This window comes from Chenopodium quinoa, unplaced genomic scaffold, assembly GCF_001683475.1.
Source record: "Chenopodium quinoa cultivar QQ74 unplaced genomic scaffold, ASM168347v1, whole genome shotgun sequence".
NCBI lineage: Eukaryota > Viridiplantae > Streptophyta > Magnoliopsida > Caryophyllales > Amaranthaceae > Chenopodium > Chenopodium quinoa.
The window spans coordinates 3879016-4023194 of record NW_018743199.1 but is presented as its reverse complement, the minus strand read 5'-3'; the positions used below and the strand labels follow the sequence as shown (position 1 = coordinate 4023194).

Here is a 144179-nt window from a genome sequence, read left to right as displayed (position 1 = left end):
GAAGGTCCAGAAACCCAGCAAAAGATAGACAAAGGCCAAACCCTCCAAATCCAGAGACCAGTAACTGTAATCTCAGGCATCAACGACCGCTCAAGAATAAATTCTTGAAACAGATTTCCCATATTGAGGAAACCTGTAAAAAAAGGGGTATAAAATCGATCGTTTTCCTCCTGGAAAAAGAGCCAAGTCTCTGGCAAAAGGTAAGCCCATTTTGAACTGATGGACCCAAAAAACTTAAACGAACATTAACTATTCACGATTTCTGCTGATGTACTTCTGAGGCTACTTGAATTCACTGAAGAGCATACATAAGCTTCCCACTTAGGAAAGGATATCACACCTGAAAAGCCGCTGCACGAGCATGTCGACAACAGTGCTGCTGATTGAGTTGCAGTTCTGAAGATTCAGCCCCATGAGAGACTGACCCAACTTCACCAAGAATGGCAAGCACTTGTCTGAGAGCATTGAGCACCCAGATAAAGAGAGGATCTGCAAGCACAGCTGCTTTGACCGAGCCAAAGATGCAACACCAAAATCAGTAATGGCACACTTGGAAAGATCAAGTTCATTGAGCAGAAGGCAATCGTCAGCAATAGCCACCAATCCTGCATCAGTCACTTTTCCACATCCTTCAAGGTTCAACACCTCCAGGGTTCCACCATGGAATTTTGCCAGTGCAATGACAACGTTGTCAGTCACATTAACACAGCCAGTGAGACCAACCTTCACAAGGCCAGCGCCAGCATCACAGCTCTCAATGAGAGAGAGAAGGCCAGCATCGGTGATACAGGGAAGCCCATTGAAATTGATACATTGCAATTGAGGACACAGCTTTGCCAACATGGCCAAGGTCGTGTCTCCAAGCCCAGGGCAGTTACTAACTGTAACAGATCGAAGTGGTGTGGATTTGATTGGAAGGGGGAATCCCAAAATCATATCCTTGAATCCAAAGCAGCTAGACAAAGTAAGAGCCTTCAACTTAGGACCACAGTTAAAAAGGAGACCAAAAAACCCAATTTGGGTAATCCTGTGGCACTCTTCAAGTTGTAGGCTCTCAAGGGATCTTGCAGCTTTGGCAAAAGATACCAATCCGTTATCAGAAATGAAAGCACACTTCTTCAGAACAAATTGTTTCAAATTAGGACAACCTTTTCCAACAGCTTCAACTGCTACATCTGTGACTCCACGGCATGAGGAAATGGTAAATGACCTGAGATGCTGAAGACCCTCAGCGTTACCCATGACCCAGAAACCCTTTTCATTCACATTCTGAAGGTTGGTCAAAACAAGATCAGTAATGGCCTTTCCATAGTGGCCAACAACAGCAAGAGAAAGATCAGTTACATTCAACCCCTGTAGCTTCAACTTAGTTATGGAGAAAGATGCTGATGCCATCAAACTCGCAACACCCTGATCACCGACAAGTGGGCAGTCCTTGATGGTAACTGACTTAAGGTTAGGACAGAACAGTCCAATTGATTTCACACCTTCGTTACCAATATACTGACAACCCTCAATACTCAACGAGGTCAAAGTTGGACAATTCTTGGCAATGGCGAGCAAGGCCTTGTTAGTGATTGATGGGCAATTGCAAAGGTCAAGTTTCTCAAGGCGGTGGCATCTGTTGGCAATCTCAATAAGGCCTTCATCTCCAATGGAAGAAATGTTCCAAAGAGATAAACTCTTTAGAGATGGGCAGCATCGAGCAACAGCCTTCAAACCAAGGTCTGTAACTCCACGGACGGAATTGTTTCCCCTGATCATGAGCTTGCCCAAACCACCACGAGCAGCACTTCCTACAGCAACAGCTGCAAGTCTAACATCGGTGGCTTTCTTACCCTCCAAACTCCTGGTAAGAAATCCATCGTTCTCGTTCTCCTCAGCTTCATCAGCAGCAACCATATTTTTGTTGCATAGATCCTCACTAGGGATGCTGCTCAAAAGCATAAGCCATCGCTTTGAAACGCCGGCACAAGAACTCCTTTCCTGGTCCCCAGACAAACGTCTGAAGATCTCGAACAAGCACTCGTCTGGGAGGACATCAAGAGAGACCTGCTTCTTCTGTTCTACACTCTCTCCTGTTACAATAGGGGCACTGATCCTAGCCCTTTTGTTAGGGAAGTAAACATCCACATGGTTGGCAATACCAAGGGACAAAAAGCTACCAGCTTCCTTGGGGTTTGAGTATATTGATCCCCCATGGTAAAATTCCTCACTTCCTGAAAATCCAAATAACCAAAACAAATTCAGTATATGATTCCACCAACATCACTTGATCCCTTAGCTAATTAAACTAACCATCAAATTACCCACATCATCCAAATTCAAGAGATCAACAACAATTCATGATTAAACTAAAAATTATAATACTGAATCACTCATATATTATCATGAATATCTACAGTGTTCTGCATAAATTCGAGGCCTTAACATACAGATCAAATGCCTATGTTCATAAACTCAAATCAATTTTACCCAAATTTAGCCTAATCCAACAAAACCCAGATGCCAAAAATAAATAAAATAAGAACCACCACTTCAAATTCATGCAACAAAAATTGATAAGCCAAATCATACCAAACCCTAATTAGCTCTAATTGAAACAGATTAAGTTAACCCCATATGCCAAAACTACCTGAAATTTTCAGTAACTAAATATCCAACAAAACCCAGATGCCAAATTTCCTCAAGCAACCCAATCATATATAAAAACCCAATCATACAAACCCTAATTAACTCTAAACAAAACATGGCAAAAGCACCCACATGAAATTAAATAAATCAATACAATAAAATCATAAAATTTACAGATATGAAAGACAAGGATCCAAAACATACCACTGAAATCGAAGATCTGAGACATGTTGAAAGCTGATTAAAAACCTCGGAGAGGCAAAAAAGGGGAGAGCTAGCCGAGTAAAAGAAGCCACCCAGATCCTCAACAGCTCCAAAAATCGAGATTATGAAGACAAAAACAACAAAGATGGATGAAAATTGAAGGTCTGCAAAATTCATGAGATGGGAAAGTAGAGCGTGAAAGAGAAAACCCTATTGAAAATAGGGCAAAAAAGGGGAAATTGGGGCGAAAGGAAAGAGGGGAAGGGGGAATGAATGAAACGAACGAACAATGAGAAAAGGTTTGGTGCTGTGGATATGTTTTTATCTTTAGATGTTGTGAATGTATTAAGGTGGGTCCAACAAAAATAATGTAATTGATTATTTGATTTTATATTATAAGGTTATTAATAATAGGTGGGAAAATGCATGAATATGATTCATATACAAGGAATTTGGAAGGTGTGGGGGATAGATGACATGCAAATGCAATGAATCTCACTCTAAAACTTGTATTCTTTGCTCCCATTCCTAAGTTATCACATAAACACCCACTTGTCTAAAATACCCTTTTATTTGGGATTCAAAACTTGGGTTTGGTATAAGGTGTATTCTTTTTTCCCAAGGTAGCCTTTTTTTTTTTTTTTGTATGGTGATGGTAGTGTTTCTTTTTTTAGCCTCGTATAGTGTACGTAGTCGTTACTCGTTAGGGTTATGTACGTGTCCAATTTTCGTTTGTTTGAAACTGTTACTTGTTACAGTGAGAACTGAGAAGTATGTCTGCCTAATGATGTGTTGTCATTAGGGATGTGTGTAGTGTTTTCCTATAAATATTAGGTCATATTTGGAAAAATTTCTTCAAAATTATTAATCACTTACGCTCCTTTGTCAAAAAAACTGCTTCATATTGGTTATCATGAGTCTATGTTCAATTCACCTTATTATAGCAATTTATTGCTTATAACCTTATTAATGTCAAACCAAATCAATGATCTACTATAACATACCAAAGTTGATGATAATGAATTGATATTCTTATTTATGTTTTGATTGTCAAATATTTTTTTAGTTTTTGTATCACACGGAGTATAAAATCAGAAGTACAAAAATTTAGGTATATAGAAAATACACATAAAAGATAATTTATCAAGACCAACCCATTTAATTAAGTTGGAAAATGTTTGTATATATATTTTTTAAATCAAGATCTCAACCTCAATAGATTTCAATATTTTCTAAACATTTTTTTAGTCATTGTGTTTAAAACTGAGTTTTGGTGGAATTTTTATAAATACTAGGGCGGCTAATGTACGCGCCACAGCTAGTCATACCTGTAAAGGTTTTTTGTTTTGACTTTATGTCACACTTTTAATTATATATTGCCATCATTAATAGAGGAAAATACGTAAACTAGTATTTTTAGCGTAAATGTTTGCACACTATTCATAAGAGTAAAAAATAGGCAGTCAACATTAATGACGACAAATAAGTAAATAAACATATTAAGAGGCATAGTTGTGTCATCAATATTCATAAATTATCGAACAAAGATATTCAAGGTAAATACTTTGTATGTAAATAAGTATTTTAAGGGGTTAGTTATTGTCTCAATACTATTCATAAATGTAACAAATACTTCTTATTATATAATAGTAAATATGTAAATAAACATTTTAAGGGGCATTATTATCTCAACACAATTCATAAGTGGTTAGCCATACTTTTTAAAAAGTATGGATTTACATAGTATAAAATTTAATTAAATAGATAGATAGTGTTATTACATCAGATAGTGTAATGGTACATTATATTTTTCTAATAATGCAAATAAAAATAGTACTATATTATGCAAAATACAAGTTAGGATCACGCTCATCACCTAGCTAGGAGATAGGTCTATATTACAAGTCTAACAAGGTTCCAACCCAAAAGTACATGACAATAATACTGTGATAGCCGCTTAGTCTTATAAAGTGGTCCTTTAATTTCATCACTTGTGATATTTTGGCCAGAGCACACTTTCATACTCCCCCTCATCGCATGGTTAAGTTGGCATAATGAACTTAAGTCGTTAAGGGCTAGTTCTCTTCAATTTAAGTTCAGTTCAATTCAGCTTCAATCAGTTCAGTGCAATTCAATTATTAATTTCTTTCTCTTATAAACAATTCAGTTCAGCTTCAATCGGTTCAGTTCAGCATAATTTGGTAAATTAGAATATACCCCAAAGCTCCCAAACAATGTCTAGAGATGAATCAAAGAAAATGTTTTCTGAAGCCTAATCACATTTTTACAATATACAACTGCATGTACGTCTCAAACTCATATATGCATATAATATACCTCAAGTTTAAACACTAAGGTCATCATTTTTTAGTTCATTTGTTTTTACTTATTTCAGATGTTAAAATCAGATTAAAACTTAAAAGGTAAGTTCAAATCAGGAAAAATAAGCTATGACATACTTTATCGTTTTATGTGTGGTTTTTTTAAATATCTTTAGTTATGTAATTATTATTATTATTATTATTTTTTTTGAAAATTTCATATTTATAAAATGGATTTTGCTAACAAGTGCCCTGGGGCGTTAGATAACTATTCAATATATTAGTTAAAATAGTAATATTAAATTTTCAATATATAACAAAATCACGCGTCGATCAGTATAATTAATGTAATTTTACTTTAATATTTTCATATTGAGTTCTCTTATCTAACGCCCTGGGGACGCTAGGATCGTTAACTTTTTCCTAATAAAATACACATTACTATTTACTACAAATCTACCAAGACCCAGGTTGATACATACTAGTATATTTTGTTTTATAGATTATCAAACACATAAGATCAAAGTTTAGTCAAATTAGACAATCTGATCATATCATATCATACTAGCCTACTAGGTCACATCATATTAGACCATATAAATTTAAATCAAATCAAATAATAAGCAATAATAAGGTGAACTAAACAAGCACTAAATAATAATTGTGACATTAATGTGTGGTAATTACTGTATTGGTAATATTCTAACTAGGGCATCTCTTTCGACCTAAACATGTCTTATTGACAATAATATGATCTTGTAAGAAATGTAATGCACATCAGCATATATGATGGAACTAATTGTCTCATATTGAAGAAAATAGGGAAAGGATGACCAACTTTGCACTCTATTACATAACCAATTGATTACTTATTGTATTAATTACATATTACTAAATAAATATAAATATATGATGAAATTATATTAATAAAGCCTACATATAATCAGACTCGATCCCATAATCTCATTAAATATAGACTTTTGAATGACCTAGCTAGTGAAATAAATCAATATTCGTCACAAAAATATCTACAAAAGGATCACTAGCTATAGGAACGACAAATGTATAATCCATTCACTTATCAGAGTGCAAATAGACATATGATGCATAGTATTTGAATAATAATGAATACAATATGGACTATATAAAGAGACTAGCCAAATGGAATATATCTAGAAAAAAGTTAGAAGAAAAAAGTCACCTATTTCATTTTACTAGGGTATTATTAAGATAAGACCGTGTTTATAAAGAAAGTAAACAAGAGGCAAAGAGACCAGAATTGACATTGAAATTTGACAATTATAAGATTCATTGCATACTTTTTAATTAATTCATTACCAACTAATATAATATGTAATGTTATTTATACACTTGCCCTCTTGAATTTGTTGAATTCTTGACCGAATTTAAACGCGGCTACACTATATAATATGAACCTGGTCCAAGTCATCTAGCAACTTCCTCATGTTTTTTATTTTCTGCTTTTAATTAAACTATACTCTACTAATAATTTTTTTAATTCAAATAGTTTTAATTAATTTAATTTAATCTTTTAATCTAAATTATTTTTTAATAATAATAAACGTTATTAAACCGTCCATTTTGAGATCCACGTGCACGAACACACACACTCTCTCTCCTTTCTCTTTCCTAGGAATAGTATTTTACTCAAAATTCCTTTCACCTGAATAATTTTTGTTTAATACATTAATTTGATTTTCCAGTTCATATACAAGTTGGAAATTAGGTTACTATATGGTAATATAAAGTTGATAAAAATAATCAGATCAAGTTGGTCTAAAAAACATAGATGATTATTAGCAAGTACATTCTCTTATGTCCTCAAGATTATGAATCTAGCAATTTTCACATGCCAAAGCTGGCAAATATATCATGCAATGCTTTTATTAGCTAGGTTGGCTTACTCCTTTAATCAACCTGGTTTTAAATATTAAGGTACTTATATAGTTAACTGGTCCCGAAAAAATGGAATACTCATTTACTCGTACTATGAATGTATAGTTGTATACGTATTTTTCTGTGTAATTACGTGTCTAGAATATTATTTGTACTCCCTCCATTTTTTAGTATTTGCTCCATTTCTCTTGGACACGTATGCCGATGCTAATCTTTGATCACTTATATCTTTAATTATCAATAAGTATAAATTCTAACAATTGAAAATTAATAATCTATTCATTGAGATGATTCCGACAAGTACCCACAAGACTATATTTTTTTCTTATGTATAAGTCACAAACATTAGTCAAATTAGGACAAATGAATAGTGCTAAAAATAGAAATGAAGCAAGTATTTAAAATCGGAGGTAAGATAGAAGCATATCGAAGTTCGAATCCTATCAAGTGAGAGTAATTGGGATAGAGATTTCCTTACCCTCTCCCCCCTAGGGCCCCTACCCTCAAGTGTCTGGTCCCCGCAAATACTGGATCAAAAAAACCGTAAGGTTTGAGGTTTGCTGTCCAATCTACCACTTAAAAAAAAAAAAAAAAAAAAAAGTTAGAACACACAAGTTGCCTTTAATGTGCAAATGGTTTATTCTTGAGCATGATAGAACCAAGGAGGCAAAAATATTGCATGCACTTATACAGTTATACCTTTTGAGTGTTATCCGATATAACTTCAATTATACCTTGCAAAATACAACAGGTTGTATAGCAAAAAAATGTTCTAAAATTGAGAAAAGGTCTCTTTTAAGCTATTGCCATTACAATTTTAATTTCTACCTTATAGTTTTTACTTGTTTCGTGTATTTTCAAAATAAATCTTATTACTCCTATATTTTAAACTTTTTGTTTTATTTCCTTTAATGCATTTATACGTTAAATCCCTTTATTAAGTGTTTACTAAGGGACGTAAAATACTCTAAGAAATAATCCTAGAAATACTCCGTATTTTTTCCCCTAAAGGATCCAACTCATATCTGCGTAAGTGGCACGACAAGTCTTCTTAAACTCTCTCTCTCTCTCTTTCTCTATCTCTAATTACTAGTTTTGATTCTTTGCACCTAACTAATCTGGGTCTCTGAAGATCAATTGATTGATTAAGATACCCAAATTGGATTTCTCTAATTAATTAATTAATCATTATTATATGTTGTACCGCACCTACTCGTATATATGATTAAATACACAACATAACATATTGTCGTAATTGAGGTGATATCTAGGTATGAGATCGAATCTCGTCTAAACATACAATACTAATTGTATATGTTAACGTGTTTATAACGTAACGAGATTTTTTTTGGACTCTAAGTCCGGGACCTTAATAGAGTGGGTTTTTTTTTTTTTTTTTTTGGGTGGGGGGGGGGGGGGGTTAGAATTATGGAATTTGATGGACTTAAATGAAAATGCATGCACGATCAAATTAACATTAGATTAGCTTAATTTTTTTATATTAATGTTCCATAAATCCTCTATCTTAACTTATTTTATGGATTTATTAAATTACAGCAAACAGTTGAACATTCTAATGGCTAATGCACGGATCACCATTCTATTGTAGTGCTAGCCAATTACACTACTAAACCAGTTTGCAAAACTTCTAAATTCTCTTAATGTGATTTATATAATTATGATCAAAATTTGGGGGTAATATAATATCTTATTAGTGCAGAAATAATGTTTAATAAGCCATGATGAATTAAAGTACTATAATAATTTAATTAACTTAGATATACATATATGGATAGGGGATTAGGGACTATGTCTTCTCTTGTAATTTTTTTTTTCATAAAATCTCAAACCTATACATGTATAATGTGCTAGTTGCTCTTAAATTGCATATACAAGAAGATTAAAGAGGAAAGCTTTAACAATAATAAATTAAATGTTAGAGGATCATCGCTCTTGATACCAAAAAACTAGAACTAATTGTTGAAGCCCATGAATATATGTTATACTCTATCATTAAATACCATTTTACGTGAGATTTTTCATAATTATAATGCTTTAAGGGTTTCATATAATAACCATATTGAAAGAAAAATGATAAATACAGCTTTGCATATAAGTACTCTAGCTTAAATAAGAATGAACATATCATTAATAAATACTCCGTACTTAACAATGTGGAATTGTTTTCATTGATTTCTGACCTAATTCTAATACACGGAGGGAGTATAAGCCCTAATTAAGAGCTTACTTGTATACATTATACTTTATCATAATATCAGTATTAAAAACGTGATCTATTTTACCTTTCATCTTGCGTTGTTGTCACGGTACTAGAGTACAATCTACCTTCTTGTATCGAAACATGCAACAAAATTACAAAATTATGCCTTGTTGGTGGCAATAATTAGTCAATACGAGTAACACACACAAGCTAAATACTACTCCATAAACCTTCAAACTTGCGATTACAAGTGTGACAAAGTGGGCACTATAGAAAGAAAATGACTTGATATAATTAAACATTATGAAGCAAAAGAAAAGGGATCGGATTATCAACGTTGAATTCATTGATAATATTATAAAGTTGTATACTCTTACTGTCGTACATTATTGAATGCAATGCGGCGTGGGGGCTTTTGATTTTTAATGTACTTATAAATAGGGGTGTACACCGGTCCAAAACCGGACCGGACCTGGACCGGACCTGTTTGGACCGGGGATCTGAATTGGGTAATTATGAGGACCGGGGATCGGACCTGAATTAACAGGTCCGGTTCCGGGCCAGACCTGAAAAATCAGGTCCGGTCCGGGTTTGGACCTGAATGGACCTGTTTTGTGTCTTTTTCGTTTTTTTTTTTAATACAAAACCTGTTGGACCTGCATATGGACCTGCATATGGACCTGTTTTGTGATTTTTAGACCTGTTGCATAATTTAATAATTACATACAAACCAAAATTATCAATTACAAAACTACATAAAGTCTATAAAGTCCCGATTCTCAAACACCAAAAATACAAATGAGTCCACCGAAAATACAAATAAGTCCACGAAAACTCATAAAATTACATAAATTCTCTTAAGTCTCAACTCTCAAGTACTAGAAATACATAAATTCTCCAACGAGTTGTTTTCCCTTTGATCGCGTGATTCACACTAATGAGTCCACAAAAACAACTTCATCGTCTACATCGTTAGATTCACCACGTTGCACCTCTAAATAAAATACAATATAGAATATATTAATGATTGATAACAATGAAATAATAAATTTGGTGTAACAAAATTTCAAATACATAAAATTATTACTACCTTTCTCTATTTCCTCTAACTCTTTCAAATTTTCTTCCACATCAACAATTGGCACTTCCTTAGCTCTAAGCCAATCTTGTGTGCAAAGTAACGCTTGAACCATCTTCAATACAAAAATATTACACAAATATGTATAAACAAAGTCATATTAAGATATAAACAAACTTGATTTTATAAAATAAAAAGATAACGATGCATTACCTTAGGAGTTAAAGAACTCCGAAATGGATCTAGAGTACGACCTCCCGTACTAAAAGCAGATTCCGATGCAACGATCGACAATGGGATGGCTAGTATGTCACGTGCCATGCGATTAAGAATCACATAACGCTGACCATTCTTACCCCACCATGTCAATGCATCTTGTTCTTCCTCCTCCGGCCCTAATTGATCATTTAAGTACCTATCCAACTCACTTATCGCATACCCACTTGTCCCCTTCAATCGTTTTGCTCTTTCTTTTAGTTTCCTCACATAATCGGAACCCACTCCTTTACTATTATCAATATCCATTGACATATTATCTCCACAATCTGGAATATTAGAAGTAGCATACATTTTTCTATATTCCTCAAATAAAGAGTAAGCGAACTCCTTCACATCATTAGCAAGTTTTGTACCCTTTTCCGGTCCATGCATATTCGTTAGTGTCAATTCAACAATGACCATCTTAGAGTGAGGGTCGAGAAGAAGAGCAACAAATGAACTTATTCATCTTATCCACATCCCCCCAATACTTATCAAACTTTTTTTTCATTGCAATGGCCATAGCTTGAAAATTCAAGTCCTCACTTTGTTCCCAATTATTCAACATATCATACATAGAAGCAATTTCTCCTAAACCTTTATTAGCTGTCACATAATGGGAATCAGAAATTCGTTTAGTTAACAGATAAAACCCCTCTAGAAACAAAACCAACCTCTCCACTTTTTCCCAATCTTCGGGTTCGGGAGGCCTTTCATTGTCATTCAAATCCTCTCCATCAGGAAGAGATAACCCACTAAAAACACGTCGAAACTTCAAAGCCGTTTCCAACATTATGTATGTGGAGTTCCAACGAGTGGGGACATCAAAGGATAAAGAAGATTTTGAATCTATGTTTGCTTTTTGCACAAGATCTTTGAATCTAAGTATTCTTGCAGGGGAATTCTTAACATATTTCACAGCATTTCTAACTCTATCAATGCACACACCATGTTCTCTAATACCATCCCACACAATTAAATTAATGATATGAGCAATGCATCTAACATGAAGATTTTTTTCCATCATTTATACATCCTGTTCTTCTAACCATTCTACTCAAGTGTGCACAAGCAACATCATTTGAAGAAGCATTATCAACAGTGACAGTAAAAAGTTTATCATCAATACCCCAATACTCTAAACATGCCTCAACTGCTTTTCCAATAGCCTCTCCTTTATGACTAGAAATTGGACAAAAATTTATGATCTTTTTATTCAATTTCCAGTCATTATCAATGAAATGAGCTGTAAGACACATATAATTAATTCTTTGTATTGAAGTCCAAGTATCAGTGGTCACAGAAATTCTTTGACATGTCTTAAACATTTCTCTCAATTTCTCTTTTTCACTATAATACAACTTTAAACAATCACGAGCAATGGTAACACGAGATGGAATGTGAAATTGTGGACATGCAACTTGCACAAAGTGCCTAAAACCGGGTTTTTCCACATGCTTAAATGGTAACTCATCAACAATAATCATGTGAATCAATGCCTCTCTAACATCATTCAAGTTAATAATCCTACTCCCACACTTTAATTCACTACTCTCATGTTCTTGATCAAAATACAATTTAGTTTGCTTTTCTTTGCCCTTTTCTTTTTCTATATTAATAGGATTACCGAGACATGATTCTGCATGGTTTTTAACATTTTTTGAACCATTAAGATTACCATCAGCAGCAAAAGTTTAAGGACAGAACTTACATTCAGCTCGTAGTTTTCCATTCTCGACGTACTCTAAGTAATATTTCCAATACTCAGCTTTCCTCTTACTTTTTCTGTTCCATATATATTCCCGCCCCGCTTTTAGCTTCTTATCAGGAGGCAAAGTAGATTGCAATTCTTCCATATCCTTTTCAGAAAGTGGCTGTTGATTAGGGGATTTTGCTCCCACCAATCGGAATGCGCCACGTGGGCCAATCAGGTCCTGCCAAGTGTCCCCCAGTTGGAACTGTCAGGGCTTGCCACGTGGCACGCGCTTATTCGTCCACCTTGGACCTATTATGTCATGACACGTGGCATACTCCATGCCTAATGGAGAAACCGGCCACCCAGGCCCAACTTCCGAGGGAAGCCCAATCAGCCCTAGGTTAACCTAAACCTAGGATTGGCACGTTTCCCAAGGTTATAAATACCTCCCTTAATCCTCATTAAGGGGGGATTACACGGATTACAGAGATAATAGGCTGATCACGCTAACGAAGCAGATTACGCTAAAAACTCACATTAAACACTCTCACCTAGAGAGACCCAATCACTTTAATTTCCGCATTAATTACTCCTTAATCAAGTACTAACTTGACCGTTGGAGGCGGAGCTCCCACCACCAGGAGTCTCCGTTGTTTTGCAGGTACAGGCGTCCGGTTCCAGTCTCGGAATTGTAACTCTCCCGCAGGACATCAGAAAACCCCGAAACAGTTGTGACGTTTGTTCAGAAAAAGAAGCAGACCGTTTGGATTGAGAGCTCTCCATCTACAATATAAGTAATTTTAAAGTAAGAATTATATACACATACCATTTTATAAAAAAATTTAAGAGCAACTTACATTGCAAGAATAAGAATCCGTGGTTCCTTGACTTCCTTCACTCCCTGCAAGAATAAAAACAAAAATAAGAACCCCTGAACTACACACAGGTTAGCCAACTTATTTAATCTTAATAATCTGAGTCCATACTTTTAGCAGCCTAGCAGGAATAAACACAAATTTTAAAGTATAAGTTAGCTTAAAAAGTGTCCATATATACACATTAGAAATATCAATACCAGGTAAATAGCGTATATGATACGGAGTATGAGTTAGTTTAATAAGTGCAAGTCCATTCATTATTCATTAGAAAACCAAACAATGATTAATATAATGAATCACTAGTTCACTACTCATCCAAAAAATTTCTCAACGATCAAAATTTATTACGAAGTAGTAAGTTACTAAGTTGTGCCGCATTATGTTGGATCAATTTGCAGGTTGGTATTATGGTATATATTCAACTATTCATAATACAATGTGAAATTGAATTGCCACATATAACATTCAAACACAGATACTAATAATGCATACAAATATACAATAGAGTACATACTTAGCAGTTTTCTGTATTATACAGAAATATTGATTGAGATAATGATGGATTTTTTTTTGTATTTCTCATCATCAAGACAAATTCAAGTGGAGACATATATTACCTTGAATAACTTATACTTTAGGAATAAACACAAATTTTCGCACTAAATTAATCTTAATAATCATAATAAACACAAAATTTCGAACTAAATTTCGCACTTGAACCCTAAACCCTAAACTTCTTAATTCTTATGAACCCTAAACTCAAAAAAACCAAAAAAAAAACAGAAATTCGAAAGAGATGAACTAAAAATAAGAAATTCAACATGCAAACATCAAACAATCATTAAAAGCAATTGAAAATTTGAAACAAGAATAAACATATAAATTCTCACACTTAAATTTATTATTTCGAATTAAAAATACCAAAATTATAAGCAAATACTTACCAGATATTATCGGTGTGCATCGCCTGAGAGAATGAGGGAGGTGTCGGCAGTGGGCGGTGGCCGGAGCGAGTTGGGACAGCCGCGTTGAGAAGTTGAGATTGAGGGAGGCTGAGAGAATCAGTTAGGGCTTAGGGAGTTAGGGTTAGAACTTAAAAATATGAAAGAGAAGTTTTAACGTCAGTTTCAATTTTTCAGAGTTTGGTTTTCTTTTTTTTTTTTTAATTACGATTTTCCCGGGTTTCAGGTCCGGACCTAAAAAACCCCGGGTTTGGACCGGGTCCGGACCGGGACCGGGAACCTGGATTTTTAAGAACCGGGACCGGACCTGAATCAACAGGTCCGGTCCGGTTCAGGTCGGTTCAGGTCCGGTTTCAGGTCCGGACCAATTTTTGTACACCCCTACTTATAAAAACGGCTTATTCGATTTTATCAAATCTGTATGTACATTATTGAAAAATTGGCTAGTATTTGCATCCATTAGTCACGGAGATAGTTGGTCCTTGAACTAACTATCCACGTCGGGCACATAATATATTATGTGTTTTATACATATACTAAAGTAATATTTGATGTAGTTAGTAGGAGTTTCACCTTATAACGTTAAGGTCACGTTTTCTAGTCTACCATCAGTTACAATTCTTGAGATGGAAACTAAAATATCCCTTATTGTAAGTGATTCAATACATACAGACTGTTAGAATTACGAATTTATTATAGACACACTAAACATTTTTCACAATTACGAGTTTGACAAAAAAAAATGAAACAAATTGAGATCGTACTACACCCACGTATACCTTCAAATACATTATAATGGGTGTTGGAACTCTTGGAAGGGGATGCAAGTTGTCATAAAAACTAATACATCTTCACACCAAAGAAATCGAGACTTTCTCTCATTGTCGAGAATATTAAGTTTTGACATTAAAATTTGTAAGAATCTTATCTACCCTCCATTCTCGAGCATATGAATGGGTTGTGGGCCGAAGCTTTGAACACTTCCACAATCGTAAGGGAACAAATTGCCCCACTATACGTCACTCAATTTCATTCATTTATTATGACCATATTTCTCACGGTTTTCTCCTTTTGTAGTTAAGTTAAAAAGTGCCTATTTTTATTTATGGTCATAATGTCTTACATGATACATACCATAACTTCACTTTATGAGATACTTCTGTTTGTACTTCTATTTTAGGAGAAATTCCGACCACTTTTCAGAATTGTATTATTATTATTATTATTATTAATTTAAGATAACTTGTGAATAAATTGAAACTTACCTTCGGCCTCCACTTTTCGCAACACATTGATTATCAATCATAGCAGTTACAGTTGGGCATCAATCAATTATAGAGAACTGCATAAAACATGAGATGAAACCAGCAATTTCAGTGGTAGACTGAAGCTAAGACCACCCACTTGTTGTAAATATAGGTAATAGTAACCCCTTGAATGCAAAATTCATAGTGGTGTCAAATATCAACTATTTTTTGTTACCTACACCTCCAACATGTAATGAAGCACTCTCCATCCCCCCTTTCCCTACCAAACCAATAAAGCAATTAAAAAAAAAAAAAAAGAATTTACACTTATTCAACACTTTAATTATACTTTAATGGGGTCAAATAAACAGAGTGTTATAAAATCTGTATTGTAATTATATTCAGATCGAAATCACTCAATAAGTACAATAGCAAAATGGGTATGTTAATTGGATTATGTACAAGCTTGTACGATTGTTAAAAGCCACAATGGATAATTATGTAAATAAATTTTGGTTGAAAATATCAAGTATAACCCACATATAGAGAATAGAGTAATGGACCGAGTTCACATAACATTAAATAAATAAAAACATTAATACACAAATTGTGAGATAAGAAGCAGAAGATTACAGTATACACTTCTTTGTTTCTTTATACTCCGTACTTGCCATGTTTCTTTTCACACTTACTAATTCATAGTTTTAATCAGTAATATCTTTAATTCTCACTATAAAAATGGTACTAAGTATTATAAAACGGAGAAAAAAATTGGACCACCAGGCGCCTATTCACAAAAAAAAAAACACCGACCTAACCTTTCTCTATTCATAATCTTTGCGTCATTCATGTAAAAATCTCGAATATATGCGGAGGAAACAAATTTCCAGCATATGCCAAACAGCCATTAAAATATCTCTAAAACTAATGGTAGAATTTGTATTATATGGTCAGATCTATACATCGTAGTACATTTTTTTTTAATAGCATACATCGTAGTACATTATGGTACTTTGTTGCTTCTTTGAAAGATCTCCAACTTAGCTACATTGAATGTGGATGTACCAGTGCATTTGTGCCTAACACATCCGGGTAACATATCGCTCATACGACTATGTTACCGAGTATTAACTTAGATTACAATCTTAATAGACTTTCGTGTATTAAGAAGATTTTTTTCTTAAAACGAGGGCGTTGGGATAATCAGCATTTGTTTGAGACGACAATGGGCATTTTCAGGAGGAAGAGGTGTAATTCATCACCATTAACGAGTCCTTACAGCAAGTTACGGAGTATAATCAGGGACAAGATAGCAAAACTGGTGAAATGGTAGCAAAATTAGGCATGAAACCACTTATAGAATATTTTTTCATGATAACAAGGTGTCCTGTGTCTTTACAAACCAATAAAATTGAAATTTTATGTTCTGCAAAACATGTTTCTCTATGATTGCAAGGATAAAAAATAGATTCCCACAAATTTCCATCAAATACGCTAATTCAATCATTTTTCTGCACATTAGATCATGAAAAAAGACGACTCAAGTCAATGATATCGATTACCTACTAATCATGCAGATTAAATTAACTTGATGGCAGGAAATTAAAAATCAAAGCTAGAATTTTATCAGATTGGAAAGTTTTTGACTTGATAGGAAAACAGATGAGTTCTGAGGATTAATCGTGCTCTAGATGCGATCATTTTAGCTTTGCTACTAATCATCTTCTGGCACCAAACCTTTACAAAATCCGAGTGGTTGCTAAAAGGAAGAATCATCGGTTTTCAAGATTTTGGTATAGCTCAATCATACAAGCCTTCTTGTTCCCAGACATCAACGAGAAAATCAACCATTTCCTACAAAAAAACAGCAACCAAACGTTGGTAAACAATTACAACTACTGCTTCTTTAGTCCTAATCAAATTGAGGTCTTCTTTATAAAGAGTAGGCATCCGCAACTACTAAAAATTACAGTTCGTAGCAATGTATATTATTCGGAATCCTTAGTTAAGGACATCAATAAATTTGATATGAGAAAGTTCAAATTATAACATTATACTATTGGAAGTGGCCTATTATAATTATACGGGGCAAACTAAACCAAAGATGAGACTATAGTTTTAAATAGGGGGAAAAATGAAATATACGGGAAAAAACAAATAACAGCTTATGTTAAGTACCGAGTATATACTTACAGGCAGAGGGATGGGTTGAGGAAAAGGCTTATTTGTCCCAAGCAGAGTCTCGTATGTAGCATTCCAACTGCACAGTACAGCATTTTGCTCAATTTCATAGGAGCAGCAGTAAAACAACCCAGCAGGGAGAAAAAGAGAGCATCAAACAAGATCAGAACTACTAGCCAATGGCTTATATATATTGACTAAACAATATAACAACAAAAGAAAAGAGCCTAAGCTCAATTGTCTCCAGGTAGTCAAAACACAAGACACAAATTTACCTACACTAGAGAACATCCTAGCATAACCTATCCGATCAACACACATAAGTCAACTACTTGTAGACAGACCTTTAGGATTGCAGCTTGAACACCTAAAATATTGAGAAGTGAAAGGAGTTAAACCTAAGCCCTAGAAGACTTTCTGTTAACGAGCCTAGAGCATGAAGTCTGGCAGATTGATTCCACTTCAACAGCTTCTTCAGTTATCACCAAAAAGATCTGTAAGCCAACTCATTCTACTCAGAGGGAATTCATAACGAGAGCACCCCCAAACAATTTTTTTTTCCCAAGGCTTTAGTTTTCCTATTTCTAACCAACAAACACAACAACCTATCATATATCATGTTTTGATAAATGATTCCTGAAAAACATCATCTGGAACACCCTTTGAATAAACCTCAAGTAACCTACTAACTCGAATTTTCATTCTGTGTAAATCAGGATTCAATCAGTGAAGTAATTAACCACATAGATTCTGCAGTTCAATAAATCTATGTTAGGCAACCTTAAGAAATACAAATTTCCATACCTTAATCTGGGTTCACGCATTTTTGGCTGGTTACGAGACTTTCTATCACCAACCCACTGCTGCCTCATTTGGTTCCAGAGAAGTAGGCCTGCATCCAACAGATTTTCAATCTACAAGTAAATCTAAATTTCTTGGATACTTCGTATAAGAATTCAGTCAAAGGGATATCTTTCAAATGATTATAATCCTATGCATAATCACATAGAAATGAAAGAAGAGAAAATAGTACTTTGAATAATTATTATAGCAGTCACACCCAATCATCAATTATTAATTAGTAGATCCACATACTCCAGCATAAACAACAGTAACAAAGAAAATAATAATAAAATAATAATTAAAAAAAGGAGACACATGCACAAACTGTTGCCTTTGAGGTCTGTTTCTCTGCCCAAATAACTGGATGAACTATAAATAGACATCTCCAAGAATCAGTATAACCACTTCCAAGTGTTACATGGTAATAATAATACATTATCCATTTCTTTTAGGCACTGGAGATGGGGAGGGGGAAATCCTGGTTAATTATAGGGAAAATTAAGCAGGAATACCAGCTGGGAGAGTTGGGTTGGAATAAAGAGGAAGGAAACTTGCCATTATTTACAAATTCAGAAGGATTGCTTGTGCTTCTACCGCCACCATGGGGATCAAGGTTCTGATTAGAGGCACTCATAGATGAAATGCTTCTCTGTGACTGAACTGCACTATTGTCCATTTCATACGAGCTGCTCCAAATTTCGACTGGTAAGCTTGATTTCTTTACGGATCGGCCTTGTATTTTCAATCCTTTTGATGGCTCATCCACAGCGATTATTAGTTGGGGCCTGGTACAGCATCCAAGACAACCACTGCTCTGTTGCAAAATCAGGCATTTTTAAAATGATTAGTACCACCCTCTCAACATTCAACCATAAATGATGGAGTTATATATAGACTACATCAACAAAACAATCTAAGCCTATGTTCCATATACACTCAAACCCATATTTTGCTGAGTTTTGAGGTAAAAAAAAAATGTTAATTTCTTCACGTTACAAGGGAAAAGTTCAACCATTCACATCACATTCTTAGAGCTATCTAATGCTTATGGCGATCACAGAGTAGTGAGCACTCAAAAACAATAACAATTTTCATGGGGGTGGGGGTGGGAGGTGAAAGTATTATTAAAATACTGCATATTGATCAATCATTATGAAATAACAATATCGATAAGAAGAAGCCTAAGAACACTTCCATAAACTATCACCAAAGCAAAGCTTTGGTTGCAGAATGATTTGGGGTTGGCTAACATGAATTGTCATATGGACTTGTCCACCCAAAAAAAAAAAACAAAAAAAAAGTGATACACCTCCTGTTTTTAAATACTTGCTTGTACAGGGGCAAGTGGAAGATTAAAAAGTTATAAAAAGCAAAAGTAGTTGAGAGAATTGGAAGAGACATAATATTATATAAATAAAATATGATTTATGTTGGGTCCACTAGTTCAGAGAATTGAATTAAATACTATAAAAGCTTTCCAAACAAGGAAATGGAGCATGTATCTAAAAACGTCCGAAAATAGAAAGTGAAGCAAGTATTTAAAAACGGCCGGAAATGAAAAGTGAAGCACGTATTTAAACACGGCCAGAAAAGGTAAACGTTAAACGTTAGTTATAAACGTTTTCCTTTTCTAGTCGTGTTGAAATAAATGAAACGTTTCCTTTTTTTTAAAAGTTATTTCTCTTTGTTATTTAATAATATTCTCTCTATTTTTTAATAACATTCTACAAACTAATGATTCTCACAAAATCCCTTACTCTTTTCTATCTCCTCAACTCATAACTAACCTTTAAAGTCCGTGAAAGTCAAAACGTTTCATTTATTTAAACATGGAGGGAGTATTACTAAAAGAGTGGAAGGGAACAAGCATATATTACATTAGAATAACTCAAGATGATATACAAAAAGCCTTCATATACATCGAAAATAATAAAAAGATGGGTTACTATTTTCATATGAAACATCATTGTCACTGACCACCACTATGCATTTACATAAGAAAAACCTGTTAGGAGCCTATTCTCATCCATGCTAGAATGTGCCTGTTGAAGCCGCATTAACAAATGATTCTTGTTGTACAACATATTCTAGAAAGACCTGTCAGCATAATGTACTAGTGTTGGGGGGCTGTTCCAAGCCAATGTTTACATACACATAACCCATGCTATCTTATGTTGTGAGCTCAGAGAAACCTATGAGAAAGCACCGAGCTACCGTTTTATGATCTGAAGAAAATACTATACAGCTATGCAAGCAAACAGATACACAAGTTTTGTGTATTCAACAGAGTGTTTAACCGGGTAAATTTTAGGGAGAATTCAAAAGAACAAACCCTTATATTTACTTACTGATCAAACTGATTAGTGATAATGAAATCTGATTTTGATTGATTACAATTGACTTTTACTTATTAAAACTGATCTTAAACCGAATCTAAATCTTATAAGGTGGGCAAAACAAATTATAAATAGCCAAATGGGCCAATTAAGCAAGTAGCATAAAACGTTGAAAACTTTTTAAGAAGATATGGACTATGAAGTAACTATCATAAAGGTCTCAATACACATAAAGTTTATATTATGCATAAATGAGCAGTACTAAGAGCAAATAACTCAGACATGGGTGAAGCTAAAATCAAAGGTTTGGAAGAGCATAACTCGATATATCAAAATAGCTACTATCCAATTTTCGGACTTCAATTTCGTTCTACACACAACAACAAATATGTCTACATCAATGTGTGCACAAGCTACTGTTGTCAAAAAGTACTCCCCAACTAAATTTTCTTCTAGCACTGCATGCTATACAAACATCAGAAACCAGAAAAGTTAAGCAGAGCTTAGCACCTTCAGCACCATAAAAAAGAGCAAGTAGTTATCTTATCCTACCACATACATATTATGCCTAATATCCAAACCGCTTTTCAAAACTTAACTACTAGCAGAAATTATATGAAACACTCAAGAGAAAAATTGGAAGCCCTTACATTGAAAAGGTTCCTGCAGACATTTTTTATCTTTTCGATCATGAGACAAGCAAGAGCGCCAAAATAAGCAAGGGAAAGTTGTAAAAATGAACAGCAACGCTTTCTCTCAACACAATTGTCGATTTCAATCATCAAACAACATCTTGAATTCATGTCTTGTGCCAATAGGCACACACAACAAAGAAATATAGAGTGGCAAAGAGTGTAAAGGAGAGAGAGAGAGAAAGGGGGCGCGAAAAATAGAATTAAGCTTCTCGAAATTTTAGAAACAACATATTCACAAGAAAAAGGCTAATGTCTCTCAATCATCTGTCACAAGTTACCTCACAAAACAAGGCAAGACTAGATTCCAATCCAAAGAGCAAGCAACTTCACTAATACTATTAAGGCATCTTTTTAAAACAAGGTAAAGAGAACAACAACATTGTTTCCACAAAAATACTAATAAAGGGTACACAGCTGTAGCTTACTACAGTTGAACGAATGGTTTATGAGCTGTAGTATCTTAAACAGAACTAAATTTAGAAACTTTTTTAAACTTGTTACTCTTAACACTTATTAAGTACCCTAACCCCGAAAAAATCTAGACAACACTATAAATGGGGCACAACTAAGGCAGGTTTATTTGAAGTCAAAAGGTATAGATGGCCTCCATAGCAAATCTTCTACTCCACAGTACGTAGTACAGTACTAGTTATGGAGTATAAACATCGCCACGGCAGTGATGTACACGAGATTCGATCCAAGGTCCGTGTAATACTCTCAAACTATAACCAACTAAGCTAATTGACATCCGACCCCACCAAATAGTAATGATAAAAATCAAGAAACAGTCAATAAGTTCAACTAAATTGAATCCTTCATTTTATCCAACGACTCAACAAATAATCATACCAATTCAATTTACATAAAGAATTAGAACAATCAACCAAAAGGGTATTAGATTGGAATTTTAAAAAAAAGAACAGTAAATGATTCCAATTCTTTGACAAATTAAAATTGAGGGAAGAGTGACTCACCCCATGCATGCAAATATGTGAGAAATCCAAGAATCCAAGCAGAAATTGTTGATTACTAAGTAGCATTTACTGGAATGGTCACACCCAGATACTTCAATTTGCTATTTTGAAGAGATCACCGATTCACCATACTTCATATAAACTAAACCCCAAAAAAAATACCCAAAAAAAAAATTATTAAAAAAAACCCCAAATGTAGAAATCAGTGAACTCAATTGAAGAAAATAGCGAAAGATTAAGTTTAGGAGAGAGAATGAAATACCTGATAATTGCGAGCTACTTCAACCTTCAAGAAACAATATTGAGTAGTTTTTTTTTTTTAATCAGGGTTTTTCTATTGACTTTATTTTTTTGGTAATTTAAAATTCAATTATTGGAAAGTGAAAAAGGAGGAAGAAGAATAAAGTTTTGTAAAGAATATATATATGTGTATATATATATATATTTTTTTTTTTAAGAATTGAATTTATATAATTATGCTAGTTGCTGATATTTTTCAGTTTTCAGTTATGGATAATAAGGAGAGTAGGAAGAGGGGAGGTTGGCCATTTAAAAAGGGTAGATGGAAATTGGAAAATTACACCTTGTCAGTCTGTCAGTGGATGATTCAAGATCTTTGAAATTTTGATTTTGAAAAAAAAAATTATTATACTAAGGGTCTATTCTCTTCTGTTGAAATTTAGTTCAGTTCAGTTCAGCTCTGCTCTTAATTTACATTTAATGATATTGCTAATGATATAAAGTCAAATTTCATTCTTTTAAGCTCTTATTACAACGACAACAACAACAACAACAACAACAACAACAACAATAATAATAATAATAATCAATAAGTAATAAATAATAATAATAATAATCAATAAATAATAATAATAATAATAATAATAATAATAATCAATAAATAATAATAATAATAATAATAATAATAACAATAATAATTGAAATAATAATAATAATAATAACAATAATAATTGAAATAATAATACTAATAATAATAATCAATAAATAATAATAATAATCATCAATAAATAATAATAATAATACTAATAATAAAATCAATAAATAATAATAATAATAAACAATAATTAATAATAATAATAATAATATTAATAATAACATGTACATTTGTATATACACATATGTATAGTAATAAATAATCAATAAATAATCAAAGATCACTAATCCGTAGTTAAAAATCACTAATTAATAAGTTCAGTTCAGTTCAGTCCAGCTCAGTTCAGTTCAGTTCAGCTCAGCTCAACTCAGCTGAGTTCAATCAATCGGAACAGGCCCTAAATTTTTGAAAATTGAATACATATTACAGATAAGAATGTGTGAATAAGGGTGGGATATACTGATTTACGGAGTAAATTAATTTTATATACAAATACCTATATATAAAAGTGAGTACGAAGTATTTTTCTTCGAGAAAAATCAAGTTAATATTAAGTAGCACGAGCTTAACTAAACTTTATTAGTTTCTTCTTGAATAAAAATAAATAAATAAATAAATAAAAAAAACATGTTTTTAGAGACAATCACTCTCACAAGTCATAAGAGTCACAACTATAGTTAGAAATTGTGAGAGTGATTTCAAATTTTCCAATTTGAATAGATGGAACCTAGTAGATAAGAGCACTCCAATCACATTGTTTCCTGTTAATAGAGCATTGTTAACGACAATTTGACAATCACTTATGTTTTGGATGATAGGGGATAAATATTTACGGAGTAATTATTTTACTTTCAAGATAAGGATGACAAAGTTGACAAGGATGACATTTTTGTAGAGACAAAGTCACAACTCACAAGAGTTCTAAGTGACATTCATACCTTAAAAAACTTATCTTAACTAATTTATAGTCATTTGTCAATGATATTATCAAACTTATCTCATTTTAGAAGAATTCAAATTCGATTTGTTTTCTAGAAAATACTCCGTACTTCAGATAGATAAAATGAAATGGATTGTTTCCAGAAGCAAATTCCATACATTATACATGAAAGACAAGTAATGGTAATGCTGCTGTCTTAAAAGAATGTTTATGAACATTGTGTTCTGGTTAAATACATCAATTCTTCTATTGTCTTGCCTAGGCTATTAATCATTCACCTTTGTTAATTGCTATGCTTATGTACAGAACAACAAAATCCCTGAACTTTTGGTCTTCCTTCGCATTCCGCAGCTCTGATCTTAAACATATCAGCTTATGCTTCAGTTGCTCAATGACAGATGCTTCTGCAAGAGAGTGCAGCAACAAGGAAAAAATTATTAGTGAAACATGATATGACTTATACCGGGTATACTCTACTGCTACACCTTCAAATGAGGATCATCCTAAAAAAAGAGCTGAGATCACTTTAAGAGTTTAAGTGATTCATTATTTTTTCTGAAATGTCAATAATCAACAGGTTCAAAGAATAAATGCGATTACTTACCCTTTTGTCTTGTAAGTCTTGTATTGAAATATCAATGTTCCTAAGTAGTAAGTATAGGAGGCAGCAGATCGGACTTAGTCCCGAGAATAGGAGCAATGGTGTCAGGGAAGAACTTTTCATCTTCAGAAAGCAGGGTAACATGTCCAAAACTTGTGACTTCGATGGGATATCGAAGGAGGTGGCCAGGCAAGTCTTGATCGAAAGTTTCACTAGAATATATTTTCCAATATTTTTCAGCAAGACTGTTCACAACTTGCATGCATTCCAGTGTCTCGGGATACAGAAATGATACATCCATATGGTGAAGGTGCTCATACCACAGTGCCATTCTAAAGCCATATATATGCGCCTTTGCTGGCTGCCCTGCAGATAAATGATACGGCTGGTAGGCTCCCATTGCTATCTCTGTGTCTCTTCCCCCATCCATTGACCGCTGGTTTATATTTGCAGACCCAATAATGATGTATTCATCATCAACTGAAATGCAAGATATATAAACAATATTACTGCAGAAAGAATCAAAGCAATTGAGGGATAAACCAAGATGTTAGGCTAGAAAGAAGAGGTTAGGAGCTTTGTCTTTTTAAGGCTATATTGCATTCAATTTATCGTCTGTTTATTGGCAAATTGCTGGCTTCTTCTTCATTTGTGTCAAAAAAAAAAAAAATGAATGTCATTTCAACACATCTCCTACTCCAAAAGGCAGCTAAAAGAGATCAAAGAAGGGAAACACATAATTTCCAGCAAAAAGAGATAACGAATTATTAGTAAAACCAAATAAAATTTACAAGGAAAAAGTTAAAGAGACCGAACAGACCATATAATGATTGTTGGTGAGCACAAAATACCTATCATCATTTTAGCATGAACATATATCATGAAACGTCGATTGTGTTGAGCTTTGTCATATGTAGAACCAGGCACTGGCTTCTCTGCAGGCTGATCTTCCCCAGTTTTCAAAACCTCCCGATTACCAAGACAGAAAAATGATAAATAATCTCTTGGGTGTGCGTTGAGATTCATGCGTTGTATGGCATTGGCAATATCAGTATACATCATTTCCATTGTCCTCCTCTGCCAATATAGTATTGCCTGGACAGGACCACTTTCAGGCTGTCCTTCAGGCCACATAGGTATTACAACATACACAGAAAATCTCTCTCCAGCTTCAATCTTACTGATGATCTTCAATGACAGCTCTTTCGGTATGATATGCAAGGCATCAATATCTTCCTCAGGTTTCCATGCATACGAACTTCCAAGAAAGTATTGGTTTTCAATGTATATAAAGTTCTTTGCTCGTCTGATGGCATTTATGTATCCATCTTGAATGCTACGATCTATGATACTGCCTCTATCACAGTAAAGGCCAACCTGAAGTGCCTTATTTGGGTCTGATGGGAAGCCTACCCCTGGTTCTCCATCAAGTACCACCGAACCTCCATCAATGGATCGGAATATCTGAACATTCCAAGATTCTTGTTCTTCTGCTGCTGTCATTACTTCAAAAGGTTTGGTTATTCTTTCCTTAAGCTCATCTAGTGAATATAGGAAATGCTTTCCCACTTGCTTAGTCCATCTTTGCTCAAAGTTATAAAGCACATCCCAAGCGACAGGTCCTTCTAGCCGGCAATGGATATCATGCCATGGTTCCCTCGGACCACCTTTTTGTATAGAAGCTCCTGGAAAATTAGGCTGATGGAAATCATCCTTGTGAATTGTTTTTAACGTCCTAAAAAGAGAATGATCTTCTGTATCATATCTTCCATCACAAAGATCAATACCTCCTAAGAAACTCACAATTATCCTCTTTAGTGATCCAGGGCTCTCACAGTCAACCACTACTGTCTTCTGATGGTGTGTAAGCATAGCATCAACCTGAACACCCCGTATCGTGCTTAATCCTTGGCCAGCCTTCCGAGGACACTTAACACACCGTACATTTGTATTCTGAAAGTAAGCAAAGGTGTCTTCATCATGGGTTCCCATTAATCCTTGCCTATTATACGGCTCTGAAGTTATATCATCCCAAACAAGTATGAGAACTCTCATGTCTCTCTCTTTAGCTTTCTCCTTGAGAAGCTCTCCTAAAGAAAGATGAGCAAGATCCCCTACCGCCTTTTGCCTACGAGGATCCCTTATTAAGGTGATCTTTGTGTTAACAGACCAGCCAGCTATGTAAATCAGGTATTTTGCATTAACAATGGCATCAAATATATCTTCCCAGCATCGCCGTGACTCATAATTCTTACCTCCATGAAGCATTATGGAAGGGGTAAAACTGTCAGACACATGTGCATCTTGATAGAGAAAGACTTTGCAACCTTGTCTCTGTCTAAAGAATGTGGAAGGGACTCCTCCATACTGTGGATTTTGGATGCCCTGAGACCAGTATGGATCTCGAGTTACATCCAAAAATCGTACACTGACATGAATTTGTGATCGTATGGAGTTGCCACTCTCATCCAATATTTCAAGCCATCTGTCTATTGGACGACCTGAAATGACTTCTCTAACAGGTAAAGAAGCTCTTCCAATCAGAGTTGCACTAACAGGATTTTCGTCCTTGACAGTAAATGTAATTTTCGACACCTCATGAGCACAATAGACACGAAATTTTTGAGACCAACGAGGCCTTGAAGGGTGGGTAGTAATGATTTTTGTCCGTGCAACTCTTGCTTTATCCAGATCAATTGTGGCATACAGTCTGAAACCTGCAAGCTGAGGACTGCACGCGCAATATCCTTTGATTCTGTACAATAATGTTCTCCATACCCTTCTTGGATCATCAATACTCTATTTTCCTCCAAGCAAAAAAAAAAAAAAATAAGAGGCAGCTAAGTCATTTTTTATGTCTGATTTCATGACAACAAAATGCAGAATCATGATGGTAAACTATGTTTGTGCTACACGTGAAGTAACATGTATTGGAAGATTTATTTTCATCATTTTGCATTATTCTTGAAAACACCAATGCTTTGTTGATCAAAGAAAATGAATTATAAGATCAGAACTATGGATGATTTAACCTCATAACTTGGTATTATACTATTATGTTTCTTCTAAGGCAAAGTAGCTTGAAAACTCATGATAAATGGAATTACATTTTTTTTTTTGTATCTTTATCACAAAATTTAAGGTCTATGTAACAAAATTCCTCCAAAGCTATGGAAGTTATTTACCAAGAAGGGCATAGGTAATTTGCACTCCCATAGTCCCATAGTTCTCTTATATGTTCCATTGCCCGAGGGGCCGAGGATGATTAACCATAATAAATATTGGACTTCCATAAATCCCATATCAAGGACGATTTAAATGATTTAGGTAGGTTTTAGAAAACCCTGAAAAAACAGGGATACTGCTTTGTTATTTGAGATAATATATCATAAGCCTTTTTGTCCTTGAATAAGCAATTCCACCATAATTAGCCCACTTAAGCCTCCCCTAATCAACTTTCGTAAGGATTAATTACAGGGTTTACAAGACAAATTAGATATGTAGTATGTTAAAATTTCATTCATCTATACAAATACTTGTACAATATTTCATACAGAGTAACAGGATAATTTGCAAGAAATTTATAGTACCAAGTGTCCCTCTTTAAAAACTGTGTCATACAGGTTAAAACTATGATAGAAATTAAAATGAAGGTTACAAAAGACAACCAATAATGACATAATAGATGCAAACCTATTACTCTTCAAGCAATCAACTACTCTTTTAGTTCGGAATTAATAGTCATGTAACTCATGGTTCAATTGTGTAACATAACATAAACTAGTTCAGAATTACTCGTAATAGTCACGTAACTCATGGTTCAATAGTGTAACATAACATAAAATGATACCGCGACAACTAAAATTGAAGGAAGGTTGTAATAACTTAGAATAGCTAGCTGATTAACTAACCTGTTTCAAAAGGGGTAATCCACAACCCAAATGCAGCTTATCAATTTCATGTATTTCGGCAAAAAGCACCCCATGAAGCAATGTGGGCCTTTGATTCATTCCTCAGAAAAATCAATGAAACCCTGCAAATTCAAGAAACGATCAAATTAATCACCCCAACAAGAAAAACCCAGAAAGTTATAAACGCTAAAATAAAATTAGCAACCTTTTCTCAAAAGGGAATTGAAAATTCTGAACAGTTGAAATTGCAGAAAAGTTAAATGCCCAGAAAAATTGGTAGATTTGAACAGTATAAATCAGGTGGATTTTTTTGCAGGAGATCTCCATGAATAAGCCAAGTTTGTGTAAAGCAATGGATATCTTGAGATGATGATTCTTCATTCTTTCCTCGTTCGCAAGATTCTCTTTAAAAATTCAGAAATTTTTTGTTCTCAACTCTCCTTTCAAGTTTTCTTGTATCGCATTTGGGCAAAGATTAAACTATATTGGTACAGTCTCCACTACTCCGTAACATAAAACATGAAAGCCTTGATAACCGCGGACCCGCTCTAATTTGTTATAGACACGCCCGGGTGTGTATATAACAACCTCTCCGGATCTGTAGTGGTAATCAAAAATCGACTTGACCTGAAATAAAACATAGCTCATGCCCACCCTCATAGTAAAGTTATAAAAAAATCAAATTGAACCAAAATTTTAAAACGAAGCCTCATAATAAAGTAATCAAAAATCGACTTATTCTGAAATAAAATGTAGCCCATGCCCATCCGGCTTAACATAAGAAAGTTCGAACCCAAATTCAAAATGTAAATAATCAAAATCAAGAACTAGTTCGACCTAAATATTTTATATGGAAACAAGATTTGTACTGATCTCATTGATTAAACATAAAAATTTTTAATCTCATACTTGTATTTTGTGTATAATCCAACAATAGAAGATAAATTAATATTTTGGGTATAATCCATGTTGTAATTTATGCAAATTGGAGAAATTTGGGCCAGAGTATAATTGCCTAATTGGGCTGTTTCTCTTTCTAATTTCCCAAAAAGTAATTGGGCCAGAGTATAGTCCAACTTTTGGGAGTTAGGTCACTAAGACAGCCGAAACCTCCAAAATTTCTTAAAAAGTGTGGATATTATCCTTTAATTTTGGAATTTTTTTGACTTTTTTTCACCCGAATATAAAAATTGTCGAAATGTTTAACATGGTCTTTAATACCCTCCGAGAGTCCAATTGGGTGGGTGGAACCAATTTGCCTTTAAATGACCAATTGCGCCGATTTCATTAACTCAAGTCTACCACAAACATTTATGACAACATATAATGATCATATATGGTTCCAAACGGCAATAGATGACTCCGAACTGTATCCCCGATAATCTAAAGGCTTTTCGACACCTGACCTCAAAACCTCACAATTTTCTCAAAAAAACATGTATATTAGCCTTCAATTTTGAATTTTTTTTACTTTTTTTCACCCGAAAATAAAAATTGAAAAAATATTTACCGTGGTCCTTAACACCCTCCGGGAGTCCAATTGGGTGGGTGGAACCATCCTATTTGCCTTTAAACGGCCAATTTACCGGTTGACAACTTGCACAGATTTCATTAATTCAAGCCTACCACGAACATTTATGACAACATATAATGATCATATTTGGTTCCAAACGGTATTATATGACCCCGAGATGTATCCCCTAAAATCTCAAGCCTTTTCGACGTTCGGCCTCGAAACTCCAAAAATTTCTCAAAAAGCGTGGATATTAGCCTTTAATTTTGGAATTTTTTGACTTCTTTCGCCCGAAAATAAAAATTTTCGAAATGTTTACCATGGTCCCTAATACCCTCCGGGAGTCCAATTGGGTGGGTGAAATCATCCAATTTTCCTTTAAACGACCAATTAACCGGTTTACAACTTGCACCGATTTCTTTAACTCAAGACTACCACGAACATTTATGACAACATATAATGATCATTTATGGTTCCAAACAGCATTATATGACCACGAAATGTATCCCCTAAAATCTTTTTTATCTTCGACACCGGGTCCCGAAACCTTCGAAAAATTATGAATATTAGCCTTCAATTTTGGAATTTTTTTGACTTTTTTGGCACAAAAATAAAAATTGCCGAAATTTTTACCATGGTCCCTAATACCCCCTAGAAGTCCAGTTGGGTGAGTGGAACCATCTAATTTTCCTTTAAACGACCAATTTACCGGTTTACAACTTGCACTGATTTCATTAACTCAAGCCTACCACGAACATTTATGAAAACAAATAATGATCATACATGGGTCCAAACGATATTATATGACCACTAGATATATCCCCTACAATTTAAAGCGTTTTCGACACCAGGCCTCGAAACCCCAAAATTTCACAAAAAGTGTGGATATTAGCCTTTAATTTTGGAATTGATTGATTTTTTTTTCCCGAGAATAAAAATTGCTGAAATATTTACTATGATCCCTAATACCCTCTGGGAGTCCAGTTAGGTGGGTGGAACCATCCAATTTGCCTTTAAACGACAAATTTACCGATTTACAACTTGCACCAATTTCATTATTCAAGCCTACCACGAACATTTATGTCAACATATAATGATCATATATGGTTCCAAACGGCATTATATGACCCCGAGATGTATCCAATAAAATCTCAAGCCTTTTCGACACCGGGCCCCGAAACTTCAAAAATTTCTCAAAAAATGTGTATATTAGCTTTTAATTATTGAATTTTTGTCTTTTCCGTCCGGAAATAAAAATTCCCGAAATGTTTACCATAGTCCCTAATACCCTCTAGGAGTCCAAGTGGGTGGGTGGAACCATCCAATTTGCCTTTAAATGACTAATTTATCGATTTACAACTTGTACCGATTTCATTAATTCAAGCCTACTACGTACATTTACGACAACATATAATGATCATATATGGTTCCAAACGACATTATATGACTCTGAGATGTATCCCCTAAAATCTCATTGCTTTTCGACACCGGACTCCGAAACCTCCAAAATTTTTTTTAAAAAACGTGGATATTAGCCTTCAATTTTGGAATTTTTTGACTTTTTTTCGCCTGAAACGTTTACCATGGTCCTTAATACCCTCCGAGAGTCCAATTGGGTGGGTGGAACCATTCAGTTTGCCTTTAAACGACCAATTTACCGGTTTACAACTTGCACCAATTTCATTAATTCAAGTCACCACGAACATTTATGACAACAAATAATGATCATATATGGTTCCAAATGGCATTATATGACCCCGAAATATATCCCGTACAATTTCAAGACTTTTCGACACCGGGCCCCGAAACCTCCAAAATTTCTCAAAAAGCATGGAATCATCCAATTTGTTTTTAAATGGCCAATTTACCGGTTTAAAACTTGCACCGATTTACCGTTTTACAACGGCCAATTTAATTAACTTGCACCGAACCCGACTTGAACCGAAATTAACCCAAACCCGTTTTAACCTATCAAAACCCGAATTTAACCCGACTTGTTACTAACCTGACCAGAATTCAACCCGACCCGTTCCTAACACACCCGAATTTAACCTAAACTATAACAAACCCGACCCGAAATCAACCCGACTTGTTATTGACCTGACCCGAATTCAACCTGAATTGTTACCTACCCGAATTTTACCAGACCTATTACTTACCCGATCAAAAAATTCAACCTGATCTGTTACTAACCCGACTCGAAATTAACACGACTTTGTTATTGACTAGACCTAAATTCAACCCAAATTGTTCCTGACCTGATTTCAAATCACCTTAAATGCAATTTAGACCACCTTATTATTGTTTATCAAAGTATTTTTTCTAGGGAGACCAAGTCGGTCCAGGCCAGCAAAAGAAAGGAGCATTAGATCATCCTCAAATTTAAGAGGTAAATATAGTGTATATTTATTGTATGGTCAAAGGAGATAATTATCTTTTCTTTTTTTTTTTTTTTTTTTTTTTTTTTTTTTTTTTAAGACAGATAATTATCTTCTTAAATTATAGAATATAGTTCCCTAGTATATTGTCATATATATTATAGTCAAAGGAAATAATTAGCTTGATAAAAATGATAATTATCTATTTATAGTTAGTCGAATCCGAATACGACCTGACTTGGAAATGACCCGACCTGATTGTAACCTGCAAATTATTGACTTGAACATAACCCGACTTTAATCCGAGAATGACCCCCTTGGAAATGACCCAACTTGATTATAACCCGCAAATTATTGACTTGAACCTTACCCGACTTGAACCTGAGAATGACCCGACTTGAAAATAACCCGACCTGATCATAATCCGTAAATTATTGATTTGAACTGAACCCGGCTCAAACCCAAGAATGACCCGACCTGATTCTAACCCGCAAATTATTGACTTGAATCGAACCCGAGAATCACCCTAACCCGTTTTAACCCGTGAAAACCCGAATTAAACCCGACCTATTGTTCACCCGACCTGTTATTAACTCGACCTAAACCAGAACCAAACCCGATAAAGAAGTATGATCCGACGTGACCCGACTCAAGCATGACCAAACCTAAACCCGACCCGCATAGGTTATGAAATTAATCCGAATTGACCCGACCCGAGTTGACTTGCCCATTCTTACCCGACTCGTTTACCCGAATTGACAACTCTACTAAGACTTGCTAATAATTAACTTTTTAATCAAATTTTTGTTGCTTACAAGTTTTAATGTGGTTATTTAAATAATTCTTTCTACTCGGTATTCATTGTTCAAAATTTTTGTTCACTAGTAATTTCATCAAACAAGCAGAGTTATCTTAAAATTAGAATTTCATTTGCAAAATTGTTTATTTACCATGTAATTGCATAACACATTAGTTTTGATTATTTTTTAATGAGTTTATTCATTAATGTTGCTTTATGCCTCTATATATTGGAAAAATGACCTAATCATTCATTAAAGCTACTAGAACAGTTTTTTTTTTTTTTTTTTTTTTTTTTTATCTCTGCTTATTCTCTTGTGGTGGATCTGATTATTATGCGCAAATGGCAGTGAAGCAATTAATTTAGGGTGATCGATCGAGTAACGTGTTATGTAAATTTTGAATGCCAAAAAACACCAAACAAAAGTTCAAAACGAATTTATGCAATTCTAAAATAAGAAGGGATTAGATGACTTAAAGTCTTCACTTCACATTGTGCTTAGATCTAAATTGTGACTTAATGAAGACATAATTATATGTTCTGCTAACTACTCCTAATTAATTATATTAATATTCATTAAGGAGAATGTAGATGATGGATCTCTCTCACCCGCTAAATTAGTAGTCATCATCACATTTTGCATAATGTACGGTGGACAATTAATTTTTCCTCAATATTGCATGCTTAATTAGCTTAATAATTTTCCTAAAAGCTACAGTACAACTTATATATACACACCTATACTTTGATGATTTTTTTTTAATTTTTTTTTATTATATACACACCTATACTTTGATGAATTTTTTGTTTTTATTTTTATTTTTTATATACACACCTATACTTTGATGATTTTTTTTTTTATTAAAAAAAAAGGAAAATGTTAAACATAGCCCTTAGGGCTACATATAGGCATTAAATTTACACTTGAAAATCGTAAAAGTTAAGAAATCATAAAAATATAAACACTAGTTACACTGATTTACGTGTGTTTTTGTCATGAATTCCTAATTTAATACAATTTTCAAGAGTGTATTTAATGCTTATATATAACCCTTAGGGCTACATATAACAATACCCAAAAAAAAAAAAAAAAAAAAAAAGTAGTTAGACTCTTTTTAGGACTCTAGGTAAAGTTAGTTGGGCATTTTACACTTAATTTTTCTTTACATTTACTATGACATGAGTTTACGGTTAGTGTGTTAACTTATACTTTATCTTTTCGGAAATAATAATAGCTACATTGTTTAATTCTTTGTAGATTATCGTATAGCATGATCAAGTTAAGTATATGAATTAATTTTTATTAAAGGTGCTTTAGTTTATGATACAATTGGACCACGTAACTTTAAAGGTAGAGGTTTTTGCATATGGCATTACTGCAACCTCCGATCCCTAAATAACGACACTATTTTGATTGGTCCATACACATAAATCTTGCAATTAATAACTAACATGCAAATACATATACTACAGAGCAAGGTTGTCAATCTACAACTACGTTAGCCATTAGACCATTTTCAAGCCTTTTAGAACCACAAGCTCACAACTCGTTGTTAGTTCGTTTAGACCACTTGTCGTTGATACGTACATATAATTGTAAACTTGTAACAACATGAAGTCTAAAAGTATCAACGAGTAACACTTTCAAAATGGTAACTGTTATTGTCTTGATGACTAGAGAGCAGTTATTGGCGGAGTATAAAGCAGTTAATGACATCCATAAATATCTTAGCGGGAATCAAGGAGACTATTATGTTTATTGTAGGGCGCGGGATGCAAATTTTCAATCGCATGAGAAATTAATTAACTTGAGTCTTTTCCTTGTGTTGTGACGCATCTTAGTAAATAATCATGATGATGATAACATTATATTTTCCACAAAATATGTCTAGGGTCCTACAAGTTTAATAGTTTTAATTAATTGACAATTTAAATAATATCTACCATGAAAAATGACATTTAACTGTATTCCCAAAAGAAGGGTAACATAACCTAAACCATTGACAACCTAGCCATTTATCTTTATTTACCATAAATTAGGATAAGAGTATGTTTTATTGGTCGTTTGAGATTTACAAAGTCACACTCTATCAAAGTCATATTCTAGCATTATACAAGCGTGAAACAACTGATTGTTCAACTTTACTGCTTTAGTGGTGTTTAATTTCATACACAATTAAGGAATGTAAGTTGGATTTTCTTGATGCTAAATGAAGATCTACAAACATTTCGTTATTATATGGTGACACAAAGCCAAAAAATAAAAACGTTAAGAGTGCATCGCTATCATAATTTTATGTATGAATCACATATAAGTATTTAGACTATTAATATTACGGATTTTTCACCAAATACCACCGAGTTAATGCGTAATTCACCATATACCACACAAAATTTTCTAATTCACCATATACCACTGAGTTAATGTATATTAACACAGAATACCCTTTTTGTTAACTGTCCTTAGTCTGCCGTTAACACCGTTAGTAATTAAGGTTAATTATGCCACGTGGCTGTCACATATTGGCTCTTATTAATATTATCTAATTAATTAGTTAAATAAAGAATTAAAAAAAAAAAAAAACAGCCACCACCTCCTCACTCCACCAACCCCGACACCCCCTTCCCCCACCAGCCCAGCTCCCCCTCCCTGTCGGCGGCCTTGCCTAGCCTCCTCCCTCGCCGGCCTTCCAGAGCTTCCCCTACCCCTGCCATCTCCCCTTCCCGTCCTCCTCCCAAACCACCAACGTCTCCCAGCCAACCACCACCCTATCCTAACATCCCCTGCTTGCACAAAATATGACTAGAACCCCCCAACCACCACCCTATCCCGCCCCCACCCACGCCGGCGCCCAGCCTTTCTCTCGCCAGCGCGTCGGCCTCCCTCTCCTCCTGAACCGACAACACTCAAAATCGGCAACCATACAACAACATCAATTCGACTTATCAGCATTTTTTTCGAACAAATTCGCTTCTAATTCGACCTTCTCTCTCTTCGTCAAGATTTGATGGGTGGTTTCTTTGCCGTCGATATTCCAATTGGGATTTGCAAGAGGGAAATTGAGGATTTTTTTAGGGTTAGAGAGATCGGGAATCGGGGAAGGGGAGTCCGGCGAGGAAATCGGGAATTGGGTTACAGGTGGGGGATGATTTTCGGGGAAGGGGAGTAGGAGTGGGATGGTCGCCGACGTAGGGGGAAGGGGTCGAGAATGTCGCCGGCGGGGGGAAGGGGCCAGGGGAGGGCAGTCGCCGGCCATCTGGGAAGTGGCTGGGATCGCAATTGTTGCCGCCAGGGGTGGCGGTGGCTTGTATTGGTGGTGTTTAATTTTTATTTATTTTTAAAAATATTTTATCTAAATTTAATTAATTAAATAAATAATATTAATTAGAACCAATTACAAGCTGTCACGTGGCACAATTAACGTTAATGACTAACTGAGTTAACGGAAATGGCATGTTGTGACATTTATGTTAAACTCAGTGTTATATGGTGAATTAGAAAATTTTGTGTGGTATATGGTGAATTACGCATTAACCCAGTGGTATTTGGTGAAAAATCCGTTAATATTAAGTAATCTGTATATTATATTATACTTATTTAAAAATAAAAACCTTATTGGATTATGTGCGGACGATAAGTAGAGGCTAGTTATTAGGACACTCCTTTTCTTATGCATGGCTAATATCAACGGTTGATTTATTGTGCAAATTAAAACTAATTTTGTTCTTCTAAATTCCCACGAGGCAAATATAAAGATCATAAGCTGGAGCATTCATTTTGCACAATCCCTTAATTAGAAACAACGTGACAGTTGATTCAAATAAGTGTATTAACATGAACCAATAAAAAATATGTGACACACATAATGACACAATAGTAACAATTATTTTGCACCAAATAAAACAATAGTAACAATTATTAGGTACTTTTTTTGTATAACAAGGATTATCAGGGACTAGGAAGTACTATAATAGTACTAATACTACGGATTCAAATCTTTATCGCAATATTGAAAAGAAAAGAAAAAGTAGTCATTCAATTTTGCTATTTACTTTAATGGTTATCAACTTTTATTGGTTGAACAACTTCATTTACATCGTACTTGCGTAAAATTTTGTAGCCTCAAGTTAGATATTAAACTCGTGGATTCATAACAAAAGTAAATACAAGAAAGCTTTATACTCGTGACATTTATTCATGTCTCACTAAAGGTCACTTGTGAGTTGTGACCAAATAACTAGTGACAAATAGTATAGTATTTAGTTTAGCGGTAACTAGCAAAATATTGTATCTTATAACTATGAGATTAATCTTTAATAAAATGTTAAGTTAGGGTCAGAGATCAGACCTGGCCTTCCCCTTCCCCCCCTCGTCCTAAGAAACTTTTGTCGTTACATACCCTGAATTGAGTTGATGCGTGTAATATTTCAATCAAGTAATTTTTACCATCATCAATTGATTTAAATATAATTTTTCAGGCTTTTAAGTATATTGAGCTCTAGCTCTTAAATGATATCAAAGCCTTAGCTAGAAGAGTGTTATTTAGAGAGTCTATGGCAACTAACCTAAAATTAGCACAAAATATCCTAATTGACATTAAAACAAAACCTTATTAAGATTAATAGTATTCTAAACTCTCCTCCGATAATAGGTGCGGCTCAAACCCAATCTATAAAAGCTAAATTTGACACCTATCTCACTCTTATGAGTATTGCAATTTGCAAACAAAACATCTTTTTGCTCTCTTCATTTATAATTTACTTTACAATTGGGTCCCTCCAATACTTTGGAACTATGGTGCAGCACTGAACTTAGGTTCATACAGCCCCAACAATTTAATAAGGGCAGGTAGAACATTTAGTGCAACAAAGTACACTATGTAATTTTTATTTATTTATTTATTTTCATATTATACTCCACAATTTACACTTTATCTCTAAAAGATTATCTCATACTTATTTTAGATGTTCTTAAAAAATTGCTTATTCTTTAATTGAAAAATATTCCGTTTATAATCTTATTTGTTTTCTTTATCGGTCTTCTCATTAGTTTTATTCCCACTTATATGCACAAATTTGAACTTAATTTAATAAATAAATAAATTAAAATTTAGAGAACATTCTTTTAGAAACGGAAGGAGTAATGTAAATCCACCGACAAGGCGACAACTCACATCCATATAACATGTCCTACACTATACTTTTCCTATTTTCTAACAGTACTAGTCTTCCATTGGTCTCTCTACTTAAGGGTATAATTACAATTTTATCCCTCGTACGCCTATAATTGGGTGTGGTAGGACTAGTATAGCAGTAATATATTTGTGCAACAACTGACTGCGCAAAATATCAATTTATACTCACTTGTTGGCTCTGTCTGTTTTGCCTAAGCAGTGGAGCAGAGAGATTTAGGAGAGAGAAAGACTGATATAACTTGATTATTCGTCATATAATGGTACTTCCTTCTAAGAAGTTCAGAGGAGTCAGGCAACGCCAGTGGGGCTCTTGGGTTTCTGAGATCCGCCATCCTTTATTGTAAGTCCTCATAAACTATTTATTTATCCTCACTTGTCTTTTTTCTGTAACTATTTAAACTTTAAAGAAGTCGCAGATACTTGTGAGTGGTGACCATTCTGATACATTATTGTATACCTTTTGTCAATTCACTAGATTTTGCTAGTCCTTATCTTGAAATTATGGTTTATTTGTATATAGTTTTACGATCCATGTGAGAAATTGTACATGAATGTAGGAAGAAGAGGGTGTGGCTAGGGACATTCGAGACGGCCGAGGAAGCTGCTAGAGCGTACGATCAAGCAGCCATACTAATGAATGGTCAAAATGCGAAGACTAATTTCCCAAGAGACAAGAACCATTATTCATCATCAAAGAGTAACACAACTAATGACCAAGAGAAAATTCCACCATTTAACTCGGCATTATCAGAAATACTTAGTGCTAAGCTTAAGAAGTATTGCAAGGATCCTTCTCCTTCACTCACTTGTCTTCGACTCGACACCGATAATTCTCACATTGGTGTGTGGCAAAAGAGGGCCGGAACTTGTTCGAGTTCGAGTTGGGTTATGCGAGTTGAACTTGGTAAAGCCGCCTCATCATCAAAGGAAAACAACACTACTACTACTACTACTAGTACTAATACAAGTGTTTTGCTTGAGAGTAATGATGGTTCCCCTATATCATCTTCTTCGAATTCTACCTCGTCTTCGGTTTTAGAGGCAGGAGGTGATGATAATATGACTGAAGAAGATAAAGCTGCGTTGCAAATGATAGAAGAGTTACTCAACTGGAACCCTCCTACTTCTTACTTGAACTAACCATGATTATATAATTATAAGTACGATTAATTAGTATAAAACTATGGATTATTAGCGGCATAGTTTTAGCTTCTATATTATCATATCATATCATATCATATAGAAATATATATAGGATTATTGGTTATAATGTCATAAAATAGTATTGGGTTGGGTTATACAAAGTGTCATACCAAGTATAATGTAATTTGACAATGAATTATTACTCAATTTTAACCCGAAAAATAAAGGGTACAAATGAGTAACAATTAGTGATATGAAATATGTACATATATAATATATGGTCCTATGAATTCCAAATGACTATTATTGTTATGTTTAATATTCGTCCTTATATGTATATTTAATTTGCATGTGATCAATTTTCTGTATTAGTAGTTTTCGTACACACATTTTTTATTTGATGTATATATGTATAAATTATGCGTATATTGTACCTTTAATTAAATACTACCAATATATTCCTCACAAGTGCTTGATTGTAACCATGGTCTCTTACGTCCATATATATTTCATCAATATGCAACCTAGAATTGCAATGTCTTATGTACTTTCTTGTTCTCTTTACCTTAAAATGACACTTCGTAATATTATGTATTCAATAAGAATAAATTTTAATTACTAGATGCAATTTAATATAAGTTTAATTAAAATTTGTGATTCCAACAAATAAACAATAACGGAAATCTATGAAATAGGTTTGATCAGTGATAATGAGTTTTGATAAGCATAAATATAAATTCCATAATGAATAAATTTTTATTTTTTTTTTGAAACAAATGAATAAATTAATTTAATTACTCATAACAAATATAATAACTAAATTTAGTATAGAAAAAACTAATTTCAACCAAAATTAAGTAAAAGAACAAGGTATTTGTACAAATATTGTACCCTAAAATTTGCTTTCAAAGAGATCTTATTTTTTTGGTAATCATTGTACACTTTTCATGCAAAATTGACTAATCAATAATATTTCTTATTAGTGTGCCCTAATTTATTTGTTTCTTGATGTATAAATGTTCTTTGGATTTTCAATGCTTATATCTCAATTAATTTTGCTTTGATCTCTCACAAACATCGACGTTTCAACAAAAAGCGAAAATTGATGGTATTAGTACAGTAATTAAACATAGTTTTCAAAAAGGTCTTAATACTAAACTTTTTAATGTAATAATCTACTTTTCAAACAAAAATAGACTAATTTCACCTTGACATAATTAAATTAATTTCATTTTTGTTGATGTATACATATTTTTTTTTATGTTATATTAATATAATTTCCAACCCAATTCAATTTTTTTTTCTTAATAACTTATGTTGCATGCGGTCTCTAAATTCATAAACATTTTGTCATTAGAAAGGCATAAATTGACCGTATCATTTTAATACTTTGTATATGATAGATGATATGTATTGTTTCAAAATAGTAACAACTAACAAGCAAGTTTTCATATAATTAAAATTGACTAGATTTATCAATTATAAACATATCATGATCAATTAATATAATGATGTACATGAGCTGTATCTTTCAATATATTATTATGTTTGGAAATATACCAACTATAATTTTTTCCTAAAAAAAATATATACCAACTATAATTTAATTATACCTAAATACTCCATATTAGAAAGAAAAAGAAGATCCTTCATGAAATTCGATTGTGACTACAAGTCTACAACCCTTTTATTTCCTAATCATTTTTCTCTTGATAATTGTTGTAAGATCGAGAATAATCAATACTCCGATCTGTACCTCGTATAATATTGCATGATCACTTGCATTTTATATGTGTACTATACATTTAAAATAGAAACTTGATAACTACCTATATACTTGAATAGTGAAGACATATATATCAATATATGAATTGTAAGTCAAATAAATACTCTTCATTTTTTATTTTTACTTTTTAAAAACAATATGTACATCCAAATCAAATAAATTTTAATTTATTGTTTACGTTTAGAGAGAATATAAGTTATAAAGCCGACACACTTTAAGATCTGAGATATACTCGTGCACTTTGATTGTGATCAACATATATAACTTGAGATTCGATTAATATAAATGTATCACGCATTGTAAAACTGATCTTAAAACAAATTAAGAAAACAATTATTTGTCGCCGTATATATTCTTTATAATTTGACTTTTTTTACGAGTTGAGGCAACCACGAACCACCATCCAAACAAAATGAGCATCACATATAAGAATAGAAGGAAATAAAGCTCTACACATTGCTAAAGATCCATAGAGCAAATGAGCTCATACTTACTTAAGTAAACATAATAGTGACTATAGTTTTCCAAGTAGTTGGTTTGATAATCAATGCTCCTATAAATAATTTAAGTTAGGTTAGCTGTATTAAAATGTACTTACTACCAGAAATGTTGACACATCATCATACTTTCATAAGCAGATGGTTACTGGGTATAGTCCCTTATTAAATGACACAAACTGAAGTTGACATGTCTTAATCAAAGTCTATAATTGGTTGAGCAAGATGTTGACATTTACTTGGCATCAACTTTATAGTAAATATATGAAGAGAAAAACAAAATATAGGGGGCATGTATTTATATATCTTGGTGAGAATTGAAGTGTTCAACAAATTGAAAATTTATCAATCTTATTATGAAATCACATCAATTGCATTATTATTCTCACATTTCTCCTTAAATTTAGGAATTAATAAATAATAATAATCCTTGCTTTGACATGGCTAGGATGGACCAAGTTAAACCTTCAATTTCGGGTATGTGTCGTGTCTATGTACAAATTCTATTTTCAAATTTTGGATACCGAGCTAAAATGTGAATTGAAATTTTTGTAATCAATAGCAATGATTGTTATATGTAATTCTAATCCATATGCCCTAATTTCAAAGTTACAAACCCTCTTTCATGGTTGCTACATAATGAAATGGTACTTCAATTCCTCTAATATAATAGTCTTCCCCTTTAATGCTCATCAAGGCAAGGATAAGGGTTTTAGCTAAATCACTATAATATTGTAATCCTACTAGTTACAAGACTTACAACTCTTGTAAGAGTCAATAAAGAATACCAGTTTAATTTATAACTAAAATAAGTTGCAATTAATTTAAAAGGTTTTTCAATAAAACTTACATAGTCATTATACTTCTGAAAAACATTTGTGCATAAAGTGGCACGAGTAGTATTGCTAAGGTTTGGGGTGAAGTTAAGGCCTTTTATTTTAACAACGTTGTCTTATGAAAGTAATTTTGATGCTAAATGTTTTTTCTCTCTAAAAATAAAAGGATTAGGAAACCATTGATATATCCCTACATTGGCTACATACTTGTACAAAGTACGCTAAGGAAAATGTCCTAACGGAGTAGCGGGCCCCAAGTTGTTAACACTTGATGGGCTCGGCCCGGCCCACTTATTGATTTTATAGTCGACACGACCCACCTAGCCACCTTCATTTGGCGCTTTAGAAAAAGTCAACTTGGTGTGACCGGCTTTGGAGAAGAGTCAATTTTAGAGAGAGATTGTAGAAAGAGTCAACTTTATGAGTATCCCATTCATAAAAAATTAGGTCCTTATTCTACTATCCTACTAGGCCATTGCTTCCTAATTCTTTTTTTTTTTTTTTTTGAAAGACATTGCTTCCTAATTCTTATTCATGTACCAAATTTTAAAAATAAATAAATAAATAATAATAGTAAAAGTAATACATGATGTATTAACATTTTATCATCTCCCATAACATAATACAAGTTATTAAATTAGGTTTTTTAAATACACCGTGCATATCATCAACATGTGCAGAGTATAAGTTTTGTACATTCTAATAAAATTCAATTTCTGCCTTTTTGAATGATCGTGTTGTCCTAATTTTAACTTTTTAGTAGTTGTATTGATTTGGGTTATTAGGTAAATATTTATTTTTTAAAATGTATATAGGATAATACGTGAATAAAGTAGAGGAATAATTGCGAGGCTCCCTAGATAAAATGAAAATAGCTAAGATAATTTAATTTCTTATAAACTAATGAAAAAGTAAAATGAGGCAATCCTTTATTTAAAGATGAACAAAATAGTATATATAAATTATACACGCAACATGCATGTTCATTCAAGGCAAAGAGTTGTATAGTGTAGTAATTGTTAAGCACGCATTTACGAAGTACATAGTATTTAAAATGAGCTTGCTTGCAATAGTTATCTTTGCAATTGGGAGCCAAGGTTTCAACCAAAAGATTGCATTTAACATTGAGAAGGACAGGACTTGGTCCCCTTTTGATTTAATTAGGCAATGGATAAAAATAATTAAACCCTCTCTTATAGCATAAAAGGCAAAAACATTGAGAATGTAACAAATAACTATGCAATTAGTAAATTCAATTTAAAGGGAAGATTAGCAAATATGACATTAATATAAGTACATAAAATCAAAGAAAGTAAATTATAGTAATTGCAACTGCCTAATTTGGTAGATTTTGTGATCATACGGAACTCTTGTGCCTCCAAAGTCTCCTATCTTTTACTGGCAAAAAGATGGTTTTATTAATTTATATATTTATATCTTACCAACTTTTGACCATGTTATTAAAATTTTAAATGATTTGCTTTACAAAAATTTCATTAAATTCTAAGTGGAATTTTACAAATATGTACTCAAATGTACCAATTTTGGCATTTACTGACAAATTATAAATAGTATATTTTACTGACAAATGTAGTAAATTTAATTCAAGAATATATGTGTGATATGAAAAATTCAAAGTAGGTGCCATCATTTATAATTCATTAATACATCACTTCTAGGATGACTATACATCAATAATCATATCTTAAATACAAACGTCCAACATTTGAAAAATCTCACTAGGTTTGTTCACTAAAGACAAAAACCATTTACATAAATTAATTGCCCCCCCCCCCTCACACTCACCCACCCAAAAAAAAAAAGATTAAGAGTCTGTTCACTTCAGCTTAATTCAAGTTCAGTCCAGCTCCGATCAGTTCAGCTCAGCTCCTAATTTCCTTCTCTCGTAAAATATTCATTTCAACTTTAATCAGTCCAGTTCAGTTAAATTCAGTAAATGTGAACAGACCCTAATAAATGATTGTCAATTTACACCAAAAGAAAATGATTTTCAACGATTTCTTTATCATTAAAAACTTATTTACTGGTTCAAAAATCACTAAATCTGTAGTACTCCGTACTATATACGGATCATATGGAGTATAATCAATTGATAATATTTCATACTCCAAATTACGGAAAAATGTAATCTCAATGTATATATACTCCGTATATCATCAACATATAACCTTTTTTTTTAATTTATTAACTCCATTTCATGTTTTTTGCAACTTTGGAATATTTTATATCTCTCACATAATGGCCAAAGTTATAAAAAACATAAAACGAATGTAGTATAATATTTGTTTATTGATAATTTATAATACAGGGTATTAATTGTTGAAATTATGTATTGATAAACGTAATAATAGAAAAGATTTAAATAATACTCCGTATAAAGAACAAAGAGAATACGTAGTAGTAAGAATTGGCTAATGAGTTAGACCTATAAGTCTATAACTCAGGTCTTTTTTTGTTTAAAGTTATTTTAGACAAAATAAATTATATTTAAATATATATTTTTTTGACAAGAATTATGTTTAAATAAGCTCAAGCAATATAAATTAGACTTTAGAGAGTGTAGACATTACAAAAATAGATAAAATAAATTCATTTATTTGGATGAGTTAAAAAAAAAGTCGAATATAACAGACGTTCATTACCATCATAAACCCACAAAAATGGTTTCCTTACTTTTGTAAAAAAAAAAAAAAAAAATGGTTTCCTCCAAACTTTTTAGGAAAAATTACTTTAAATAAACCAACCTTTGCCCCATTCTCTCAAAATAAACCAACTTTTGGATTATTCTAGAATAATCCAACCTTTTACCCCCTTCTTCCCATATCAAACCCAACAGGTCACCTATTCGGTAAAACCGGTTATATGTGCTACGTGGCACTTCATGATTGGTTTTTTTTTTTAATTTTCCTTTTTTTTTTAATTTGAGCTGGAAAAAAAAAATTAACAAAAAACCCACCCCCTGGTTCCCCCCCACCTGCTTTCTTCTTTCTTTCTCTTCCCTCATCACCACCAATCCACCGTAGTCACCACCAATCCACCATAGTCACCACCATCCTTCTTTCTCTCTCCTTTCCCTTCCATGTCTTTCCTCCATTACCACTTCACCTCCCCTTTAACTTTTCCACCAACACCACCTCTAACCACCACAAACCAACCCTCCAACCACCACAAATAATTGGGATATATCCATCCCTCCACGAGGCTATTGGCTAAACTAGGTGTACAATTGAGGCGGCTGCTGCGATTGGTGGTTGCTGATTGTTGCGGCGGTTTGGTGGTGGGTGACACTTTTTTTGGTGCAATTATTGCTACTGCTGCGTGGCTATGTTTTGCAGGATGGCGATGGTGAGTGAGTGGGGTTGTTGTGCTGGTGGTGTTGTGTTGGTGAATGGGGGTGATGTTATGGTTTTGTAAGGTGGTGATTTCGGGTTTGGTGCGTGAAGGAGTAGCAGGGGAGATTTTGGTGGTGTACGGTGGGTCGGTGGTAAATATTTGAGGGAGTAGTGTTTGTTTGGGGCGGTCTGGTGAAGGAGGTGGTGGGATGAGTGGTGACTTCAAAGGAAAGAAGGGGAAGATAAAATGGAGGTGGAGCTTTGGGTGGTGGTAATGGAGGAAGATGATAGCAATTGGTGGGAGGAAGGAGAAGGAAAGGGATGACCGGTTGTTTGGGTAACCAGTCATTTGGGTTTGATATGGGAAGAAGGGGGTAAAAGGTTGGATTATTTTGGAATAATCCAAAGGTTGATTTATTTTGGGAGAACGGGGCAAAGGTTGGTTTATTTAAAGTAATTTTTCCAACTTTTTAATCATCTTAGCTTGTTCTTTAAATGAAGAAACAACTTACAAATAAAATTTTTTTTTGGGGTGGGGGGGTGGGGGGGACAAAACTTACAAATAAACTTAATTAATACACAAAGAAGCATTTCTTTAAGAGTAGATGAGATGAGCCCATCTATCCACTAATTCGGCAAATTATAAGATGCACCATGCACTAGTAGAAAAAAAGCATTAGGCACCCCCCATATGGCACCGGTTCAGCCTAAACCGGTGCCAAAAACCGGTCTAGAATTGGGCGGCTTTTTACCAAAAGAGAAAAGGCACCGTATCAGCCTGAATCGGTGCCAAAAATAAAAAAGGCACCGGTTTGAACCGGTGCCTTTCAAACCGGTGCCATATTCAAAACAAAAAAAACTGCGTCTTTTCATTCCTCTTTTCTTCCTCTCTTTCTCTTTCCTTCCCTTCCCTTCCCTTCATTCGTATTCATCCCTTAGCTTCTTTGTCGTGCCTCCACCTTTTCCCTCCACCACAGCCGCCACCTTCACCGGCGCTTTCAGGTGTCGAAAACCACCGCCGTGAATCTCCCTGCCCTACCCTGCCCTCCACCACCTTTCTCTGTGCGAAACAAACAACAGCTGCAGCGCGCACCGCCTCCACCTCCACCAGCGCGCACCGCCTCCACCTCCACCAGCGCGCACCGCCTCCACCTCCACCAGCGCGCACCGCCTCCTCCACCAACGAGGGTCTTTTCATAAACAAACAAACAACAACAGCTGCAGCGCGCACCGCCTCCACCTCCACCAGCGTGCACCGCCTCCACCTCCACCAGCGCGCACCGCCTCCACCTCCACCAGCGCGCACCGCCTCCTCATAGCGAGGGTCTTCTTCCACCTCCAACTAATTTAGGGTAAGTTCATCTTTTCAATTTAATGGATTCATCTTATTTTATTTAGATTAAAATTGTGCTTAGATTGTATATGAAATGCAAAGAAAATTAATGGGTTCATCTTATTTTAGATTAAAATTGTGCTATATTGTTGGGATTAAAATTGTATGTTTGTGCTACATTGCTGGCTGTGAAATTTGTTTATGATGCCTTGTTTTGGGGAGTTTGGTTTTTGATAATTGAATCAGTTTAAGGATTTATTATTGAATTTTGTTGCTTGGATTCGATTTCAGCTGAATTCTGGCAAAGTTCTTGCTGTTGGACCTGGCCTTCGTGACAAGACGGGGAATCATATTCCTGTTGTTGTCAAAGAAGGGGATACCGTGAATACGGAGGAACTACAGTGAAGCTTGGTGAAAAAGAGTGAGTTTATTTTTCTCCATGCACTTTTCTTTTTGTTCCAGATGGTGATTTCTTAGTCAAATTATTGTGATTGAATGCTTTGACTCTTGATCCTCGATTGAATATATTAGTAATTTTGCATTACCTTGTTCCTTAGTCTAGTTTTTGTATGTTTTAATGTGTATATTAGTGACCTTGCTTCTAATTAGTTGTGAATAAATTAGAAAATTGTGAATAAATTAGAGAATTGTGATTACATTATAGATTTGTGAATAATTTAGAGAATTGTGATTAAATTAGAGAATTGTGCATAAATTAGAGAAATAGTGATATTGCCACTTAATTAGTTGTGAATAAATTAGAGAATTGTGAATACATTAGAGATTTGTGAATATATTAGAGAATTAGTGACGTTGCTAATTTTTGTTTTATAATATATAGATTCATATGTGAATTGAAGCAAGAGTTTAATTAGCTTGAGGACTACATATTGAGCTCAAGTGGATAGTTGCTATATTGGTACTAAACTTTACTTAGCTATATTTCTTTCTATTCATCCATTTAATAAAAGTTTATTCATGAAATTGCAACTTGTGTATTGTTTAATTGCAAATAAATACAACAATATATAGAATACTTGAATTGCATCATCATATGCCTAGATACCCGTTCAAGGCTTTCTCATTAGGAGAAAGTCTTGAATAGTCCCCGGTTGGGACTGTTCTTGAATGTGTACTCTCACTTAGGTGGTGAATGTATGTTTTCTTTTCGATTTTAAGGAACATCTCGGCTTACCATTTCCTCACTATGTTCTCTGGGTACATATGTGGGTAATTAATTATCTACATCGTGTACTTGGAGAACTAGGGGGAAATGCTGCCGGATTTTCCTTAAAATTGGAAAGTTGACATACATTCACTAGTGAGAGTAGACATTCAAGGATGGGTTAGGTTGGAGTGATAAGGACCCTTTGGAAACATGCATTTTTTCACTATATGAATGGTATATTCACGTTTTGTACTTGAATTTGATTTACATAAAATATGTAGCACTTACACATTATAATTATATATGGTGCTATATATATGTTTAGAGACAATTTACTAAATGGAGAAGGATCGTGGTTGGATGTATGGTAGACGCGATACATTAGAATTTTGGAATGGGGTTCAAGAGTTTTGCGAGAGGGCTTTAGCTTATCAACGCACACTGGGAGGCAAAGGCCTTTATTGTCCTTGTGTTGATTGTAATTGTGTGAATGTGGTCGATAGTGTTGAAATCATTAGAGATCATGTATTATGTCGTGGGTTTAGGCAATTTTACCATGTGTGGATTTGGCACGAAGAAAGTGGAGAGTACAGTGGGGATCTTGATCGGAATGATGTGCGTGTTAGAAGCAATGAGATTCATGTGGACGAGGAATACGAGAATGATGAGTATATTGTTGATAATGGTGAGGATGGAGCCGATGAAGATCAGGCGGATGAGGTCGAGGATGAACAAGTGGATGAGATGTTGCAAGGTGTTGAAGGTGAAGTGTTTGAATTATTATCGGAGGCTTCCAAAAAGCCTTTGTATCCCGGGTGCAAAAAATACTCCAAACTATTGGCCGTGCTAACACTTTTCAACATTAAGTCGAAGCATGGGTGGATGGACATCAGTTTTACTTCTTTGTTGACCGCATTAAGTGATATGTTGCCTGATGGGAATGAAATTCCTAAGTCTTATTATTACGCAAAGAAGCTCATGTGTCCCTTTGGTTTGGAGTATAAGAAGATACATGCATGTCTTAATGACTGTATTTTATATCGAAATGAGTATGAAAAACTGCAGGAGTGTCCACGATGCAAGCGGTCGCGGTATGAACGCATGAGTTGCAATCCTGGCATGGAGGGACCTCCTGCTAAGGTGTTGTGGTATCTTCCCATTATTCCAAGGTTTAAGCGTCTGTTCTCAATACCAAAAGACGCTAAAAACTTGAGGTGGCATGCAGAGGGAAGAAAGAAAAACAGAATGCTGAAGCATCCAGCTGACTCTCCACAGTGGAAGAACATTGATTTGAAGTTTGAGGAATTTGGTAATGAATTCAGAAATTTAAGGCTTGGGTTGTGCACGGACGGGATGAATCCATTTGGCACTCTTAGTACCCAACACAGCACATGGCTGGTACTTTTAGTGATTTATAATTTGCCTCCTTGGCTGTGCATGAAACGTAAGTATGTAATGCTTTCATTGCTAATAAGTGGTCCTAAGCAACCTGGAAACGACATAGATGTTTACCTTGCGCCGCTTATTGAAGACTTGAGAAATATGTGGGACGAAGGGGTTTTCGTTTTCGATGCTCATCAGAACGAGATGTTCACATTGCGTGCAACCCTTATGTGGACCATGAATGACTTCCCTGCATATGGCAACTTGTGTGGGTACAAGGTCAAAGGGAAAAAAGCATGCCCCATATGTATTGATGACACATCAAGCGTATACCCGACTCATTCTCACAAAGATGTGTACGTACGGACTCGAAGGTTCCTTAGGCGTGATCACCCGTACCGTAGGCAGAAAAAGGCTTTCGATGGAACCGTGGAAGAGGATATTGCGCCTAGACTATTGACTGGTGCTGAGATTAGTGCTCGGGTGAAAGGGATACAAACGGTGTTTGGAAAATCAGAAAAAATGTGGTCTCAGCTGCTCTATTTAAGAAAGAATCGATCTTTTGGAAGCTGACGTACTGGAGAGAACATGACGTTAGGCATTGTCTTGATGTGATGCATATAGAGAAGAATGTGTGTGATGCTCTTTTGGGGGCGCTTATGAATATCCCAGGCAAAACAAAGGACGGAAAGGGTGCACGGTTAGATTTGCAAGAGATGGGGATTCGTCCAGAATTGTGGCCTCAAGAAAAGGTCAGAAAGGGAAAGGAGCCGAGAATAGAAGATGAAAATGTTTCGAAAAAAGGGAAGGAGAAGAGCAAGGGAAAGGGAAAGGCCAAAGATGCGTCAAAGAAGAAAGTTAAGGGTAAAGGGAAGGATGAAAAGAATTATTTACCCCCGGCTTGCTATACATTGTCAAGGATAGAGAAGCGTATGTTCTGTGCATGTTTGTACGGCATTAAGGTTCCATCAGGGTACTCATCTAACATGAAAAGATTTGTAACCTTAAATGGAGAATTGAAGCTGACAAGTATGAAATCCCATGATTGTCACATTATGATGCAAGTATTCCTACCGATTGCAATCCGTGGTATTCTACCGAAACACGTGAGGGAAACGATTACAAGCCTTTGTTCGATTTTCAATACAATTTGTAGCAAAGTTCTTGATCCTTGTACACTAGATGCTTTGCAAGCTGATGTGGTTGTGACTTTGTGCAAATTTGAGATGTATTTCCCACCCTCATTTTTTGACATAATGATTCATCTGGTTCTTCATTTGGTGCGTGAGATTAAGTTGTGCGGTCCAGTGTTCATGAGGTGGTGCTACCCTTTTGAAAGACACATGGGTACATTACAAGATAAAGTACGGAACCGAGCTCACCCTGAAGGAAGTATAATGCAAGGGACAGTGGGTGAGGAAATAGGTAACTTTGTGGCGGACTACATAGACCTTGCTCAACCTATTGGTCTTTCTACTTCTCGACATGAAGGTAGACTTGATGGTCATGGCACAATTGGGTCGAAACAAATGTCACCAGACCGAGATCAGTTCTTACAAGCACGCCTTTATGTGTTGCACCATGTTTCAGATGTGCACCCATATTTAGACGAGCACATGGCTTGTTTGCGTGCCGAATTTCCATCCAAAGGTGAAAGGGCACTTATGCAGTTGCATAATAAGAAATTTGTTGATTGGTTTCGTGAACGAGTAATGAGTGGATTGAATGATACTAATGTGACAGATACAGTACGGTGGCTTACGTACGGTCCTAGGGATGATGTCCGTTCATTTGAGGGATATGACATCAATGGGTACACTTTTTGGACCGAGGCTCGTGATTTGAAATCTTCCTCCACCCAAAACAGTGGTGTAACTCTTGTGACATCGTCAAGGGAGTTTGCAAGTTCTAAGGATAAATCACCTGTCGATGCAGAGTTGTCATACTATGGTCGAATTCAAGAAATATGGGAGCTTGATTATTGTGACTTCACGGTTACTCTTTTCAAGCGTAAGTGGGTTGATAATATCAGGCGTAACGTCAAACATGAGGACTTTACTCTTGTAGATCTTGGCCCCTTGAATGATAGTGCGGAACCATTTATCCTTGCATCTCAAGCTAAGCAAGTGTTCTACGTAACTGACCCAATGGATTCAAAATGGTCTATAGTGCTAGCTGGCAAAAGAAGAATCCTAGGCATTGGAGATGTTGAGGATGAGGAAGAATATGATGCGTTTGATGATTCAGCACCTTTCACTGTTCCTAGACCTGGAGTACTAAATGACATAGACAACGAAGCAGGTTATATGCGATCAGACCACAACGAAGGAATTTCAGAATGAGGTAGTTTGATTAAAAGTTAGTAATGGTTTCATTTCAAATATAGTTTAGTTATCTATAGCATAAGTAGGCGAAAATGATATATTTGTAGTTTGAAATTGCCTAAGTGTACTCATTATCATGCATATACAAGGTTATAGGACCATAAGTAGGTGAAACTGGCATAAATAGCTTCTACTTAACCTAACTCCTTTGTTTTGTGTATGAACTAACATTTATTCATTCTAACAACCTATTTTCCATATGTAGATTGAAATTGGCATTTTTTACTCATTATCATGCATATACAAGGTTATAGGACCATAATAAGTAGGTGAAAATGGCTAAAATAGCTTCTACATAACCATAATAACTATCATGCATATACTTTACTATACACTAATATTGTTTTATGATTGCTTTGACAGGTGCTTATATCTCATGGCGGACGATCATGATCCTCGTTTGGTAGAGGACATTGACGATGATGAGTATGAGGACGAGTACGAGGATGACGACTCCGATGATAGTGATGCTCCTTATGATGTGAATAAGGAGGATGACTTGGGTGAGCCAGAGGATCAGGCTCAAGATGAGTTCGAGCGTAGGCTTGACGATTTTGAAATGTCAGCTAAACGTGCACTGGCCATTGTAAATACATCACGTGAGATTGTTGGTGAGAACCCGACTCCTGAAAGTCAAGGCCAAGGACAAGATGAAAACAACACAGGTGGTGGAGGGGGGGAAAAGGCACCTGCTGAAAGAAAAACAAGGGGTCTGACGAGAAGCTTTAAGAAACCGGACGGTCCCATGGTCTTGGAGTATGACAACAAAGGCCAACCCGGGCCCAAATGGCGTCGGCAATATGCTAATCAAGTTGGCTTATGTTCGCGGAAAATCCCCATTACACTTGTAATGCGGCAAGTACCTCCGGGTTTGATTCAAGCATTTTGGGATGATACAAGGGTAAGTGTGTTTTTGGCACATTTAGACAATTTAAGATACCTTAACCTTATGATTGTTTTTAAATAGAAACTAATAATCAGTTTTAATTTGTGCTTGCAGAGGCAGTTTTCTATTCCTAATGATCCCAAGAAGAAAAGGGTGTTTGTCTCTTTATTAGGGGAAAGATTCAGAGGCTTTAAGACCAAGTTGACTAATCGGTGGATCCATAAGAAGAAGAAGGTGCAAACAAAGAAGAAGAATGCCAAAGAGGATAACCGTCTCCCGTGGAAAATATGGCCGACCGTGTCAAAAGATTATTGGGAAGAGTTCGTTAGAATGAAGAGTCAAAAGAAAGTCATTGTAAGTTTGTGTAAATCTGATGTCAATTGAATAATAGCTTGACACTTTTTGTATTAATGAGACTAACATTTTTTGTTTTGTAGGAACTTCAAGAGCAAAATCAAGGGAATGCAGAAAAGAAGGAATACGTCCATCGTATGGGTCCTAAGACTTTTGCTGAAAAGAGACCTGAGTGGGCCGCTTCGGGTTTATACCCTAAAGCGCTTCTAGTGGCATCGAAGGAACCCTCTAGTTCCACGATCACTACATTGGTGAGTCGTGTCGGTGATTTCTTTTGTTCTCTCCATTCGTTTGATAAGAAAACCGGAAAATGGTTCATCAAGGGTCCGGAAGCCAAAAAACTGGCGGATAAGCTAGTAAGTTACCTATGAATTGTTGAAATTAAGTCACTTTTGCATCTAATCACTGTACAAACCATTAACTGTTTTACTGACCTCATTTTTCCTTATGTTATAGCTTGAGCACACTCAAGAGATGGTGGAGGGAAAATTTGAACCAAGTGTGGAGAATGACCCTTTCATCATGGCTTTGGGAAGGTCATACCATCCAGGACGAGTAGTAGGTTCGGGAGGGTCATTGCTTGGATGGAATAAGGTGATGGGTCCCGAATACACAAAATCGGGTAGATCTCGATCCAGTGTTAACTCACCGGGGGAGTTGGATGCCAAGGTGGCATCAATTAAGGAACAAGTACGCAACGAGTTAGTTGGTGAATTGAATGCTTGGGCGAAGCTGATGAACTTACCGACTTTGCCGTTCCTCACTCGTACCCCGGTCGACTCATGTTCTAAACCAAAAGGACAAGGAGAAGGTGATAGACATGGAGGAGATGAGATACGTGGTGAAGATGTGCCACCTCAGGTAAAATCAATTGGGTTATTAAAAGTTTTAAAATACCGAGTTAATTGAGATTTTAGGGGAAATGATTGATGTACTGTTGCAGGTTCCTACTCCTACACATGCGGACTCGAGGGAGCTTGAAAATCAAACACCGCATGAATTTCCAGAGTTACAGGTGATTTGTAACCCTCTACCTTAATGAATTTTGTTATATCTATGCTGTTGTAAAAGTCCTATTTAACTATCTTCTTTTTATATATATACTTGTGTAGGAAGACACCCGGTGTGCACTTCTAGCCCCGGGGCATGCAAATAGTACTGTGTTGAGTTTGGTGGCGTATGGTAGTGCCCAACCGACGACGGGTGCTATGGCGGGGCCACATCATTACTCGGTTGGGATCGATTCAGTGGTTGCGGGGTTCGAAGACATCCCACTACCCATACCGATAGAGGAGGTTGAGATAACAGCGCTTTGGCAAGCTGTAGGTAGCTTCGTTGATTGGCCACGTGCATGGGTGAAATTGATTAATAAGGAGGTAAATTAGCTACTCACTTGACTATTTTCTTCATTTCTCAACTTATAAACTCCTTGCATCTCAAAAAAACTCATAATCACATATTTATAAGTGTTTGTCATTTTAAATTACATAAAAATCGCCAAGTTCTAAGTTTTTGGGTCCAATTCATCAAAAAAGCCATTTTGACCCGAAATGGCTACTCACTTGGCTATTTTCTTCATTTCTCAACTTATAAACTCCTTGCATCTCAAAAAAACTCATAATCACATATTTATAAGTGTTTTTCAATTGAAATTACATAAAAATCGCCAAGTTCTAAGTTTTTGGGTCCAATCCATCAAAAAAAGCCATTTTGACCCGAAATGGCTACTCACTTGGCTATTTTCTTCATTTCTCAACTTATAAACTCCTTGCATCTCAAAAAAACTCATAATCACATATTTATAAGTGTTTGTCAATTGAAATTACATAAAAATCGCCAAGTTCTAAGTTTTTGGGTCCAATTCATCAAAAAAAGCCATTTTGACCGAAATGGCTACTCACTTGGCTATTTTCTTCATTTCTAAACTTATAAACTCCTTGCATCTCAAAACAACTCATAATCACATATTTATAAGTGTTTGTCATTTGAAATTACATAAAAATCGCCAAGTTCTAAGTTCTTGGGTCCAATTCATCAAAAAAAGCCATTTTGACCCGAAATGGCTACTCACTTGGCTATTTTCTTCATTTCTCAACTTATAAACTCCTTGCATCTAAAAAAAAATTCATAATCACATATTTATAAGTGTTTGTCAATTGAAATTACATAAAAATCGCCAAGTTCTAAGTTTTTGGTCCAATTTATCAAAAAAAGCCATTTTGACCCGAAATGGCTACTCACTTGGCTATTTTCTTCATTTCTCAACTTATAAACTCCTTGCATCTCAAAAAAACTCATAATAACATATTTATAAGTGTTTGTCATTTGAAATTACATAAAAATCGCCAAGTTCTAAGTTTTTGGGTCCAATTCATTAAAAAAAGCCATTTTGACCCGAAATGGCTACTCACTTGGCTATTTTCTTCATTTCTCAACTTATAAACTCCTTGCATCTCAAAACAACTCATAATCACATATTTATAAGTGTTTTTCATTTGAAATTACATAAAAATCGCCAAGTTCTAAGTTTTTGGGTCCAATTCATCAAAAAAAGCCATTTTGACCCGAAATGGCTACTCACTTGCCTATTTTCTTCATTTCTCAACTTATAAACTCCTTGCATCTCAAAAAAACTCATAATCACATATTTATAAGTGTTTTTCATTTGAAATTACATAAAAATTGCCAAGTTCTAAGTTTTTGGGTCCAAATCATCAAAAAAAGCCATTTTGACCCGAAATGGCTATTCACTTGGCTATTTTCTTCATTTCTCAACTTATAAACTCCTTGAATCTCAAAAAAACTCATAATCACATATTTTTAAGTGTTTTTCATTTGAAATTACATAAAAATCGCCAAGTTCTAAGTTTTTGGGTCCAATTCATCAAAAATAGCCATTTTGACCCGAAATGGCTACTCACTTGGCTATTTTCTTCATTTCTCAACTTATAAACTCCTTGCATATCAAAACAACTCATAATCACATATTTATAAGTGTTTGTCATTTGAAATTACATAAAAATCGCCAAGTTCTAAGTTTTTGGGTCCAATTCATCAAAAAAAGTCATTTTGACCCGAAATGGCTACTCACTTGGCTATTTTCTTCATTTCTCAACTTATAAACTCCTTGCATCTCAAAACAAATCATAATCACATATTTATAAGTTTTTTTCATTTGAAATTACATAAAAATCGCCAAGTTCTAAGTTTTTGGGTCCAATTCATCAAAAAAAGCCATTTTAACCGAAATGGCTACTCACTTGGCTATTTTCTTCATTTCTCAACTTATAAACTCCTTGCATCTCAAAACAACTCATAATCACATATTTATAAGTGTTTTTCATTTGAAATTACATAAAAATCACCAAGTTCTAAGTTTTTGGGTCCAATTCATCAAAAAAAGCCATTTTGACCCGAATTGGCTACTCATTTGGCTATTATAAGTGATTGTGAGTTGAAACTTATTATTTCTCAAACTATTTCAGATTTCCAATGGAAGAAAAACTTCAAAGAGAAAGAGGGTGGAGAAGCCTAAAAGAATTTATCAACATAAGAAGAAGCTAAGTGAACAACAGTCCAAGAGTGAACAAGCGTCGAAGTTGCACTCTTCGAAAGGTTCACCCATGACACCTACTCCACTTGTTGAAGACATTGTTCTTCAATCGCTCTCTACTGACATGACCTTTCTTCACAACCGTGCTTGTCATTTGGTCGATCCCATGGAAGTTGCACTTCCTAAGGCAATGTTCCACTATGATGAGGATGCAATTGCATGGATCAGCAAAGAAGATGTGAAGGAATTTCTACGTGGTGCAAAACTTAACATTTTCCTCATTCAAACATTCATGAGGTACTTCAATGCCCACATAATCTATACTTTTTTCAAGTTATTCAAATTGATGGTGATTATCCTACATCTGATAAATTAATCAATGTTCATGCACGCAGAGCACTACAGGAGCACTTAACTGACACTAATTCTCCTTGTAAAGTTGGGTGGTTATGCCCCAAGCAGTTATCCACTACTAAAATCATAGGTAACCCACATGACGTGTTGTACTATGTTGAACAGAGTATAAGGGAGTCAGCGTGTGCGGGAGACAAGTTCATATTCGCCCCATGTTATAGAGAGTAAGTCTAACCATGTCAAATTCAATCGATTTGGCCTCATTATATGTTGACTCCTAAATATTAATTACCTTGTCTATTGTGAACTTATGTAGGGAGCATTGGAGCCTCATGGTGATTTGTAATTCCACTAACACAATTTATCACCTTGATTCAGCTCGATCATCGGAGAAGTGGCTCGTGAAGTCTATATTGCAAAAGTAAATATATATAGCAACCTATAGTGATGATTATTGCTAATAATAACTAATTTAGTAATCATACGACTATCAAATTTGATTGTATTTTTTTATACTACAGTGTTATGAAGAAGCTACATTGTCGTGCTCCAAAGGGTCCAACATGGAAGACACCGTTGGTAATTTACATGATATTATTGTGATTATCTTGAAAATCTATGGTAGTAAATATTTTCTCATTTCCTTTGCATATTTCACTGATGTGATTTGTTTGTCATATGCTAGTGCGCACAACAAGAGAATGGACTTGATTGTGCTTTGTATGTGATGAGATTCATGCTTGACATTGTGACTCATTGTACGGACACTCAACAACTTGATGAGGTAAGTCCTAAAACTTCTTGAAATGCTATATTGATGTGATTTCACGCCTTAGACACTTAATATTACCCAACAATGGCATGTTATGAGAAACAAAAAAGCTATTTCACAAGAAAGGTAGAAAATGGGCTGAATAGAAGTCATATGGGCCATGTTAGGGCCATTTTGTGTTAATATGCTCTTTTGATGTGATTTCTTTCCTTATACACATATAACTAGATAATATTGACATGTTTATGAGATAAATAAAGTTCATTTAATAAGAAATGTAGGAAATGGGCAAAGTAAGGTCATATAGGCCGTATTCGGGCCATTTTGAGTAAAAAGCGTCGTAAACCTTAATATAATGCTCTCCTATACAATTTTAGGGCTTACACACATACAACTACCCAACATTGACATGTTATGAGAAAGAAATAGTTCATTTGATAAGTAATGTAGAAAATGGGCTACATAGAAGTCATATAAGCCCTATTTGGGCCATGTTGAGTAAAATGCGTTGTTAAACTTCTTGAAATGCTATATTGATGTGATTTCTAGCCTTAGACACCTAATATTATCCAACAATGACATGTTATGAGAAACAAAAAGGCTATTTCACAAGAAAGGTAGAAAATGGGTTGAATAGAAGTCATATGGGCCATATTAGAGCCATTTTGTGTTAATATGCTCTTTTGATGTGATTTCTTTCCTTATACACCTATAAATAGATAATATTGACATGTTATGAGATAAATAAAGTTCATTTAATAAGAAATGTAGGAAATGGGCAAAGTAAGGTCATATAGGCCATATTCGGGCCATTTTGGGTAAAAACCGTCATAAACCTTAACAAAATGCTCTCCTATACAATTTTAGGGCTTACACACATACAAATATCCAATATTGACATGTTATGAGAAAGAAATAGTTCATTTGATAAGTAATGTAGTAAATGGGCTATATAGAAGTCGTATAGGTAATATTTGATAAAATACATATTTTTTGCCTAATTAATTATTTTTAAAATAATGTTTTTGTATTTCAAGTTTTGCAAGGTCCAAAAGGATGGTCCGTTGACAATCAAGGAGCTTAATGAAGTTCGTGACATGTTGGCGTCTTTCATCACCTTCAACATGTAAATGGCATGCATTGTAATTGTACGTAAATTATTTATGTTAACTTTTGAACTATATATAACTTATTATTCATTATATATGTGTACTTACTATTATTTGTATATGTAAGCAACTGTTTTTTTTTTTGTATTGCGTTTGGGAATATATATATATATATATATATATATATATATATATATATATATATATATATATATATATATATATATATATATATAATTGAATTCTTGTATCTAATATTATTTTTGTATATAATAATTAATAATATTATTATTAGTTATTATAATAATAAAATTATTAATTATTATATTTAATATAATTGCTGGAATTACAGGTTATTATTATTGCAGGTTTTTTTTTTAAAAATATTATTGCACGATTGAAAAAAAAAAAGAAAAAAAATTATACAAAAGGCACTGGTTAGGCAGGAACCGGTGCCTAAACTATACACCACCCAAAAAAAAATGGCGGGAGAGCAGTTTTAGGCACCGGTTAACCGGTGCCTATTTTACCATATGGCACCGGTTAACCGGTGCCTATTTTACCATATGGCACCGGTTAACCGGTGCCTATTAAACCCTATGGCACCGATTTTGAACCGATGCCAAATAGCAGGTTTTTGGCACCTCTCAAATAGGCAGCGGTTCAAACCGGTGCCTTAGACCGGGTTTGAACCGCTGCCTAATGCCTTTTTTCTACTAGTGATGGTGCATATAGTTCTATGTAAACCACCAATTAAAATATTATCTTAATTCTCTTTCCTCCTCTACTTTCTAATTTTTCTCTCTTTTATTTTCTCTCTCCTCTATTTTCTCTCTTTTTATTTTTCAATCTATTGAATTCGTTCATCATCCTTTTAATTGAATTCTTTCATATTGTTAATCACCATAGAGTGAATTTCTTCATTACAATAGATTAAATTCAAATTTTGTTTTCTTCAACCTTCGATTTGAAGCTTTGTTAATGGAGTTTTACAATGATGTGAAGCTAAAAATGGTGTCGTCGTCAAATAGAAGGTGATTAAGACGATGTTGAGATTATTTTTCATGAGATTTCATTATCTAAATCACCATGGCTAGGTTTGAGTTTCGAAATATGTAGCTTTTATATTCTTTTGATTTTTTAGTGATAATTGTGCATTTTGTTATGAACAGTTTTGTATTTGATTATACTTTAGTATTTTGAACATTTTAAGTTAAAAATGTGAACGTATGATACGTTTTATGTAAACACATCACATGTAATTTTTGGAATTTCGAACATCTTATTATAATTTTGAACATACGATAAATTACTTATGAACTTATTTTTGTTTTAAATCTATGTATTTTTAATTTTATTAAAATATTTGGCATTCTCTACTTTATAACTTATAAATCTGAACATTTGGCATTCTGAGCAGTGTCTTCAAGTGTAGAAGTTTTTAAAGGGTGTTCAGTAGTTTGTGGTTGGGGTTCAGAAGTTTTTGTAGGGGGTTTATAGGTTCATCTAAGGTATTCAGTGGTTTGTGGTTAGGGTTCATAAGTTTAAGTTTTTGTAGGGTGTTCACTGGTTTATGATTAGGGTTCAAAGGTTTTTGTAAGGGTTCAGAAGTTTTTAAAGGGTGTTCAGTGGTTTGTGGTTGGTGTTTAGAAGTTTTGTAGGGGGGTCAGATATTTTTGTACGGTGTTTAGTGGTTTGTGGTTGGGGTTCAGAAGTTTTTGGGGGTTCAGAGGTTTTTGAAGGGTGTTCAGTGGTTTGTGATTGTGGTTCAGAAGTTTTTGTAGGGGGTTCAGAGGTTTTTGAAGGGTGTTAAGTGGTTTATGATTGGAGTTCAAATGTTTTGTAAGGGTTCAGATTAGAAGTTTTTGAAGGGTGTTCAGTGGTTTGTGGTTGGTGTTCAGAAGTTTTGTAGGGAGTTTAGTGATTTTTGTATGGTGTTCAGTGGTTTATGGTGGGGTTCATGAGTTTTTGGGGGTTCAGAGGTTTTTGAAGGGTGTTCAGTGGTTTGTGATTGGGGTTCAGAAGTTTTTGTAGGGAGTTCAGAGGTTTTTGAAGGGTATTCAGTGTTTTATGGTTGGAGTTCAAAAGTTTTTGTAGGGGGTTCAGAGGTTTTTGTAGGGTGTTTAGTGGTTTGTGGTTATGGTTTTGAAGTTTTTGAGGGGGTTGAGAGGTTTTTGTAGGGTGTTCAGCAGTTTATGGTTTGGGTTCAGAGGTTTTTGTAGGGGTTCAGGAGTTTTTGAAGGGTGTTCAGTGGTTTGTGGTTGGGGTTCAAAAGTTTTGTAGGGGTTCAGAGGCTTTGTAGGGTGTTCAATGGTTTGTAATTGGGGTTCAGAAGTTTTTAACAATTGGTTTTTTCTTAAATACATCATCGATTTTTTTTTTGGTGTTCTGATGTTGAACATTTGACTAATTGTAAAATTTAAAAACAAATTGCGAACTTAAATAATAAATTACTTACACATCTTTATCCTCTTCGGTAGGAGCAGATAATTTTGATTTTCAACCAAAAAAAAATTAATTTAAAAAAAGCAAAAAGATAATTATATAATAGAATATAGTTTCAATTTTACAATTTGTTGAATTATATTAGCAAATTAATTAACATAAATATAGGAAAATCAAAAAAGTTAAGTATTGTTTATTTTTTTGAAGGTGTTTTCGTATTTTTTGTCTTTTGTCATGGTAGATTGCAGTTTTTAGAGAGGGGAAAATGGTGAGAGGAGAGAGAAAATACAAAAGAATTCATTGAGGAAGATTTTTAATTTATGAGAGGAGAGAGATAATTTTTAAAATGAAATAAAAATAGATATGACAATTTTTTTTTGAACTTAAATAGATTTGACAGTTGGAGAGAGGAGAAACTATTATTAAAAAAAATAAAAATAAATAAATAAAAAATACTTTGTGGGCTTCTTTCGTTTGGGCTTCTTATGTTGGGTGTGGATTGGGCAAGGTGCACCTATTTCTAGGTGCACCATGGTGCACATAATACTAATTGCACTAATTCCAACGATAGAGCTTAGAACGATGAAATCAGCCCAATTCATTAACGCTTCATATATATGACCTGTCCGGCCTTATCTTGCAAAGTAACCTAAAGGGCTTCCGATTCTAACCATGATATAGTTTACAACGTGGCAAATTGGTAAACGCACACTTACCTCACACAGTCGCACTAATTTAGAGTACTATGTAAGCTTTACAATTTAGGGTCTATTCTAATTTACTAAATTGAGCTGAGCTGAAGAGAACGGAACTAATTGAAGCTGAACTAAATTAAATTGAATAAAACTAAAATAATTGTTTATGAAATAAGGAAATTAGGAACTGAACTGAATTGAACTGATTGGAGCTGAACTGGATTGAAATTAATCTGAAGAGGACAAATCCTCAGTAACAACATACTACTTTGTCAGTACTAATAGATTTTTATCCGTTACAGGTTATGTATAACGATTTGACATAAAGCAGAGAGAAAAAATGTGTAATCGTTATATATAACTTGTAACGAAGGTAGTAATTTAATACGGAGCATCAAGTAAGACTTAATTTGGTACGAGTACCAAATACTTAGCAACTCGCAAGACATGTTTATACATATACTACCTTTGTTTCAAATGAATTGATCAGTCAGCAACTCGCAAGACACGTAGGTAGCTTCATTTGGATGCATGTCTTCTGAGAAATATAATGGAGATGTTGTGGATCGGACTAATGTATGCCTTGGTACTTGTGAAACCATGTACGCAGTTGTGGATCGGACTAATGTATGCCTTGTAGGCCGACACCAGCTTCTCGTAGCTTTGGGAATTGAAGCTTTGCTGCATTATGTTAGAGAGAAAAAATGTTTAATATTACAAATAATGTGAAACAGAATAGTAATAAAAATAGAGGAAATATTTTATCGTAATTAGGTCCTTCAAGATAACAGAATACTTATGTTTTAAAAAAAAATAAAAAAAAAGAGATAACCGAATACTTAAACAAGGGCACATTATTTATATTACTCCGTATTATTATTGCCACATCTAAGCTAAGCTACATTATAAATAGGGAATGAATTGGTTGCTTGTCTAGAATCTTATCTGTGCCATTTTCACCAAGTCAAGTTCTCTATTAGCTTCTCTTCATCAAGAAATTAAGGTAATCCTAAATTTATTTATTTATTTATTTATTGTCTCAAAATTAAGTTTCTTATGTTTTAATGTATGCATTTGTTACTTTCTTGAAATATTTAGTAGAAGTATTATTAAAAATGGTTCCAAACGTTATTTTCTCCTAAGTTCCGCTATTATTGTAAAATAAAATAAATTACGGAATATAATATAATGATGTTTATTATTTAATGTGGGATAACTCACATGTACACAAACTCCTACCTATCAGGATAGAAATGGCTGATGAGGGTAATGTGCACAAGGAAGAATCGGCCATGAATGAGCTAATGAAGCAAGCCGAAGAAGCGAAGTCCCATGATGATTTGATCTTTGGAGGTTGGTTTTACAACAAGAGTACCCACACACCCATGCACCTCCACGCTGAGAAGATATGGTCTGGGGATTTTTATCATAAATATTCTGAAATATTTGCAGAATCAACCGGTTTTACACAAAGCGTAAAAAAGGACAAGGGAATAATCAAGTCTGCTGTAGTGTATTCTATCAAAACTAGTGAAGATCAATCTAATCACTATGCTTTTCTCTTGGCATGGTCTCACTTCTACGTCAATGAAGAAAGACGCACTTCAAAGGTACTCCTATGTTTTTTTTGGGTGCAATCAAAGGTACTCCTATGTAATTATATACGAAGTACAGGCTAGTATATATTTAATGCCTGCACTCAGTCAAAATGACATTTTCGTAAATAAATTGATCATCATTTGTGAGCCCAAATAAGTAACAAGTTACTGATTTATTTACCAAAATGCTACTAGATAAACTTTTTTTCCCCCTTATATATTGTGCCTTCATTTCATAGTTCAATTTTAAAAATATTACTCCCTCCATTTTTAAATACTTGCTCAATTTCTCCATGCGAGGAGTTTTAGAAGAAATGGGAGAAAATATATATATATATGAAGTTAGTGGGGTAAGTGGAAGAATAAAAAATTGTAAAAAGTAATAGTGGAGAGGATTGGAGGGGAGAAAATATGTGGTGGGTCCATTAACTGAGAGAATTGAAATTAGTTTAATATTGTAAAAACTTTTCAAATAAGGAAATAGAACAAGTATTTAAAAACGGCCAGAAAAGAAAAGTGGAGTAAGTATTTAAAAACGGAGGGTCTATCTTGTAAACTACATACTTACAATATTATCCATCTCTCCCGATAGTGACCTGAGTCCGATCCTCACCCCACCCCTCCTATGATATGAGGGGCATCCCCTATGATATGAGTATTATAATTTTAAAAATAAGGTCAGATTACTATAAGATGGTTAAGAATAAGATCTTTTATATACTTATGTATTAGCTACTTACTAGTTACGGAGTATTATTAATTAGCTAGGTAGTAATTATTAAGAATGTTATGTAACATATATAATAACATACATCTGATATGATGCATGATGTTCTAGTCTTCTAGTTGCTTGTACTGTACTACAGAGTACTTAAGTAAATAAACATATTAAGTAATGTGCCTCTTTTAGCACACGAAGTATGTTCTTTTTACTTTACAAATTTGGCGACAGTTCATCAGGTTTAATTTATTATTGCGCATGTAGTCCAAGTGACAAGCCATTATTTCCATGTAATAATCACAACTAAATGGGGTTTTGATTAATTTCCTCAGCTCTATCATTGACTTTAACTCTTTATTAAATTAAAGACCCTATTATACTATGTACTGCAACTTGATGAGGAGTAAAAATTACTGAGAGATCATAAAATTCACTATACGATTTGAGCTAGAGATAAATATTACGTAGTATTAAAGAACAATTTGAATGTGGTTTGGTCTTCTGGTTTGTCTGGGCGGAGCTCTTGGTTTGTTGCACAATCTTTTCACTTGTTTTTGGCCGGAAAATAAAAAAGTCAACGTCGGAAAATGGTCAAAGGACCCTCCTCATAACCTAAACATGACATAAGGACCTTTTGTGTCACCTTTTTTTTTTTATAAAAGGGCCTTTGTCACAAAAATGTCTACATAAAAAGATTTTCCTCACAAAATTTCCTATAATTAATGATGCATAATGATTTGACGAACAATTTTTTGTTTTTTTAGGAAAAAATTTGACGAACAGTTGATGATAGGCTGCAAAGATAACGAATTTGTTTTATGAATTTGGTTGTTCTTTTTTTCTTTTAAAATAAAGATCACCCCTTTTTTTTTTCCGGGTAAATTACTCAATAGTCATTACCATCTTTGTGTGATTTATTAATTCATCAAACAACATAATTACGTATATAACAATTACAATTATGTACGCATAAGTTGGTAAATTATCATTTATTCCTAATTAAAAAAATTCGATTGAGTTTGATTATATTTTAAGTAGATCATGAGATTCGCCATGAGTTGATAGACTTCGCAATATTATTATTATTTCTTTTTCTGAAACCACGCAATGGGTGCCTTATATTAATAGAGAGCCGGTTAATAGACTTTGCAATCTGCATAGAGAAGAACACACTCTCAATTAAAAAATTAAAAAAAAAAAGTAAATTTTGACAATTACCACCTTCTATTATGTCTATTTTAGCAATTACCACCTTCTATTTTTATTTTTTTTTTGAAAATTACCACCTTCTATTTTCAAAAACATCAAAAGTTACCACCTTCTTGCCTCCCAACTACCATACGACGTCATTTTGGGTCCATTCTTTACCTTACCTCCCTATTTTCCTCTCATTTCTCATTCCTATTTGGATTCTCATCTCCCCTTTCACTTTTTTTCCAAAAAAAAAAGGAAAAAAAAGGGGTGGATTGAATGAGAATTGAGGGATTGAGTTTTGGAGTGATGTGGTGAGAAGTTGTTAAAATGACTCTTAAATTATATACTTATTAGATATGTCTAATGCATCTATTATTGTAATCATCTATTATTGTAAGAATATGCCTAATGCATATTCTATTTATTTATAAAGAGCAAAGGAAATACTAAGACCTTGTTTGGTTCACCTTATTTTTGCTGATTTGATTTAGTCTGGTCTGATCTGATCTGATTGTCTGATATGACCAAACTTTGACCTTAAGTGTACGATAATCTTTAAGGAAAAAATATATCAAGTGGGATCTTTCTTGTTATATTCGTAATAATGTTTATTAATATGTAATTTTCACAATTTTTTTCAATAAGAAATTAAAGATATTTAGCGATAAAAAATCGCACATAAAACATGTTCTGATCTGAACTTATTTTTTCTGAAATAAGTAGAAATAAGGCGAATTAAACAAGGCCTAATAATAGGTTAATGAGTTGAACCTATAACTAGGCCTTGTTCTGTTTAATGTATTTTAAGTTATACGAAGTATTAGACGAAATAAATTATATTAAAATAAGCGCTAAAGACATAACTTTAGACAATAATCTAAAATAAATTTCGCAGGTTTAGACATTTAAGTAAGTTATTTTTTTTTTAATAATACCTTAAAAATAAAATTCTCATCCATAGATGAGAATCAAACTCTCATAAAAGTGGGAAAAACCCCCAAAAAAACGAGACAGACTCTCACAAACAGAGAGAACAAAACGAAGCAAAACAAAACAAAACAATAACAAAAAAATTTCATTTATTCAACTTAGCTTGTTCTATTAATGAAGAAATAACTTACAAACAAACTTAAAATACAATAGTTAAAGCATGCATTACTTTTAGAGAAGATGAGATCAGCCCATCTTATGTCACTATGCCAGATTGCCAAATGCCAACGGTAAGCATACATGACGATGTAATCCGCTATCATCAGCCCAATAAATCTTGCAAAGAAAGCCCAGTGGGCCGCCCAATTCTAACTCTGAGTCTATGATATGATAAGTTCACAAAAGTTATCAAGGGCAAACTGGTAAACGCACGCTAACCTCATCTTATTTTGTTACCAAATACAAATATACGTACAACGTACTAATGTACAATTAAAGTTTAATACCAATACACAGTTTAGTTAGTACTTAATACAAAGCTTTACACAAGTAAAATTGCATAACAAATTATCATCAATGGGATAAGAACTGGATACTGATTCTTTTTGTTTTGTCTTGTTTTATTTTTAATTTTTATCTTTGTATCCAATCGCATTTAATTGAGGTGGATTCTGGAATCGTGTATATAGATAAGATGTTGATGCCATATACGAGTAGCATTTGTGAGAAGTGGTGTGTTAGTGTGTATTGACATAATGGAGTAAGAACCTTTTATTTATATACAAAAATACTAATATTTGTCACGTGATCATCAATTAATTAACAAAAAAAAAAACTAATGCCGAGTGTTTCTTTTGTTCTTTTATTGTAACAATAATCCAAGTTTTATCACTGCTATTATAATCATACGAAGTTTAAAACTGTAGTTTCATTTACTTCATGCATATATAGAATAGAATTGCATAAATCAAAAACCATGCACCTTTTCACTGCGAAGACATGGTCTGGCAAATTCTATCATAAATATGATTCAACATTAGAAGAATCAACCGGTTTTACGCAATTTGAACAAAAGGAGAAGGGAATCAAGGCTGCTGTCGTGTATTCCCTCAAAACTAGTGATGATCCATTTAATCACTATGGTTATCTTTTGGCTTGGTCTGATTCCTTCAATGAGGGAAGTCACACTAGAAAGGTACGTACTTATATATGACGCCACTGGTGATTAAATTAGGGTCTATTCTCTTCAGCTTATTTTCAGTTCAATTCAGTCTAGTTCCTAATTTCCTTCATTCATAAAATATTCAGTTCAGTTCACTTCTGTTTTGTAAATGAGAACGAGCTCTTAATAACTATCGTAATTAGTAATAGATAATGATAATGATTTTGTCTTATAATCCTTTGTAAGAATTGTAAGTTTGTAATACCTGCTCAATCTAACAACAAAGTTGACTACTTTTATTTTTTTTTATATCTAATTAAATATGAAAATGTTATATACAATAGTTATCCTTAAAATGATTTATACATTATAATTGTTATTATGCAGGCTTATGGATATTGTGGCCTTCTGGAGAAATTCCAAAACATAGACTGGGATAAGGTTGAAAAGGACCTCGACGCTTCCACCTCGTCGTGCTCCTACATTGACGCTTATACTCGAACTTCGGTGAAGGCCGAAATCTATGCAAACGTAGTTTATGCAGATTTCAGTTAGATGGAATAAGGCGGTCCGCCCTAAGCTAGGTATACCAAGCATCTGTATGATCATATAGCTAGGGCAGACAAATCGATTATAAGATGGATGAGATTTATACTTATGTATTGCAAGTAACGTAGCTAGCAACTACGTACTAAGAATATTATATATGTAACGTCTATAATAAAATGCATATATGGCTGTATGCTAGACGCTTGTACTATATACGTCTGTACTAATAATAAAAAAAATGTCTCTTTAATGCTCATATGAATCATATGTTAGTTATCTCTTTTGACTCTTTAATTAATTTACGAGTTTGTGAAAATTAAAATATATTAGGTTTAGTGGCATAAAAGTGGCCTAGTATTCCCCGGCAGAAAACTTAGCTATGATGAAAATTATTAGTACGTATTTTTTGCACTAGTTTTGTATAATCCTCTCCTAAAGGTACAAGTTATTCAATTATTCATACATTCAAGAATCAAGATGGTAGGTATAGCCGTATAGTAGTATGCTGCTCTAGTAGGGTAAAAACACTTCTCCTATTTGAGCATAACACAAAGATATAGATAAGTTCATTTTTTCTTAATTACTTCTCTTTAGGCCGTGCCATTGAGAGTGGCAAAGGTGGAGGGTAAGGGCCTAAGATCGAATTGCTTGATCACTGAAGTATCATCTCACAAATTTATTGCATATTACCCTTTTTCTCCTGATTTGTTTGCTTCATTCGAATTTTAATGGTATCCAAGATTGCAAGATGAATTTTAAGACATGATCAAATACCTCTAAATTTACTGATGCAAAAATTATAAAAATATGATACGACTATGAAAATAGACATTGAAACAAATCTAGTAAGATTACACATGCAATGTCATATTATTTCTTTTAGATTAGCAGCTAGTGATAGTTTTTGGTAGAAAAATTAAAATTTGAATTCGAAATGCAATGTTAATGGGGCAAACAATTAGGGATAGATAACAGGCAATAGCGATCAAAAGAAGAGACGATGTTGCAATATAATTAGAAGAAGGTTAATTGGGTAACTAATACTCGATTGAAAACTTTTAGTTATGATAACATTTTGATTTTCACACTTGTAAATATATATTTTTTAATTAAAATCTTTATATCTCCAATCAAAGACAGGTAAGTATATATAAAAATGAGACATTATAACTAAAAAGATATAAACAAAAATCTCACATGAGTAATATTTTTTCTTAACACATATGTAAAAAGACAAAGCTAGGTAATCAAATAGAAAAACGTGAATGTATAGCTAGTGTAAAGTTCAAATATTACAACTAATAATGATTTACCTAATGAATGGAGGAGGATGTAGCTTTAATCAAAGACTCAAACGATGTATATATGTAGTATCGTCTTCTTCAATGTTGAAAGTGAAAAAATAAAAAACAACTTGAGAATCTTTGTTCGATTAGATATATTTACAGGAAAAATAAATAAATAAAATAATCATTCATAGAAGCACCTTATAAAAAAGTAGGAGGCAAGAATTCGATACCATTTTTTTGCTTCTAATTTCTTTTTTCACAATTTTGTATTCAATTTTGGAATTTGAATTGGATTCTTGTTTAAATTATTAGCATGTTAACGGATAAGATGCCAATTCCATATGCTAGTAGACAGTAGTTGCATTATGAAATTTGGAGTGACATATTGGATTACATTATCATTTTACTCCATATTACTCTTTTCTTTTTTATTTTTTACGGTTTTTTTTTTCATTTTTATTTTTTTGGTTAAAGGAATTAATGTAATTTAGGCACTAGTTGTTACAATGTTCGAAGGGCTTTGAAACTAAAGACCCAAATATCTTTCATCTTTGGGTCGTCTAATGGTACTCATCTTGAGAGGGGGGGAATAAGGTAAATCCTCCCAAGATGAGTTTGATGAGAATTGAACCCTATTCTCTCACCTGGAATTCGAGAGACTTGCCAACCGAGCCAAACCTCCTTCTCCATTAATTGGTAGTATGACTAATTGACTAGTATCGTTCTGGCTTTATGTGTACTTTCACCATTTTGAAATAATTACAGCGCCATAATAACTTTTACATACATTTGTTAATATATGGCTTTGACCATAGATTTCTTTATATTTCTAATAATTAATTATTAATCTGATACATTGTATATATAAATTGAGACAAAACTCTTGTCAAAAAATAAAAATAAAAATTGAGACAAACCAATAACATTTTACATATTAATTTTCGCTTTTATATATTGATATAAAACTATGGTCAAAGTTAGACAAGTGTATAGTGACAAAAGTCAAAATAGTATAACTATTTCAAACAAAAATAATACTTCATATTATTTCAAAATTAACTCAATTATTCAAGGTTATACAACATACACACTACGCCAAAAACATTATATAACAGCACATGATTAATAGCGGTTCAACTAAAATCGCTCTAAAAAGTACCTCCATTAACTTCTAATGGCGTTTTTGGGTTTTAAGGAAGTTTTTAAAGCGGTTATAATAGAACCGCTATCAAAAGTAAAGAAAAAAGGCGCCTGAAATTAAAGCCTACAACCCGCAAAAACTCAAAACCCTCGCAAAAACTCAAACCCTTGCAAAAAAACTCAAAACTACCAACCCTCTCAAACCCTCGCAAAAAACTCAAACTGAAAACCCTCTCAAACCAGAATCCCTCATCCGGCAACCTCACTACCTCCGGTGACGTCACTACCGGTCCGGCGACCTCCCTTTCTCTGTTTCTCTCTCCTCTCCTCCATTACTCCCTTTCTTCGCCATCTTCGTCGCCATCTTCGCAACTCTAAGACTCCAATCTGCAGGTTCGAAATTCTTACTTCTTATTATCGATTTTCTGTAATTTTTTTTGAATTTCACTTCTTATCATTTTTTGGTGGATGATTTCGGATTAGGGTAAGAGGAATTCGAGTGAGGTAAGGTTTGAAGAGGAGTTTTGATGTGGTTGACGTTTCTATTTTCGTTTGCGAGGGTTTGGTTAATTTGGTTAATTTGTTGAATTTGTTGTTGGATGTACTTTTTTTTGTTGAATGTAATTTGATATGTATTTTTACTTTGTTGAATTTCTATTTTTTTGGTTGAATGCGTTTCGAATATCTGTTTTTTTTATTTATTTTTGAATTAGCTTGTTGAATATATTCTGAAATTGTAGTTCTAATAGCCTCAAACCCAAATCTTCCGATTCATGATTTTTCCTAAAACCCAAGTGTTTCATGATTTTTGTTGTAGATTCTAAACAGCCCAACAAAGACAGGAGCACCTTTGGCAAGTAAGACTGGACGAGGCGAGTCTGTGGACTCCGCTCTGGTCTGCGAGGACGATTGGACAAGGCGAGTAAGGCGACCCTTGGCCGCGGCGAACAGCACCGAGTCACCGACGACAGCTGACTTAGTTTAGTTTAATCAGAGGTTAGTTTTCTTTTGTATTTGTTGAATATTTGATTGTATTTTAGTTTGTAAAGTTGTATTTTGTAAATGTAATTGTGAATTTGTGATTGTAATTGGAAATTTGTGATTTGTGATTTGTGATTTGTGATTTTGTGATTGTTGATTTGTTGTTGAGGACTTGAATTTGTGATTGAAATTGGAAAATAAAGAAAGATACAAAATGAAAGAAAATGAGATTAAATGTCTTTGAAATTAAAGAAGGAAGAAAAAGAAAATAGAATGAAGTTTTTGAAATTGAATTTTGGACTAGTAAAATTGTTGCGATACAACTGTACTACATACAGTGCAATGTACATTAGACATTTGAAGGTGGTGATTTTTTCATGAGCAACTTTTCAGGATTATTTCATCTTTTTATTTTTCTTTTGATTGATTTGGCACATATGCAAAAGGGTAAGTTAGGATATGTTGTGTGTGCGCTCTTCTTTTGAGTTTTGCCTAAACAAGATAAAGGTTATTTTACAAGTCACATTTCTTTGTATATTTTGTGTATGGGCTGTAACCTGTAACACACAGTAAGGTAATTTTGCCATTTCTGTTGGTTATTACGGTTGAAATTGGAAAATGGTGTAAGATACAAAATGAAAGAAAATGAGCTTAAATATTTAATGATTAAATGTAAGACAAAATGATACAACCGTTTGATTTGTAATTTAATTAGCACATTTTCTGGTTGTACACTTTATTTTTTTTTTGTTGGTTTTGATATGTATGAGTTCTTACTTGAGTTTGTTATCAAAAATGTAGTGTCCTTGCCAGAGCAACGGAGTTGATTGTGGCTATTATGTGATGCGATATATGAAAGAGATTATCTCACACAAACGCACCAAGATTCCCGAAAGTGTAAGTTTGTATTTGTGTCAATTGTGTGGTTTTACTGCCATATTCTTCCAAGTTTTACTACCATGAGCTATTGTTCATTGTCCTATGCTGTTGTTGTTTGCTAGCTTGTTGTTTGCTAGCTGCTGCTCGCTGTTGGTGTTGTTGCTTGGTTGCTTCTGGTGTGTTGCAAGTGTTTGGTGTTTTGTTCTGCTGGGTGTTGCTGTGTTGTTGTTGTTTGCTGCTGCATAGTGTATGTGCTGCATAGTGTGTTGCTGTTGTAGCTTAGTGTTGTGTTTGAGATAAGATAATGGTTTGATTTCGGTTTGGGTTATACTTTGAATTATCATGGATTTGTTATTGATGTTGATATTATCCTAAGCAAATTGTTTTTTTATGCAGTATTTTGCAGGATGCCAGTTTTCCCATTACGATGAAACTCAACTTGATGATGTTAGACTTGAGTGGGTGCGTTACGTGTTTCAACATATCTAGTCTAAAAGAGTTGTTATAAGTAAATCACTCTTATTTTCCCAAAGTTTGAGTTTCGATGCAAAAAAGTACTATACATCTTGGGAAAATATTTTTTGTAAAGGAACATTTTGTAAAGGTGATGAATAATTGTGTTGGGAAAATATTTTTTTGTAAAGGAACATTTTGTAGAGGTGATGATTTTGTAAAGGAACATTTTTCTTTTTTGTAAATTATTATTATTATTATTACAGGTTTTGCTATATTATTATTGAATTATTTAGTAATTCAATTTTTTTTTAAAATAGTTGCAAACTTATAATAGCGGTTACAAAAATAATACTATTTATCAAAGCATATTTATTATAATTTTGGTGTTTGAACCTTTTAACAGCGGTTGTAATGAAATTTGAATTTTGGCGCAAAAGGCATAATTTAATGGCGGTTACAAAAGTACGCCATTATAGAAAACTTTTTCCACTTTTTCTGATTAATGTTTTATAGCGGTTATACAACCGCCATTAAAAGTGTCATATCCTTTTAACAGCGTTTAGATGAATGGCGGTTGGGTAACCGCTGTTAAAGGGTATTTTAACCGCCATTAAAACCAATTTTTGGCGTAGTGACATATGCAATAAATAATGTGAAAATTAATATATACATTTTCTTTAATAATCATGTAGACTTGTAGAGGGAGTATAGTAGGGTCTTAAGGGTATGAGGGTATCTTACATGAATTAAAATATGGACACTTACCATACTCGTGGAGATAGTAAAGATATTCTCCACTATAAGCAGAGATAGGTCATATATGAACATATCTTGAAAGTTGAAATAGATAAGAATAATGAACTACTTACAGGCTGAGAGCATCACTAAAAAACTGACACGTGTCTTTTATACGTTCGGTTTGATGATTTCATTAATATTCCCTTCCATCCATCAAGTCTATAAATACCAATATGTGTATGTAGTTTAATACTCGTGCATCACAGTAGCTAATACACAATCTTCTATAGTGAATAGTGATCGATCTATACATAGCAAAGGTAATTTCCATATTTTCTTCTCTTTATATTCCATTTTCTTCATTTTAGCTTTTGTTACGTAAACATGCATGAGACTCTGTACTTATTCCATACTCCCCAACTTTCCCATAATATAGGCACCATTTTGTACAATAATATTCACAAACTAGGGAATTTTTCTCTTCATATATAAATTAGATTTATTGATTGCAATGTTTTGACCCTATGTTGGATGAGAATTTGACAATTTACAGTACTAACACCTTAACACGATTCCATGAAAAACAATTATTGTTATTTAACGGCGCAAACAACTAGTTTTATATATTATGTTATATTGACCTTTTGTACTTATTGTTATTGAAATTAATTTATATCAGTTGAAAAAAAATCATTTTGATGATTTTAAATTTGTTAGAATCATTTGTTTGCGCTAATCTTTATTTATTAATTAATATTGGATCGAAATTAACTTATTTTGCTAAAAATATACTCATTATTTTGCAATAATGCTTAACTGGTACGACGTAAATTGAAGGTACAAAAAAATGGCATCAATTCAGTGTGAGAGGAAGGAGAAAGTAGCAGTGCAATTGAGCTGTGAGCAGAAAGCAACTTTAGACGAGTTGATCAAATGCGCTGAGAAATCACTTGTTTCGGAGGATATCGCGAAAAAGTCCCGTGCAATCGTTGCTGAAAAGGAATGCCTAAACAAGGCTGACGCTGATGCAGCACGACTATCTGCAGTAGCCGGTGCCTTGACAAATCAGACTTCTAAGGGATCCTTGACCGTGTTTAACTCCAAGCAATGGAAGGGGTATACCGTTTCAGACTACTCAGATCCTCTTGAAAGCTTGGGTTCCTTTGCTCAAGCAGCCTTGTTCGGGGGTGTTAAGGCCGCGGTGGTTTATGTTGGCAAGAACAGCGCTGGTCTTGAATGTGGCTGGCTTCTTGCTTGGTCTGACACTGATGGAAGGAAGGTCAGTATGTACATTTCAATCTGTATTTTTAATCTTGCTTATACTACGTACCTCTGTTAAATGTTAAATGTTATGTGTAACTTTGTAATATTTTATATCTCATAAATAATACCCCAAAGTTACACATAACATTTAACAGAGGTAGTATATACATAATAGTACATGATTGTATGGCCGGTCCTCTAACTGGATCTCATATTCTTTCAATTCGTTTGATGCTTCCTTGCAATAAATTAAATTGGGATTAGGCTTATGCGGACTGTGGCCCTATAAGCAAGTTCAACAACATCAACTGGAATCAGATTGAAGCTAAATTGAATGAATCCGGTTTTATCGCTTATGCTAATGACTCGGGGACTGGAACCTCAATGTATGCTACCATTGTTGGTCACTCAGCTGGATCTGCAGTTGCCGTCGCCTACACTGGTTAAACAAACTCCATACGATGATCATCAACGACAACAACAATAATAATAATAATAACAATAATAATAATGTACTAAGTCCGATCCATTAGATTGATATATAATCTTCTGGTCTGGTTAGTTCTTTTATAATTTGTGGTTGTTTTTCTTTAAGCTAAGGGCATTATGAACGAACCTAACTGTTGTACGAGTATACGTAATTTAAGGACATGCAAGCTAGCTAGCTTATATCTGCATGTTTATTTCCATGTACAACTAACTAGTGTTAAATAAAAAAATGCCCTCTTTTCTTATATATATATGATCTTTCTCTATGATTTGTTTTCCTCTTAAGTAAAAAAGACTTGCTCATGGCTTAACATATTGTGTAATGCATGTTGCTACTACCATGCACCAAAATAATATCTTTGAATGTGATGTTTTTACTGAGGTTGTTTGAAATATAACTATCATATTATTCTAATGATGATAATTATAATATGATCGGTTCATTTTTTCAAATTGTATGTAATATCAACATAATTAGTCTTCTAATATCAACAATGCAAATATAATAACGGGATCAATATGAACTAACCAACCAGTTGTACGGGTACGTAAGGACATGCAAGCTAGCTAGCTTATACGCATGGTTCATTTCCACGTACAACTAACTTATAATTACTAGTACTAAATAAAAAGGCCCTCTTTTCTAGTTTTCTTATGTCTTATTATCTTTCTCTTTGATTTTTTTTTCTCTTCTTAATAAATAAGACTTGCTCAACATATGTGATGCGCATTGCTACAAAGACGTACCAATATAATATCTTTGAATGTGGTAAATTTATCGATGTTCATGTTAAATATTAACATTTAAATAGTGTAAAATTAAAATCATTCGAATATGCATTGTTTAAGAGCATCTATGATGATAAGCTTTGCCATATCAGTTTTAAAGCTACAATAATTTTTAGGTACAAAGTATTCCAACGGTGATTTGAGCCATAACATCTTGTAGTTTGCAAAACATTAAATTAGTTATACATATGTAGTTTGTTTGGGCTACAGTCAAGTTGTTCAATTTTTTGCTCTCCAATGAAAAGCATGTAGCTAGACATTTTATTTACGAAATATTTTGCAAGCAAATCCTTACATTCTCTCATAACTCTAATCTATTTGTGAATAATATTAAAATTATTATTGACAACTAGCTCGAATTTATGGAGTATCCTCTTCAATAAAAACTTGAGGATGAAAAAATGGTTCTATTAGAAAATTTACGGATGCTCCAATAATAAAGTACCATTAGTCCAATGGAGGCAAGAACTCGATACCAATTCTTTGCTTCCATTTTCTTTTTTGATTCTTGATTAAATTATTAGCACGTTCACGTATTAGGTGCCAATGCCCTACATGGCTATATTATATTATATTATATTATATTATACTATACGGAATAGTATATTGGAGCGAGTTTGTGTTGGAATATTACTTTAAATTGTTAGTGGTTGGTTCACTCTCGATGAATAGAAATATGCTCTTCTAAGTAATTAGTTTGTATTTTTGGAGTCATAATAATAGTGGGATCATGTTAGACATGATCTAATGAGGGTAATGAGATTATGATCCTTACTTTTAGCTTAATTCTATATTATATATTGTTGTGTATTTCGGAGTTTCTATCTACACCTAATTAAATTTATTTAAAAAAAATACAAAGTAGATATTTATATTACTCTATTATAACTTAAGAGAGTAGAGGTTATTAGGTCTTAAAGTCATCTTTGATTGATTATATATAGTATGGCCACTAAAATACTAAAGAGATGCATACGGATTAACTTAAATTATTTACTTTGTATTAAAGCTATTCTCCACAATAAGCTAAGATATGTGATATACTATCATCAACTCGTCTTGTGTGCCGCACCGTGTGACCACTTATAAAAAAAAAACAAAGTAATCCTTATAACATTGGTCAAATAACCTCCAAGTAACCCCTATAACACGAACAAAGTAACTCCTTTAACACTAACTAAATAGCCTCGTATCACACTAACGAAATAACCCCTAGCTATGATAGATGGTCACACCATGTGCCCAACCACATATGAAAATTGGTGTCTGTACTATCATACCTTGAGTTATATAAGAATCAAGGGATGTATGTTATAGGCCGAGAACAGCAATCAAAATTTGACACTCGTTATATTATGTTTGGTCATATGATTATAATAATTACCCCTTCCATCCATCAAGTATTCAAGTCTATAAATAGCAGTATGTGTATTTAGTCTAGAACTCGTGCAACACACTAGCTAATACACAGTCTTCAACTCTATAGTGATCGATCTTTGCATAATTACATAGCCGAGGTAATTTTCTTATTTTCTTCTCTTTGTATTTCCATTTTTCACATTTGATAGTTTTTTCTTATTGTTATGAAACGGAAGCTTTTACCCTTTGGTGATATTCCTAACATCAAAAATTCTTTTTCTTCATAAATTACAGTTTCAACTATTTTTAACCCTATATATATATGTTGGACAAAGTTCCTTTGCTCTTGTCAAAAAAAAAAAAAAAAAATTATATATATATATATGTTGGACAAATCTGACAATAACAACATTTGTGTTAACTTTATTTGTTGTTTACGACGAACTTTATCTAATTTTATCAAACTTTACTAGTTTATTTTTTATGTATGTTATAATTGTTCTTCATTTAAATACTAGTAAGTAAGAGAATTAATTAGTCTTAATAACTCACATGTGAAATATTCTCGCTAACTTGGGTTATATACATATAAATGCATGCAATAATACGTAAACAATATTGAAGGTAGAAAAAATGGCATCGGTCCAGTGTGAGAGGAAGAAGTCGCAACTGAGCTGCGAGCAGAACGCAACATCAGATGCGTTGTGCGCAAGGTGGCCATATGCGCAGTTTGAAAATGGTGTGTTTGGTGCCTAAGTAGCCTGGGTTGTAGTCTATGAATCATCAATTCAACAACCTATAATAAATAGTATTTAATAAAAATGTTCGATTTCTCTTTTGATTTTGAGCATGTCTAATGCATCTATTATTGTAAGAAAATGCAAGCTAGCTTGTACCTAAGTTAACTTGCATGTTGTTGATTTCTACGTTTATATAATTAACAGTTAAATTACGGATGTCATCCATGAGCAATTATTGAATCTTCCATGACCATGAATGGTAAAACCATACATATAAATCAATTATAACCCAAAATTACTAGTACTCGTACTAAATAAATTATGCCCTCTTTCTTATGTACTTGTATATGAATTATATATATGATCGATCTCTCTTTTGATTTTGACTTTTGAGTATGTCTAATGCACATGCACCTGTTGTAGTAAGAACATGTAACTATAACAATTTCTGTCTAAGTCACCTTGCATGATAATTTCTACATTTAGGGTAAGTTTATTGCAAGTCTTGAGCAAAGTCTCAACATGAGTCTTACTCAAGATTCTTGCAAAAATCTCATCTAAGACTCATGTGAGTCTTACATGGAGTTTGGAAAATCCAAGCCCATGTCAAGACTTTGCAAGGCCAATGAAAATTAGCCACCTCACCAACCAAAAGTTTACAATAATTTTTTAAAAAATAAATAAAAGATATTTTACAAAAAATAAAATTATTTTGAAAAGAATTAAATGAGTTTGGAGTGATCAGTCTTGGGGTAATGTGTAAATTTGGAGAAAGGCTTGTATGAATCTGAATAATATAAAAGTATTTTAAAGTTAGTGGAAAGTTGATGTGGCAGAGTCTGAAGTCTGGGTCCGAGTCTGGGGATAAACTCACCCTTATATAAGAGCCAAAGTACATACGGATGTCAATCATGTCATCCATGAACAATTGAATATTCCACGAAAGATGGAACACCATGATATACTTCTCATATGTAAGCAAACAACCACCCAATTTGCTTTTAAACGACCAATTTACCGGTTTACAACTTGCACGGATTTCATTAACTCAAGCATTACGAGCATTTATGAAAACATATAATGATCATATATGGTTCCAAACGACATTATATGAACCCGACATTTATCCCCTAAAATATCAAAACTTTTCTACATTGTGCCCCGAAACCTCCAAAATTTTCAAAAAACATGGATATTAGCGTTCAATTTTGGAATTTGTTTTACTTTTTTTTTCCCAGAAATTAAAATTGCCGAAATATTTACCATGATCCCTAATACCTCCGGGAGTCCAATTGGGTGGATGGAACCATCCAATTTGCCTTTAAACGACCAATTTATCGGTTTACAATTTGCACCGATTTCATTAATTCAAGCCTATCACGAACATTTATAACAACAAATAAATATCATATATGGTTCCAAACGGCATTATATGACCCACAGATGTATTCCTTTAAATCTCAAGACTTTGCGACACCGGACCCTGAAACCTCCAAAATTTCTCAAAAAACGTGAATATTAGCCTTTATTTTTGGAATTTTTAGACTTTTTCGCTCGAAAATAATAATTGCCGAAATGTTTACCATGGTCCCTAATATCCTTCGGGAGTTCAATTGGGCGGGTGAAACCATCCAATTTACCTTAAAACGACTTATTTACCGGTTTATAACTTGCACCGATTTCATTAAATCAAGCCTAAAACGAACATTTATGACAACAAATAATAATCAAATATGGCTCCAAACGACATTATATAAATCCGAGATGTATCCCTTAGAATTTAAAGACTTTTTGACACCGGGCCCTAAATCCTCTAATATTTCTCGAAAAGCGTGAATATTAGCCTTCAATTTTTGAATTTTTAGACTTTTTTCGCCCGAAAATAATAATTTCCGAAATGTTTACTATGGTCCCTAATATCCTTTGGGAGTCCAATTGGGTGGGTGAAACCATCCAATTTGCCTTTAAACGGCCTATTTCCCGGTTTATAATTTGCACCGACTTCATTAGATCAAGCCTAAAACGAACATGTATGACAACAAATAATGATCAAATATGGTTCCAAACAGCATTATATGACCCCGAGATGTATCCCCTAGAATTTAAAGACTTTTCGACACCGGGCCCTAAATCCTCCAATATTTCTCAAAAAGGTGGATATTAGCCTTCAATTTTTGAATTTTTTGCCTTTTTTCGGTTCAAAAATAAAAATGCTGAAATGTTTAACATGGTTCCTAATACCCTCCGGTAGTCCAATTGGGTGGGTGGAACCATCCAATTTGCCTTTAAACGGCCAATTTACAGGTTCACAACTTGCACCGATTTCATTAAATCAAGCCTACCACGAACATTTATGATAACAAATAATGATCATATATGGTTCCAAACGAAATTATATGACCCCGAGATGTATTCCCTTGAATCTCAAGGTTTTTCGATTCCGGACCCCAAAACCTCCAAATTTTCTCAAAAAGCGTGAATATTAACCTTTATTTTTGGAATTTTTAGACTTTTTTCGCCCGAAAATAATAATTTTCGAAATGTTTACTATGGTCCCAAATATCCTTTGGGAGTCCAATTGGGTGGGTGAAACCATCCAATTTGCCTTTAAACGGCCTATTTACCGGTTTATAATTTGCACCGACTTCATTAGATCAAACCTAAAACGAACATGTATGACAACAAATAATGATCAAATATGGTTCCAAACAGCATTATATGACCCCGAGATGTATCCCCTAGAATTTCAAGACTTTTCGACACCAGGACTTGAAACCTCCAAAATTTCTAAAAAAGCGTGGATATTTTTTTCAATCTTTTCTACTAGGTAATCTAGTATCCTTATGCATGAAGATAATCAATTCGGTCGTTGTGGTCGGACTCTATTATGGATTTCTGACCACATTTTCCATAGGGCCCTCTTATCTCTTCCTTCTCCGAACTCAGGTTATGGAAGAAGGAGAAGAAGGAATCGAGAAGAAGGTATCAGCAACAACTGGTTTTATTATGGGACAGCTCATGATGTTCATATCGATCTATTATACGCCCCTGCATCTAGCATTGGGTAGACCTCATACAATAACTGTCCTAGCTCTACCCTATCTTTTGTTTCATTTCTTCTGGAACAATCACAAACACTTTTTTGATTATGGATCGACTAGCAGAAATTCAATGCGTAATCTCAGCATTCAATGTGTATTCCTGAATAATCTCATTTTTCAATTATTCAACTATTTCATTTTACCAAGTTCAATGTTAGCCCGATTAGTCAACATTTATATGTTTCGATGCAACAACAAGATGCTATTTGTAACAAGTAGTTTTGTTGGTTGGTTAATTGGTCACATTTTATTCATGAAATGGGTTGGATTGGTATTAGTCTGGATACAGCAAAATCATTCTATTAGATCTAATAAGTACCTTGTGTCAGAATTGAGAAATTCTATGGCTCGAATCTTTAGTATTCTCTTCTTTATTACCTGTGTCTACTATTTAGGCAGAATGCCGTCACCTATTTTTACTAAGAAACTGAACGAAACTCCAGAAACGAAAGAAAGTGAGGAAGAAACAGATGTAGAAATAGAAAAAACTTCCGAAACGAAGGAGACTAAACAGGAAGAAGAGGGATTCACCGAAGAAGATCCTTCTCCTTCCCTTTTTTCGGAAGAAAAGAAGGATCCGGACAAAATAAAAATGGATGAAATGGGAAAGATCCGAGTGAATGGAAAGGACAAAACAAAGGATGAATTGCACTTGCACTTAAAAGAAGCATACTATAAAAATAACCCAACTTCTTATTCTGGGAATCAAGATATTTCGAAGTTCGAAATACTTAAAGAAGAAAATAAAAACCTATTCTGGTTTCAAAAACCCCTTCTTTTTCTTCTTTTCGACTATAAACGTTGGAATCGTCCAACGCGATATATAAAAAGCAATCGGTTTGAAAATGCGGTAAGAAATGAAATGTCACAATATTTTTTTTATACATGTCAAAATGATGGAAAACAAAGAATTTCTTTTACATATCCACCTAGTTTATCCATTTTCTGGGAAATGATAAAAAGAAAGATTTCTTTGGCTACAACAGAAAAATTCTTATATGATGATGAACTATACAATTATTGGATTTATACGAACGAACAAAAAAAAAACAGCTTAAGCAATGAATTTGCTAATAGAATTACAGTTCTAGACAAAGGACTTTTTTATATAGATGTACTCGATAAAAAAACTAGATTATGCAATGATAAAACTAAAAATAAAATTGAATATTTGCAACAAAACCACGATCCTTTATTAAATGGATCCTATCGGGGTATAATAAAAAAAAGGCTTTCATCCATTATAACGAAAACGACAGTAAAAAATTTAATAGATGAGATTTTTATAAATAAAATTCATAGTGTTCTACATAATGATTCTAATTACCAAGAATTTGAACATAAAAAAGATCAAAACTCAATATCAGCAAAAATTAGACATTTCGTTAGTCAATTTGACGGGGAAGCCACGTTCAATCAGAAGAGAGTGTCTTTACTTTCAAAACACGAACAAATTGTTTCCGAAGATCCAGAAAGATTTTTAAAATTTTTAGTTGATACAATCAGACCGGATTCCTTTCCCCAAACAATTCCAAAAGAATCGATTGGAATAAAAGAAATAAGTAAAGAGGTTCCTCGTTGGTCATACCAATTAGTCGACGATTTAGAACCAGAGGATAGACCAGATGAAAAAGACGTGTCGGTGCCAATCGATGATCAAATTCGCTCAAGAAATTGGAAAAGTGTAGTTATTTATACCGATAAGCAAGAGAATACCGACAATCCTGCCCCAAATACCGCGGATATATCTGAGCAAGCAGGTGAAGTTTCTTTGATACGTTATTCACAACAATCTGATTTTCGTCGAGAAATAATCATAGGTTCCATGCGTGTTCAAAGACGTAAAATAGTTATTTGGGAATTGTTTCAACCAAATATACATTCTCCGCTTTTTTTAGACAGAATAGATAAATCCTCTTTTTTTTCGGCTACTTTTTCCGGATTAATTAAAGGGATTTAAAAAAATTGTCTGGGACAAAACTCAGAATTGCGGATTTCTTATTATAAAAACGAAGAATTGAAGGAGGAAAATAAAAATAAAAAATACAATAAAAACGACGACAAAAGCCAAGAAAACATACGAATAGAAATAGCCGAAGCCTGGGATACTATTCCATTTGCTCAAATAATAAGAGGTTTGATGCTAATAACTCAGTCAATTCTTAGAAAATATATTCTATTGCCTTTATTGATAATAGCAAAAAATTTCAGTCGTCTGTTATTATTCCAACGACCCGAGTGGTCGGATGATTTCAAAGAGTGGAATAGCGAAATGCATGTTAAATGCACCTATAACGGCGTTCAATTATCAGAAACTGAATTTCCTAAAAACTGGTTAACAGATGGTATTCAGATAAAGATATTATTTCCTTTCTGTCTAAAACCTTGGCACAGATCTATAATACAACCGTCTGATCAAGATCGAATAAAAAAAAACGAACAAAAACGAAATCGAATAGATGAGTTTTGTTTTTTAACAGTTGTGGGCCTGGAAACTGACCTTCCTTTTGGTCCTCCTCGAAAGCGGCCCTCTTTTTTTCAACCTATTTTTAAACAACTCGACAAAAAAATTCGAAAACTTCTAAAAGGGCACTTTCAAATTCGAAAAAGACTCAAAGAAAAAATTCTCTTTTTTTTTAAGTTCGAAAATGAAACAAACAATTGGATTGTTGAAATATTTCTGTTTTTAAAAAAAAATAAAAAAAAAAATGTCAAACGTAAATCCAATTCGACTATTTGGATTGAGAGAAGAATCGAGTAAAAGAAAAAATGAAAAAGATTCATTAATCAAAAATCATATGATTAATGAATCATCCATTCAAACCGGATTCCTAAATTGGACAAATCCTTCAGCGACAGAAAAAAAAAATGAAAGATCTGACTAGTAGAACAAGAATAATCAAAAATCAAATAGAAAAAATAGCAAAAGACAATAAAAAACTAAAGGTTAGTCCTACCAAAACACCATATGGTACGAAAAAATGGGAATCGTCAAAAAATACGAGTCATATATTAAAAAGAAGCAATGTTCGATTAATCCGTAAATTCAATTATATTTTGAAATTTTTTAGGGAAAAGATATACGTAGATATATTTTTATATATCATTAATATTTCCAGAATTAATACACAACGTTTTCTTGAATCAACAAAAAATGTAATTGAAAAATCCATTTCCAATAATGCAAAAAATCCTGAAAAGATTAATAATAAAAAAAAAATTCAGTTTATTTGGACTATAAACAAAGGATTTTTCCATTTTGTTAGTACTAATAATAATAGTATTAATAAGAATTCGAAGATTCCGTCGGATTTTTCTTTGTTGTCACAAGCTTATGTATTTTATAAATTATCCCAAGCCAAAATTTTGAACTTAAGTCTTCAATTTTGGAATTTTTTTCGTCCAGAAATAAAAATTGCCAAAATGTTTACCATGGTCTCTAATACCCCTCCGGTAGTCCAATTAGGTTGGTGGAACCATCCAATTTGCCTTTAAACGGCCAATTTACCGGTTTTACAACTTGCACGGATTTCATTAACTCAAGCCTACTACGAACATTTATGACAACAAATATTATGATCATGTATTGTTCCAAATGGCATTATATGACCCAGACATATATCCCCTTAAATATCAAGACTTTTCTACACTGGGCCCTGAAACCTCCAAATTTTTTCAAAAAACGTGGATATTAGCCTTATTCCCATTACGATGAAACTCAACTTGATGATGTTAGACTTGAGTGGGTGCGTTACGTGTTTCAACATATCTAGTCTAAAAGAGTTGTTATAAGTAAATCACTCTTATTTTCCCAAAGTTTGAGTTTCGATGCAAAAAAGTACTATACATCTTGGGAAAATATTTTTTATAAAGGAACATTTTGTAAAGGTGATGAATTGTGTTGGGAAAATATTTTTTTGTAAAGGAACATTTTGTAGAGGTGATGATTTTGTAAAGGAACATTTTTCTTTTTTGTAAATTATTATTATTATTATTACAGGTTTTGCTATATTATTATTGAATTATTTAGTAATTCAATTTTTTTTTTAAATAGTTGCAAACTTATAATAGCGGTTACAAAAATAATACTATTTATCAAAGCATATTTATTATAATTTTGGTGTTTGAACCTTTTAACAGCGGTTGTAATGAAATTTGAATTTTGGCGCAAAAGGCATAATTTAATGGCGGTTACAAAAGTACGCCATTATAGAAAACTTTTTCCACTTTTTCTGATTAATGTTTTATAGCGGTTATACAACCGCCATTAAAAGTGTCATATCCTTTTAACAGCGTTTAGATGAATGGCGGTTGGGTAACCGCTGTTAAAGGGTATTTTAACCGCCATTAAAACCAATTTTTGGCGTAGTGACATATGCAATAAATAATGTGAAAATTAATATATACATTTTCTTTAATAATCATGTAGACTTGTAGAGGGAGTATAGTAGGGTCTTAAGGGTATGAGGGTATCTTACATGAATTAAAATATGGACACTTACCATACTCGTGGAGATAGTAAAGATATTCTCCACTATAAGCAGAGATAGGTCATATATGAACATATCTTGAAAGTTGAAATAGATAAGAATAATGAACTACTTACAGGCTGAGAGCATCACTAAAAAACTGACACGTGTCTTTTATACGTTCGGTTTGATGATTTCATTAATATTCCCTTCCATCCATCAAGTCTATAAATACCAATATGTGTATGTAGTTTAATACTCGTGCATCACAGTAGCTAATACACAATCTTCTATAGTGAATAGTGATCGATCTATACATAGCAAAGGTAATTTCCATATTTTCTTCTCTTTATATTCCATTTTCTTCATTTTAGCTTTTGTTACGTAAACATGCATGAGACTCTGTACTTATTCCATACTCCCCAACTTTCCCATAATATAGGCACCATTTTGTACAATAATATTCACAAACTAGGGAATTTTTCTCTTCATATATAAATTAGATTTATTGATTGCAATGTTTTGACCCTATGTTGGATGAGAATTTGACAATTTACAGTACTAACACCTTAACACGATTCCATGAAAAACAATTATTGTTATTTAACGGCGCAAACAACTAGTTTTATATATTATGTTATATTGACCTTTTGTACTTATTGTTATTGAAATTAATTTATATCAGTTGAAAAAAAATCATTTTGATGATTTTAAATTTGTTAGAATCATTTGTTTGCGCTAATCTTTATTTATTAATTAATATTGGATCGAAATTAACTTATTTTGCTAAAAATATACTCATTATTTTGCAATAATGCTTAACTGGTACGACGTAAATTGAAGGTACAAAAAAATGGCATCAATTCAGTGTGAGAGGAAGGAGAAAGTAGCAGTGCAATTGAGCTGTGAGCAGAAAGCAACTTTAGACGAGTTGATCAAATGCGCTGAGAAATCACTTGTTTCGGAGGATATCGCGAAAAAGTCCCGTGCAATCGTTGCTGAAAAGGAATGCCTAAACAAGGCTGACGCTGATGCAGCACGACTATCTGCAGTAGCCGGTGCCTTGACAAATCAGACTTCTAAGGGATCCTTGACCGTGTTTAACTCCAAGCAATGGAAGGGGTATACCGTTTCAGACTACTCAGATCCTCTTGAAAGCTTGGGTTCCTTTGCTCAAGCAGCCTTGTTCGGGGGTGTTAAGGCCGCGGTGGTTTATGTTGGCAAGAACAGCGCTGGTCTTGAATGTGGCTGGCTTCTTGCTTGGTCTGACACTGATGGAAGGAAGGTCAGTATGTACATTTCAATCTGTATTTTTAATCTTGCTTATACTACGTACCTCTGTTAAATGTTAAATGTTATGTGTAACTTTGTAATATTTTATATCTCATAAATAATACCCCAAAGTTACACATAACATTTAACAGAGGTAGTATATACATAATAGTACATGATTGTATGGCCGGTCCTCTAACTGGATCTCATATTCTTTCAATTCGTTTGATGCTTCCTTGCAATAAATTAAATTGGGATTAGGCTTATGCGGACTGTGGCCCTATAAGCAAGTTCAACAACATCAACTGGAATCAGATTGAAGCTAAATTGAATGAATCCGGTTTTATCGCTTATGCTAATGACTCGGGGACTGGAACCTCAATGTATGCTACCATTGTTGGTCACTCAGCTGGATCTGCAGTTGCCGTCGCCTACACTGGTTAAACAAACTCCATACGATGATCATCAACGACAACAACAATAATAATAATAATAACAATAATAATAATGTACTAAGTCCGATCCATTAGATTGATATATAATCTTCTGGTCTGGTTAGTTCTTTTATAATTTGTGGTTGTTTTTCTTTAAGCTAAGGGCATTATGAACGAACCTAACTGTTGTACGAGTATACGTAATTTAAGGACATGCAAGCTAGCTAGCTTATATCTGCATGTTTATTTCCATGTACAACTAACTAGTGTTAAATAAAAAAATGCCCTCTTTTCTTATATATATATGATCTTTCTCTATGATTTGTTTTCCTCTTAAGTAAAAAAGACTTGCTCATGGCTTAACATATTGTGTAATGCATGTTGCTACTACCATGCACCAAAATAATATCTTTGAATGTGATGTTTTTACTGAGGTTGTTTGAAATATAACTATCATATTATTCTAATGATGATAATTATAATATGATCGGTTCATTTTTTCAAATTGTATGTAATATCAACATAATTAGTCTTCTAATATCAACAATGCAAATATAATAACGGGATCAATATGAACTAACCAACCAGTTGTACGGGTACGTAAGGACATGCAAGCTAGCTAGCTTATACGCATGGTTCATTTCCACGTACAACTAACTTATAATTACTAGTACTAAATAAAAAGGCCCTCTTTTCTAGTTTTCTTATGTCTTATTATCTTTCTCTTTGATTTTTTTTTCTCTTCTTAATAAATAAGACTTGCTCAACATATGTGATGCGCATTGCTACAAAGACGTACCAATATAATATCTTTGAATGTGGTAAATTTATCGATGTTCATGTTAAATATTAACATTTAAATAGTGTAAAATTAAAATCATTCGAATATGCATTGTTTAAGAGCATCTATGATGATAAGCTTTGCCATATCAGTTTTAAAGCTACAATAATTTTTAGGTACAAAGTATTCCAACGGTGATTTGAGCCATAACATCTTGTAGTTTGCAAAACATTAAATTAGTTATACATATGTAGTTTGTTTGGGCTACAGTCAAGTTGTTCAATTTTTTGCTCTCCAATGAAAAGCATGTAGCTAGACATTTTATTTACGAAATATTTTGCAAGCAAATCCTTACATTCTCTCATAACTCTAATCTATTTGTGAATAATATTAAAATTATTATTGACAACTAGCTCGAATTTATGGAGTATCCTCTTCAATAAAAACTTGAGGATGAAAAAATGGTTCTATTAGAAAATTTACGGATGCTCCAATAATAAAGTACCATTAGTCCAATGGAGGCAAGAACTCGATACCAATTCTTTGCTTCCATTTTCTTTTTTGATTCTTGATTAAATTATTAGCACGTTCACGTATTAGGTGCCAATGCCCTACATGGCTATATTATATTATATTATATTATATTATACTATACGGAATAGTATATTGGAGCGAGTTTGTGTTGGAATATTACTTTAAATTGTTAGTGGTTGGTTCACTCTCGATGAATAGAAATATGCTCTTCTAAGTAATTAGTTTGTATTTTTGGAGTCATAATAATAGTGGGATCATGTTAGACATGATCTAATGAGGGTAATGAGATTATGATCCTTACTTTTAGCTTAATTCTATATTATATATTGTTGTGTATTTCGGAGTTTCTATCTACACCTAATTAAATTTATTTAAAAAAAATACAAAGTAGATATTTATATTACTCTATTATAACTTAAGAGAGTAGAGGTTATTAGGTCTTAAAGTCATCTTTGATTGATTATATATAGTATGGCCACTAAAATACTAAAGAGATGCATACGGATTAACTTAAATTATTTACTTTGTATTAAAGCTATTCTCCACAATAAGCTAAGATATGTGATATACTATCATCAACTCGTCTTGTGTGCCGCACCGTGTGACCACTTATAAAAAAAAAACAAAGTAATCCTTATAACATTGGTCAAATAACCTCCAAGTAACCCCTATAACACGAACAAAGTAACTCCTTTAACACTAACTAAATAGCCTCGTATCACACTAACGAAATAACCCCTAGCTATGATAGATGGTCACACCATGTGCCCAACCACATATGAAAATTGGTGTCTGTACTATCATACCTTGAGTTATATAAGAATCAAGGGATGTATGTTATAGGCCGAGAACAGCAATCAAAATTTGACACTCGTTATATTATGTTTGGTCATATGATTATAATAATTACCCCTTCCATCCATCAAGTATTCAAGTCTATAAATAGCAGTATGTGTATTTAGTCTAGAACTCGTGCAACACACTAGCTAATACACAGTCTTCAACTCTATAGTGATCGATCTTTGCATAATTACATAGCCGAGGTAATTTTCTTATTTTCTTCTCTTTGTATTTCCATTTTTCACATTTGATAGTTTTTTCTTATTGTTATGAAACGGAAGCTTTTACCCTTTGGTGATATTCCTAACATCAAAAATTCTTTTTCTTCATAAATTACAGTTTCAACTATTTTTAACCCTATATATATATGTTGGACAAAGTTCCTTTGCTCTTGTCAAAAAAAAAAAAAAAAATTATATATATATATATGTTGGACAAATCTGACAATAACAACATTTGTGTTAACTTTATTTGTTGTTTACGACGAACTTTATCTAATTTTATCAAACTTTACTAGTTTATTTTTTATGTATGTTATAATTGTTCTTCATTTAAATACTAGTAAGTAAGAGAATTAATTAGTCTTAATAACTCACATGTGAAATATTCTCGCTAACTTGGGTTATATACATATAAATGCATGCAATAATACGTAAACAATATTGAAGGTAGAAAAAATGGCATCGGTCCAGTGTGAGAGGAAGAAGTCGCAACTGAGCTGCGAGCAGAACGCAACATCAGATGCGTTGTGCGCAAGGTGGCCATATGCGCAGTTTGAAAATGGTGTGTTTGGTGCCTAAGTAGCCTGGGTTGTAGTCTATGAATCATCAATTCAACAACCTATAATAAATAGTATTTAATAAAAATGTTCGATTTCTCTTTTGATTTTGAGCATGTCTAATGCATCTATTATTGTAAGAAAATGCAAGCTAGCTTGTACCTAAGTTAACTTGCATGTTGTTGATTTCTACGTTTATATAATTAACAGTTAAATTACGGATGTCATCCATGAGCAATTATTGAATCTTCCATGACCATGAATGGTAAAACCATACATATAAATCAATTATAACCCAAAATTACTAGTACTCGTACTAAATAAATTATGCCCTCTTTCTTATGTACTTGTATATGAATTATATATATGATCGATCTCTCTTTTGATTTTGACTTTTGAGTATGTCTAATGCACATGCACCTGTTGTAGTAAGAACATGTAACTATGACAATTTCTGTCTAAGTCACCTTGCATGATAATTTCTACATTTAGGGTAAGTTTATTGCAAGTCTTGAGCAAAGTCTCAACATGAGTCTTACTCAAGATTCTTGCAAAAATCTCATCTAAGACTCATGTGAGTCTTACATGGAGTTTGGAAAATCCAAGCCCATGTCAAGACTTTGCAAGGCCAATGAAAATTAGCCACCTCACCAACCAAAAGTTTACAATAATTTTTTAAAAAATAAATAAAAGATATTTTACAAAAAATAAAATTATTTTGAAAAGAATTAAATGAGTTTGGAGTGATCAGTCTTGGGGTAATGTGTAAATTTGGAGAAAGGCTTGTATGAATCTGAATAATATAAAAGTATTTTAAAGTTAGTGGAAAGTTGATGTGGCAGAGTCTGAAGTCTGGGTCCGAGTCTGGGGATAAACTCACCCTTATATAAGAGCCAAAGTACATACGGATGTCAATCATGTCATCCATGAACAATTGAATATTCCACGAAAGATGGAACACCATGATATACTTCTCATATGTAAGCAAACAACCACCCAATTTGCTTTTAAACGACCAATTTACCGGTTTACAACTTGCACGGATTTCATTAACTCAAGCATTACGAGCATTTATGAAAACATATAATGATCATATATGGTTCCAAACGACATTATATGAACCCGACATTTATCCCCTAAAATATCAAAACTTTTCTACATTGTGCCCCGAAACCTCCAAAATTTTCAAAAAACATGGATATTAGCGTTCAATTTTGGAATTTGTTTTACTTTTTTTTTCCCAGAAATTAAAATTGCCGAAATATTTACCATGATCCCTAATACCTCCGGGAGTCCAATTGGGTGGATGGAACCATCCAATTTGCCTTTAAACGACCAATTTATCGGTTTACAATTTGCACCGATTTCATTAATTCAAGCCTATCACGAACATTTATAACAACAAATAAATATCATATATGGTTCCAAACGGCATTATATGACCCACAGATGTATTCCTTTAAATCTCAAGACTTTGCGACACCGGACCCTGAAACCTCCAAAATTTCTCAAAAAACGTGAATATTAGCCTTTATTTTTGGAATTTTTAGACTTTTTCGCTCGAAAATAATAATTGCCGAAATGTTTACCATGGTCCCTAATATCCTTCGGGAGTTCAATTGGGCGGGTGAAACCATCCAATTTACCTTAAAACGACTTATTTACCGGTTTATAACTTGCACCGATTTCATTAAATCAAGCCTAAAACGAACATTTATGACAACAAATAATAATCAAATATGGCTCCAAACGACATTATATAAATCCGAGATGTATCCCTTAGAATTTAAAGACTTTTTGACACCGGGCCCTAAATCCTCTAATATTTCTCGAAAAGCGTGAATATTAGCCTTCAATTTTTGAATTTTTAGACTTTTTTCGCCCGAAAATAATAATTTCCGAAATGTTTACTATGGTCCCTAATATCCTTTGGGAGTCCAATTGGGTGGGTGAAACCATCCAATTTGCCTTTAAACGGCCTATTTCCCGGTTTATAATTTGCACCGACTTCATTAGATCAAGCCTAAAACGAACATGTATGACAACAAATAATGATCAAATATGGTTCCAAACAGCATTATATGACCCCGAGATGTATCCCCTAGAATTTAAAGACTTTTCGACACCGGGCCCTAAATCCTCCAATATTTCTCAAAAAGGTGGATATTAGCCTTCAATTTTTGAATTTTTTGCCTTTTTTCGGTTCAAAAATAAAAATGCTGAAATGTTTAACATGGTTCCTAATACCCTCCGGTAGTCCAATTGGGTGGGTGGAACCATCCAATTTGCCTTTAAACGGCCAATTTACAGGTTCACAACTTGCACCGATTTCATTAAATCAAGCCTACCACGAACATTTATGATAACAAATAATGATCATATATGGTTCCAAACGAAATTATATGACCCCGAGATGTATTCCCTTGAATCTCAAGGTTTTTCGATTCCGGACCCCAAAACCTCCAAATTTTCTCAAAAAGCGTGAATATTAACCTTTATTTTTGGAATTTTTAGACTTTTTTCGCCCGAAAATAATAATTTTCGAAATGTTTACTATGGTCCCAAATATCCTTTGGGAGTCCAATTGGGTGGGTGAAACCATCCAATTTGCCTTTAAACGGCCTATTTACCGGTTTATAATTTGCACCGACTTCATTAGATCAAACCTAAAACGAACATGTATGACAACAAATAATGATCAAATATGGTTCCAAACAGCATTATATGACCCCGAGATGTATCCCCTAGAATTTCAAGACTTTTCGACACCAGGACTTGAAACCTCCAAAATTTCTAAAAAAGCGTGGATATTTTTTTCAATCTTTTCTACTAGGTAATCTAGTATCCTTATGCATGAAGATAATCAATTCGGTCGTTGTGGTCGGACTCTATTATGGATTTCTGACCACATTTTCCATAGGGCCCTCTTATCTCTTCCTTCTCCGAACTCAGGTTATGGAAGAAGGAGAAGAAGGAATCGAGAAGAAGGTATCAGCAACAACTGGTTTTATTATGGGACAGCTCATGATGTTCATATCGATCTATTATACGCCCCTGCATCTAGCATTGGGTAGACCTCATACAATAACTGTCCTAGCTCTACCCTATCTTTTGTTTCATTTCTTCTGGAACAATCACAAACACTTTTTTGATTATGGATCGACTAGCAGAAATTCAATGCGTAATCTCAGCATTCAATGTGTATTCCTGAATAATCTCATTTTTCAATTATTCAACTATTTCATTTTACCAAGTTCAATGTTAGCCCGATTAGTCAACATTTATATGTTTCGATGCAACAACAAGATGCTATTTGTAACAAGTAGTTTTGTTGGTTGGTTAATTGGTCACATTTTATTCATGAAATGGGTTGGATTGGTATTAGTCTGGATACAGCAAAATCATTCTATTAGATCTAATAAGTACCTTGTGTCAGAATTGAGAAATTCTATGGCTCGAATCTTTAGTATTCTCTTCTTTATTACCTGTGTCTACTATTTAGGCAGAATGCCGTCACCTATTTTTACTAAGAAACTGAACGAAACTCCAGAAACGAAAGAAAGTGAGGAAGAAACAGATGTAGAAATAGAAAAAACTTCCGAAACGAAGGAGACTAAACAGGAAGAAGAGGGATTCACCGAAGAAGATCCTTCTCCTTCCCTTTTTTCGGAAGAAAAGAAGGATCCGGACAAAATAAAAATGGATGAAATGGGAAAGATCCGAGTGAATGGAAAGGACAAAACAAAGGATGAATTGCACTTGCACTTAAAAGAAGCATACTATAAAAATAACCCAACTTCTTATTCTGGGAATCAAGATATTTCGAAGTTCGAAATACTTAAAGAAGAAAATAAAAACCTATTCTGGTTTCAAAAACCCCTTCTTTTTCTTCTTTTCGACTATAAACGTTGGAATCGTCCAACGCGATATATAAAAAGCAATCGGTTTGAAAATGCGGTAAGAAATGAAATGTCACAATATTTTTTTTATACATGTCAAAATGATGGAAAACAAAGAATTTCTTTTACATATCCACCTAGTTTATCCATTTTCTGGGAAATGATAAAAAGAAAGATTTCTTTGGCTACAACAGAAAAATTCTTATATGATGATGAACTATACAATTATTGGATTTATACGAACGAACAAAAAAAAAAACAGCTTAAGCAATGAATTTGCTAATAGAATTACAGTTCTAGACAAAGGACTTTTTTATATAGATGTACTCGATAAAAAAACTAGATTATGCAATGATAAAACTAAAAATAAAATTGAATATTTGCAAAAAAACCACGATCCTTTATTAAATGGATCCTATCGGGGTATAATAAAAAAAAGGCTTTCATCCATTATAACGAAAACGACAGTAAAAAATTTAATAGATGAGATTTTTATAAATAAAATTCATAGTGTTCTACATAATGATTCTAATTACCAAGAATTTGAACATAAAAAAGATCAAAACTCAATATCAGCAAAAATTAGACATTTCGTTAGTCAATTTGACGGGGAAGCCACGTTCAATCAGAAGAGAGTGTCTTTACTTTCAAAACACGAACAAATTGTTTCCGAAGATCCAGAAAGATTTTTAAAATTTTTAGTTGATACAATCAGACCGGATTCCTTTCCCCAAACAATTCCAAAAGAATCGATTGGAATAAAAGAAATAAGTAAAGAGGTTCCTCGTTGGTCATACCAATTAGTCGACGATTTAGAACCAGAGGATAGACCAGATGAAAAAGACGTGTCGGTGCCAATCGATGATCAAATTCGCTCAAGAAATTGGAAAAGTGTAGTTATTTATACCGATAAGCAAGAGAATACCGACAATCCTGCCCCAAATACCGCGGATATATCTGAGCAAGCAGGTGAAGTTTCTTTGATACGTTATTCACAACAATCTGATTTTCGTCGAGAAATAATCATAGGTTCCATGCGTGTTCAAAGACGTAAAATAGTTATTTGGGAATTGTTTCAACCAAATATACATTCTCCGCTTTTTTTAGACAGAATAGATAAATCCTCTTTTTTTTCGGCTACTTTTTCCGGATTAATTAAAGGGATTTTAAAAAATTGTCTGGGACAAAACTCAGAATTGCGGATTTCTTATTATAAAAACGAAGAATTGAAGGAGGAAAATAAAAATAAAAAATACAATAAAAACGACGACAAAAGCCAAGAAAACATACGAATAGAAATAGCCGAAGCCTGGGATACTATTCCATTTGCTCAAATAATAAGAGGTTTGATGCTAATAACTCAGTCAATTCTTAGAAAATATATTCTATTGCCTTTATTGATAATAGCAAAAAATTTCAGTCGTCTGTTATTATTCCAACGACCCGAGTGGTCGGATGATTTCAAAGAGTGGAATAGCGAAATGCATGTTAAATGCACCTATAACGGCGTTCAATTATCAGAAACTGAATTTCCTAAAAACTGGTTAACAGATGGTATTCAGATAAAGATATTATTTCCTTTCTGTCTAAAACCTTGGCACAGATCTATAATACAACCGTCTGATCAAGATCGAATAAAAAAAAACGAACAAAAACGAAATCGAATAGATGAGTTTTGTTTTTTAACAGTTGTGGGCCTGGAAACTGACCTTCCTTTTGGTCCTCCTCGAAAGCGGCCCTCTTTTTTTCAACCTATTTTTAAACAACTCGACAAAAAAATTCGAAAACTTCTAAAAGGGCACTTTCAAATTCGAAAAAGACTCAAAGAAAAAATTCTTTTTTTTTTTAAGTTCGAAAATGAAACAAACAATTGGATTGTTGAAATATTTCTGTTTTTAAAAAAAAATAAAAAAAAAATGTCAAACGTAAATCCAATTCGACTATTTGGATTGAGAGAAGAATCGAGTAAAAGAAAAAATGAAAAAGATTCATTAATCAAAAATCATATGATTAATGAATCATCCATTCAAACCGGATTCCTAAATTGGACAAATCCTTCAGCGACAGAAAAAAAAATGAAAGATCTGACTAGTAGAACAAGAATAATCAAAAATCAAATAGAAAAAATAGCAAAAGACAATAAAAAACTAAAGGTTAGTCCTACCAAAACACCATATGGTACGAAAAAATGGGAATCGTCAAAAAATACGAGTCATATATTAAAAAGAAGCAATGTTCGATTAATCCGTAAATTCAATTATATTTTGAAATTTTTTAGGGAAAAGATATACGTAGATATATTTTTATATATCATTAATATTTCCAGAATTAATACACAACGTTTTCTTGAATCAACAAAAAATGTAATTGAAAAATCCATTTCCAATAATGCAAAAAATCCTGAAAAGATTAATAATAAAAAAAAAATTCAGTTTATTTGGACTATAAACAAAGGATTTTTCCATTTTGTTAGTACTAATAATAATAGTATTAATAAGAATTCGAAGATTCCGTCGGATTTTTCTTTGTTGTCACAAGCTTATGTATTTTATAAATTATCCCAAGCCAAAATTTTGAACTTAAGTCTTCAATTTTGGAATTTTTTTCGTCCAGAAATAAAAATTGCCAAAATGTTTACCATGGTCTCTAATACCCCTCCGGTAGTCCAATTAGGTTGGTGGAACCATCCAATTTGCCTTTAAACGGCCAATTTACCGGTTTTACAACTTGCACGGATTTCATTAACTCAAGCCTACTACGAACATTTATGACAACAAATATTATGATCATGTATTGTTCCAAATGGCATTATATGACCCAGACATATATCCCCTTAAATATCAAGACTTTTCTACACTGGGCCCTGAAACCTCCAAATTTTTTCAAAAAACGTGGATATTAGCCTTATTCCCATTACGATGAAACTCAACTTGATGATGTTAGACTTGAGTGGGTGCGTTACGTGTTTCAACATATCTAGTCTAAAAGAGTTGTTATAAGTAAATCACTCTTATTTTCCCAAAGTTTGAGTTTCGATGCAAAAAAGTACTATACATCTTGGGAAAATATTTTTTATAAAGGAACATTTTGTAAAGGTGATGAATTGTGTTGGGAAAATATTTTTTTGTAAAGGAACATTTTGTAGAGGTGATGATTTTGTAAAGGAACATTTTTCTTTTTTGTAAATTATTATTATTATTATTACAGGTTTTGCTATATTATTATTGAATTATTTAGTAATTCAATTTTTTTTTTAAATAGTTGCAAACTTATAATAGCGGTTACAAAAATAATACTATTTATCAAAGCATATTTATTATAATTTTGGTGTTTGAACCTTTTAACAGCGGTTGTAATGAAATTTGAATTTTGGCGCAAAAGGCATAATTTAATGGCGGTTACAAAAGTACGCCATTATAGAAAACTTTTTCCACTTTTTCTGATTAATGTTTTATAGCGGTTATACAACCGCCATTAAAAGTGTCATATCCTTTTAACAGCGTTTAGATGAATGGCGGTTGGGTAACCGCTGTTAAAGGGTATTTTAACCGCCATTAAAACCAATTTTTGGCGTAGTGACATATGCAATAAATAATGTGAAAATTAATATATACATTTTCTTTAATAATCATGTAGACTTGTAGAGGGAGTATAGTAGGGTCTTAAGGGTATGAGGGTATCTTACATGAATTAAAATATGGACACTTACCATACTCGTGGAGATAGTAAAGATATTCTCCACTATAAGCAGAGATAGGTCATATATGAACATATCTTGAAAGTTGAAATAGATAAGAATAATGAACTACTTACAGGCTGAGAGCATCACTAAAAAACTGACACGTGTCTTTTATACGTTCGGTTTGATGATTTCATTAATATTCCCTTCCATCCATCAAGTCTATAAATACCAATATGTGTATGTAGTTTAATACTCGTGCATCACAGTAGCTAATACACAATCTTCTATAGTGAATAGTGATCGATCTATACATAGCAAAGGTAATTTCCATATTTTCTTCTCTTTATATTCCATTTTCTTCATTTTAGCTTTTGTTACGTAAACATGCATGAGACTCTGTACTTATTCCATACTCCCCAACTTTCCCATAATATAGGCACCATTTTGTACAATAATATTCACAAACTAGGGAATTTTTCTCTTCATATATAAATTAGATTTATTGATTGCAATGTTTTGACCCTATGTTGGATGAGAATTTGACAATTTACAGTACTAACACCTTAACACGATTCCATGAAAAACAATTATTGTTATTTAACGGCGCAAACAACTAGTTTTATATATTATGTTATATTGACCTTTTGTACTTATTGTTATTGAAATTAATTTATATCAGTTGAAAAAAAATCATTTTGATGATTTTAAATTTGTTAGAATCATTTGTTTGCGCTAATCTTTATTTATTAATTAATATTGGATCGAAATTAACTTATTTTGCTAAAAATATACTCATTATTTTGCAATAATGCTTAACTGGTACGACGTAAATTGAAGGTACAAAAAAATGGCATCAATTCAGTGTGAGAGGAAGGAGAAAGTAGCAGTGCAATTGAGCTGTGAGCAGAAAGCAACTTTAGACGAGTTGATCAAATGCGCTGAGAAATCACTTGTTTCGGAGGATATCGCGAAAAAGTCCCGTGCAATCGTTGCTGAAAAGGAATGCCTAAACAAGGCTGACGCTGATGCAGCACGACTATCTGCAGTAGCCGGTGCCTTGACAAATCAGACTTCTAAGGGATCCTTGACCGTGTTTAACTCCAAGCAATGGAAGGGGTATACCGTTTCAGACTACTCAGATCCTCTTGAAAGCTTGGGTTCCTTTGCTCAAGCAGCCTTGTTCGGGGGTGTTAAGGCCGCGGTGGTTTATGTTGGCAAGAACAGCGCTGGTCTTGAATGTGGCTGGCTTCTTGCTTGGTCTGACACTGATGGAAGGAAGGTCAGTATGTACATTTCAATCTGTATTTTTAATCTTGCTTATACTACGTACCTCTGTTAAATGTTAAATGTTATGTGTAACTTTGTAATATTTTATATCTCATAAATAATACCCCAAAGTTACACATAACATTTAACAGAGGTAGTATATACATAATAGTACATGATTGTATGGCCGGTCCTCTAACTGGATCTCATATTCTTTCAATTCGTTTGATGCTTCCTTGCAATAAATTAAATTGGGATTAGGCTTATGCGGACTGTGGCCCTATAAGCAAGTTCAACAACATCAACTGGAATCAGATTGAAGCTAAATTGAATGAATCCGGTTTTATCGCTTATGCTAATGACTCGGGGACTGGAACCTCAATGTATGCTACCATTGTTGGTCACTCAGCTGGATCTGCAGTTGCCGTCGCCTACACTGGTTAAACAAACTCCATACGATGATCATCAACGACAACAACAATAATAATAATAATAACAATAATAATAATGTACTAAGTCCGATCCATTAGATTGATATATAATCTTCTGGTCTGGTTAGTTCTTTTATAATTTGTGGTTGTTTTTCTTTAAGCTAAGGGCATTATGAACGAACCTAACTGTTGTACGAGTATACGTAATTTAAGGACATGCAAGCTAGCTAGCTTATATCTGCATGTTTATTTCCATGTACAACTAACTAGTGTTAAATAAAAAAATGCCCTCTTTTCTTATATATATATGATCTTTCTCTATGATTTGTTTTCCTCTTAAGTAAAAAAGACTTGCTCATGGCTTAACATATTGTGTAATGCATGTTGCTACTACCATGCACCAAAATAATATCTTTGAATGTGATGTTTTTACTGAGGTTGTTTGAAATATAACTATCATATTATTCTAATGATGATAATTATAATATGATCGGTTCATTTTTTCAAATTGTATGTAATATCAACATAATTAGTCTTCTAATATCAACAATGCAAATATAATAACGGGATCAATATGAACTAACCAACCAGTTGTACGGGTACGTAAGGACATGCAAGCTAGCTAGCTTATACGCATGGTTCATTTCCACGTACAACTAACTTATAATTACTAGTACTAAATAAAAAGGCCCTCTTTTCTAGTTTTCTTATGTCTTATTATCTTTCTCTTTGATTTTTTTTTCTCTTCTTAATAAATAAGACTTGCTCAACATATGTGATGCGCATTGCTACAAAGACGTACCAATATAATATCTTTGAATGTGGTAAATTTATCGATGTTCATGTTAAATATTAACATTTAAATAGTGTAAAATTAAAATCATTCGAATATGCATTGTTTAAGAGCATCTATGATGATAAGCTTTGCCATATCAGTTTTAAAGCTACAATAATTTTTAGGTACAAAGTATTCCAACGGTGATTTGAGCCATAACATCTTGTAGTTTGCAAAACATTAAATTAGTTATACATATGTAGTTTGTTTGGGCTACAGTCAAGTTGTTCAATTTTTTTGCTCTCCAATGAAAAGCATGTAGCTAGACATTTTATTTACGAAATATTTTGCAAGCAAATCCTTACATTCTCTCATAACTCTAATCTATTTGTGAATAATATTAAAATTATTATTGACAACTAGCTCGAATTTATGGAGTATCCTCTTCAATAAAAACTTGAGGATGAAAAAATGGTTCTATTAGAAAATTTACGGATGCTCCAATAATAAAGTACCATTAGTCCAATGGAGGCAAGAACTCGATACCAATTCTTTGCTTCCATTTTCTTTTTTGATTCTTGATTAAATTATTAGCACGTTCACGTATTAGGTGCCAATGCCCTACATGGCTATATTATATTATATTATATTATATTATACTATACGGAATAGTATATTGGAGCGAGTTTGTGTTGGAATATTACTTTAAATTGTTAGTGGTTGGTTCACTCTCGATGAATAGAAATATGCTCTTCTAAGTAATTAGTTTGTATTTTTGGAGTCATAATAATAGTGGGATCATGTTAGACATGATCTAATGAGGGTAATGAGATTATGATCCTTACTTTTAGCTTAATTCTATATTATATATTGTTGTGTATTTCGGAGTTTCTATCTACACCTAATTAAATTTATTTAAAAAAAATACAAAGTAGATATTTATATTACTCTATTATAACTTAAGAGAGTAGAGGTTATTAGGTCTTAAAGTCATCTTTGATTGATTATATATAGTATGGCCACTAAAATACTAAAGAGATGCATACGGATTAACTTAAATTATTTACTTTGTATTAAAGCTATTCTCCACAATAAGCTAAGATATGTGATATACTATCATCAACTCGTCTTGTGTGCCGCACCGTGTGACCACTTATAAAAAAAAAACAAAGTAATCCTTATAACATTGGTCAAATAACCTCCAAGTAACCCCTATAACACGAACAAAGTAACTCCTTTAACACTAACTAAATAGCCTCGTATCACACTAACGAAATAACCCCTAGCTATGATAGATGGTCACACCATGTGCCCAACCACATATGAAAATTGGTGTCTGTACTATCATACCTTGAGTTATATAAGAATCAAGGGATGTATGTTATAGGCCGAGAACAGCAATCAAAATTTGACACTCGTTATATTATGTTTGGTCATATGATTATAATAATTACCCCTTCCATCCATCAAGTATTCAAGTCTATAAATAGCAGTATGTGTATTTAGTCTAGAACTCGTGCAACACACTAGCTAATACACAGTCTTCAACTCTATAGTGATCGATCTTTGCATAATTACATAGCCGAGGTAATTTTCTTATTTTCTTCTCTTTGTATTTCCATTTTTCACATTTGATAGTTTTTTCTTATTGTTATGAAACGGAAGCTTTTACCCTTTGGTGATATTCCTAACATCAAAAATTCTTTTTCTTCATAAATTACAGTTTCAACTATTTTTAACCCTATATATATATGTTGGACAAAGTTCCTTTGCTCTTGTCAAAAAAAAAAAAAAAAATTATATATATATATATGTTGGACAAATCTGACAATAACAACATTTGTGTTAACTTTATTTGTTGTTTACGACGAACTTTATCTAATTTTATCAAACTTTACTAGTTTATTTTTTATGTATGTTATAATTGTTCTTCATTTAAATACTAGTAAGTAAGAGAATTAATTAGTCTTAATAACTCACATGTGAAATATTCTCGCTAACTTGGGTTATATACATATAAATGCATGCAATAATACGTAAACAATATTGAAGGTAGAAAAAATGGCATCGGTCCAGTGTGAGAGGAAGAAGTCGCAACTGAGCTGCGAGCAGAACGCAACATCAGATGCGTTGTGCGCAAGGTGGCCATATGCGCAGTTTGAAAATGGTGTGTTTGGTGCCTAAGTAGCCTGGGTTGTAGTCTATGAATCATCAATTCAACAACCTATAATAAATAGTATTTAATAAAAATGTTCGATTTCTCTTTTGATTTTGAGCATGTCTAATGCATCTATTATTGTAAGAAAATGCAAGCTAGCTTGTACCTAAGTTAACTTGCATGTTGTTGATTTCTACGTTTATATAATTAACAGTTAAATTACGGATGTCATCCATGAGCAATTATTGAATCTTCCATGACCATGAATGGTAAAACCATACATATAAATCAATTATAACCCAAAATTACTAGTACTCGTACTAAATAAATTATGCCCTCTTTCTTATGTACTTGTATATGAATTATATATATGATCGATCTCTCTTTTGATTTTGACTTTTGAGTATGTCTAATGCACATGCACCTGTTGTAGTAAGAACATGTAACTATGACAATTTCTGTCTAAGTCACCTTGCATGATAATTTCTACATTTAGGGTAAGTTTATTGCAAGTCTTGAGCAAAGTCTCAACATGAGTCTTACTCAAGATTCTTGCAAAAATCTCATCTAAGACTCATGTGAGTCTTACATGGAGTTTGGAAAATCCAAACCCATGTCAAGACTTTGCAAGGCCAATGAAAATTAGCCACCTCACCAACCAAAAGTTTACAATAATTTTTAAAAAAATAAATAAAAGATATTTTACAAAAAATAAAATTATTTTGAAAAGAATTAAATGAGTTTGGAGTGATCAGTCTTGGGGTAATGTGTAAATTTGGAGAAAGGCTTGTATGAATCTGAATAATATAAAAGTATTTTAAAGTTAGTGGAAAGTTGATGTGGCAGAGTCTGAAGTCTGGGTCCGAGTCTGGGGATAAACTCACCCTTATATAAGAGCCAAAGTACATACGGATGTCAATCATGTCATCCATGAACAATTGAATCTTCCACGAAAGATGGAACACCATGATATACTTCTCATATGTAAGCAAACAACCACCCAATTTGCTTTTAAACGACCAATTTACCGGTTTACAACTTGCACGGATTTCATTAACTCAAGCATTACGAGCATTTATGAAAACATATAATGATCATATATGGTTCCAAACGACATTATATGAACCCGACATTTATCCCCTAAAATATCAAAAAATTTCTACATTGTGCCCCGAAACCTCCAAAATTTTCAAAAAACATGGATATTAGCGTTCAATTTTGGAATTTGTTTTACTTTTTTTTTCCCAGAAATTAAAATTGCCGAAATGTTTACCATGATCCCTAATACCTCCGGGAGTCCAATTGGGTGGATGAAACCATCCAATTTGCCTTTAAACGACCAATTTATCGGTTTACAATTTGCACCGATTTCATTAATTCAAGCCTACCACGAACATTTATAACAACAAATAAATATCATATATGGTTCCAAACGGCATTATATGACCCACAGATGTATTCCTTTAAATCTCAAGACTTTGCGATACCGGACCCTGAAACCTCCAAAATTTCTCAAAAAACGTGAATATTAGCCTTTATTTTTGGAATTTTTAGACTTTTTCGCTCGAAAATAATAATTGCCGAAATGTTTACCATGGTCCCTAATATCCTTCGGGAGTTCAATTGGGCGGGTGAAACCATCCAATTTACCTTAAAACGACTTATTTACCGGTTTATAACTTGCACCGATTTCATTAAATCAAGCCTAAAACGAACATTTATGACAACAAATAATAATCAAATATGGCTCCAAACGACATTATATAAATCCGAGATGTATCCCTTAGAATTTAAAGACTTTTTGACACCGGGCCCTAAATCCTCTAATATTTCTCAAAAAGCGTGAATATTAGCCTTCAATTTTTGAATTTTTAGACTTTTTTCGCCCGAAAATAATAATTTCCGAAATGTTTACTATGGTCCCTAATATCCTTTGGGAGTCCAATTGGGTGGGTGAAACCATCCAATTTGCCTTTAAACGGCCTATTTTCCGGTTTATAATTTGCACCGACTTCATTAGATCAAGCCTAAAACGAACATGTATGACAACAAATAATGATCAAATATGGTTCCAAACAGCATTATATGACCCCGAGATGTATCCCCTAGAATTTAAAGACTTTTCGACACCGGGCCCTAAATCCTCCAATATTTCTCAAAAAGGTGGATATTAGCCTTCAATTTTTGAATTTTTTGCCTTTTTTCGGCTCAAAAATAAAAATGCTGAAATGTTTAACATGGTTCCTAATACCCTCCGGTAGTCCAATTGGGTGGGTGGAACCATCCAATTTGCCTTTAAACGGCCAATTTACAGGTTCACAACTTGCACCGATTTCATTAAATCAAGCCTACCACGAACATTTATGATAACAAATAATGATCATATATGGTTCCAAACGAAATTATATGACCCCGAGATGTATTCCCTTGAATCTCAAGGTTTTTCGATTCCGGACCCCAAAACCTCCAAATTTTCTCAAAAAGCGTGAATATTAACCTTTATTTTTGGAATTTTTAGACTTTTTTCGCCCGAAAATAATAATTTTCGAAATGTTTACTATGGTCCCAAATATCCTTTGGGAGTCCAATTGGGTGGGTGAAACCATCCAATTTGCCTTTAAACGGCCTATTTACCGGTTTATAATTTGCACCGACTTCATTAGATCAAACCTAAAACGAACATGTATGACAACAAATAATGATCAAATATGGTTCCAAACAGCATTATATGACCCCGAGATGTATCCCCTAGAATTTCAAGACTTTTCGACACCAGGACTTGAAACCTCCAAAATTTCTAAAAAAGCGTGGATATTAAGTCTTCAATTTTGGAATTTTTTTCGTCCAGAAATAAAAATTGCCAAAATTTTTACCATGGTCTCTAATACCCCTCCGGTAGTCCAATTAGGTTGGTGGAACCATCCAATTTGCCTTTAAACGGCCAATTTACCGGTTTACAACTTGCACGGATTTCATTAACTCAAGCCTACTACGAACATTTATGACAACAAATATTATGATCATGTATTGTTCCAAATGGCATTATATGACCCAGACATATATCCCCTTAAATATCAAGACTTTTCTACACTGGGCCCTGAAACCTCCAAATTTTTTCAAAAAACGTGGATATTAGCCTTCAATTTTGGAATTTTTTGACTTTTTTTCGCGTGGAAATAAAAATTGCCGAAATGTAAACCATAGTCCCTAATACCCTCCAGGAGTCCAATTGGGTGGGCGGAACCATCCAAATATCCTTTAAGCGACCAATTTACCGGTTTACAACTTGCATTGATTTCATTAATTCAAGCCTACCACGAACATTTATGACAACAAATAATGATCATATATGGTTCCAAACGGCATTATATGACCCCGATATGTATCCCATAGATTTTCAAGACTTTCTGACACCGGACGCCGAAAGCTCCAAAATTTCTCAAAAAGCGTGGATATTAGCCTTTAATTTTTTGACTTTTTTTCTTTCGGAAATAAAAATTGTCGAATTGTTTACCATGGTCCCTAATACCCTCCGGAAGTCCAATTGGGTGTGGGGAACCATCCAATTTCCTTTTAAACGGTCAATTTACCGGTTTACAACTTGCACCGATTTACCGGTTTACAACGGCCAATTTAATAATCTTGCACCGAACCCGACTTGAACCGAAATTGACCAAAACCTATTTTAACCTGTCAAAACCCGAATTTAACCCAACTTGTTACTAACCTGATCTGTATTCAACCCGACCCGTTCCTAACCTAACCTGTTATTAACCCGACCAAAAATCAACCCGAATTGTTATTGACTTGACCCAAATTTAACCCGACTTATTATTGACCCAACCCGAATTTTATCAGACCTAATACTTACGCGACCCAAAAATTCAACACGATCTGTTACTAACCCGACTCGAAATTAACACGACTTGTTATTAATCTGACCTAAATTCAACCCAAATTGTTCCTGACCCGATTTCAAATCATCTTAAATGCATTTAGACCTCCTTATTATTGTTGATCAAGGCATTTTGCCTAGGGAGACCAAGTAGGTCCAGGCCAGCAAAAGAAAGGAGCATCATCGATCCTCAAATTTAAGAGTTAAATATAGTATATATTTGTTGTATGGTCAAAGAAGTTAATTATCTTCCTAAATTATAGACTATAGCTCCCTAGTATATTGTCATATATATTATAGTGAAAGGAAATAATTAGCTTGATAAAAATGATAATTATCTATTTATAATTAATTGAACCCGAATATGACCTGACTTGGAAATAACAAGACCTGATTGTAATCTGCAAATTATTGACTTGAACATAACCCGACTTGAATCCGAGAAAAACTCGACTTGGAAATGACCCAATCTGATTAAATTAGACTTGAACTGAACCCGACTTGATCTTGAGAATGACCCGACTTGAAAATGACCCGACCTGATTATAATTTGCAAATTATTGACTTGAACCGAACCCGACTCAAACCCAAGAATGACCCGACCTGATTCTAACCCGCAAATTATTGACTTGAACCGAACCTGTCTCGAACCCGAGAATTACCCTAACCCGTTTTAACTCGTGAAAACCCGAATTAAACCCGACCTATTGTTCACTCGACCCAAATGTAACCCGAACTGTTATTAACCCGACCTAAACCTGACTCAAACCCGATAAGAAGTATGACCCGATGAGACCCGACTCAAGCATGACCCAACCCAAACCCGACCCGCATAGGTTATGAAATTAATCTCAATTGACTCGACCCAAGTTGACCCGGCCCACTCTTACCCGACCCCTTTACCCAAAATGACAGCCCTACTTATAAGTACTCCATCAATGAATATTGGAAAAAAAAAAAAACCGTTGTTTTGTAATTGTTGTGTGAAATCGACCCTTAAAAATATAGAATAGTGATTACCATAAAATTTTCAATCCGCAAGGAGGTTTTTTCTAAGGCCCTTTGTTTGAACATCCTTCAATTCTTCCCAAACAAAACCCCATTTTCAGTTGACCACTTTAGAAATTAGAATTCTCTATCTTTCAATTTCATTTTCATTTTTCTCTCTTCCAAAACAGAGCAAAGGAAGAGATGTTGCTGGCAGTACTACTTTCCAACTCCGAGGGCAACATTCTCGTTGAAAGGTATTCAATTTTTTACTTCTTTGTTAATCTGCAAATCACCCATTTCGGATTTCTGCTTCTTGCTTCCCTTTTATCTTGATTATCGATCTCAATTACCCAGTTTTGCTGAATTCAAGTACTGTTTATTCCCAATTACCAATTTTTTCTGGATACCCAGTATTTGATTTTCTTTGATCTGCTCTTGAATCACAGTACTATCCTTTTAATTTTCCAAATTTGTGTGTGTGTTTTATTTCCTGCAAATTTGTACTAGTATATAGTTTGATGTGTAAGGTGGGTTTTCACTAAATTTGAGCTGATTTAGGGATTTTGATGAGAATTGTGCTTGATTAATGTTAAAGAGAATAAATTTGGGGTTTATGTTTTTTTAAGATTGAAGTTATCAAGTCTCAATTGTTGCTTTATGTGCAAAAGATGATTTATGCTACTTTTATGGGATCTGGGTTTAGATTTTTTGATTTCTAAGTCATCTGTGATAACTGTTAGAATGTCAGTTCAATTAGCAGGATCTGCAATCATGTGTAAATACCACTTAACCTCAGTTTATGCTGCTTTGATGCTTTCACTAATACCGCGACTGAATATTTAGGTGATTCGTTGTTGTTCATTTAGCTTTCCACTCCCCCGTTGTATTTCAGGTTCAATGGAGTTCCTGCTGAGGAGCGGTTGCATTGGCGAACTTTCTTAGTTAAGTTGGGTGCAGAGAATCTCAAGGATGCTAAGAATGAAGAGCTCTTTGTTGCCTCACACAAGTATGTAGCACTTCTGTTGTGATAACATAAGATTTAGCATACATTTCTGCTTACGTTTTAAATTGTGACTGTGTACTGCAATTCAATATCATTTAGGCGTTTACAATGCCGTTGCATCCTATTGGTGCAAGTTATAAATAAATATGAGGCTTCTCTTTAATAATCTTTGGTATTCAAATCTTATAAACATGTTTTACATGTCAAATGGTCGTTCGTTTCTCCATTGCCCCGCATCTTATTATGAGTGTTGGTCTTATACACAATTAAGAGTGAAAAAAGTCTGGAAAATTCTACTCCATGTATCTGTGACATCAATAATGTTCTGTGGATAATATGGCAATAACTTGCTCGAATTTGGAATTCTATTTTCCCTTTGAAGAATTAATTCCTGGCTGCTCAAATTGTCAATGATGATGGATATCCTGTCTGACTGGCTAGGCTTGTGCATTCCTTGCTACATGCATTTGATTTCCTATCATTTCAAATTTGCAAGATTTCATTATGTTGCGCTACGCCCTTTTTACTGAGTCTTAAAGGCTTAAGGATACCCTAATTTTACTGCTAATACAGATGTCTTCAGAATTTCCCATAAATTGCTGTATCCTGCTATCATATCTTGATTGTTGTTGTTCATGCTAAACAAGGAACTTGTTACTGGAAAATCTTGTGTGTGAGCTGTGAGGCCATGTGTGAATAGGAGGTTTCTTTTTTATTAATGTAACATCAATAGTTCAGAAGTAGAATGCTGTAGATGGAATGTTTGTCAGGAATATTAGAAGTAAAGTTAGAAAATGTGATAAATTATCTATACATCATTAAAATATTCTTTTAACACAGTCTCTATACTAGAGCAATAAACTAGGACTAGATGCGGTTGGATAAAAACTTTTGGTTTCTAATGACTTGAACTTAAGTTCCTCAATTCCAATGGTGAGAAGATATGTTCTGATTACAAGGAGGGTCCAAATAACATAGGCATGAATTGTACGATTTGTATGAAAACTGGTTTGAAGAGATTTTCAAAAGTTAAAGTACTTTGTATAACATTTCATGATATTGTTAATAGTTGCATGCGTTATATTATTGTGCTAGAATTTGTATGGGTGAATTTTTTATTACCTACATGTCTTTCTAAAATTTAAACACTTATTATATGGTGAATTTGGAAAGAAACAGTGGGATAGAAAGAGATGGAAGGGGAAGGAAAGAATAAATAGGATTGTGTTTTCCCTCCAATCTTTTTTACTTTGAAAGGATTTAGTTTATTATAATTATATTGGATCCTTCCATTTACCCGTTTCCTCTTCCCCCATCTTATACTCAAATAAAATGTGTATTAATCCATTACTTTCCCTCCCTTCCTTTCGCTTCAAATCCTCATATCCTAACACAACAATAGTTTGGAATTAAAGTGAATCTACCTGTAGAGGGTACTGAAGATCATGATTTGAAGTTTTTTTTGCCTTTTGCAAAATTTAGCGAGTTACTTATTACATAGTAGTTAAGTTCTATGTTGGAAGTATCAATGACCTTTTCAACACAATTTGTAGAAATGTAAAATTCCTGTTGTTATATGACCTGTATTTTTGACTCACCTGAACAAAAACGTTCTTCATTTAAAAATAAGTTATGATATGGATTTAACAACACTGGAGAAGACACATCATTTCATCATTTCAGCATCTTAGTTGCAGGTCTAAATGACGCAACTGAATACTTGATTCCTTCCTGTAACCTAGGAACTCACTTGAATTGTATTATCAAAGTCGGATCAATACTCGGATAGTGGGTGTATTGTTGTGGTGTATTTTACTCCGTATAATTGATTCCACTTTTCTCTTTTTGTGCTTTTATTTTCATGCAGGTCGGTGTATATTGTTTATACTGTGCTTGGAGGAATTCACATCTATCTTGTTGGCAAGGATGAGTATGATGAACTTGCTTGTAAGTATACGTCTTTTCTCTGTGTCAGAATTAGGCTACAATGATCATTGTATGGTGCAGTTTGAATTGCTAACTTGCCATTGCCTTTTCTTTTTTTGACGGGAAATCCTGGTAACATGTTGCAAATGGGAATAAATATTATTTACATTTACTCTATGATTATAAAAAGAATTTTTTAAAAAAAAATGCATCTGTTATATACTATAATAAAGAGAACTTGACTTTTGCTTGATAAATGTTTACCTGATAAATGTTTGATCCGTGACAATATGTCTCAATTGTCATCCTTGTATTTTGGTTGAGTGTGCCCAGCACTTATGTTGGTGATTGTATTTTTCTAGTGTCAGAAGTTATATTCATAATTACCTCGACGTTGAAGGATGTCTGCGGAAAACCACCAACTGAACGCATGTTCCTGGACAAATATGGAAGGATCTGCTTATGTCTTGATGAAATTGTTTGGACGGTAAGGACTTCATTACTTTTTTGCCATCGTATTGATCACATTTATGCTTCTAAATTGATATTCAGGAGACATTTTAGATAAACTTATTCACAAATACCTTTCATATCCAGGGAGTTCTGGAGAATACTGACAAAGAAAGAATCAAAAGACTTGTTAGGTTGAAGCCCCCAACCGAGTTCTGAATACTGGAGGAGGGATCCTGCTTTGCGTATTTCTTACATTGCCATACTGTATATCATGGAAACAATGGATCTTCAGACAATCTTGACGTGTGTTCAAGGAGAATTTACTAATTTGTATCTTTAGAAAGAAAAAGATGTGTGAAACTGTGATCAACCATTCTGACCTATATTAGGGGCTAGCATTGGTGTAATTTGTGATATCAGCTGTCCTGATTGGTTGAGGTTCAGGAGCTTTCTTGTAATCGGCATCTTATCAATTTTTATTGCTGTTATAAAGTACCTATTTCATACTACAGAGTTTGGAGACATAGCAACACAGTTTGCAATCCACCAAATTCTCATTCACTAATACTGCATCACTAATTTTCAGATGTAAATATCATGTCTTCTGTCCATATTACATCACGTCAATAGTGTAATTTGAATTGGCATTAAGGCAAGTAAATTTGAAATTAGGCATAATATTCATATCTCAATCGGGATAATTCATTGGATTTGCTTTAATTATTACAAATTAAAGATCGATTTTGAAGGAATATCCAAGAAGGTCAAAAACTAGATGAGACAGATTTGATTTTGCATGCAGTTAGACAAAAAGGTTGTATTACTGAGTTGAAACAATCTGCAATAATTTGTTACTTTATAATGTGTCATCTTTTGCAAAAGTTCATTGAGAGAGCAAGAAGTAACAATTAAGACATTTAAACAACAGAGGTATATTACTAGAACAAAACATCAAACAATTGCTGTCAGCAAAGAATATTGATCAAATTTATGCATCACACTTCACACACATGCCAAACTGTAACTATATATATAAGCATCACCACTATAAAATTTGCGTTCCCCGGATGCCTCGCCTTCAATCAGTGGGATCTTGCACATCTCCATGGTAGTTCCCTCCTCCAGGTCATAGCCCAAGATTTTACCAGGGACATGAATAACCACCATCATGCATTTCTCTCCTCCATTACGTTTTCTGCTAACTATAAGAGAAAGAATTGTAAATTCAGGATGATAAGCACCCGATAAGCAACTTGCTTTCCTTACAACTCCAAGATTTAAAGTGAACTTGAGGAGCCAACCAGCCTCATAATTGTCCAACATATGAACTTCCAAAGTTATGTCACTGTATTCATGCCATAGACACCACAGCTTCCCCTTGCATTCGAAACACTTCACGTTCCCTCTTTCTGGCCTGGAGAAAACAGGAGATGGCATTTTTGCAACCCGCTCTTCATCAACCTCCAAGTACAATGACTCCCCGCTGCTACAAACCCAATGGATAGAGCCTCTCCAATACACTCCGTTCCTGAGAGCCATATCGTTTAGAACCCTGATGCTACCATCCACATCTTTCCAGCACCCAGTCTCAGATGAATATACTTTGAGTACATAATGATCAGGTGATACCGATGTGTGTACAGAAACTATCTTGTACCCATAGCTTGAGCTGCGTGGATTAAAAGCCAGAGAGGCTGATAAAAAGGAGTACTGAATGTTTGGAATCGTTCTCAATTGGCTAGTTATGGGATTGCAAACATGGAGATTCAGAACCTGGGAATTACTCGGACTGATGCTGTAGTAGAGCAGTAGCCCGTTGCAAGACTGCAAGATTGATACAACCAGGCCAGCTAATGCAGGGATTTCAAATGTTGAGCTTGATGTCTCAGAAAATGATGGGAGACTAATATCTGAATCAGTAACAGGAAGGAACCGGTAAGCATAAGGCGATGGAACACATCTCCTGCGTAGGAAAATGCCAGAGACGGGCATAGAATCCTTCGAATTGTGAAGCATGGAGAGAGAAGTATGGGGCTGATATGAGGAAGTTCCAGTGTTTTGAGACAGATTTGAACTTCATCAGGGACTTTGCAGGCAGTCGGACGAGGATTTCTGTTAAGAGATGCTCACACCTAGCAATTGCTTCAGCCCATGATGAAACTAAGCCCGGGTGTTCCGAGCAAGTTGTAAAGGCAGGATTGCTCTTGCTAGACATATTCCTCTGCCTCACTAATGATTCTTGGAGTTGGTATAGTGGAAGATCAGTTGCTTAAGCCACATCATATTTGGTAAAAATGTCGACATTATGATCACTCTAGCAAAATACAACTTCTCCATACATCACTTTCAGAATTCTTATGCCTTAATAAACAAGATAATATAAAAGAATAAGATAACACATACAATTTCAAGAAGCAAAAAAAAAAGTGTTCTATGTGAAGTGATTCATCACCAATGCAAATCATCTACTTCCACAAATGAAATAGAACCATTACAATATAAAAATAAATACAAAAAATATAGATTGGTTCATAACTTCACGCCAATCTTTTATCAATTATGTTATGAGCCATGTCCAGCTTCGAGCTGCACCTCAGGCCATCAGGGTAGATGTCTACTCACACAGCGCGTTTATAAAAAAGGATGTTAGCACGAAACAGAGCAAAGATCTTGTAATGCTTTTCAAGAAAAGCTATAAGAACAAGAGTTACTAGTGCAATTCACACCTGAAATAGTCAGCAATATCTCTGCCAAGAGAAGGCTCGTTTTGGCAAAACTTTCACAGGAACTTCTTTCTAATCTCAAATTGAAAGATGTCAATAAAGAATGTAGTCCAGCAATTGACATGAAATTAATGGCTCAACAGTCACAGCATAGCCATTGGCATCGGAGCCACACAAACTTGCAATGTCAAAGGCTATACGTGCGGTTGCTGTAAGCAAATCGGAAGGAACAGATGAGCACAGCTTCATGCATACCAGCCCAGCTAGAAAATCCATTCACAAAAGCATACAGCATATGTCCTGTCCAAAATGAACTGATCACACAAGTCCACATTGAGAGGGTTGTTGTTCTATCCAGAGACAGAAACAAATACACACTTTGTTTCAGTAATGATCACTCATTGCTGAAACAAGCCAAACTCAAAATCAATACCATAATATCATTGGAGTAACAATTATTCAATTAAACATTTCTCGAATTCAATGTACAGAGAAACAAAGGCTCAATGCTCAAAACATAATGCTGTGAACAAAAACATCAAGTTCCCTAAACAACATGAATCCTAAATTCCTGACATAATATTCATAACCAAAAATCTCAACTAGCAATGGAAAGAGGGAAAAGGCCAGGAGTATACAAAGCGAGGCGGTCATTAGTTCGATGTTTAGGCCGGTAAACCTGCTTAATACTCCGGTTCTTCAAATTATAACTATAAAGCCTGCTTCTTGTTTCATTACACAACACCATATCTCCCCCATTTTCACCCTCATAATCACAAAATGGATACACCACATCTCTAGCCATCCCAGATATAAAAATGTTAAACTTTCTATTCCAAATAAATTCACCTTCAATTTGATTCAACGCCCAAATTTGCATTCTTGAAGCAATTGAAAAATTATCAACAGCACATAAACACCCTTTAAATTCAACCAAATATAACAAATCATATAATATAACCTCATTTAGATTTCCTTGAGGTGGTTGAATTACCCTAAATTCTTCCTCTTTAACATCCAAACACACCACAAAACCCGGTCCATTATCAACGGTCCAGTAAAACTCCCGGTTAACCATTAACCCAAACCGCTTCACCTGAACAGGACAACTCTGTTTGATTTGTCGCCAACAACCGGAACCGGCTAATCCCGGTCCAAACTCAAAAAATTCACACTTTTCACCGGTTAACCCAACAAGAACATACCGATTCTCATCACCCAGAAACCCAAATCCATCATTTGAGGTGATGGAATTACCATTTTGCCCCGGAGGAAGACGAAGGAATTCCTGAGTACTAGGGTTACAAAGGTAAAAATACCGATCAGAAACAAAGCAAACAATTGGACCCTTTGATGGAAAGAATTGGAGAGAGAAATCAACATAAGGGGTAAACCCGTTTTTGATGGAATGGGTATTCGGGTCACGGTCAACCCGGAAGAGTTCTTCAAAGGGTCGGATTGAGAGATGAACTGGGCGATCGGGAACTTTGACCGATTCATCCGGGAGGTGGCGGAGGAAGAGGATGAGATTCGGCGGCGGTGGCGGCGGGATTGAGTGGTGGAATTGGTGGCGGAGATCGGAGAGAAGAGGGTCCGAAGAAATGAGGGAATTCCAGAGTTTGCAAACGGATCGGAATTTGTAGAGGGATTTTACGGGAAGACGAGCCCAGATTTGGGTGAGTGAGTCTGGAGGTAAGCGGCCATTGATGGGTTTTCTCCAATTAGGGTTTATGATTAACTGGGTGAGAGAGTCTGGATCTTCGTCCGCCATTGTTGTGGCTTTGGGAGCTTGTGATTGAGTTTTGTTTTCTAGGGTTTTGTTGATGAAGAAAAGGGGTTAATGAAAGTACAGTGGTGGAATACAAGGGTAATTTAGCCTAATCTATACTAATATATTAAAAGGCGTTACTAAGAGACGCATAAGGGGATTCGAACACCCAACCTTTGTAGCCCGAAACTCTCACATGTTTTAACTCAAATTAGCTTTACTGAGTAGAAAATTGACTCCTAAAATTCGAATTTGGGTTTGTTCTCTTACGTTGAAATTCAGTTCTATTCAGTTCAGCTCAGCTCAATTCAATTCAGTTCAGCTCCTTATTCCCTCTCTTATAAAATATTCAATTTAGTTCAGTTCATCTGAGTTCAGTCAATGTAAACAGCCCCTTAATCGAAGTCAAACTTTTAACCTTTTAGAGAATGACTGAATCAGGGATAAGTGTATTTTGTTCACTTGATTTTTAATGATATGAATTTAATTAAAATAAAAAATTATGAGCTAATCTAATTTGAATTTTTTTTGAGGGGAACGATAGAGCAAATTTTATTCAAATCAAGTGACATCCATTCCCGCCAAAGTAGTAATACTTTGAGGGAAGGATTCCAACCGTACATATTTCATGTGTACATTAGTATCCCACCTAGCAACTAAGTGAGCTACGGTGTTACAAGATCGCTTCACATGAGAAAACATACAAAAATCAAACCATGTTCTATCTATGCTAATGTCATCAAAAATAACAAAGATCGGAGATAGACCTTTATCCATTGAATTCACCTGCTTAATGACATTAACCGCATCCGATTCGACCCACACCTTCCTATACCCCATGCGCATTACCACCTTCAAGCCATATCTCACTGCCAAAGCTTCCGCAATCTCCGGTTTTGGGCAAATCACCTTCTTTGTTGCTGTCAGGATGATGTTGCCCTCATGGTCACGGATTACCACGCCCAACCCAGCCATTCCATTCGGGGGAACATAAGCATCAATGTTAATCTTTAAGCACCCATTACTCGATGGCTGCCAGTTCGAAAATCTGCTCACCATGCCATTAATCACGGCCTGCTGGAAGACTTTGCGTGCATAAGCATTGTACTCCTCTGCTAGCTTACAGAAACCAGCAGCAACCATCACGAAGTTTGGTCTTTCGTTGTCAAAAATTAACACATTCCTACACCTCCAAGCAGCCCACATGAGAGCAGCCATAGTGCACACCGTTGCAGCATCAAACTTACGAACCATCCACTCCCAAAGCACCCCAAAAGAATCCAACGGAGCATCAAAGAGGTTCAATTTCAGATCACTATGTTCCCAAATAACCAGAGTTGCCTCACAATGTAGTAAAGCATGTAAAATAGTCTCCTCCTCCGCATCACATATTTGGCAATTGCTATCCCCCACAATGTGTCGCTGCATGAGCCTTGCCTTCACAGCCATATTTCCCTTAATTGCATTCCATATAAAATGTTGCAATTTTGGGGGACCCTTCATTTTCCAAACTGACTGCCAGATACCTTCATCCACCATGTCATTTGTAGCATTATCATTCCCCATTTTCGCTAACCAATAGCCCGATCGGACCGTATAAATACCATCCTTCGACCAGCCCCAATATTGCACATCAGAGCAGCTTCTCTCAGGCAACGGTACAGCCAATATCTGAGCAGTCAGATCACTACCCACCAGGCTTGTAATTTGCACAGCATCCCATTCATACCCATTCTCACTCAGCAAGTCACGCACCTTCAAATTAGCATCACCACCACTCAGCATAGGAATAAAGGTCGGCTTCCCCTCAACCACAAGCCAAGGATCAGACCATACATTAATGTTTGATCCATTCCCTACACGCCAAACCAAACCATCCCGCAACAGTCCTTTTGCACCCCACAAGCTCCTCCACGTATAACTCGGGTTAAAACCACGCCTTGCCTCAATCACCGAAGAGTTCTTGAAATATTTTGCCTTGAAAATTTTGTGCAGCAGCGTTGACTCATTAGTATGTAGTCTCCAAAGTTGCTTTGCAAGCAAAGCTTGATTAAAGCACTTAAGATCTCTAAAATTCATCCCTCCCTTTTTCTTTGGATCACAAAGTTTTTCCCAATTTTGCCAATGTAGCCTTTTCACATCTTCCCTCGACCCCCACCAAAATCTGCAGAGTAATTTATGAATTTCATCAATGAGCCCCTTCGGAATTTTAAACACACTCATCATATACGTGGGAATAGCTTGAGCGACGGCTTTAATGAGCACCTCCTTCCCCGGCCTAGACATCAATCTCTCCTTCCAACCATTCACCTTCTTCCATATTCTCTCCTTCAAACATGCAAAAATAGCTGTTTTAGACTTACCAATTATCGTAGGTAAACCCAAATATTTTTCATGCCTTTCTACCTCTCTAACACCAAGAGTCTCAATTATAGCATTCCTCCTTTCCACCGAAACACATTTGCTGAAAGCAACCTCCGTCTTATCAAGATTTATTTTCTGACCAGATGCTCTCTCATAGATACTGATAATATCAGCAATTTTAGAGCATTCCTGCAGAGTAGCTTTTGCAAACAAAATACTATCATCGGCGAAAAATAAGTGTGACACACTTGGTGCAGCCCGGCAGATTTTTGCACCACTAATTTTCTTCTCATGAGCCACTTTCGAGATAAGAGTAGAAAAAGCATCGGCACACAGTAAGAATAAATATGGAGAGATAGGATCCCCTTGACGAAGACCACGAGAAGGCACTACATTACCAGATATATCCCCATTCACCTTAAAAGAGAAAGATACGCTAGAAATGCATTGCATTACTCTAGCAATCCATCCGGAACTGAAGCCCATTTTGCCCATAACCTGCTCTAAAAATTGCCACTCCACCCTATCATAGGCCTTACTCATGTCGAGTTTCAAAGCCACCGTTCCATGTCTACCTTCACCCCTTCTCTTCATATGATGAAAAATTTCAAATGCAATTAAAGCATTATCCGTTATCAACCTCCCCGGAACAAAAGCACTTTGATTGACGGAAATAATATCATTAAGAAAAGGCTTTAATTTATTAGCCAACGTCTTTGATATTATTTTATAAACCACATTACAACAACTAATTGGTCTAAATTCCGTCATATTTTTTGGTTCATTACATTTCGGAATAAGCACAATACAAGTTTTATTTATTTCCGAAATATCCAGCAAACCATTCCACCAATTTTTAACCATAGCAATAATATCAGAGCCAACAATATGCCAAAATTTCTGAAAAAATAGAGCATGCATACCATCGGTTCCGGGTGCTTTGTTCGGGTGCATTTGAAATAGAGCATTTTTAATTTCCTCCCCACTTGGCTATTTTTTCCTAAATTTATCTTAACAAATAAAATTTGATTATTTTTTAAAATAAGTAAAAATAAAATAAATAGAATAGGATCATAATATTCATAATTGAGATTTACATAGATCTTCTCTAGGCAAATCTATATTATTCGTATATGTCACATAATTCTACCGGTTTAGCATATATCATTAATCAAATCCTATCATGTTAAACATTTGTTCATGTTGTATAAAGAATGATAAGAGTGATTATAACTTTACAAGACTTACAAGTTACAACTGTTACAAGTTACAACCTTTCAAAATTCAAACTAAGTTGAATTGTTGACATAACACTTCAAGCACCCACAACAAGACTACGTTAGAAATATTGGAAGTATTGGATGGTTCGTGCGAATCGTGCCTCTTTTCTTATGTTCCATCTTTATTCAACTTTCATTTTTTCTTTATAAAATCTAGAAGCTGAACAAGTGGGTTTGTAACTATGAGGAAATCAGGACCATTATTTTGGTCAATATCGTTTAGTCGTTTACCAAAGAAACATATTGATATACTCTATGTCACTTTGTCATAGTCCTATGTCCTTTTGCAATAAAGGTGGTACCGTACTCTTTCAACCAAAGAATTGAATTAGGTAAACAGCTCAACTCCTGCGAGTCCCCCTTCAACCGACGCTTTCATTTGCATCGCAGCAACATTACAACTACAATCATACCATTTACAGTTGGCTGTTGGCTCCATAAATCACACAAACTAGGCCGTTGCACGGGTTCACTACTCCCGCTCACGGTTTTCCCCTGTAGGTTGTAGGAGTTAGGAGTTCCTTTCTTTTCATCTTTCAGGAATTGAGACATTCTGCTTGAACAAATTTACTTTCCGCTATGCTTAGTACATTAGAATTGATCAACATGTAATGTAAGTTATGACATAAGTTTTTACATTGCTCAACAAGGATACAAGATGAAATGAGGAAAAATTTTATTACTCTAAGACTCGATGAATATAGTGTTGTTCACACGTATTATACGTTCAAGAAATAAAATTAATAGTACAAATCAGAGGTGCAATACTACAAGACAATGCCCCTCCCGGAATAAACTTTACCAAATCATAAATCATTCTGCTCCATTACTCTCTTGTTTCCATCCGACTCTTATCCATGGAGAAGTGAACATATAATCACAAACAAGTGATACAATGAACATCGGGATCACAAAAAAAAAAATTAAAAAACAAACAAAAGGAAAAGAAAAAGGTCAGCTACACATATATGGGCACAAAAATCAGATGGGGTTGTAGTAATAGCCATTGGGTGGCGGCATTCCATATTGACCATACGGCATCATTGGATTAACAGCGGGCATCATTGAGTTTGATCCAGGAGTATAATAGGCAGGTCCTCCTATTTTAGCCAAAGTAGCTTGACCGTGCATACCACTGTTGGCATATTGTTGCCACACAACCTGCTCTTGCACAAGCAAGTGCTGTTTCTTCTCCATATCAGCCATTTGTACATATGCAGGGGGTGCAACACTCAAAGAAGCAGCAAACGGGTCTCCACCAACCGTTTGAACTGAATCATCTGGAGCAGGGAGAGCCAAAACTGGTGTTGCGGATTTTCCAGGCGCTGCAACACTACTAGCACTTCCACTCATTTGGGTAGCTGTCACATGTTGCCTCACAACTCCTGAATCATACATACCATTCAAAAGTAGGGGATCTAATCCACCGCCCATAGCTGCTTTTTGGTGAGTGAGATGGCTGGCTGTTTCCACCAAAGCCAGCTCCCAATCTGCCTTCCCTGGTTCAGCAGCTGGAGTTTGCCACGCAGAGGTTATCCCCTCTTTATTATCGAATGCTTGCCATGATCCATTCCCATTTTCAGCGGCTCCGGCAAACAAAGCTAATGCAAACTTATTACCCTGAGAATCTGCACTTTCTCCCTCTTCTCTTAGATCAACCAAGTCCCCAGTCACCTGCGGCTTTGGTTCAGGTTCTGGTGCTGGTGGAGGTGGTGGAGCGGGCTCCTCTGGTGCAGGTAATGCTTTAATTTCATTCATATCAGGCACTGGTTCCTCCTCTTTGGGTTCTGGTTCAGGCTCTGGTTTTCTCTCGGGACTCTTTGGCCTCTTAGTTCTGTCCCTCACAAACTCCTCTAAGGTTTCAAGGAGTTTATCAGTGATTTTTTGCACTTCTGGAACTCTGACGACCTTGCAACACCAGTGTCCTTGCACCAGTTGTAAAAAGCCACAAGCTCATCAATCTGCTTTGCAGCACTAGCATAAGCTTCAAAAGCCTTCACACAATCTGCATTCTCCATATTGAAGAATTTGTCAAGCAAAACAGCGAGAACCTCACAGATATCAGCATACAGCTTGAAGCTTTCCCTCACAACAGGGTATAAGGCAACGAGTATCATCCTGCTATTCTTTGCCATTCCAGTAGGCCGACATGCTAAGAAACGATCCAAAAGCCTCTGCAAGTGACTCATTTTTGCAAAAATCCTCTCAGGCTTCCATTCCCTCAATGGAGTGACAGCCTTGTCTTCCTCTCGGCCATTTGCTTCACCAACATCCCCAAATGACCTAGTCCTCCTCATCCTAGGTTCATCTTTGAATTCTCCATAATCATAATCATATCGACTCGGTGGGGACCTGAATTTATCATCCCTTGGCTCATACCTAACAATCTCACCACCATGACCACTACCCCCACCATTGATCTCCTTACCACCTTGCTTCCTCTCAAACAACACCAATTCCAACCTCTGATCCAAATACAAAGCAAAAGTCCTCACAAAAGCCGAATGATCCCACGAATTCGAGTGAGCCTCATCCCTAAAATCCGACATATTCAACAACCTAGTCCCCCTTCGAGTCGCATACAAGATCTCCTGTTGGAAAACAGGATCTCCATCATTCATCAGCCTATGAACCAACATTAACGCCTTCAATGCCACAACCCAATCCTTGGTCTTCCCTAGCCTCCTCGAGATAGATGTTATACAGGCATTCACATACATTCGATTATAAGAAGTAAAAGTCAATATCCTCCTAACATACTTCTCATCAGCCGGATCATTTTCGTGACTCGTCGCCTTAACAATGGCAACCTCGAGCTCAGGCGCCATATCACTGGACACCTTCGCCAGACCAATACTCGTTTGGTCCTTCAGCTGCCCTACTGCCTTCCTAAGAGCCATTTCTATCTCTCCTCAGCCAAATGACCCTTTTCTTCAGATCAAATTATAATAACCTAACAACAACCAAATCATTGAATTTTCCAAATAAATGAACTCATAACACAAAATTAATCACCCCCATTTCATTAATCATAATTACACAACAAAATTTAAAAACTTTACCCCTCTAATTATATACAATTAACTTGTCACACATAACATAATCACCAAATTCATCAAGAGTAAGATTAATCACATTAAATGTCATTATATTAGATTCAATCAACTTATACAAAAAAACACAATAAATTCCAATTAGTTTCTTCGAATCTAATTAATCATCAATTCATATTAAATGAAGTAAAAACTAAATTAAAAAAACAGAGAAAAATCCAACCCAAAAAAAAACAAAAATGAAAAATTGAAAACATACCGACGAAATAATCACCGATCTGAAGAAACGACGTCGGATCCGTTGACTAACAGAGACAAAAATGGACTCTTGGAATAACCTTGAACCGGATCCAAACTTGATCCTCTGGATCACCCTATATTTTCTCTTCCCCTTTTTTCTCACAAAACCCGATTTAATTCAGCTGCGATAAATGAGGGGAAAACCTAAATTTATTCAATTCTCCATGATTTTTAATTTTAATTAATGGGTTCTGTTTATTTTTAAACGAGAAAATCTGGTTTACTTTAGTTTGGATTTTCTGAGTTCTGAAAGCTCAGAGAAATGAGGAGAGAGAAAGTAGAGAGAGAAAAAAAAGAAAGATTATTACAGAAAAAGGAGAGAGATAGAAGACGGTGTATGTTAAGTTAAGATGATGAGATGGAAAATTGGTGGGGAGGTTGAATAATAGCCGTTGATTTATAATTGAGATCTATAATTAAACTGTGTCGGAGAGAGTTGGAGTGTGTCTGTCTTTTACGCGCTTTTTTTTTTTTTTTTTTTTTTTTTTAGGTTTTCTTTTTCTAGAGTTTCGCCTGCTTTTTTGGATTACAATATGAAATTAAAGGTTATTTTGAAAAAAATAATAAATAAAGGTTACTCGTATTGATTAAGGTTTGAAATTCTATTAGAAGTTTATTAATAAATTTGGACTTGTTTATTGGGTGTTTAGCTTCCTCATAGTTAATATTTTAGGGTTTTTTTTTTCTTTTTTAACGGAGTTAGTTTAGTTGATTGACGTCTTTAAATTTGAGTGAAATGATATGGAGTACTTAAGATCTAATTTCGTTATAATAATACCGAGATCTAGTATTCTAAAGTTTGTTATATACCTCATGTTCCTTATTAGTCGCCTTTTTTTTTTTTTTTTTTTTTTTGAGGGAAATGTTCCTTATAAGTCGCCTCATTTGGTTACTTTTATAGCTTTTTCATTGTATGCTATCAATTATATTTTTAATTTTATGTTATTTATATTATAAAAAGCTAATACTCCATATAATAAAACTACATATGAGACATATGAATTAAATATATGAGTTTGCATGGGTTTATTGCTTAGTTAGTATATTTCAAAGTTAATAACATAAATCATGGTTAAGATTTTACTATATTAAGATGATACTTCGTACATTCAAACAAAACAGACTATCTATTGACTGTTAAGAACCGTTTCTAGAAAAAAAAAAAATCTTACATACTACGTATCTATTAAGGATTAAGCAATTATTCCTCTAAAAAAACCTAAGCAATTATTAAAGTGAACTCTGTTTTAAATTAGCATTTGACAACCAATTACTCCTCAAATTCTTCATGGTAAGGTCGATTGCTAGTGCATAGTTCTAGGTGGAGTAAGGTGGGCATGGGTCGCGCGGGCGACACAGGCTCGGCACGGCCCACTTGTGGGCCGTTCCGTGAACACAAGTTTTGAAAATTGGCACGGACGCAGACGATATGGTCGTCAACCCGTGGGTTAGCACGCCAGCACGACACAAATTATCTATATAAACTTAAACATTAATAATTTATACAAACTTAATTTTAAAGTAGTTAATATATATATATGACACGGCCCGCCAGGCATGTGGGTCGTGTTGTGCCGTGGGCTGGGGTGTGCCAAAAATTGGCACGACCCGCGGTAGCCCGACACGGCGTGATGTCCATGTTTACTGTTGGACATTGATCGAAAAAAGGAATAAACATGCTTTGTGTTGTTAAAAATACACATTATTGAACTAGATATTAAACTAACAAATTTACAAATTGATAAAAAAAAAAAAAGAAAAAAAAGAAAAAAGAAAGAAAGAAAATTGCCAAATGGACAAAAATCACAAGTTCATTACAACATAAAAGAAACCAGTAAATGAGTGGAAGATAATATATTTCCTCCGTTTTTCTTTTATTGTACCATAAGGACGTTTATACTATTCACTTAATCTTCTTTGACCATCATTTGTGATTTATCCATTAGGAAAAACATAGTCATGTGGGATTTAATTAGATACGTCTCGAAATTTACTTTTCAAATATCAGATTTTTATAATTTTTACAAAAGTAAAATTAATAGTTAAAGTAATGCATTGGAAAGTGTGAAATCCCTCATAATGCAATAAAAAAAATGAACGGAGAAAGTATATGAATTCAAAAGGTAGTGAGTCCAAAAAGTATATATTTTTATGAGCGACCAAACAATCCAAAATTAAAGTGAATAATAGGTGGAAGATAATATGATTTGAGATATTCGTCTAATTATTAATGTGATATCTGCATAGATGGTAATTACTAATTAATATGATTTGAGAAAAATTAGGTATTTTTAACATACACTAACTTCTCTATAGAAAAGGCATGAAATCACCACGATTCTGATTAGATGTAGAATATATTGAGTGTGATAGATGGTAGAAAAACCATATCTTTAATTAATTTCATAGATTGGAGTTATTATATGGTTTCAAAAAAAACATTCTAATTATTGAAGTGATATATACACATGGAATTTGAATTCTTGACTACGCAAGTAGGGAGTACTTTGTAAAGAAAGATTGGCAAGGGAATCCTACTGTGAATAAAAAATTAAAAATAGAATTATTATAATAAATTAAATCAGAACTAATTGACAGAAAAAGATCGCGTGGCCTAATGGATAAGGCGCTCGCCTCCGGAGCGGGAGATTGTGGGTTCGAGTCCCACCGTGATCGTTTTTAAAGTTCAATCTTTTCACCAATTACCTCTTTTATTTTTATTTTTTAATTCAGAAATAACTGTTTAGAGTGACCTATATTATAAAGTAATTGCACACTTCTTGTATCTTATTGTAGGGGTGAGCATGGGACGGGTACCCGTACCGTTAGTAGTAACAGTTCGGGTACCCAATAACCAAAATCACTAAAAGTGATACCCATACTCGAAATCGATAAGTTCGGGTACCCGGACTTCGGGTACCCGGAATTTTGGATCGGTTATCGGGTACCTAATAAAATATCCAATAATGATAATTAAACTTAATTATGTAGTTATTATGATATAATTTACAACAATACCATATGATCTTGACCAAATTATTAATAACACTACTAATCATTGATATTATAAAGTGATTATGAAGTAAAGTAAAAGTTTAGATTTATATTAATAGAGTTAAATAGGGAAAAAAAACAAAAAAAAATGTTTATCGGATTGGGTAACCATTAATTTTAAAATGATACCCATAATCATACCCGATAACAAATTATCGGAACGGATACCCGCACCGTTAAGGTTATCGGATCGGGTACCCTAATTTTCGGAACGGTTACGGATCGGTTTTTCGGATTTTCGTTTTTTTCGGGTAGTTTTGCTCAACCCTATCTCATTGTATACATTTGAGTATTTGACTATTGCTCCATAATACCACCTCCCACGGTGATCATTTTTTAAAGTTCAATCTTTTCATTAATTAACTCTTTTTTTTTTTTAATTTTTTTAAAAAAAACAAGTTCCTCTTTTCTAAACTTATAATTACGGGTGATTGTTAAGAGTCACCTTTAATTAAACTAAGGGGACGTTTGGTTCGGAAAATAAAAACGCGATGGAAAGGAAAAAGTTTAAATCGTTACTCATCGCAATTTAATTTTTAATACTCAATATTGTTTTTGCATTTCATTAACGGAAAATGTGCAATAACCCCGAGCATTATCCGATCTCGCTTAAATTATAAATAGTACATTAGTTAATACAGAGTAACATAACAACACAAATAATTTCACGTTATTACAATTAAGCTCAATTAATGGAGGGTGCATCAACCCCGACAATTCCACCGTGATTATGTTTGTCCCTTATAAAAGATGTGACATCTATTAACATGAGATGTGGGTACCCGTACACTCCTAACTTAAAATACATCCATTTTTTCAATCTTTTCCAAGTGCCCATTTCTTCCTCCCTTAAATTAAGCAAACAAATCCTCATTTTTCCTTCCTACTTCATCTCTCCAAATCTAACTCCTTTCACTCTCAAACACACACTTGAAAAAGATGGCTAAAAACCATCTTCTTCTTTCTTTCTCCTTTTTCTCAGTACTAATTATTGCTCAAATTTCACATATTTTTGCCAAAAACACTTCTAAATCCCCAATTGTGATCCAACCTTATATTATCGATTATCGAAACGGCACCGTTACAAAGTACTACAACGGCCCGGCATCTTTTGTTCCTCCTCCTATTGATTCTCAAGTTCAATCCAAAGATATCGTCATTCCTTCACCTTCGTATCACAATCTTCGGGCTCGGGTTTTTCTTCCGGCCCGACCTGACCCGTCCCGGAAGATCCCTGTTCTTCTTTACTTCCATGGGGGAGCCTTCTGCATTGGCTCCGCCTTCGGTTGGGGTGATAGTCATTACGTGGCAAAGGTCGCGGCTGAGGCCCGGGTAATTGCGATTGCTGTCGATTATCGCTTGTACCCGGACTTCACGGTTCCCGCGCCTTTGGAAGACGCATGGGCTGCCCTCGAGTGGGTCGCAGCCCATGCGTCTCGTGCCGGGCCCGGGCATGACCCGTGGGTGGCCCAGTACGGGCATCTCGGAAGGATCTTCGCGGGAGGGGATAGCTCAGGTGCTACAATAGCTCACAATTTAGCGGTTCGGGTCGGAATGGGCCACGGGCCGCACCTTTCGGGCCTGTTCTTGGCCATGCCTTACTTCCTCGGGTCAAAGCGGGTTCCGCTCGAGCCCAAATGGTTCCCATTTTCGCCGAATTATAAAGTATGGCCTTATGTATGCAATCATTGCAAAGGCGGGGTTAATAACAAGTTCATTAACCCGTTTGGGCGCGGGGCCCCGAGCATTGCCCACCTCGGCTGTAAGAAATTGTTGGTTTACACAGCCGAGGTGGACGAGCTTCGGGGCCGTGCAATATGGTATTACAAACGGGTTAGGACTAGCCGATGGCCGGGTCAAGCCCGATGGATTGAGGCCAAGGGACAATCTCATATTTTCCATATATCGAAACCAGATGATCCAGCAACAACTAAACTGATTCGGGATTTATCAGCATTTGTTAATTCTAATTGAGGTTTTTGTCTTGGTGATCAAATTATGTACGGAAAAACTTTATTATATAAACAGCCATATTGCATTGATAACATCTTGTCGACAAAGTTCGTATAGTATTAATGTATTATAGGTGCGAAACACTTCAAAGAGTTATTGTTGGTTACCTGGTTGGTTTTAGATAACCTCAATGAATTAATGTGTATTTACGTATTGGGAATTTGGAAGAATATAGATTAGAACATTTTGCATACAAAGTAGAGAGCACGAGTATTATTTTATGGCCGTCTAATATAGAAACGGAGGGAGTAACGTGAATGCGTGATAAGTGAGATATCGAGAGTGTTACTTTAACTTGATTAGTTGGTTGAAAGGTTGCTTGTTGTTGACACAATAATGCATAATTAAAGGATGATATTCAAAGGTTTTAGACAGTCTTGTTTTTGGTGTTCAACCTTAATTTCTTTCGTGGCCTTTCCTCTTTGTTTCTTGGTTCTTCTAATTTTCCCCACTTTTCATGTCTTTTTCCTTTTTGTTGTTTGTTTTGAAGTGTTTTGTACTTTTAGACACGAAGCATCTTTTTCAAAAGAGAGTAGAAATGACAAATGATTATATGAGCAACTTATCATAAAATGAGGATCTTTTGGCCTTTGACTTGAGTGGGCTTTTGACCCATGTTGCACAATAACAACTTTGAACTTCATTTAGTAATATTTTAGAATTTGGGCCAAAATGAACTTGGACCTGGATAGTTTGTAACTTTGTATTGGGATTTATGGTCATTTTGTGCACACTATTCAATCCTTTAGATTATTCGACTTAAATATTTATTCCAAAATATTTTGTTACTTGCTACAAAGGAATAAGTCTTATACGTCTTGACATAAAGGTGGTTTTACCAAATTGTCGCTTAGGGTTTATTTTTTTACCAAATTGTCGCTAAGGGTCTTTTTTATTTACCAATCTGGTCAATTGGCCCAAATATGACATAAAGGTGGTTTTGCAAATAAGTGAATCACTCATCATTAGTTAATAACTTTATAACTCTTGACATAAGGGTGAAGAAGGGGGTTTGAAATAGCTAAAATGTATAAATTATCCGATTAACTTTTAATTTTGACAATTCTTATAAGAAATGTACAAGAATCTAAAGTTATATAACTATATAAGTGAAAGCTATAATATTCATAATTACCCTATAAAAGTATAGGTTTTTTTTAAAAATTATTTTTTTATTTTTTTTATTTTGAAAGTATAAAAGTAAAATAGTTTGAGTACAAATCGAGCAGCCGAAAAAATAAATGTAAATAGTTATCGAATAACTATTGTCAACATTGATAGTTACTTCCAAGTGCTCATATCTTCCAATTCCCATTTCTAAGAAACAGTATAGTGCCCAATTCTTCCTACCTTATCTCCAACATATAAAAATCTTTCTCCACTCACAAATACACTCAAAACACTCCTACACAACAATGGCCTTACTCACACAAAACCATCATCTCTTCACTCTCTTCTTCCTCTTAGTAAAACTACTGCTTTCTACGTCTGAGTATAGTCAATCTCCAATCATACTTCAGCCTTACATTATTGATTATCGCAACGATACCGTTTTGAGATACAATACTACCTCCCCACCCTCCATTGTCCCCCCTCCTAATGACTCTCATGTGCAATCCAAAGACATCACCTTCCCCTCTTCTTCCAACCAAGATCTCGGGGCTCGGGTTTTTCTTCCAGCCCATCCTGACCCGGCCCGAAAACTCCCTATTCTTATATACTTCCATGGGGGAGCCTTCTGCATTGGCTCCCCATTCTTCATTGGTGATAGTGTTTTCGTGGCTAGGGTCGCAGCTGAGGCCCGGGTTCTTGCGATAGCAATAGACTATCGCTTGTACCCGGAGTTTAAGGTACCTGCCCCTTTTGACGATGCATGGGCTGCCTTCATGTGGGTGGCAGCCCATGCGTCGTCTAGTATTGGGCCTAGTCATGAACCGTGGCTATCCCAGTACGGAAATTTTCAAAATATCTATGTTGGAGGGGACAGTGCGGGGGGCACTATAGCTCATAATTTAGCACTCCGGGCCGGGCTTAGCCTTGGCCCACGCTTTACCGGTCTATTCCTAGCCATGCCTTATTTTCTCGGGTCAAAGCGGGTTCCACTTGAGCCCGATAGCATCGCGTCCTCTACCAATTATATAGTATGGTCTTATGTTTGTGACAATTGTACCCACGGAGTTGATAACGCGTTCATTAACCCATTTGGGCCCGGGGCCCGAGCATTTCCCATCTCGGGTGTAAGAAGTTGTTGGTGTACACAGGCGAGGTGGATGAGCTTCGGGGCCGTGGGATATTGTACTACAAACGGGTCAAGGCAAGTAAATGGGCGGGTCAGGCCCGATGGATCGAGGCCAAGGGAGAAACCCATGTATTCCATATACTGAAACCTGAAGATCCAGCAACAACTACATTGATTCAGGATTTGTCAGCCTTTATCAACACTGATTGAAGCTTTTGTCGTTGGGATCCGAATCATCATATTGTATAGTACTTTTTTTACTTTGCATTTTTGTCATGAGATTACCTCATTAACAAATTTCATTAATTAAGGGATCGTAATCTCTACCTAAGTCATGAATCATGATACACTTCAATAATAAAAAGGTTCTGTAATTGCATTGGCCTGAATGTGTGTTAATTATAACAAATACATTACACATTTACACTATAATGTCTACTTATATTAGATGTTACACGCAAGGTCAATGAGCTTACTAAGAGTAATATGTGAAAGCTCAAATTTTCTTTTTGGGATTTAGTGAAAGCTCGAATTTTACTTAGACCCTGTTCTCATCAGATTAATTTCACTTCAGTTCAGTTCAGTTTAACTTTCCTTCTCTCATAAAATATTCATTTTAATTCAGTTCAGCTCTAATAAGTTCAGTCTAACTCATTTCAGTCAATGAGAACATGCCCTTATTATATTTGAAGTATGAATACTTACTTGATCATACTTCATGTGTTAAAATGAACCGTGAGTATCACTTAGTATTAAGAAAGGTTGCTTTTTTTTTTTTTTTTTTGGCACAAAGCATGCATAAAGCATAATTATAGCTTTAAGGATTAAGCAGTCTTGTTTAGGTCTTCTACCTTTATTCTTACAAATTTCAATTGTAGTGGAATTTTCTTTTTGTTTTTTTGGCACTTCTTTTCTTCCTTCACTTTTTAAGTTGGTGCTCAACATACTATTCTTTCTTCTAGAAAGCTTTACCTTTTTTTTTATTCTATGGGGTTGCAATATATTTCTCATGTACTCATATTGTTTTGCTATCATCTAGTATCAATGCAACTATAGAATTACCTTCACAATTTTGGTGCAACAATTTACGACATATATAATTATAATACACACCTTATAAAACATCTTTCTAGCTAGGTATATTTTTATCCCATACATTTTATCTTAATTCCTTTTTAATTCAAGGCATGGCTAAGCATTATCACATGTATAGCTTTCTATTTTAGCATATTGTATGATTGTAATCAATAAATTAGGCCAGCTCGATTTATTTCCTTCTTATCTTGATTTCCTTGCAAATTTTGAGTTTTAAAAAAATGAGTATCGTACTATCAGTGTATCAAATTTGAAATAATCGTAAAATTAACAAAGGTTTGATCCAAGCCCAAATTTAATTCACTTGCATTATATACTCGCAATAAACCTAAACATCCCCAAAATAACTTAACTTGATCAACTTATTTGACATATGTCGAAATAAAACTAATCCAAACTATATTTTTTTTAAGGTAAGAAAAAGAAAAGAATTAGGACCCCCTCCTCACGAGGGGTGATCCTAAAGCATCTGATGTGAGAATAGGGTATAAAGCTGAAGAGGTACAGAATGGAATATCCAATTTGTCGGTGATAATATGCCCAACATTTGCTATCCAATCTGCTGCTCTATTTGCTTCTCTGTAGACATGCCGGAGTTCCCAATGGGGGAATCTGTGAAGCAAGATCTTGATATCTTCTATAATGTGATCAATTTGCCATGGGGTCGACCAAATACCGTTTACTGCGTTGACAACTAGGAGGTTGTCCCCTTCAATGTGAAGATTTTGTATTCCTTGCTGGAGGGCGAGAATGATTCCCTTGTGGAGGCCAAAAGCTTCAGCGACGAAGACGTTGGTGGTTCCAAGGTTGAAATCTTGTGCTGCAATGGGTGTACCTTCACTATCTCTGATGATGACTCCTGCTGCTGCTGAGTTGTTTTTTACCGAACCGTCGAAGTTGAGTTTGAAAGAATTGAGAGGAGGTGCCTCCCATGCAACCAACTGAGTGTTTGGGTGGTTTGAGTGAGGTAGATGATAGGTTTGAGATCTCTGCATTGGAGACCCCGAGCTTAAAGAGGTATCTATGAGAATACGATAATTCCACTCTTCAAATGCAAGTTGCGCTCGGTGGAAGGTTCTAGAGATGCTAAAAATCTCATTCTTGAAAATAATAGAGTTTCGTTCCTTCCAGATACTCCATAAAAGGAAAATAAATCTTCGGAGGGCGGAGGTGTTTTTCCGAAGCGTAGATAATGTCGTTATCAAGTCTGTGGGTGGGAGTGTACCAGGAAACCAGTTTTGAGTTAAAGTGTTGTTCCAAATTTCTTTGGCCTTATCACAAGTAAGAAATAAGTGGTCGTGAGATTCCGGATAGGCGGAACAAAAGGTGCAATGATTGAAAGGAATAATATTTCTTTTATAAAGGATGTCTCTAACTCCAAGACCATTATGCATTATTTGCCATAAGAAAATTTGGAGTTTAGGTGGGATGTCCAATTTCCATATCCAACGATGGGGCCATTTTACAGAATTTGGCTCTAAATCATGTGCTATCCATGTAGCCGACTTCACTGAAAAATTTCCCGAAGGCGTAGGGCCCCATACTGGTGTGTCAGACAATTGAGAGTTAGGTAAGGGAATGCCGATGGTTAGCTGTACAATATAATTCGGTAATAAAGAACAAAGCTTTTGTTTATTCCAAGTTCGGTCGAGGAGAATAAATTCTGCAACCTTTAAGTTAATGTTGACTTGGTGGCCTTGTAACTCTAAGGCTTTTAGGAGACTCTTGTTCATCACCCAGTTGTCTAGCCAGAAATAAATGTCATTGACATTGCCAATTTTCCAACGAATGCCTTTGCGCAGAATTTCCCTCTGTGCAAGAATGGTTTTCCATATATGTGAGCCTTTAGGTTGAATATGATAGTAAAAAAAAGAGGAGCTATGGAGATATTTCTCTTTTATAAGTTTAACCCAAAGATTAGTAGGGTCTGAAAGAATCTTCCAACCTAACTTAGCGAGGAATGCTTGATTTAAGGGAAGGGTTCGCCTTAAACCTAGGCCGCCATGGTTCTTGGGCTTGCAAACTTTATTCCATGCTACTAGAGGGGTACCATTTTTTTCTTTTTGCCGCCTCCAAAAGAAATTTCTATGGAGAGAGTCTAGATTTTTCGCCATATCACTGGGAAGAAGAGAAGAAGAGCAAATGTAGGATGGAAGGGCTTCTAGATTACTTTGGATTAAAGTATGGCGACCTGCTTTAGAGAGGTAATTGGCTTCCCAAGAGTTTATTCGTTGTTTGGTGCATGCTATCAAGCACTCTCTTAAAATCTTTTTTCATAGGGTAATGAGAGCTAAAAAAGACCCCTAAATATCTTCCGAGAGAGGACTTGGGAGTCATGTTGAAATGGGCTGCAAGGGCAGTGCGGCGACTATTTGTAATTTGACGTGAAAGAATGATTGACGATTTATGGAAGTTAATTAGTTGACCAGAGGAGGAGCATAATTCATCTAGTATTCTATTTAAGTTATTACAAGCTGACGTTGTAGCTTTACATAAAACTAAGCTGTCATCTGCAAAAAGGAGGCATTGAATATTAAAAGAGCGAGGAGCAATTTTGAACCCGATCCCTGATTTATTTTTTTGGCTTTCTAGGGATAATTTTCTGATTAGAACTTCCATGCATAAGATAAACAGATACGGAGAGAGGGGGTCCCCTTGTCTTAGCCCTCTTGAAGGCTTGAACCATTCTGTAGTTTCTCCATCGATTTTGAGAGAATATGACATTTTGGTGACACATTCCTGGATCCAATGAATCGATTTCAAAGGAAATCCAAAACATTTAAGGGTTTCCCACAAAAAATCTCATTCAATCCTATCATATGCTTTTTCCATGTCTAGTTTTAGTGCACACCAACCCGTCTTATTTCTTTATTTATGGAAGGTGTTAAGTATTTCTTGTACTATAAGGATGTTGTCATGTATCGAGCGATCGGGGGTAAAAGCATTTTGTAAGGGGCTGACCGACTTTTTTAGAATCGGACATAGACGACTAACCATGATTTTTGATATGGCTTTGTAGATTGTATTTACCAGGCTAATTGGCCGGAAATGATCTGGGGTTTCTAGGATATCTACCTTCGATATTAAGGTAATAATAGTGTGGTTCACAAAGGGAGGAAGCTGCCCATGCGAGAAAAAACTCTGAATCGCTATAGTGATGTCATTCTCAACTATTGGCCAGTAGGCTTGGAAAAATCTAGCCCCAAAGCCATCTGATCCGGGGGATTTATTGGGGTTCATATCAAAAAAGGATCTTTTTATTTCTTCTTTAGAGATTGGGCTTAGGAGGGTGTTGCAATCATCTGATGAAACGATTGGTTCAATGAACGAAAGATCAATTTATCGAATAGTTGGTGAGTTAGAACTGAATCTGTATTTGAAGGATTCTAGGAGAAGATTGTGGATTTCCTCCCTACATCTGTATTTTTTAATCTATAAATTGTATTAAGAGCTATCCTTTTACGTATTTTATTATGAAAGAATCTTGTATTCCTATCACCTTGCGTAAGCTAATTTTTCCTAGAAAGGGCACCCCAATGTCGTTGTCCAAAAAGTAGAAGTTTCTCTCTTTGGCGCAACATTCTATTCATATGACTTACTAAGATCGGGTTAAAAGGTTGTATGTGTAACGCTTTTTCGAGGTCCTTTATTTTTTCTGAATTAAGAATGAGCTTATTATTATTGTTCCCATATCTTTTTTGCGCCCATTGTTTTAATTCGACCTTTGTACGAGACAGTTTTTGTTGAATTCTGTAGAACCTTGATCCTTGAATTGGTGATGGCCACGTTTTTTTTTACGATTGCAAGAGCCTCGGCCTCAAGAGTCCGATGGTTTCGGAATCGAAAGGATCGATGGGGCACAATTTGATCATTATAATGAGAATCATAAATTAGAGGGGCATGATCTGATATTGTAAAGACATCAAATTTTATTTGACTCCGCGGGAAAATTCGAAGGAGATCTACTACAGACTGCTCTATCAAGTTTTTCGTATATAACTCTGTTATTGACACATTGCTTCCATGAAAAAGAATTTTGGGTACTAGGAATGTCTGTTGCATGGGTATTTACTATAAAATTAGGTAGGCGTTGTAATTGGTGTGGAAGAAATGGTCTTCCACCAATTTTATCATTTACACACAACATTTCATTAAAGTCTCCTATAATAATCCAAGGCATAGTAATATTTGAGCTAAATGAATTAAGGTAAGGAAAAATTGCCCGGAATAATCCGACCTTTGGCTCATCCGCTCAAAATAATCCCACCTTTGGATTATTTTTTAATAATCCGACCTTTATATCTAATCCGCTCAAAATAGTCCCGGGTGACTAGTAACCGGTTGAAGAGGTAATTTTTTTTTATTAAGTTTAATATACACGTGTCGTAACTTGATTCGTCCAAAATAATAAAAAAATAACAATAAAAAAAGTAAAAGAATATACAAAAGTAAAAAAGAAATAAAAATAAAAATAAACAACCACCTAAGCCACACCACAACCACCACCATCCCCACCACCACCCAAACCCAGACCCTAGAACTACCACCCTACCCAGATCGGAAATCACCGCTCCACCAGACCCGAATCTCCCGCCGGCTGAAACCGACTGATATCTGAACCCAACCCCAAAACCCTTTCGAAAATCGAAACCCACCACGTTAGATGAATTGAGGTCGCGCGGCCTGAATTGCGTTCGCGTGGTGGGTTTCGATCTTTGAAAGGGTTTTGGGGTTGGGTTGGGATATTAGTCGTTTTCAGGCGGCCTGAATTGAGGTCGGGGAGGTGGGTTTTCGGAGAGAGGTTGAATTGAGTTGGGGGTTTGGTTGGTGGTTTCGTGAGGGAGGGAGGGAGACGGTGGTTTCGTGAGACGTGAGGGAGGTAGGCGGAGTTCAGGGAAGGGGGTTTAGGGGCGCTGCCGGCGCTGATGGTCTGGGTGACCGAAATTTGTAGGCTGATGCTGGCAGAAACGGGGAGGGCGAGGGAGGGGTTGGCAGGGATAGGGAAGGGGGAGGGGAATTGGTGGCCGGAATTGGGAAGGGGAAGGGAGAGGGAGATCGTGGCCGGAAATGGGTAGGTTCCGGTGGTGGGGGCTGCCGGGATCTGGGTTTGGGTTTTTTTTTTTTTTTTTTTTTTCTGTTTTTCTTTTATTTATTTTTTTAATTTTGTAACCAATCGTAGGCGGACACGTGTCTTGTAACTTGTAATAACAAGTTAGATGACCGGTTGGGACCATTTAAAGCGGAAGAGCTATAAAGGTCGGATTATTAAAAAATAATCGATAGGTGGGATTATTTTGGGCGGATGAGGCAAAGGTCGGATTATTCCGGGCAATTTTTCCTTAAGGTAATCCCAAAAATCATTTTTATCAGACTCTTGAGCTGGACCGTAAATGCCACTTATTAACAATTCGCAGTTTAAAGGTTTAAAAATAATATTTAAGTGGGCACACCTTTCTGTCAAGGTAGTTTGATTAATACTGATTTTATCAATATTCCAACAGACCCAAATACCACCCGAATGACCATTTGGTTCAATAACAAAGGTGTGATCAAAATGTAAAGATTTTAATATTCTCTTACTATTAGCAGTATTCGTCATTGTTTCCAAGACAAATATTATGTCTGGCTTATGTTTATTTTTTAAAAATATAGTTCGGCCAAAGCCTCGGGTCTTTTCCCACCTCGTATATTCCAGCATAGAATTTTCATAATGATAATGTATAATCATATAAGAGGGCCTTTGCCGCATTATATTCATCGCGAGTGTCAAGCACTCGATTCCATTAGGGGTTTGCAGCCCCGATTCTATAATATAAACTATTACAAGGATACATTTTCGTGAGAAAAATAATATAAGACACAATAAAAATTTCCAGGAAATTTTTACAGGAAATAAGATCATTAAGTCGAAAGCTTCTTTCCAGTAGAAATTTGCAACAATCCACCTCTATATTTTGGCATGACCTGTGCCAAAAAGAGCAAAATACATAAGTGCATCACTGTATACACAATTCATATAAAAAATTACTAGAATAACTAGTGTTAGTATAAGAGAAACAACATAAAGATAGACCTTGAGTCCCATGAAAAAAATTATTCCATGTCTTATCCTTGGGACAAGGCATCCAAGGGTAACTACAAAGGGCCGCCCCCCTCAAAACTCCTGCAATCAATCTCCTGAACCAAGATAACATGGTGTGACAATGAAGGGGAGTAAAGAGAAACACTAGTAGAAAAATACAAATAGGCAACCCCCTAATGGCACCGGTTCAGGCCAAACCGGTGCCAAAAACCGGCCTAAAAATGAGCAAGTTTTTAAACAAAGAGAAATGGCACCGGTTCAGCTCAAACCGGTGCCAAAAATAAAAAGGGAACCGGTTTGAACCGGTGCCTAACCAAACCGGTGCCTAACTGAACCGGTTTTTAATTACTAAAAAAAAACCCACCCATTTATATACCCCAAACCCTAAATAATGACCCTATTCTCTCTCTCCTCTGCCTCTTTCTCTCTCCTCTCCTCCTCTTTCCTTCTTGCTCAGGCCAATTCACCATCAATCTAGCTTCTTCATTTCTATGTATTTCTGAAACTCCTCCTCCTTTCTATCACTTGAAGACGAAAAAGAAATAGAAGATAACAACAAATCGAAGACCAAAAACCGCGGTTTGATGTTGTTTTCGACTTTGATGTTTTTCGATTGCAATTTCAATTTCGATTTTGATTTTGTTTTTCAAGTTGCATGCGGTTTTGGGGTTTTGTTTTCGTGATTTTCAGGTTTTTTTTTCGATTTTCAAGTAATTTCGATGTTTTATTTTCGTTTTTCGATTATTTTTCTTCAATTTCTGGGTTTTATTTTTCAATTTCAATTTTGATTGTGTTGTTTTCGATTTTGATTTTGTTTTTCGATTTCAATTTCAATTTCGATTTTGATTTTGTTTTTCAAGTTGCATGCGGTTTTTGGGTTTTATTTTCGTGATTTTTAGGTTTTTTCGATTTTCATTTTTTTTTTCAATCTCTGGGTTTATTTTATTTTTGTTTTCAAGTTTGTTTTAATCAAATTTTTAATCAATTTCGATTTTGATTTTTTTTTTCAGATTTTGATTTTTTTTTCGATTACAATTTTTTTTGTTTTCTGGGTTTTTGTTCGATTTTAATTTTTTTGTCGATTTCTAATTTTTTTTCTGGGTTTATTCGAATGTTGTTATATTTATTTTTTGGGTTTTTTTTAATCGAATTTAATTTTATTTATTTTTTGGGTTTTTTTAAATCGAATTTAATTTTATTTATTTTGTGGGTTTAATTCTTTTTTAACTGTTCTGGGTTTTTTTTTTTATTTTTTCGCAGCTTGTTCATTTTAATCAATTTATTTTTGATGTTTTAATTTGCGCAGGTATACATAATCCAAGAATCAAGAATCAAGAATCAAGAATATGGGGATTTTTAGATTGTGATGTTGTAGTATTTTTTTTTTGATTTATATTGTAGTTTTTTTTTATTTATATGTTGTAATTTTTTTTATTGATCTATGCTGTAGAATTTTATTGATTATATATTAAACAGAATCGTTTATATTGATTGTGATGTTTGATTTATATTTTGTGTTTTTATTTAATTTTGTTTATTTAATTTTTAAGCAAAAAAAACAAAAAAAACAAAAATTGATTTTTGGGGGTTTTTTGGCACCGGTTAACCGGTGCCAAAAACTTTGAAAAAAATTTCAGTGGGCCTTTTTGGCACCGGTTAACCGGTGCCTATTCCACGCTATGGCACCGGTTTTGAACCGGTGCCAAAAACTTGGTTTTTGGCACCCCTCACATAGGCAGCGGTTCAAACCGGTGCCTTAGACCGGGTTTGAACCGCTGCCAAATGCATTTTTTCACCTAGTGAAAAATGGTCCTTTGCTGCTGCCAGCAAGGAAGCATAGCATAGCAACAAGAAGACTTAATACAACCTGTAACTAAACCCAACATAGGAAGACCAGCTGAACATATTAAAGGAGGGTGTAAGGTTTGAGAATTATAAAACCACAAACCCCAAGGGAGCAACTCATTATTATACAGAAGAAATAAGAGCAAAAATAATGCTGAATAAATAATATTCCAATGGGAAACACTTAATAGTACCATAGTAGCAGTAAAAGTAAAATGCAAAAGGACTGAACACATAATCCGGTAATGCAAGAGAGGGTAAACTAAATAGAGACGTTGCATTAGCTTAAAGAAAATGAAATTACAAAAGAAAGGATCAGCATGATAATTAGCAAGATAGTGTAGGCTGAACCTTAATAGGAAATAGATAATGAAAAGAAAATAAACATTACATACGAAATTAGTAAAATAAAGAGCTAGTAGCTGGAATCTCATACCCAAAAAGCAGCACACATAGCCTAGAGACTTAATCATAATTCATAACAGAAGTAGGGGAACCCACATCCCCATCATCACGTTTCCTCCTTTTAGAATTTTCAGACTTGTTAGTGTCACAGGAAGGAGAAGCAGTCATGTCAGCATCGAAATTTATCTCGGGGATATGGTGGATAACCCCTAAAGCATTGAAGAAAGCCTCGTCTAGATCATCCTCATCATCAACAAAAGACTCTTTTTCTGGAACAGGAGGATTAAGAGTGATTTTTTCTCCTGTTGAAACTTGAAACTCACCCAAAGAAGCAAAAGCATTACTGATGGGAACAGTAGCTACCTCTCCATGATTTGAAGAAGAAGAAGGGGACTGATTGAAGTTGGTAGGGTTAGGATTAGGAGAGTAGACAGTGTTGTTGAACCTAGAGAAATGGCTAGTAAAAGCACCTCTCCCACTTTTCCCACCCCTGCTGAAAAATCTAGGTCTAGCACGACGTTGTGGCTTGACATGTATCCAGTCAGAGTGAGGTAGAGGGGCTTGTTCACCCTGGTGGTCCAGATTGCTAGCCTCAAGCTGAGCCACTATGAGTTCAAGAGAAGGAGTAGGCTTTTTAGGACAAGCCTTCAAGGTGTGGTCTTTATTTCCACACAGGGGGCAGACTTCATGAACACCCTCATAAGAAAGATAAAAATTTTTGTTTCGCTCACCGATATGCATAGAGAGAGTACAAGGGACAGGTTTAGAAATATCTATATTAAGACAGACCCTAGCAAACTGAGCTTTATCATCATTTCTTAGAGTATACTTATCAAGCTTAATTAGAGTACCTATGCTAGAAGTCAGAGAAACACAATGATCCCAAGTCCAATACTCAGTGGGAAGAAAAGGGATTTTAACCCACTGATCAACATGAGTAATCTTATTATCGAATGCGAAAAAGTTTGGCTCCCAAGGAATGAGTACCAAATTAAGCCCCTGAACAAACCAAGGTCTGTGGGACCAAACTTCATCTCTATCAATAGGGTTGGTGAATTTGATGATGTACCAACTATTGGCTAGGTATCTAATAGAGACTTCCCCATGAATGAAATTCCACTCTTTAACCAACCTAGAGGTGACAGCAGCATAAGGCACAAACTCTCCCCAAATTTTAGCATAAAAGATTTTTGATTTATGATCGGCTATGGTAGCTTCAGAAAGTGTAGGTGCATTGACAGTTATACTGGAGTGAACTGAATTTGAAATTGGCGGTGAAGGAGGACATGCACCATCTGAAGAAGGGGGAGGGGTAGGAATACTAGGACTGTGACCTCCCAGAGAGTTGAGGGTGTCACTGGATGGGTGGGATTGACTGGTTTCACAATTAAGGCTATCCATACTATTAATTCCACATTCAACAAGTTGAGATTTGGAAGGGCAAATGGCAGGAGAAGGATGTCGTGTTGTAAGAATAGAGGCATAACTAGGAGGAGGGGGAACGTCTGACATGAAATCTATACTATAAGTAGTAGGAAGATGAAAATGTAGAAGAAATAAAGCACAACAGAAACAATAAGCAAAGAGGATGAAAGAAACACTAAAGAGAGATGCTACAACTAAACACAAGCAAGGATATAAATAGACAGGAAAAACCGTTCCCAAAGAAAAACCACCAGAGAATTGAAGGGACAGTAGCAAACCATGATAAAAATAATAATAAAAAACAGAACGAAGATCACACAAATTTTTCGAAAAAGAGAGAAGAACAGAAACAAAAAATGGGAAGAGCAAAGGTTCGATTAAAAAATTCAGAAAATATAGAAAAAAAGGCAAGTAATTTAAACATGCAAGCAAAGCTACATAATTAAGTAAAAGAAGGTAGAGAGACTTCCCTGAGATCCAATTTTTTTTATTCTTGAAAGTATCGCTTGAGATTGCTTGTTGTATATTTGCGAATTTCCCCAGAAAAATAATCATCACATCTACTCCATAGACGGAGACGAGTAGCGTATTACCCAAGATCTGCAAGATCTCGATGCTTAGAGGCCTTTTGGGTTCACCGATCTTGTAATTAAAAAGCTTAATAGGGTAATTTATCTCATAAAGTAGATAATCTTTTGGAACAAGGATATAGGAGATCCATAGTTGACCAATTGAAGGGCTAATAGGATAATAATTGCTTGTGCTAATTAGGAAAAGCAGGGGGGAAGATCGAGCAAAAGTATGAGCCTTTGGGAAGCAAAACGGCAGCGGTAGGGGATTTTCATTTTCGTGGTGTTTCTGGGGTTTTCTTTTGGGTGGGGTTGGGTTTTTCTTTCTCTTTCTCTCTCTAGATTTCTTTTTGCATCTCATGTTTCATAATTCTATGTTTTTAATCCAAACTATATTGACTTGATCGACATATGAAACTCAACTACATGGTACTCAATAGTATAAAAGCACGTATGCACGATGACATATATAATTTTTGTAGTATAAAGGCGCAATGTCAAAATAATAAAACTATACTAATTAGGTGTGCCCATATACATATTTTGACATTCGACCCGATATCCAAATTCCATTACGAGTATAACAATTGAATTTTATGTCCGTGCTTTATTATACGGAGTACATTATACACGTCAAGGTAGAAATGTCCAAACCCCGCGATAAATCAAACGATATTTGGTCAGATCCGATTTAAACAGACGCCAAGAACGAACTTGACCATTGGCGTCTTCGTCCGTTTGAAACTTTCGGACTCTTCTTCTCAACCCAGAATACATTCAACCATCTTTCTTCAATCATCATTTTTTCCAGAAATTAGAGAGAAACAGAGAAATCGATGAGAGAGATTGAGATGGGTTCGAATTCAGAGAAGAACAATTTGTTACCGGTTTCTGATCTTCCCAGAAACGACGATAAACTCTTTCGAGGTTCCGCCATGACTAAACGTGGAGCTTATGCTGCCATTTGTTACATGGCTTGTGCTGGTATTTTACCACTTTCTCTCTCTTATGGTCAATTGTTGTGATTTCTTCTGATTGTTGCTGATTTCTATGGGATGTGATTGTAATTCCAAATGATGAATTGAATTGAATTTTGCTGATGAATTGATTTGGATTGAATTTTTTGAGGATTTTTTGTGTGATTGAGATGATTTGGATTAGTTATTGTTTTAGGTTGGATTTTGTATTCAATTGATTGTTAATCGAATTCGACTTTGATTGATTGTGCTAAATCTATACTAGGTTTTGAAATTGGAACTTTAAGAAAATTAGGATATTGGCTGTTGTAGGCTTACGGCAAGCAATTCTGGGATGCTCAGGAATAGTTACAGATTTGATATTAGCCTGGAATTCTGGAAGCTCTATATTCTAGAGTTAGTTTTTGTAGATGATCATTTCTGCCTAAATTCTCTCCCTAATAAACCGGCGATGGATGTAACGGAGTTTGATGAAAGATGGAGTTTTGGCGTGGTTGTTTGAGAGATGAAATACATTGATTCAAACATTTGAGCTAAACTTATTGGGTCTTTGTTATGGCTAAGGGTATTGAATTATAAATCCCTTCCATTTTAATAAATGTCACCAGTTTAAATAGCTTAGAAGTTTAGGAAAGCTTTTGATGAAGCATTTTTGGAAGTAAGCATTCACTAAACCGGATGCCTCATTCATAGGTTGGCTGGTTGGGGAAGGACCACATGGCTGAATGTTGCCTCATATGTGAAAGTTGTGTACATTGCCTTAGGAAAAATATAACCATTTTTGAAAGTATTAATCATTTAGCCCCTAATGAAGAAGAAAACTTCGAAGACGTATCATCTATTTTTAATGCATTTATGATATATACATGCATGAATAATATAGAGGAATTTTTTCATTATAGTACTAAAATTTTCTCTTCTTGGTTCTGCTCTTTTCTCTTTATGAAAACCTGCTCCTGCGATTATTAACTGAGGCAGGTCTAGGGGGGAGGGGGTGTTTGGGAACAATTGCAAGGAGGTTGTTTATATGTGGGCTAATGTTATGAAATAGAAAGAAATTGAGCTGGTATTTCCTTTTTGCAGTGCTCTTGATATTGTTCAATAAGGCTGCATTGTCTTCATATAGCTTCCCAAGTGCAAATGTTATCACCCTTTTTCAGGTAAGCTGCTGCTAAAATTGTTGGTATATTCATATTTATTTATTTTCTTATAAATTGTGATGGGAGTTGTGAAGTTACTGCTTTATGCAACATAATATTGACAATTTGACATGACCTTTTGCCTTATAATATGAA

At 34.5% G+C, this 144179-nt stretch overlaps 12 protein-coding genes, 5 long non-coding RNA genes, 1 other non-coding gene and 2 pseudogenes across 22 annotated transcripts in view; 14 read left to right on the top strand and 6 right to left on the bottom strand.

Annotated features, from left to right (window-relative positions):
- Positions 1 to 3163, bottom strand: part of LOC110733587 (EIN3-binding F-box protein 1-like) — a 3591-nt gene extending 428 nt beyond the window's left edge. The window contains exons 1-2 of the mRNA XM_021913653.1: positions 2839 to 3163; positions 1 to 2219 (exon numbers count right to left, since the gene is read on the bottom strand). The exon at positions 1 to 2219 is cut by the window's left edge and continues 428 nt beyond it. Coding sequence (XP_021769345.1) covers positions 322 to 2219; positions 2839 to 2863 — 1923 coding nt within the window. The 5' untranslated portion in view covers positions 2864 to 3163 and the 3' untranslated portion in view covers positions 1 to 321. The remainder of the gene's footprint in view (positions 2220 to 2838) is intronic.
- A 9907-nt stretch (positions 3164 to 13070) lies between these two features.
- On the bottom strand, positions 13071 to 14237 carry LOC110733586. The gene is made up of 3 exons (XR_002513654.1): positions 14152 to 14237; positions 13187 to 13230; positions 13071 to 13112 (listed from the first exon to the last, which is right to left on the bottom strand). It is a non-coding gene; the product is annotated as an uncharacterized LOC110733586 (long non-coding RNA).
- A 2501-nt stretch (positions 14238 to 16738) lies between these two features.
- Positions 16739 to 22951, bottom strand: LOC110733585. 5 transcript variants are annotated; one of them, XM_021913648.1, is made up of 6 exons: positions 22708 to 22951; positions 22446 to 22587; positions 18996 to 19254; positions 18402 to 18489; positions 17610 to 17676; positions 17014 to 17270 (listed from the first exon to the last, which is right to left on the bottom strand). In XM_021913648.1, the coding sequence occupies exons 2-6, from the start codon at positions 22509 to 22511 to the stop codon at positions 17217 to 17219; spliced, it is 534 nt and encodes a 177-aa protein (XP_021769340.1). In that variant the 5' UTR covers positions 22512 to 22587; positions 22708 to 22951; the 3' UTR covers positions 17014 to 17216. The 5 variants fall into 5 exon arrangements, with proteins under 5 accessions (XP_021769339.1, XP_021769340.1, XP_021769344.1 ...); XM_021913647.1 differs by lacking the exons at positions 22446 to 22587; positions 22708 to 22951 and adding an exon at positions 21427 to 21795 and having other exon boundaries at positions 16739 to 17270; XM_021913652.1 differs by lacking the exon at positions 22446 to 22587 and having other exon boundaries at positions 22708 to 22947.
- A 1462-nt stretch (positions 22952 to 24413) lies between these two features.
- Positions 24414 to 29558, bottom strand: LOC110733584 (phospholipase D alpha 1-like). Its single transcript, XM_021913646.1, has 5 exons — positions 28998 to 29558; positions 28793 to 28914; positions 25733 to 27680; positions 24885 to 25361; positions 24414 to 24684 (listed from the first exon to the last, which is right to left on the bottom strand). Exons 2-4 carry the CDS (start codon positions 28889 to 28891, stop codon positions 24925 to 24927), a joined length of 2484 nt encoding a protein of 827 aa, XP_021769338.1. The 5' UTR covers positions 28892 to 28914; positions 28998 to 29558; the 3' UTR covers positions 24414 to 24684; positions 24885 to 24924.
- Positions 29559 to 38787: 9229 nt separating this feature from the next.
- Positions 38788 to 40123, top strand: LOC110733583 (ethylene-responsive transcription factor SHINE 2-like). Its single transcript, XM_021913645.1, has 2 exons — positions 38788 to 39017; positions 39235 to 40123. Exons 1-2 carry the CDS (start codon positions 38935 to 38937, stop codon positions 39815 to 39817), a joined length of 666 nt encoding a protein of 221 aa, XP_021769337.1. The 5' UTR covers positions 38788 to 38934; the 3' UTR covers positions 39818 to 40123.
- A 23294-nt stretch (positions 40124 to 63417) lies between these two features.
- LOC110733582 lies at positions 63418 to 69151 on the top strand. Its single transcript, XM_021913644.1, has 3 exons — positions 63418 to 63731; positions 63975 to 64338; positions 68721 to 69151. The coding sequence occupies exons 2-3, from the start codon at positions 63982 to 63984 to the stop codon at positions 68886 to 68888; spliced, it is 525 nt and encodes a 174-aa protein (XP_021769336.1). The 5' UTR covers positions 63418 to 63731; positions 63975 to 63981; the 3' UTR covers positions 68889 to 69151.
- A 3349-nt stretch (positions 69152 to 72500) lies between these two features.
- Positions 72501 to 73869, top strand: LOC110733581. Its single transcript, XR_002513653.1, has 2 exons — positions 72501 to 73189; positions 73568 to 73869. It is a non-coding gene; the product is annotated as an uncharacterized LOC110733581 (long non-coding RNA).
- A 701-nt stretch (positions 73870 to 74570) lies between these two features.
- Positions 74571 to 76373, top strand: LOC110733580 (jasmonate-induced protein homolog). Its single transcript, XM_021913643.1, has 3 exons — positions 74571 to 74685; positions 75203 to 75644; positions 75893 to 76373. Exons 2-3 carry the CDS (start codon positions 75213 to 75215, stop codon positions 76073 to 76075), a joined length of 615 nt encoding a protein of 204 aa, XP_021769335.1. The 5' UTR covers positions 74571 to 74685; positions 75203 to 75212; the 3' UTR covers positions 76076 to 76373.
- Positions 76374 to 78274: 1901 nt separating this feature from the next.
- LOC110733579 lies at positions 78275 to 79226 on the top strand. The gene is made up of 2 exons (XR_002513652.1): positions 78275 to 78423; positions 78890 to 79226. It is a non-coding gene; the product is annotated as an uncharacterized LOC110733579 (long non-coding RNA).
- Positions 79227 to 86786: 7560 nt separating this feature from the next.
- LOC110733578 (jasmonate-induced protein homolog) lies at positions 86787 to 88589 on the top strand. The gene is made up of 3 exons (XM_021913641.1): positions 86787 to 86901; positions 87419 to 87860; positions 88109 to 88589. Exons 2-3 carry the CDS (start codon positions 87429 to 87431, stop codon positions 88289 to 88291), a joined length of 615 nt encoding a protein of 204 aa, XP_021769333.1. The 5' UTR covers positions 86787 to 86901; positions 87419 to 87428; the 3' UTR covers positions 88292 to 88589.
- A 1901-nt stretch (positions 88590 to 90490) lies between these two features.
- Positions 90491 to 91441, top strand: LOC110733577. Its single transcript, XR_002513651.1, has 2 exons — positions 90491 to 90639; positions 91105 to 91441. It is a non-coding gene; the product is annotated as an uncharacterized LOC110733577 (long non-coding RNA).
- Positions 91442 to 99000: 7559 nt separating this feature from the next.
- On the top strand, positions 99001 to 100803 carry LOC110733576 (jasmonate-induced protein homolog). The gene is made up of 3 exons (XM_021913640.1): positions 99001 to 99115; positions 99633 to 100074; positions 100323 to 100803. Exons 2-3 carry the CDS (start codon positions 99643 to 99645, stop codon positions 100503 to 100505), a joined length of 615 nt encoding a protein of 204 aa, XP_021769332.1. The 5' UTR covers positions 99001 to 99115; positions 99633 to 99642; the 3' UTR covers positions 100506 to 100803.
- Positions 100804 to 102705: 1902 nt separating this feature from the next.
- Positions 102706 to 103656, top strand: LOC110733575. The gene is made up of 2 exons (XR_002513650.1): positions 102706 to 102854; positions 103320 to 103656. It is a non-coding gene; the product is annotated as an uncharacterized LOC110733575 (long non-coding RNA).
- Positions 103657 to 108293: 4637 nt separating this feature from the next.
- Positions 108294 to 112201, top strand: LOC110733574. The gene is made up of 5 exons (XM_021913639.1): positions 108294 to 108564; positions 109203 to 109316; positions 111181 to 111260; positions 111602 to 111726; positions 111837 to 112201. The coding sequence occupies exons 1-5, from the start codon at positions 108512 to 108514 to the stop codon at positions 111906 to 111908; spliced, it is 444 nt and encodes a 147-aa protein (XP_021769331.1). The 5' UTR covers positions 108294 to 108511; the 3' UTR covers positions 111909 to 112201.
- A 2307-nt stretch (positions 112202 to 114508) lies between these two features.
- LOC110733720 (F-box protein At5g18160-like) lies at positions 114509 to 116186 on the bottom strand. The gene is made up of 4 exons (XM_021913805.1): positions 115095 to 116186; positions 114885 to 114938; positions 114706 to 114765; positions 114509 to 114658 (listed from the first exon to the last, which is right to left on the bottom strand). The coding sequence occupies exons 1-4, from the start codon at positions 116184 to 116186 to the stop codon at positions 114509 to 114511; spliced, it is 1356 nt and encodes a 451-aa protein (XP_021769497.1).
- Positions 116187 to 120479: 4293 nt separating this feature from the next.
- LOC110733573 lies at positions 120480 to 123665 on the bottom strand (annotated as a pseudogene).
- Positions 123666 to 125783: 2118 nt separating this feature from the next.
- Positions 125784 to 125856, top strand: TRNAR-CCG. The gene has a single exon. It is a non-coding gene; the product is annotated as a tRNA-Arg (tRNA).
- A 1101-nt stretch (positions 125857 to 126957) lies between these two features.
- LOC110733572 (2-hydroxyisoflavanone dehydratase-like) lies at positions 126958 to 128400 on the top strand. The gene has a single exon (XM_021913637.1). It carries the CDS (start codon positions 127174 to 127176, stop codon positions 128206 to 128208), a length of 1035 nt encoding a protein of 344 aa, XP_021769329.1. The 5' UTR covers positions 126958 to 127173; the 3' UTR covers positions 128209 to 128400.
- An 804-nt stretch (positions 128401 to 129204) lies between these two features.
- On the top strand, positions 129205 to 131112 carry LOC110733571 (annotated as a pseudogene).
- Positions 131113 to 142552: 11440 nt separating this feature from the next.
- Positions 142553 to 144179, top strand: part of LOC110733570 (nucleotide-sugar uncharacterized transporter 3-like) — a 5340-nt gene continuing 3713 nt past the window's right edge. Inside the window, exons 1-2 of the mRNA XM_021913636.1 lie at positions 142553 to 142891; positions 143968 to 144044. Coding sequence (XP_021769328.1) covers positions 142744 to 142891; positions 143968 to 144044 — 225 coding nt within the window. The 5' untranslated portion in view covers positions 142553 to 142743. The remainder of the gene's footprint in view (positions 142892 to 143967; positions 144045 to 144179) is intronic.

Coding starts and splice junctions, on each gene's coding strand:
- LOC110733578 (XM_021913641.1), top strand. CDS start 87,429: ATGGCATCAATTCAGTGTGAGAGGAAGGAGAAAGTAGCAGTGCAATTG. Junction 87,861..88,108: donor CTGACACTGATGGAAGGAAG/GTCAGTATGTAC, acceptor AATTGGGATTAG/GCTTATGCGGACTGTGGCCC.
- LOC110733576 (XM_021913640.1), top strand. CDS start 99,643: ATGGCATCAATTCAGTGTGAGAGGAAGGAGAAAGTAGCAGTGCAATTG. Junction 100,075..100,322: donor CTGACACTGATGGAAGGAAG/GTCAGTATGTAC, acceptor AATTGGGATTAG/GCTTATGCGGACTGTGGCCC.
- LOC110733572 (XM_021913637.1), top strand. CDS start 127,174: ATGGCTAAAAACCATCTTCTTCTTTCTTTCTCCTTTTTCTCAGTACTA.
- LOC110733585 (XM_021913647.1), bottom strand. CDS start 21,579: ATGAATTCAAGATGTTGTTTGATGATTGAAATCGACAATTGTGTTGAG. Junction 19,255..21,426: donor TCTGCAGGAACCTTTTCAAT/GTAAGGGCTTCC, acceptor ATTTTGCAACAG/AGCAGTGGTTGTCTTGGATG. Junction 17,677..18,401: donor ATGCGTGAACCCAGATTAAG/GTATGGAAATTT, acceptor TGTACTGTGCAG/TTGGAATGCTACATACGAGA.
- LOC110733580 (XM_021913643.1), top strand. CDS start 75,213: ATGGCATCAATTCAGTGTGAGAGGAAGGAGAAAGTAGCAGTGCAATTG. Junction 75,645..75,892: donor CTGACACTGATGGAAGGAAG/GTCAGTATGTAC, acceptor AATTGGGATTAG/GCTTATGCGGACTGTGGCCC.
- LOC110733582 (XM_021913644.1), top strand. CDS start 63,982: ATGGCTGATGAGGGTAATGTGCACAAGGAAGAATCGGCCATGAATGAG. Junction 64,339..68,720: donor AAGAAAGACGCACTTCAAAG/GTACTCCTATGT, acceptor GTTATTATGCAG/GCTTATGGATATTGTGGCCT.
- LOC110733583 (XM_021913645.1), top strand. CDS start 38,935: ATGGTACTTCCTTCTAAGAAGTTCAGAGGAGTCAGGCAACGCCAGTGG. Junction 39,018..39,234: donor GAGATCCGCCATCCTTTATT/GTAAGTCCTCAT, acceptor ACATGAATGTAG/GAAGAAGAGGGTGTGGCTAG.
- LOC110733574 (XM_021913639.1), top strand. CDS start 108,512: ATGTTGCTGGCAGTACTACTTTCCAACTCCGAGGGCAACATTCTCGTT. Junction 108,565..109,202: donor GGCAACATTCTCGTTGAAAG/GTATTCAATTTT, acceptor GTTGTATTTCAG/GTTCAATGGAGTTCCTGCTG. Junction 111,261..111,601: donor TGAGTATGATGAACTTGCTT/GTAAGTATACGT, acceptor GTATTTTTCTAG/TGTCAGAAGTTATATTCATA.
- LOC110733720 (XM_021913805.1), bottom strand. CDS start 116,186: ATGGCGGACGAAGATCCAGACTCTCTCACCCAGTTAATCATAAACCCT. Junction 114,939..115,094: donor AGAACCGGAGTATTAAGCAG/GTTTACCGGCCT, acceptor TTTTGTTCACAG/CATTATGTTTTGAGCATTGA. Junction 114,659..114,705: donor TTTTGGACAGGACATATGCT/GTATGCTTTTGT, acceptor GTATGCATGAAG/CTGTGCTCATCTGTTCCTTC.
- LOC110733584 (XM_021913646.1), bottom strand. CDS start 28,891: ATGAATCAAAGGCCCACATTGCTTCATGGGGTGCTTTTTGCCGAAATA. Junction 27,681..28,792: donor GATTACCCCTTTTGAAACAG/GTTAGTTAATCA, acceptor GGAGGAAAATAG/AGTATTGATGATCCAAGAAG. Junction 25,362..25,732: donor TCATGCTAAAATGATGATAG/GTATTTTGTGCT, acceptor CTTGCATTTCAG/TTGATGATGAATACATCATT.